The sequence below is a fragment of the Pseudophryne corroboree genome, chromosome 8, assembly GCF_028390025.1.
Source record: "Pseudophryne corroboree isolate aPseCor3 chromosome 8, aPseCor3.hap2, whole genome shotgun sequence".
Taxonomy (NCBI): Eukaryota; Metazoa; Chordata; class Amphibia; order Anura; family Myobatrachidae; genus Pseudophryne; species Pseudophryne corroboree.
Window position 1 is genome coordinate 10,024,520 of NC_086451.1, and position 144,179 is coordinate 10,168,698.

The 144,179-nt window shown below is 48.2% G+C and overlaps 1 protein-coding gene across 3 annotated transcripts; it reads right to left on the reverse strand.

Annotated features, from left to right (window-relative positions):
• Positions 1 to 40,179: 40,179 nt before the first annotated feature.
• On the reverse strand, positions 40,180 to 109,931 carry SEC16A (SEC16 homolog A, endoplasmic reticulum export factor). Of its 3 annotated transcripts, XM_063935887.1 has the most exons (32): positions 109,793 to 109,931; positions 100,813 to 104,446; positions 99,606 to 99,733; positions 92,617 to 92,681; positions 92,390 to 92,525; positions 91,847 to 92,045; positions 91,586 to 91,760; positions 91,270 to 91,412; positions 91,028 to 91,089; positions 90,589 to 90,727; positions 82,537 to 82,773; positions 82,236 to 82,333; positions 81,586 to 81,667; positions 81,234 to 81,351; positions 80,596 to 80,707; positions 80,168 to 80,273; positions 79,953 to 80,093; positions 78,817 to 78,930; positions 78,527 to 78,719; positions 64,040 to 64,264; positions 63,352 to 63,437; positions 62,461 to 62,508; positions 62,146 to 62,292; positions 59,605 to 59,694; positions 58,797 to 58,856; positions 58,539 to 58,659; positions 58,143 to 58,280; positions 56,552 to 56,643; positions 55,909 to 55,974; positions 45,108 to 45,167; positions 43,467 to 43,529; positions 40,180 to 43,098 (listed from the first exon to the last, which is right to left on the reverse strand). In XM_063935887.1, exons 2-32 carry the CDS (start codon positions 104,389 to 104,391, stop codon positions 43,039 to 43,041), a joined length of 7,083 nt encoding a protein of 2,360 aa, XP_063791957.1. In that variant the 5' UTR covers positions 104,392 to 104,446; positions 109,793 to 109,931; the 3' UTR covers positions 40,180 to 43,038. The 3 variants fall into 3 exon arrangements, with proteins under 3 accessions (XP_063791957.1, XP_063791959.1, XP_063791958.1); XM_063935889.1 differs by lacking the exon at positions 59,605 to 59,694; XM_063935888.1 differs by lacking the exon at positions 45,108 to 45,167.
• Between the last annotated feature and the right edge of the window lie 34,248 nt (positions 109,932 to 144,179).

Here is a 144,179-nt window from a genome sequence, read left to right on the forward strand (position 1 = left end):
AAAACATTTGTGGGTATTAAAATATTAAGTGCTTCTCAACAAAAAACACATAAGTGCATTATTCAGTGCAAACCAGTAATATATCTTGCTCTATATATAAAAAACACATACTACTACCAAACCCCTGTCTGTTCTCAAGGTGCATCAATTCCAACTACAGACTACTCCTTTCTAACATATGTTTCTAACTTGTTAAAATGACAACATGAAACCCTTCCCTCAGCTTTATTGTTCCAGTCTATATTATCTCAAATAATGGGTCCCTATATACATACTGAGGACCAATCGTACTGGAATTATTTGTGATCAGAAACTAAATAAAATTGATGAGACCTAAATTGTCCTTTAGACCTGCCGGTCTGAGGGTATTCAACCTGTGAATCCACATGGATTCTAGCTGCAAAAGTTTCCTACCCCTATTGCCTCCCCACAGAGATTCTGGCACATGATCAATGATTCTATGTTTAGAAGTGGCCATCGTGTGTCTGTATTCCACAAAATGTTTAGCCACAGGTTGATCCCCCTTGCCTGAGGCAAGGGCATTTCTTATTGCCAACCTGTGCTGTGCCATCCTGATTTTGAAAGAACACTCGGTTTTGCCGATGTAATACCTGCCACATGGGCAGATGATCGCATAAATGACGAACTTGGTGGTGCAGGTCAGGGGCCATCTTATTGGAAACTTTTTACCAGAACACGGATGCACGATGTGATCTCCCACTGACATGTGCGAGCACGTCGTGCATCCTGTACACTTGAAACAACCGTTTTTACGTTTCAGAAAATGCTCAGGTGCCACTTTAAACTTAGCCATATCAGTTTTGACTACCATGTCTTTAATGCTCCGACCTCTTACAAAGCTGGGCATGATCCGTTGGTGACGAAACACCGGTAATTCTGGATCAGTTGCCACCATGGGCCATAAACGTTTGACCTTCTTACATGCCTGGTTGCTGTGAACATCAAATTCACAGACCCAGGGAATTACTCCATCCAGTTCTTTCACCTTCTTGGGTTTGAGACTCTCGTCTCTGTTTGTTCTTTCAGCTTTCCCTCTTGCTTGGGTCAATAAGTGTCGTGGGTAGCCTCTGGCTCTCAGTCTCAGCTCCATCTCATCTAATTGTATATCTCTCTGTTGTGTGCAACTGTTACTCTTACAAACTCTCAAGAATTGAGAATAGGGCACACTTCTCACTGTGGATGCTGGATGACAGCTGTCATACCTCAGTATGGAATTGCGGTCAGTTGGTTTTCTAAACAAAGACGTCATCAGCTGGCCTTCCTGGATTGTTATTTTGAGATCCAGGAAACAGATTTCCCTGGGACTGCTGTCCATTGTTAATTTTACTGGACTATCCGAGATATTATGCTTCAAGATAATATCTTCCAGATCAACCACCTCTCCGTGCCACATTAGGAGCAGGTCATCTATATATCTGTAATATAGAAATAATCTGCTTGATATCCTACTGTCAATGAAGAACAGGTTCCGCTCTACCTCCCACATAAAGGCATTCGCAAACGAGTGTGCCACGGAAGATCCCATGGCACACCCCGTTAGCTGCCTATAAAATTGGCCATCAAAGCTGAAAAAATTGTGTTTTAGTGTAAACTCCAGTAATGCCATAAAGAAATCTATGTCCGGGCCCCCGTATGCAGAGTTACCTGTGATCAATTGCCTAACCGCCTGCAATCCTTGCCCATGGGGAATGCATGTGTACAAACTTGTGACATCAATAGTGGCTAATGTAATATTTGTTGGAATCTGATCAAAAGATGAAAATTTATGTAATAAAGTAGTTGAATCCTTAAGGTGAGTAAAAGTACCCTGTATACAGGGTTGCAGATAGCTATCCAGAAAGATCGCAACTGGCTCACACAGAGACCCCCGGGCAGATATGATTGGTCTGCCAGGTGGTCTCTGCGCGTCCTTATGGACCTTAGGGATGGTATAAAACAGTGGGGACACAGGATATTCAGTCACCAATTTCTGTACCACTTCAGCTGAAATAATATCCTCATCCCTTGCTTGCTGCAAAATACATTTTAATTCAGCCAAATACTCGGGTGAAGGATCATGATGTAGTTTTCTGTACGTCTGTTCGTCATTGAGAAGCCTCTGGCACTCCGCCTTATAGTCAAGTCACCTCCTGGACCACTATGGCTCCTCCCTTGTCCGCGTTACGGATCACAATGTCTTTTCTCCTACTCAGCTTTTGGAGAGCCTCCCTCTCTTCTCGTTGTAAATTGTGATGTCTCGGAGTCTGTCCCCTGCTGCTGGTGGCCTCCAGCATCCTATGAAATGTCCTGAGAGAGGCATTGTGGGAAGTAGGATCAAACCAAGACTTGGGGCTTAGTTTTTGGATCCTAGGGGGTAAAGGTGCTTTTTGTTTGACCGGTGGCTGTTTACTGAAATGTTCTTTCAATTTTAAAGTGCGGTGCAATTTAAAGGTATTAATCTTCCATTTAAAGTCATCACCATAATTCGTGGGTACATATGAAAGCCCCTTACTAAGGACTTTAGTTTCTGCTGGAGAGAGTGTAGTTTTAGACAGGTTAAATATCAGTGTTTCTTCCCCCTGGGCAACTTTGGCCGGGTTCTGTCTTTTGTTTTGTCCGCCCCGTCTTGTACATTTCTGTTTCTTCCCCGTGCCGGAGCCCCAGCACGGGTGCTGGCCCCTAAAGGGGTCTCACGTTGTGAAGAAGACAGTGAAGAGTTGCGGGCATCATCCGATTCACTAGCCGAAGTGTTTTCGAACCGGACTGACTGTCTCTCCCTCCGATAGCGTTGAAACTTCCCCCCTGGATGGGCAGTGATTGTAGACCCCAAACATGGGTATACTCGATGGTGAGCATAATCAAGCTGCACTTTACCAAGTTTTTCTTTCTTGAACTTTAACAAGTTGTTTTTATATTGATCCACTTGTTCTTTAAGTCTGGTAAGCCAGCTCACGGACTGCTCAGCTGCCAATAGTTGCGCATGTTCCTTTTCAAACGTATCAATCAATTCTCTGGTTTTGATACGTTCCCTCGTTGATTCATCAATAACCAGCAGGATCAAATCCATGGAACATTTATTCAGTATGGAAATCCACTTTTTGCAGAATTCCATACTGTATCTGCCTATCGTGGGCACGTTGTGCACTCTGAACCCCCTAGGCAGCTGTTTAGCTCTATAGTAGTCGGATAAAGTGCGGCTGTGATATAAATAGTCTAGTTCTCTTTTCTTCAAACGTAAAAGATTTTTAAAAACATCCTCATTTGTGCTGACTTGTGTTTCGGAAAAAATGGGATCTTTATGTAAAATGTTCTCTGCCTCTAGGTCAGAGAAGCTCAACGTGTCGTAGGTATCGCAGTGTAGTAAAAAGGATGTGAAATCACCTTGATCCATGGCAGGAGCCGTCATCCTTGTGTATAGTGTAAGTGCTAGTGCAGACCAACAAAGTGCTTTGTGATAGATGTGCAAAAAAGTGACACGTGCAGAAGAAATGTTCCTGAGGAATGGAAAGTCTGTATCCAATAAAGATTGTACTGTGCCCTGAGCTGAGGACCCCTGTGCCCTGAGCTGAGGACCCCTGTGCCCTGAGCTGAGGACCCCTGTGCCTGCACGGCACCCCGGGACCTGATACATACACGCTTTGCTCCGGCACTCGGCTCCGCCCCTGCTATGGGGCTGACTTGCTGAGGTGCCTTCCTCCAGGGGTACAACCCTTTGCATAACACCAGAAAACAATGATGAGGCGGCACTCGGAGTCTTGTGATATATCAACAAAATGTAATAATGCAGAATCAACGTTTCGGGGTTTTCCCCTTCGTCAGGATAAGTGCAATACAAACAACAGTGAGTTTAAATACAACTTACCCCCTCCTACAGTTCATCCCCTTCTGGCCGGTGTCGCTCGCCGCGCCGTCCCGGGCCTCAGACTGACGTCACCATCGTCTCACCGGAAGTGACGCGTCGGCGCCGGGAGGCGCGTCCATAGCAACCCAGTCTGGAGTCTAAACATAGATCCATGGATACCAATGTAAACAAATGCCGTGAATACTGCATAATACGACACGGCTTAAAACAAATCAATACATAATTCATCATATATTATTAAAACATTTGTGGGTATTAAAATATTAAGTGCTTCTCAACAAAAAACACACGAGTGCATTATTCAGTGCAAACCAGTAATATATCTTGCTCTATATATAAAAAACACATACTTACTACCAAACCCCTGTCTGACCCATTATTTGAGATAATATAGACTGGAACAATGAAGCTGAGGGAAGGGATTCATGTTGTCATTTTAACAAGTTAGAAACATATGTTAGAAAGGAGTAGTCTGTAGTTGGAATTGATGCACCTTGAGAACAGACAGGGGTTTGGTAGTATTCTGCACTATTACATTTTGTTGATATATCACAAGACTCCGAGTGCCGCCTCATCATTGTTTTCTGGTGTTTTATATATATATATATATATATATATATATATATATATATATATAAAATAGGATTTTAATACCTACCGGTAAATCCTTTTCTCTTAGTCCGTAGAGGATGCTGGGGATGCTTCAAGAACCATGGGGTATAGACGGGGTCCGCAGGAGACATGGGCACTTTAAGACTTTGATTGGGTGTGAACTGGCTCCTCCCTCTATGCCCCTCCTCCAGACCCCAGTTTAAGTAACTGTGCCCAGGGAGACGGACATTTAGAGGAAAGAATTTATTGTTAAACCACGGTGAGCATCTTACCAGCTTACCTCAGTGTGCCGCAGAACGTGGCATTCAATAGAACACCAGCCGACGGCATGAAGAATATGCAGCAATACGCTGACATAAAGCGTAACACAACCTGTGTGTGTAAACACAACCAATAACAGCATAACACATGCCATGGCCTGAACATCATCAGCAACAGACTAGCGTAAATACAACACACCATGTGTGTAAACATACCCAATAACTGCAGATACAGTACGCACTGGGACGGGCGCCCAGCATCCTCCACGGACTAAGAGAAAAGGATTTACCGGTAGGTATTAAAATCCTATTTTCTCATACGTCCTAGAGGATGCTGGGGATGCTTCAAGAACCATGGGGTTTATACCAAAGCTCTAGAACGGGTGGGAGAGTGCGGACAACTCTGCAGCATCGAATGACCAAACAAGAGGTCCTCCTCAGCCAGGGTATCAAACTTGTAAATTTTGTAAAGGTGTTTGATCCCGGCCAAGTAGTAGCTCAGCCAAGCTGTAATGCCGAGACCCCTCGGCCAGCCGCCCAGGATAAGCCCACCTTTCTAGTAGAATGGGCCTTCACCGATTTCGGTAACGGCAATCCTGCCGTAGAATGAGCCTGCTGAATCGTAGTACAGATCCAGGTGCAATAGTCTGCTTGGAAGCAGTAGCCCCAATCTTGTTGGGAGCCCATAGGACAAACAGAGCTTCTGTTTTCCTAATATGAGCCGTTCTGGCAACATAGATTTTTAAATCTCTGACCACATCGAGAGACTTCGATTCCACCAAGGTGTCAGTAGTCATTGGCACCACAATAGGCTGGTTTACGTGAAACCACTTTTGGCAGAAATTGCTGACGAGTTCTCAACTCCGCTCTATCAGCATGGAAGATTAAATAGGGGCTTTTGTGAGACAAAGCCGCCAATTCAGATACCCACCTTGCGGATGCTAAGGTCAACATCATAACTACTTTCCAAGTAAGAAATTTTAATGTAACCTTACGTAAAGGTTCAAACCAATGAGATTGCAGGAACTGCAACACCACATTAAGATCCCATGGAGCCACAGGGGGCACAAAGGGAGGTTGGACGTGCAACACGCCTTTCAAGAACGTCTGTATTTTTGGAAGGGAGGCCAATTCCTTCTGAAAGAAAATTGATAAGGCCGAAATTTGTACTTTAATGGAGCCTAACTTTAGGCCCGCATCCACACCTGCTTGCAAAATATGGAGCAACCGCCCCCCGCGGAAAATCCTCCATAGGAGCTTTCTTGGATTCACACCAAGACACATATTTTCTCCAAATACAGTGGAAATGCTTTGCCGTTACTTCTTTTCTAGCCTGTAGTGTGTGAATGACTTCACTGGGAATACCCTTCCGGGCTAGGATTTGGCGTTCAACCGCCATGCCGTCAAACGCAGCCGCGGTAAGTCTTCATACACGCACGGCCCCTGTTGTAACAGGACCTCTCGAAGAGGAAGAGGCCAGGGATCTTCTATGAGCAACTCCTGAAGATCTGGATACCAGGCCCACTTTGGCCAGTCTGGAACAATGAGTATCGCCTGAACCCTTGTTCCTCTTATGATCTTTATCACCTTGGAATAAGTGGAAGTGGAGGGAATACATTGACCGACTGAAACACCCACGGTGTCACCAGGGCGTCCACCTCTAGTACTTGAGGGTCCCTCGACCTGGAACAAAATCTTTGAAGTTTCTTGTTGAGGCGAAACGTCAACATGTCTATTTGAGGAATTCCCCAACGACTTGACACTTCTGCAAAGACCTCTTGATGAAGACCCCACTCTCCTGAATGGAGATCGTGTCTGCTGAGGAAGTCTGTTTCCCAGTTGTCTACACCTGAAATGAAGATTGCTGCCATCTCCGCTCTGCTTTCCGAACCGCCCTGGCGGTTTACGTACGCCACTGCTGTATGTTGTCCGACTGAATTAAGACGGGCAGACCATGAACAAGATGTTCCAGAATGTTTATGTGCAGACAAGCTTCCTGGCTTGACCATTTTCCCTGGAAATTCGTTTCCCCCTGAATGACTGCTCCCCAACCCCGGAGACTTGCATCCACGGACACCAGGATCCCATACCTTCGTCCCTCTAGGAGGTGAGAACTGAGCAGCCACCACAGGAGAGAAATTCTGGTCCTGGAAGATAAGATTATTTTCCGGTGCATGTGCAGGTGAGACCCAGACCACATGTCCAATTGGTCCCGCTAAAAAACACTCTGGCATTTAACCTGCTCACGGAATGGCCTCGTAGGCCGCAACCCTCTTTTTCATCAATGGAACGTATTGATGGATTGACACTGTTGTAGATCTGACCCGACTCTGGATCTTCAGAGCTCTTTCCATTGGAAGAAACAAACTCTCAACAGTTCTATATCTAACATTTTTAACAACGCCGACAACCGCGTTGTTGGAATCAACCGCGATTCTGGCAAGTTCAGGAGCCAACCACCTTGTTGAAGATCCGTCAGGGATAAAACAACGTTTTGCACCACTTGTTTCTTGCCCTCCCCGTTCGCAGGAGAGCGTCCCAGTACAGAGTAATAATGCTTTTACTATTGAAGGAAATCATCATACCGCCATCACTCCAGTGAATTGGCACTGACAATCCTGAATAGCAAACCCAGGTAAGCCTAATGCGGAAGAACCGTATTTAGACCCTTTCTCCTTTAACAGATTGGAGATCCCTGCCCCGAGAGATTCCATCTTGTAGTTCAACTTCTTAAGAAGAAATTGTTTGGAATTGTTCTGACCAGGCCTTCTGGGACAGCAGGACAATGACCTGATCCTGACCTAGTATGGCGTTGCATACTACCTCCCCGTCCAGAGGAGATTTTGAAAAATCAGTGAGGGGAATCGTCTGGAAACTCCAGTATGTCCCCCTTTGGACTCTATTCTTAAACTCACTGGTCCATGTCCGTTCCAGGACTGACTGAAGAGTATTAGACGTGGTCCCACCAGTGTGGGCTCCCGCAAGATAGTCCCAGCGACATGCGGTAGATGTGGTAGAAACAGAGGATGATTTCTGCTTCTGCGAACTTGAAAAGGCTGCTGACCTCTTACCTTTTTCACCTTTCTCTACCTGCAAAGAAAGGGAAAACCGTATCCATTCGGTCGAAATGACTGCATCCTACAAAAATGCATCACCAGCCGTCGTGAGGGAACATAGGTCAAGAAGGTAGACTTACCAATGGTATCTGCCGAGATCAACTTAGCAAAGACATCCCCAAACCAGGTTTCACCTTCATAGGGAAGATACTCCAGTTCTTCTCGGAGTCAGCCTCAGCATTCCATTGGTGAATCCACAACGCCCTCCTAGTCGAGACCGCCATGGAAGTGGCCTGCGAAAACAAGAGTCCTATATCCCTTGTAGTCGCACGGCAGTATGCTGCAATGATATAGACATGACTATTTAAGTTGCATACAACTACCCCCCCCCATGCGCATGTAATGCCAGTATAATCAACGTACATGCGGACACATAAATCACATATCTTCCTGCATGCGATCCTTTGTGACAGGGCCCCGTGCAGAACAGGGGGTGACTCACCTTCTATCCCTTGAGAAGGAAAAACTTTACCTCAGCATTCATTATAAATATCTCCATATACATATATACCTTCCAATGCACCTATACACACATATATCTATATATACATGTGAGGATATTGGGTTCAAAATCACTCAGTCACGGTGGTAGATGAAAAACCAACAGTGGTTTATTAACAGAATAGGTTATAACACAGTTCAGCACACTTCTGTGATCCAATTCTACACGACAATTCCCTCCTGGAGCTCTTGACAGAACATTACTTCTTAGTCAGTCTCCTGCCTCTCTCAAACCTTCTGTCTCAGATCTCTCTCACCGCCCCTGTTTGCTATTATCAAAACCCTTTGTCTTTTCTACAATAAGGCGACACCCACAGAACTACTGTCACATGTCCAGACATGTTCCCTAGGCCACAATAGATGTTAACTAAAGTAACCTTACTTAATCTGATTGTGTGGCCTGGAATCCATTGTGTGGGGAAGAATGAGGGGGGTGAATGGCCTGACATCTGAGACTAGCTGTATCTTCCCAGACAGAGCAAATACACAGGTTATCTGATCGTCACATGGGGAAACATTATTTTACAAACTATAGCAGAATAACCAATACATTCATATATATACATTGAAAACATAACTGTACCCTTGTAACAATAATATCATACAATATAATACAATAATGCCTAACATATAACTAATAACATATTGGCAATTGGTGAAGTCCATGTGTAGGACCAGGGCTAGGGAAGTAGCTGCGTGTCTTTAACCACTGTGTGACACAACGCGCCGGCTGTGTTGTCACATTTCCTCCCTCTACTTCCTAGCCCGGTGTCCTGGGTGGCTTAAGCTTGCTGAGAGTAATGGTATTCTCCTGTACCCTGGGTATTTGTAGCGAGGGATTTCCTGGGCTTGCTCGGCGCTTGGTCTGGTTCCTGCTGACGGGACAGGCCATCTGCGTTCCCGTGATCTCTGCCCTTTTTATGAGAGATAGAGAAATTGTATAGTTGTAGGGCTAAGCTCCATCTCAGCAGTCGTCCATTGTCTCCGGCAGTGCGCTGTAACCAACTAAGGGGACTGTGGTCTGTTACCACTGAGAACTCGCGCCCGTACACATATGCCTGCAATTTCTTGAGTGCCCAGACTATGGCCAGGCACTCCTTTCCAATAGTGGCATAGGCTATCTCACGGTCCAGAAGTTTTCGGGAGAGAAAGGCAACTGGGTGTTCACAACCATCCTCCCCTACTTGGCTCAACACAGCTCCTATTCCACAACCCGAGGCATCTTTTTGCACAATGAACCGCCGGCGGAAGTCGGGGGCTGCTAACACTGGGGATTGGGACAAAATGTCCTTCAGCTGGGAAAAAGCCTGCTCACACTCCGGGCTCCAGTCAATTTGTCGGGTGTACTTTTTTGTCGTTAGGTCAGTCAGGGGTTTGGCAATGGTGCTGTACTGGGGCACAAATTTACGGTAGTACCCTGCTGTTCCAAGGAAGGCACGTACCTGTTTTTGGTTAGTGGGCCGAGGCCATTTCAGGATGGCCTCAATTTTAGCTGGCTCTGGACGAATATGGCCTCCGCCAACCCTATGCCCGAGGTACAACACCTCTGCCATCCCCATCTGACATTTGTCAGGTCTGATTGTTAACCCTGCCTTGCTGATCCGTGCCAACACCTGGGCCACATGCTGCAGATGCTCCTCCCATGTCTGACTAAAAATGGCTATGTCATCAAGGTATGCCTGGGCAAAGTCCTGACACCCTGTCAGTAGGTGATCTATGGTACGCTGAAAGGTGGCTGGGGCATTCTTCATCCCAAAGGGCATGGCAGTAAATTCAAAGAGCCCAAATGGGGTGCTGAATGCAGACCTCTCCTGTGCCTCCCTGGTAAGGGGTATCTGCCAGTATCCTTTGCTAAGATCCAGAGTGGATACATAGCGTGCCATTCCCAACCTGTCTAACAGCTCATCTACCCGGGGCATGGGGTATGCGTCTGTCACTGTCACCTCGTTCAGCCTCCTATAGTCCACGCAGAAGCGGGTACTGCCATCTTTCTTGGGCACTAGGACTACGCTGGCGGCCCAGGGACTATGGGACGGTACAATAACACCAAGCGCCAGCATTTCATCGACCTCCCTTTTGATCATATCAATCACCCTGGGGTTCACCCGATAAGCGGGTTGCCTAGTGGGCCGAGCCTCCCCGGTGTTGACATGATGGGACACTACATGAGTGCGCCCTGGCCTGCTTGTGAATTGTGGCCTCTCTACCTCCAATACCTCCCTCATCTGTAGGGCCTGGGTTTCTGTTAATTGCGAGCCTATGGGCACTGCCTCCACTCCTAGGTCCCTCTTGGTGGCTGCTAGAATATCAGGGATGGGGTCAGTCTCTGGGTCATCCATAGGTGGGCAACAGATTGCCACCGCCCCTATCTCCCTGGTGACATATTTCTTTAACCTATTTATGTGGTAGGTACCCACCCGCTTCCCTGTTTGGTCTAGGGCAATAATATAATCTACCCGTCCCTGCCGATCCACTACAGTATAAGGCCCTGCCCAGGTCGCCTGTAACTTATGCTTTCGGGCAGGTACTAGCACCATCACTTTCTGTCCAACCTCTAGTTCCCTGTCCTGCGCTCGTTGGTTATAGTACCGGCACTGTCTTTCCTGCGCGCCCAGGGTGTGGTCATGCGCAAACTGCATCAGCCTGTGCAGTTTCTCCTTCATTTGGACTACATATTCCAAGATGGGAACCTCAGGTTCCTGAAATGACCCTTCCCAGCTTTCCCTGACTAGGTCAAGTGGTCCCCTTACCCTTCGGGCATATAGTAACTCAAAAGGAGAGAATCCGGTTGAATCCTGCGGCACTTCGCGGTACGCGAATAATAGCTGTTGCAAGGACTTCTCCCAGTCTCCCCCCTCCGATTCAGCAAATGCACGCAGCAACTGCTTTAGGGTCGAATTGAATCTCTCACAGAGACCATTAGTCTGGGGGTGATAAGGGGTGGTGCGTAAGGGATGGACCCCAAAGTTGTCCCATACTGTCTGCAGCAATTCCCCTTGAAATTGCGTACCCTGATCAGTAACTACTTCTTGGGGGAATCCTACGCGACTAAAAATATCCATAAGAGCCTGGGCGATATGTTCAGCATCTATGGATGCCAGTGCCACTGCCTCAGGGTATCTAGTCGCGTAATCAACTACAGTCAGTATGTATCTCTTTCCTGTTCGGCTCGGTTTCTTAAAAGGCCCCACAATGTCCATGGCCACTCTCTTAAATGGCTCACTTATGACAGGCATGGGTTGTAGGGGAACCCGGCGTGGGGGTCCCCCGAGGCGTTGGCAGACCTCACATGACTCTCTATACTGTTTTACCTCCTGGTTAACCCCAGACCAGAAGAAATGTCGCAGCAGCCGGGCACGGGTTTTCCGAACCCCTAAGTGGCCTGCTAAGGGAATGTCATGGGCAAGGGCCAGCAACCGGGCACGGTACTGCTGTGGAACAATCAACTGTTTTCTTAGGACCCCGGGCTCTAATGGGTCTGCTTTTGCTGGCACCCGGTACAGTCTCCCCTCCTCCCACATAATGCGATCCTCCTGAGGCCCCCAATCTGTTCGTCCCGCTGCCCTGCGGAGGCTAGCTAGGGAGGGGTCGGTCCGTTGGGCTTCCCTAAAGGCTATCCTATCTACTTCCCCCAGATTCTCATCACAGTCAGGCAAGTCCGGGACAGGGTTACTTACCGCCAACGGTTCACGGTTTGTGGCTGTCACTTCCACAGGGACTCCTGGTGCTGGCATGAGAGGGTCCTCATGCACTGTCTCCAATGCCTGTGCTTGGCTTCGGGTGATAGCTCCCACAAAGTAACTAGCCAATCCAGCACTCAGATCGTTGCCCAGAATGACGTGAGTGGGTAATCCATCCAAAAGTCCCACATTTACCTCTCCAGAGTCCAGGCCCCAGTCCAGGTGTACCCTTGCCATAGGTATTACAGTGATCTGCCCTCCTGCCATGGAAATTTTAACTTTCCTTTTCTTCAGTATCTGGCAGGGGGGAATTAATTCTGGCCGTATAAGGGTGATAGAAGCCCCAGAGTCTCTCAACCCTTGCAGCTCCTTCCCATTAACTTTAACAGGTTGTAGGTGGGTCTTCATATTATCCGGGGTGGATTTCCCAATAGCTGCTACCACCTCTACTTGGTATGCTACTTCCTCCGCCTCATCAGGAAAGTAGTCCACCTCGCCCGTTCCAAATGATTCGTGGCACACAGCCACCCGCGACATGGCAGATTGGGTACCTGGGAATGGCCGTTTTACCCGTGTACAGTCACGAAGTAAATGCCCCACCTGGTCACAGTTGTAGCAGCGTCGGCTTGCAGGTGACGCTGGTCCCCGAGACCTTGAATTTCTGGCTAGGGAAGCTGGGGTATGTATTGGGGCCGGCCGGTGGGGAAGCAATGGTAGATCACGATCCTGCTGGGGCCGTCGGAGGGTTGTCCTCTCCTCTGTATTGGCACCTCTCCACCGAGGCCTGTTAGCTGTGAACTCATCTGCTAGGTGTGCTGCTTTTTCCGGAGTGGTAGGGTTCCGGTCTGCCACCCACTCCCTGATCTCTGGAGGCATCTTGTTTAGCAGCTGCTCCAAAATAAAAGCATTTTTAATGTTTGCTACAGTAAGGGCCTTCTTCACAGCCAGCCACTTATCACAGTTCCTCCGCAGCAAGTTATTGAACTCTATAAATGAGACATCTCCTTTCCGCGCCATAGACCGGAACTTTATGCGATACGATTCAGCGGTCACCGCATATCTGGCAAGCAGCACACTCCGTACCTCCTCATATACCAGGATCTGCTCTGGACTCAGGGCATGGAATGCCTCCAGTGCCCGCCCTCTCAGACTGGGTACCAAATATCGAGGCCACTCTGTTGCCTCAATTCCATGCATTATCATAACAGATTCAAACATCTGCAAATGAGTATCAATATCCGAACTGACCTCATCAAAAGGTGGGACCTCATTATACCTCAGCCGGGAGGTCTGCCTTACCGCCACTGCCGGGGCGGTTATACCGGTCTGCGCCCCCAATGCGGCTCCCAGTACTGATGCTCCTTGCCCCAGTGCTGCCAGCAACTCCCGCAACTGATCTGTACTTCCAACGACCAGTGCAGGGCCTGTTGTAGCGGTTCCAGTGGTTCCTTGACCATCGGCCTGCTCTGGGATGCAGTCCTCATCATCCTCCTGCCCAGGGTGTTCTTGGTCCCATTCAGCTAGCTTTGCCATTAAGACTGCTCTGGTGTCCGATGCATTAAACTCAATCCGTCTTGTTCGACAGAGGTCCTGTAGTTGATCCTTCTTGCTGTATCGGTAGCATAGCGGGGCAGAATCCATTGCCTGCTGTGGTTTATACCTTTCGCGTTGTGTCACAATACATATACAAACAGAAAGTTCAGCACTCACCATAGCAAGCTCACTTATCCTCACAACATCAATAAATAAATGATGGGGGTTTAGTTAGTGAATTGGCCAATGCACGGAAGCCTGCATACCGCTCGCCAAGGTACCCCACCTTCATGCAGGTCCTACACTATCACAAAGTCTCAAAAATTAAAACCTGGCAATTGTATCACACAACTTAGTAATTTATCAGCCAGTGTCAGGTGACTAGTGTACCTTTAAAAGCCATAAGATGCATGGCAGATACACATTAAACCTAGTGGGCATGTGTGCAGTATATTTTGTGTGAACCATACAGCAGTGTTTAGGAAGGACCAGCGTCTCTGAGAGAAGAAAATTGCGCTGGAGAGAGCTGTGAGGGCTAAGCCACGCCCCCTCACCGGCGCGCTTCAGTCCCGCTCAAATCTACATAATTATACTGGCGGGGGGTCTATATTTAGTGCCTAGGCACTTTTAATATACTTATTTGCCAGTTTAAAAACTTCAGTGTTCATGCTGCCCAGGATACCCCCCCTGCGCCCTGCACCCTGCCAGTGCCGCTGTGTGTGGGAGCATGCGGTACCTCAACACTGAAGTCTTCTGCCGTCTGATGTCTTCTGCCTTCTGCATACTCACCCGGCTTCTCTCTTCTGGCTTCTGTGAGGGGGGTGACGGCGCGGCTCCGGGAACGAGCAGCTAGGCGCACAAAGTGATCGGACCCTCTGGAGCTAATGGTGTCCAGTAGCCTAAGAAGCAGAGCCTTGAAACTCACAGAAGTAGGTCCTGCTTCTCTCCCCTCACTCCCACGATGCAGGAAGCCTGTAGCCAACAGGTCTCCCTGAAAATAATAAACCTAACAAAGTCTTTCCAGAGAAACTCAGTAGAGCTCCCCTAGTGTGTGTCCAGTCTATCTGAGCACAGAGTCTAACTGGAGTCTGGGGGAGGGGCATAGAGGGAGGAGCCAGTTCACACCCATTCAAAGTCTTATAGTGTGCCCATGTCTCCTGTCTATACCCCATGGTTCTTGAAGCATCCTCTAGGACGTATGAGAAATTATATATATATATATATATATATATATATATATATATATATATATATATATATAAAAAAAATCATACAAATTCAGCACTCACCTAATATTAACACTTCAAACTGTAATTCATCTGAATTCAGGGAATGTTAGTTCCAAAATATTGCAATAGTTTGTTAAGCTGACCAGCCCCTTCACGGCCTTCCCATTTGGTCAGTCCCTACACTGACTTACACAAATCTGAGCAATGCTCACAGGCATCTTTTTAGATTTTAAATGCACAGCATGCTTATATCATGTGTTTAGGCCCTATCCCACTCTTTTAAAGAGACAGGAACCACACCCAAGCATATCAGTAAAAACACCTGGGGAATTTCTTAACATTTAATTTACATATGGACAATAGGGGTGCAAGAAAGAGTGTGACCACAAAAATTTTATATAAACAATAGGCAAGAACCCACAGCACTCATACATCCGCGGTGCCAGTGGTATTGTGACCACACTATTTAAATAAAAAATCATACAAATTCAGCACTCACCTAATATTAACACTTCAAACTGTAATTCATCTGAATTCAGGGAATGTATGTTCCAAAATATTGCAATAGTTTGTTAAGCTGACCAGCCCCTTCACGGCCTTCCCATTTGGTCAGTCCCTACACTGACTTACACAAATCTATATATATATATATATATATACATACATACATACATACAGCAAAAGGTACCCGGCGCTCCCGTGGCATGTATTCACAGCTGCTTCGGTGCCCTCCCTCGGTACTGGTGTCCGTGTATAGAGAAACAATTGCAGGCGGCACTCAGGAGACGTGGCAGCTTTTCACAAGATTTATTGCATGTAGCAAATCCAACACACGTTTCTGGTCACAGCCCGTCGTCAGGGATATGCTTGACACAAAGACATTCACATATATATATATATATATAAATATATATATATATATATATATATATATATATATATATATATATACACACCTTCCAACCTTCCCCCAAAGTGCAATCAATAGACTCACCTGTGAATTGCCTCTGGTGTGTAATCACCACCATTCATTGATCTGAATTGTCTATGGATGACGTCACCTGCTCTTCTCTGGCAGCTGCCGTGAATGGTGGTGATTACACACCAGAGGCAATTCACAGGTGAGTCTATTGATTGCACTTTGGGGGAAGGTTGGAAGGTGTATGTGTATATATATATATATATATATATATATATATATATATATATGTGAATGTCTTTGTGTCAAGCATATCCCTGACGACGGGCTGTGACCTGAAACGTGTGTTGGATTTGCTATATATGAAAAGATTGTTGGAGAAAGAGCGCTATATAAATAAAAATAAGAATTTACTCACCCGTAATTCTATTTCTCGTAGTCCGTAGTGGATGCTGGGAACTCCGTAAGGACCATGGGGAATAGCGGCTCCGCAGGAGACTGGGCACAACTAAGAAAGATTTAGGACTACCTGGTGTGCACTGGCTCCTCCCTCTATGCCCCTCCTCCAGACCTCAGTTAGGATACTGTGCCCGGAAGAGCTGACACAATAAGGAAAATAAGAATTTACTTACCGATAATTCTATTTCTCATAGTCCGTAGTGGATGCTGGGGACTCCGTAAGGACCATGGGGAATAGCGGCTCCACAGGAGACTGGGCAAATCTAAAGAAAGCTTTAGGACTAACTGGTGTGCACTGGCTCCTCCCCCTATGACCCTCCTCCAAGCCTCAGTTAGGATACTGTGCCCGGACGAGCGTACACAATAAGGAAGGATTTTGAATCCCGGGTAAGACTCATACCAGCCACACCAATCACACCGTATAACCTGTGATCTGAATCCAGTTAACAGCATGATAACAGAGGAGCCTCTGAAAGATGGCTCACAACAATAATAACCCGATTTTTGTAACAATAACTATGTACAAGTATTGCAGACAATCCGCACTTGGGATGGGCGCCCAGCATCCACTACGGACTATGAGAAATAGAATTATCGGTAAGTAAATTCTTATTTTCTCTAACGTCCTAAGTGGATGCTGGGGACTCCGTATGGACCATGGGGATTATACCAAAGCTCCCAAACGGGCGGGAGAGTGCGGATGACTCTGCAGCACCAAATGAGAGAACTCCAGGTCCTCCTCAGCCAGGATATCAATTTTGTAGAATTTTACAAACGTATTTGCTCCTGACCAAGTAGCTGCTCGGCAAAGTTGTAACGCCGAGACCCCTCGGGCAGCCGCCCAAGATGAGCCCACCTTCCTTGTGGAGTGGGCATTTACAGATTTTTGGCTGTGGCAGGCCTGCCACAGAATGTGCAAGCTGAATTGTACTACAAATCCAACGAGCAATAGTCTGCTTAGAAGCAGGAGCACCCAGCTTGTTGGGTGCACACAGGATAAACAGCGAGTCAGATTTCCTGACTCCAGCCGTCCTGGAAACATATATTTTCAGGGCACTGACAACGTCTAGCAACTTGGAGGCCTCCAAGTCCCTAGTAGCCGCAGGCACCACCAATAGGTTGGTTCAGGTGAGACGCTGAAACCACCTTGGGGAGAAACTGAGGACGAGTCCTCAATTCCGCCCTGTCCGAATGGAAAATCAGATAAGGGCTTTTTCAGGATAAAGCCGCCAATTCTGACACGCGCCTGGCCCAGGCCAGGGCCAACAGCATGACCACTTTCCATGTGAGATATTTTAACTCCACAGATTTAAGTGGTTCAAACCAATGTGACTTTTGGAACCCAAAGCTACATTGAGATCCCAAAGTGCCACTGGAGGCACAAAAGGAGGCTGTATATGCAGTACCCCTTTTACAAACGTCTGAACTTCAGGGACTGAAGCTAGTTCTTTTTGGAAGAAAATTGACAGGGCCGCAAATTTGAACCTTAATGGACCCCAATTTCAGGCCCATAGACACTCCTGTTTGCAGGAAATGTAGGAATCGACCCAGTTGAATTTCCTCCGTCGGGCCTTACTGGCCTCGCACCACGCAACATATTTTCGCCAATTGCGGTGATAATGTTTTTGCGGTTACATCCTTCCTGGCTTTGATCAGGATAGGGATGACTTCATCCGGAAAGCCTTTTTTCCTTCAGGATCCGGCGTTCAACCGCCATGCCGTCAAACGCAGCCGCGGTAAGTCTTGGAACAGACAGGGTCCTTGCTGGAGCAGGTCCCTTCTTAGAGGTAGAGGCCACGGATCCTCCGTGAGCATATCTTGAAGTTCCGGTTACCAAGTCCTTCTTGGCCAATCCGGAGCCACGAATATAGTGCTTTCTCCTCTCCATCTTATCAATCTCAGTACCTTGGGTATGAGAGGCAGAGGAGGGAACACACACACTGACTGGTACACCCACGGTGTTACCAGAGCGTCTACAACTATTGCCTGAGGGTCTCTTGACCTGGCGCAATACCTGTCGAGTATTTTAATCATGTGGACGACTTCTGGGTGAAGTCCCCACTCTCCCGGGTGGAGGTCGTGCTGAGGAAGTCTGCTTCCCAGTTGTCCACTCCCGGAATGAATACTGTTGACAGTGCTATCACATGATTTTCCGCCCAGCGAAGAATCCCTGCAGCTTCTGCCATTGCCCTCCTGCTTCTTGTGCCACCCTGTCTGTTTACGTGGGTGACTGCCATGATGTTGTCCGACTGGATCAACACCGGCTGACCTTGAAGCAGAGGTCGTGCTAAGCTTAGAGCATTGTAAATGGCCCTTAGCTTCAGGATATTTATGTGAAGTGATGTATCCAGGCTTGACCCTAAGCCCTGGATATTCCTTCCCTGTGTGACTGCTCCCCAGCCTCGCAGGCTGGCATCCGTGGTCACCAGGACCCAGTCCTGAATGCCGAATCTGCGGCCCTCTAGAAGATGAGCACTCTGCAACCACCACATGATGGATACCCTTGTCCTTGGTGACAGGGTTATCCGCTGATGCATCTGAAAATGCGACCCGGACCATTTGTCCAGTAGGTTCCACTGGAAAGTTCTTGCGTGGAATCTAACGAATGGGATTGCTTCGTAGGAAGCCACCATTTTTACCCAGAACCCTTGTGCATTGATGCACTGAGACTTGGTTCGGTTTTAGGAGGTTCCTGACTAGCTCGGATAACTCCCTGGCTTTCTCTTCCGGGAGAAACACCTTTTTTTCTGGACTGTGTCCAGGAACATCCCTAGGAAACAGAAGACAAGTCGTCGGAACCAGCTGCGATTTTGGAATATTGAGAATCCAATCGTGCTGCCGCAACACTACCTGAGATAGTGCTACACCGACTTCCAACTGTTCCCTGGATCTTACCCTTATCAGGGAATCGTCCAAGTAAGGGATAACTAAAATTCCCTTCCTTCGAAGGGATATCATTTCGGCCATTACCTTGGTAAAGACCCGGGGTGCCGTGGACCATCCCTACGGCAGCGTCTGAACTGATAGTGACAGTTCTGTACCATAACCTGAGGTACCCTTGGTGAGAAGGGTAAACTTTGACATGAAGGTAAGCATCCTTGATGTCCCAAGACATCATGTAGTCCCCTTCTTCCAGGTTCGCAATCACTGCTCTGAGTGACTCAATCTTGAATTTGAACCTCTGTATGTAAGTGTTCAAAGATTTTAGATTTTAGATTTAGAATCGGTCTCACCGGGCCGTCTGGCTTCGGTACCACAATAGTGTGGAATAATACCCCGTTCCCTGTTGCAGGAGGGGTACCTTGATTGTCACCTGCTGGGTGAATGGCTTCCAAAACTGCCTCCCTGTCAGAGGGAGACGTCGGTAAAGCCGACTTTTGGAAACGGCGAGGGGGAGACGTCTCGAATTTCAATATGTACCCTTGAGATATTACCTGAAGGATCCAGGGGTCTACTTGCGAGTGAGCCCACTGCGCACTGAAATTCATTGAGAACGGGCCCCCACCGTGCCTGAGCTTGTAAGGCCCTAGCGTCATACTGAGGGCTTTTGCAGATGCGGGAAAGGATTTCTGTTCCTGGGAACTGGGTAATCTCTTCAGCCTTTTTCCTCTCCCTCTGTCACGAGCAGAAAAGAGGAACCTTTTGTCCGCTTGCCAACAAAGGACTGCGCCTGATAATACGGCGTCTTATTTTGAGAGGCGACCTGGGGTACAAACGTGGATTTCCCAGTTGTTGCCGTGGCCACCAGGTCTAAAAGACCGACCCCAAATGTCCCCTTTCAAAGGCAATACTTCCAAATGCCGTTTGGAATCCGCATCACCTGACCATTTTACTGGTAGAATTGGACAACGCACTTATACTTGATGCCAGTCGGCAAATATTCCGCTGTGCATCATGCATATATAGAAATGCATCTTTTAAATGCTCTATAGGCAATAATATACTATCCTTATCTAGGATATCAATATTTCCAGTCAGGGAATTCGACTATGCCAACCCAGCACTGCACCTCCAGGCTGAGGCGATTGCTGGTCGCAGTATAACACCAGTATGTGTGTGAATACATTTTTGGATACCCTCCTGCTTTCTATCAGCAGGATCCTTAAGGGCGGCCATCTCATGAGAGGGTAGAGCCCTTGTTCTTACAAGCGTGTGAGCGCCTTATCCCCCCTAGGGGGTGTTTCCCAACGCACCCTAACCTCTGGCGGGAAAGGGTATACAGCCAATACTTTTTAAGAAATTATCAATTGTTATCGGGGGGAAACCCACGCATCATCACACACCTCATTTTATTTCTCAGATTCAGGAAAACTACAGGTAGTTTTTCCCTCACCGAACATAATACCCCTTTTTGGTGGTACTCGTATTATCAGAAATGTATAAAACATTTTCCATTGTCTCAATCATGTAACGTGTGGCCCTACTGGAAATCACGGTGGTCTCTTCACCGTCGACACAGGAGTCAGTATCCGTGTCGGCGTCTGTATCTGCCATCTGAGGTAACGGGCGCTTTAGAGCCCCTGACGGCCTATGAGACGTCTGGACAGGCACAAGCTGAGTAGCCGGCTGTCTCATGTCAACCACTGTTTTTTTATACAGAGCTGACACTGTCACGTAATTTTCAACAGTACATCCACTCAGGTGTCGACCCCCTAGGTGGTGACATCACTGTTACAGACACTCTGCTCCGTCTCCACATCATTTTTCTCCTCATACATGTCGACACAAACGTACCGACACACAGCACACACACAGGGAATGCTCTGATAGAGGACAGGACCCCACTAGCCCTTTGGGGAGACAGAGGGAGAGTTTGCCAGCACACACCAGAGCGCTATATATATATATATATATATACAGGGATAACCTTATGTAAGTGTTTTTCCCCTTATAGCTGCTGTATGTTTTAATACTGCGCCTAATTAGTGCCCCCCTCTCTTTTTTTTAACCCTTTCTGTAGTGTAGTGACTGCAGGGAAGAGCCAGGGAGCTTCCCTCCAACTGAGCTGTGAGGGAAAATGGCGCCAGTGTGCTGAGGAGATAGGCTCCGCCCCCTTTTTGGCGGCCTTATCACCCGTTTTTCTGTATATTCTGGCAGGGGTTAAATGCATCCATATAGCCCAGGAGCTATATGTGATGTATTTTTTTGCCATGTAAGGTATTTTTATCGTGTTTTATTGCGTCTCAGGGCGCCCCCCCCAGCGCCCTGCACCCTCAGTGACCGGAGTATGAAGTGTGCTGAGAGCAATGGCGCACAGCTGCAGTGCTGTGCGCTACCTTATTGAAGACAGGAACGTCTTCTGCCGCCGATTTTTCCGGACCTCTTCGCTCTTCTGGCTCTGTAAGGGGGCCGGCGGCGCGGCTCCGGGACCCATCCAGGCTGAACCTGTGATCGTCCCTCTGGAGCTAATGTCCTGTCAAAGTCAGAAAAATGTCTCAATGCACGTTGCCATATTTGCACCGCACACTGGTCCGTGCTGCGCATGCGTACGCTCTCCCGTGGAAGCGCATACCCGCAATAGCGTGCACTCGCACGCGCAGTATGCGCATTTACGGTAGAGTTTACGTGATCGTAGCGTGCGACTCATTAGTTACAAATGTTCACAATTAATGTAGTTTATAGATCATGGTCCCTTTGATAGATTCTGAAAGTTTGGTTAAAATAGAACGTCCCTGAGCCGAGGAATCCCTCTTTACATCGTACGAAGGGTCTAACAGGAATCATACAGCAGTGTTTGGTACCCATCGGAAGAGTATTTAATCAGCAATATTCCGGTGTTGGTTTGGAGCGGATTAATCGCTCGTGCGAATAGTTATGGACATAACAAGTTATGTCTATTTTCTATTATCATTTGTTCTTACTTAGTCATGCATCAGTGGGTCTCAAATGGCTCTTTGACCTCAGAGATCCCCCAAACAATAGTTTGCATGTTAAGAGGGCCTCATATCTACACATGCATAAGGTAATCACAAGAATAGTAATTGAAGATCAATTGTACTCCAAATCAGTATCTTTCCCGCAGACGGAGTGCAATAGCCTTTAATTACATTGAGCTTTGAGACTCAATGGAGAAGACCAACACCTGTGTTTACAAATGGGGCTGGATTTGTATACAGGAAAATAAGGGCTGAGACGTCATTGTCTCAATTGAAAGTGGACATCATGAATATAGAGCAGAACCCAGACAGGATTCTGTTTTGTATTCGCCAAACAAAAGGTCTCCAGAAGACAGGAATGTGCTGGTCATCACCCATTGTGTTACATAACTTAGGCCACTGATACAAGACAGTTTACCTGTATGAATCAACCTATGACCTTTGTTATAATGCGAAGCCGAATTCCTGCGTCCAATGGACAGTGAGACTGTAGGGACCATTAGATTGCATTGTGTGTGGGGCATAAATAGGCAGGCCGACCATATCCAAGAGCACTCTCTCATCAACGGTTATCTGCTGATAATCGGGAGCTGGATATCGAGGCGCTGGCGATCATACCCTTTGTGCGTAAGTTCTCTCCATAATCATTGTCTTTCTGCGAGCCAATTTCTCTCTCTCTCTCTCTATCTCTCTCTCTCCTCTTTTCTCTTATATACCTTATAGTATTATAGTATTGTATTGTATTGTATCTAGGTCAGCGTAGTATTGTCTATTTGTATTTATTGTTTAGTTCTGTGGTTAGGAAGTCTCTGTTATATTGTAGTGTATCATATGTACTGTTATCCTTTTTTTACAAGTATATTAGATATAATACAGTTAATAGGCGTTGGAACCCTAAACCAGTATCTGTGTATTTTCTATAGTGTTAAGTGTTCACTTGAGCGTCGGTGACGCACAAGCAGCTTTGTAGTTAGTCAGGTTACACAAGGTTGCACTTACACCATGTACTCACATTAAGGTATGCAGTGTATTTCATTGATATAAGGTTTTACATAAAGGTATAGTGTTGTGAGCGTCGGCATCGCTGGTGACCTCCTCGTGGTCTCGAGCGTAAGCTACGCCATAGCGAATCATTTCCCTAGACATAACCAATAACGTGTCCTGTGATCACTGGGCCGCGAGCGAACGTGACGCTTGAGCGTCTCGCCTACGGCTGAGCGATCGTTACGCAAATAGCGTACCATTACGGTACTTCTTAAGTAAACAGCGTACAGTGTTCTTAGACTTCTTAAGGTGTTTTATACGACAAAGGAATTCAGCATTGTCAATTGGGGGCGTGTCCTATCCTTCTCATATCTGCACTGGGTAGATCAGCAGACATTATCCCTCCAGCAAAGGGTGGGAGGTTGTCTCGCAGTTGCTGACGGGATAAGCGTCTGCTTTCGCTTAGATTAAGAGTGCTGAAGGAATCCGGGACCGGAAGTAAGAACAAAACGCTTGTGTCTTTTTAAAACTGTTTATTTTTCTTTTGTCTTGCGTACGCACGCATATATCTGCATTTCTGTTTCATTTTTCGTATATCACTATTCCTGTTTGCCAAATTTTATAGTTGATAGAAAGGGCTAAAAGGAGATTTGCTGTTATTTAATAAGTAGAGGTAATAGTTAAAGTATAGAACAACACACGGCTTGTCCGAGAGACGAGGCAGCCAGTGTGCAGTGTGGATTGCGGTAGATGATCAGGGATCGTCTACATTGATAAAATATATATTGTGTTACGGTGGATCCTTTGCATTGCGTACACGTGTCGCTAACAAAGACTAGCGTACGCAATCCGAAAGGCAGACGCACGCAGCGTACACTACGCAACGTAGCGTCTGGTTACGCCCACGTAGCTCAAGTCACGAAAAGTTGAATTAGCGCAAAGCGATAATTAGCGCAAAGGCGATAAGTAACGCACAGCGGTAAATAACGCAAGGCGATAAATAACACAAATTGATTTCAGCTTTCCAAAACTTAGTTTAAATACCTTGTTTTACTGTAGTACCTCTGGGGAGAGCTATCAGACTACGGGAAATGATTTTTCTGATCAGAAAACTATAAGAATGATATTGGGTTGAAAACGGTATGAGTGTATTGAATCCCGCTTTGTGGACTTTGTGATCTAGGTGATAATCCCGCTTTGTGGACTTTGTGATCTATGTGATAATTTGTGATCTATGTGGAATGTGATGAGCACGATCTGAGTGAAAACGTGCAACAGAGTGTGATAAAGTTTTCGTTGTATTACGCTCTGGCTGTTTTGGAGCACAGTAGGGAGACTCCAATGATCCTACCATTTATGGGCAACAAGTGTCTATAAGTGGTACGATTGGACCGCACGGTTGTATGTGTGACCAATAACAACGGGTTATGAGGTCGTATATCCATGCGTAAATCTTGCCCTCATACGTGTTGTAGGGAGCACATGCAAGCGTGATTTGTGTAAAGAAAAAGGAAGGGAATTTTCTCAGGAAAATCTCTAGAGATAGGGCCTGCAACGGCTACACGTGTCTGCTAGAAGGCGGAACGGAGATACCCGGAGCAGAAGAAGTTTTAAGGAAGTTCTGTGTTTGGTGCATTTTAGGAAGTTTTTTTTGTGTTAAAAAGGTCCACAATGGCAGCCAAGTGCACAATACAGAGACGGTCGGAGGTCGGGATTCAGACTCCAGAGGCTTGCAGACCCCGAGGGTCTGCTCGGTTAGTAATGTGGGGGAAATATGGTCCCCACTCTGAGACCTTTTGTGATGAATGGACACGAATGACTGCGGGGGATAAGGCACCATTTCCCGGGATAGGTAGTTTTGACTCAGAGGTGTTGCATAATTTAAGGCAAAGGATATGTCTCATCAAATCAGCAAAGAGACGAATCAAGCATTATGATTGTTTACAAATATGGCAACAGGAGAGTGAAATGCAAAGAAATATAACTTACTTACCTAACTTTCATCTTGAGAGAGGAGAAGTGGCAATGGAGGGGATTGTGGTTGCGGAGAGAAGCACAAGGGTGAACAATAAAAATGCTCTTAGCAACAGTAGTACAGATAATAAGAATAAGTGTAATAAATGTAACAAAGATAATTGTAATACTGTTGAATGTACAACTATTAACCCATGCAAGTCGCACCCCATGTTAAACTTTCCTCAGGAACACCAACCAGAAAGTGAACCAAGAACGATGTCGGCACCTCTTTCAGAAGCCATCACACAAGACGTCCAGGTGGACACGACCCAGTCGGTAAAAACTGTAATCAAACCCCCTAATGGAGGGTCAGGTGAGGTCGTGTTCACAGGTATGTATGGTAATATACATCACGCACAAACAAATGTACCTTATATCCTAGAACCAATTCAGAATGACATTACTGGACTTAATCCTGTTAGGGTAATTGCAGTACCAAATGGGGAAACTGACTCTTCAGGAATCACTCCTGTCAGGAACATCGCCATGTACTGCCCTTTTTCCCGAACAGAATTAAGAGCAATTCTGTCTGAATTTCCTGATCCCAGGAAAGATTTAGTTGCTTGTCAAAGATACATTAGAGTGCTAGGACATACTGCAGAGCCAAGTAACAAAGATTGGAGGACAGTGCTGAGGGCATGTTTACCCCCCGATGTTGATTCATTGAAATTTATCACTGATTGTAAGCTAGATGAGGAAGTGCCACTAACAAACAAGTATAACCAAGATAATATAAAAAGAATCAATCTACAGTTGAAAGAATATTTTCCTACAGTAGCAAAGTGGAATAAAATCTATACAATAAGACAAAAAGAAGGTGAATCCGCAGAAGAGTATTTTCACCGGGCTCTGCAGGATATGGCTAGGTACACTGGTATAGATGACATTGAAACTAATGTACACCACAGAGAGGTAGCTGTGTCCGTATTAGCGAGCAACTTGAAAGACACACTAAAAATTAGGGTACAAACTTCAATACCTCATTGGAGAGGTATCTCGGTGGCGGCATTAAGAGAGTCCGCTATCGAGCATGACCGAAATATCCAAAGAACCAGGGAAGCGCAGGGAGAGCGGTTGATGACACTGAACATCCAAGCACTAGAGGATGCATCAAGTCGACCGGAACCCCAGGCCCCTAGCACATGGAGAAGGCCAAGGATTTGTTACCATTGTAGAAGAGAAGGGCATTATGCCAACAACTGTAATAACCCACATAAAGTTAGACCCCCTAGACCAAGAAATGAGCAAAGTTACAACATACACCATTATAATCAGGGATCATATAGGAAGAATTTTGGGCCACACCCATAAAATATAGTCAAGAAAGGTGATCATTAGGACTGATGGTAAGCCTGAGGTAACGATTAATAAAGTGGGAGGTCATTCACTAAAGACACAGGGATGACCAGGTGAAACGTTGTAAATGTATTTGTGAAAAATGTTTTTCTCTCCCTCTCTCTATCCCCATCTCTGACTAGTAGTGGTAAGAATTCACACATTGCATATCCACTTGGTCCTTGCAGAAGTCTACCAAACCCCAGCATGACCTCCGCCACAATGTATTCTGGCCAGATACAGACAGTGGAATAATGCAAGTGCTGGTGGGGAGGGACTGCTCAAGGAGACCATTAGACACGTAGATACGACAGCCTGATAGTCTGACAATGTTTTTCTAATGCTAACAATGTTTTCTTACAATGTTTAAAAATGCTTTGTTTCTCTTCTCTTATTGGTGGTTATTGTCGGGTTATGTAATGTATATATGCACATGAATTGTTCTCTATCTCTTTTGTTTTTTTTATTTTCTCTCTCTTCTCACTCATGTTTCCATGGTTTAAAGATGTTATGTCACCCCTCAGTTGGACCAATGGTAATGCCAGATTTTTGCTCCTTACAGAAAGATCGTCGGTTAGGAAGGAATATTGCATCACCAGAATGATCGTTTTTGAAGACTGAGAGACAACACCTTTGAGAGGACAGCAGAACAAGAAGAACAACAAGACGAGAGAACTTATTATCGTAACAAGTTCTCTCCCCCTCAAACTGATTTTCTTATACCCCATTTACAAATTTCTTCTTTTCTCCTCCTGTAAGATGGACTTGCCCCAAGAGACTGTGATATGGATTTTTTCCCGTTAACCATGATGTTGACCAGAGCAGTCTGTTTCGGTGAGAGTACCAGTGAGGTCGAGAAAGGATCCAGAAAGGTCCTGAGGACTGAGACGGAGGTGTAAATTTCCAATAGCAACCCAATCACCAAGCAAAGGCGAGTACCGGGCACGATCTAACCACCCTGTTATCTGTAAACATTTTCTTTGAAGGATTGTTAGTTTAAGAAGAAAGACCGTATCTGTAGGCTCTGTAACAAGAATGCCAATCCAGTCTTAATAACCATATGGACCGGCATCCATTGAGTGACTATCACTCTCTAGTGGGTAGCGTATTAAACCAAACAGATTGTTGGGTATGCTCTCAAGTACCTCAGGGTCACAGCAAATCAGGGCTAGTACCATTTCCTTTAACGTTAGGGGAGGTACTTGAGCTAAGTGGTGGGAGACCGGTGGACCGGAGGTTTAACATCTCCAGCCCTCCCAGTTTGAAGCTCCACCAATACCATGTGGATAGGTCCCTCTTATGTTTTAACATCTCCAATCCTAGAAAACCGGGAAATTGGGAAGTGTCATGGAGCAACCTTACCATGACCTTTTCACACAGAGCAGATAGAATGCCTACAGATACAGAGCTTGTACGCCACATAGCCAGTAGAGGAAAATCTTTCCGGTATAGGTATACCTTAGGAAATAGAATTACTAAAGTTGGAGAGGTATCACCAGGATACTGTGCACATATCGTACAAACTGATACATGTATTAGACAGATGGAAGAATTAGGGTCAGGAGATTTCACCTGGAAGGTTTGTAACATGGTCATGTCCTTCTCCGTCCCTTATGTTCTCCCCGATGATGCATATTTCATATGCGGGAGAAAGGCGTACAAGTGGCTTGCCCCAAACTCTGAAGGATTGTGTTATATTGGAAAAGTATTGCCTGAAGTGATGACTGTAACACATGACAAAATGAAAGACATACACCGTGGTGCCCAAGCTCCTTATACTCACACTCACTACGAGCACCTTGTTAAAAGACAACTGTCAGAAAGGTTAGAGCATCCGGCCTCTGATCTTATCCATGAATCCACCGGGATTCAGGTTCTGGTAGCGTTAGATTCCACTCGTACCGCTCGAGGAGTGATGAATTATAAATACATTTCCGCACTCGCCAATTTGTTAGATAATATCACTGAAATGTATGATGACACGTTTAGATACACTGGAAGGGAACTCCAAGCTTACAAAACAGAACTAGTTCAGCATAGGATGGTTCTTAATTACCTTACAGCAGTAACAGGCGGATATTGTGTTACATTGGCAACACAGTACGGCATAAAGTGTTGCACGTACATCACAAATAGTACCGAGGATCCGGTAGAGGTCATAGACCAAAAGATGGATGATATTCTGCAATTAAAGTGGGAATTTCGTCGGAAACACAATCTCACCCTTGCTGCTGTAGGTAATGAGCTGACTGGTTGGGTGTCATGGTTGAACCCGCGAAATTGGTTCTCCGGTTTAGGAGAGTGGGCTCAAGGAGTCATAATGGATGTTGGAAAGTTTCTCCTGTGTATCTTAGGTGTTGTTATATCTATTGGATTGATATTTAGATGCGGGCAGGCTTTGATGAGGTGTAAACAAAGTACGAAAGTGATGAGCTTGAGGAGTGAGGAAACTGTAATTAACCTGGATTTGATTTATGACCCAATGCTAGAAACCATGACGTAATGATGTAATGAGTATACGGTCCGTCTTTCACCCATTTCTATGTTTTCCTCCGAGGTACAAAGACCCACGTAGACGAAGGATTTGATGAGCCAAGGGGCCGACAACGGAAAGATGGAAAGAAGAAGAGCAGACGACCTGATAAACAAGATTTTGATGGACAATGCCATGGGTACCCCAGTTTCCCTAGGAACCTTAAAATCACGATAGCCCAACATTTTTTGTAAATCCATGGACGTTGTATGCTTTACTCACGATTTATGAGCAAAAGCACAAAGAAGAAGACTCCAATCAACTGACACCAATCAAGACCTCAATCGACGAATGTACATTTCCCTGACATAGAATATTATTGCATTTTTCGTAAGTGTTCTTTATCTTCATCTCTACAACCCTCAGGTAACGACACACATAGACGATAGGGAATACAGGCACAGATATCAGCAACCACATACCTCCCCCATTCATGTATCATCAACTAAAATGTGCATCCCCATTTTGTTACAACTGAAAGCCGAAATGAGCTCGGTAGAGTTTGACAGCCCATCCACAGACCTGTACCACAGGATAAGAAGGAATTCAAATGTATACTTCGCAATACCTCGAAGCTTGATTTACCACACGTACGGCACGATGATACATGACCCTCCAAACATGGACTCATACACACATGCTTCTACTTTCTCACTAGGTCATACCCTCTTCACACCTACTCCATTCTTCTTCCTTTCCCCACCATGGAAATCAATTAACCCCTGACTTACATTTTTCTCCTTAAATATTTTGTGGCAGTTATTATTGACTGCCAAAGGGTGGACTGTCAAAGTCAGAAAAATGTCTCAATGCACGTTGCCATATTTGCACCGCACACTGGTCCGTGCTGCGCATGCGTACGCTCTCCCGTGGAAGCGCATACCCGCAATAGCGTGCACTCGCACGCGCAGTATGCGCATTTACGGTAGAGTTTACGTGATCGTAGCGTGCGACTCATTAGTTACAAATGTTCACAATTAATGTAGTTTATAGATCATGGTCCCTTTGATAGATTCTGAAAGTTTGGTTAAAATAGAACGTCCCTGAGCCGAGGAATCCCTCTTTACATCGTACGAAGGGTCTAACAGGAATCATACAGCAGTGTTTGGTACCCATCGGAAGAGTATTTAATCAGCAATATTCCGGTGTTGGTTTGGAGCGGATTAATCGCTCGTGCGAATAGTTATGGACATAACAAGTTATGTCTATTTTCTATTATCATTTGTTCTTACTTAGTCATGCATCAGTGGGTCTCAAATGGCTCTTTGACCTCAGAGATCCCCCAAACAATAGTTTGCATGTTAAGAGGGCCTCATATCTACACATGCATAAGGTAATCACAAGAATAGTAATTGAAGATCAATTGTACTCCAAATCAGTATCTTTCCCGCAGACGGAGTGCAATAGCCTTTAATTACATTGAGCTTTGAGACTCAATGGAGAAGACCAACACCTGTGTTTACAAATGGGGCTGGATTTGTATACAGGAAAATAAGGGCTGAGACGTCATTGTCTCAATTGAAAGTGGACATCATGAATATAGAGCAGAACCCAGACAGGATTCTGTTTTGTATTCGCCAAACAAAAGGTCTCCAGAAGACAGGAATGTGCTGGTCATCACCCATTGTGTTACATAACTTAGGCCACTGATACAAGACAGTTTACCTGTATGAATCAACCTATGACCTTTGTTATAATGCGAAGCCGAATTCCTGCGTCCAATGGACAGTGAGACTGTAGGGACCATTAGATTGCATTGTGTGTGGGGCATAAATAGGCAGGCCGACCATATCCAAGAGCACTCTCTCATCAACGGTTATCTGCTGATAATCGGGAGCTGGATATCGAGGCGCTGGCGATCATACCCTTTGTGCGTAAGTTCTCTCCATAATCATTGTCTTTCTGCGAGCCAATTTCTCTCTCTCTCTCTCTATCTCTCTCTCTCCTCTTTTCTCTTATATACCTTATAGTATTATAGTATTGTATTGTATTGTATCTAGGTCAGCGTAGTATTGTCTATTTGTATTTATTGTTTAGTTCTGTGGTTAGGAAGTCTCTGTTATATTGTAGTGTATCATATGTACTGTTATCCTTTTTTTACAAGTATATTAGATATAATACAGTTAATAGGCGTTGGAACCCTAAACCAGTATCTGTGTATTTTCTATAGTGTTAAGTGTTCACTTGAGCGTCGGTGACGCACAAGCAGCTTTGTAGTTAGTCAGGTTACACAAGGTTGCACTTACACCATGTACTCACATTAAGGTATGCAGTGTATTTCATTGATATAAGGTTTTACATAAAGGTATAGTGTTGTGAGCGTCGGCATCGCTGGTGACCTCCTCGTGGTCTCGAGCGTAAGCTACGCCATAGCGAATCATTTCCCTAGACATAACCAATAACGTGTCCTGTGATCACTGGGCCGCGAGCGAACGTGACGCTTGAGCGTCTCGCCTACGGCTGAGCGATCGTTACGCAAATAGCGTACCATTACGGTACTTCTTAAGTAAACAGCGTACAGTGTTCTTAGACTTCTTAAGGTGTTTTATACGACAAAGGAATTCAGCATTGTCAGTCCAGTAGCCAAGAAGCCCAATCCACTCTGCACGCAGGTGAGTTCGCTTCTTCTCCCCTTAGTCCCTCGATGCAGTGAGCCTGTTGCCAGCAGGTCTCACTGAAAATAACAAACCTAAACTAAAACTTTCACTAAGAAGCTCAGGAGAGCCCCTAGTGTGCACCCTTCTCGTCGGGCACAGAAATCTAACTGAGGCTTGGAGGAGGGTCATAGGGGGAGGAGCCAGTGCACACCAGTTAGTCCTAAAGCTTTCTTTAGATGTGCCCAGTCTCCTGCGGAGCCGCTATTCCCCATGGTCCTTACGGAGTCCCCAGCATCCACTTAGGACGTTAGAGAAAGGATTTTGGAATCCCGGGTAAGACTCATACCAGCCACACCAATCACACCGTACAACTCGTGATAACTATACCCAGTTAACAGTATGAATAACAACTGAGCCTCACTGAACAGATGGCTCAGAACAATAACCCTTTAGTTAGGCAATAACTATATACAAGTATTGCAGACAATCCGCACTTGGGATGGGCGCCCAGCATCCACTACGGACTACGAGAAATAGAATTACCGGTGAGTAAATTCTTTTTTTCTCTGACGTCCTAGTGGATGCTGGGAACTCCGTAAGGACCATGGGGATTATACCAAAGCTCCCAAACGAGCGGGAGAGTGCGGATGACTCTGCAGCACCGAATGAGCAAAAGCAAGGTCCTCCTCAGTCAGGGTATCAAACTTGTAGAACTTAGCAAACGTGTTTGAACCCGACCAAGTAGCAGCTCGGCAAAGTTGTAAAGCCGAGACCCCTCGGGCAGCCGCCCAAGGACTGCCCACCTTCCTCGTGGAATGGGCTTTTACAGATTTAGGATACGGCAGTCCAGCCGCAGAATGTGCAAGTTGAATCGTACTACAGATCCAGCGAGCAATAGACTGCTTTGAAGCAGGAGCACCCAGCTTGTTGGGCGCATACAGGGAGTCAGTTTTCCTGACTCCAGCCGTCCTGGAAACATAGATTTTCAGGGCCCTGACTACGTCCAGCAACTTGGAATCCTCCAAGTCCTTAGTAGCCGCAGGCACCACAATAGGTTGGTTCAAATGAAAAGCTGATACCACCTTAGGAAGAAATTGGGGACGAGTCCTCCATTCCGCCCTATCCATATGGAAAATCAGATAAGGGCTTTTACATGACAAAGCCGCCAATTCTGACACACGCCTGGCCGACCCAGCTGAAATTCCTCCGTTGGGGCCCTTCTGGCCTCACACCACGCAACATATTTTCGCCATATGCGGTGATAATGGTTTGCGGTCACCTCCTTCCTAGCTTTAATCAGCGTAGGGATGACTTCCTCCGGAATGCCCTTTTCCTTCAGGATCCGGTGTTCAACCGCCATGCCGTCAAACGCAGTCGCGGTAAGTCTTGGAACAGACAGGGTCCCTGCTGCAGCAGGTCCTGTCTGAGCGGCAGAGGCCATGGGTCCTCTGAGATCATTTCTTGAAGTTCTGGGTACCAAGCTCTTCTTGGCCAATCCGGAACCACAAGTATAGTTCTTACTCCTCTCCTCCTTATTATTCTCAGTACCTTGGGTATGAGAGGCAGAGGAGGGAACACATAAACCGACTGGTACACCCATGGTGTCACTAGAGCGTCCACAGCTATCGCCTGAGGGTCCCTTGACCTGGCGCAATATCTTTTTAGCTTTTTGTTGAGGCGGGACGCCATCATGTCCACCTGTGGCCTTTCCCAACGGTGTACCATCATTTGGAAGACTTCTGGATGAAGTCCCCACTCTCCCGGGTGGAGGTCTGCTTCCCAGTTGTCCACTCCCGGAATGAACACTGCTGACAGTGCTAACACATGATTTTCCGCCCATCGGAGAATCCTTGTGGCTTCTGCCATCGCCATCCTGCTTCTTGTGCCGCCCTGACGGTTTACATGGGCGACCGCCGTGATGTTGTCTGACTGGATCAGCACCGGCTGGTGTTGAAGCAGGGGTCTTGTCTGACTTAGGGCATTGTAAATGGCCCTTAGTTCCAGAATATTTATGTGTAGGGAAGTCTCCTGACTTGTCCATAGTCCTTGGAAGTTTCTTCCCTGTGTGACTGCCCCCCAACCTCGAAGGCTGGCATCCGTGGTCACCAGGATCCAGTCCTGTATGCCGAATCTGCGGCCCTCTAGAAGATGAGAACTCTGCAGCCACCACAGTAGCGACACCCTGGCCCTTGGAGACAGGGTTATCAGCCGATGCAACTGAAGATGCGACCCGGACCACTTGTCCAACAGATCCCACTGAAAGATCCTTGCATGGAACCTTCCGAATGGAATTGCTTCATAAGAAGCCACCATCTTTCCCAGGACTCGCGTGCAGTGGTGCACCGACACCTGTTTTGGTTTTAGGAGGTCTCTGACTAGAGACGATAACTCCTTGGCCTTCTCCTCCGGGAGAAACACTTTTTTCTGTTCCGTGTCCAGAACCATCCCCAGGAACAGTAGACGCGTTGTAGGAACCAGCTGCGACTTTGGAATATTCAGGATCCAGCCGTGCTGTTGTAGCACTTCCCGAGCTAGTGCTACACCGATCAACAACTGTTCCCTGGACCTCGCCTTTATAAGGAGATCGTCCAAGTACGGGATAATTAAAACTCCCTTTTTCCGAAGGAGTATCATAATTTCGGCCATTACCTTGGTAAATACCCTCGGTGCCGTGGACAGACCAAACGGCAACGTCTGGAATTGGTAATGACAGTCCTGTACCACAAATCTGAGGTACTCCTGGTGAGGAGGGTAAATGGGGACATGCAGGTAAGCATCCTTGATGTCCAGTGACACCATGTAATCCCCCTCGTCCAGGCTTGCAATCACCGCTCTGAGCGATTCCATCTTGAACTTGAACCTTCTTATATAAGTGTTCAAAGATTTAAAATTTAAAATGGGTCTCACCGAACCGTCTGGTTTCGGTACCACAAACATTGTGGAATAGTAACCCCGTCCTTGTTGAAGGAGGGGTACCTTGATTATCACCTGCTGAGAATACAGCTTGTGAATCGCCTCCAGCACTGCCTCCCTGTCCGGGGGAGCTGTCGGCAAGGCAGATTTGAGGAAACGGCGAGGGGGAGACGTCTCGAATTCCAGCTTGTACCCCTGAGATACTACCTGAAGAATCCAGGGATCCAACTGTGAACGAGCCCACTGGTTGCTGAAGTTCTTGAGACGGGCCCCCACCGTACCTGGCTCCGCCTGTGGAGCCCCAGCGTCATGCGGTGGACTTAGAGGAAGCGGGGGAGGACTTTTGTTCCTGGGAACTGGCTGTATGTTGCAGCTTTTTCCCTCTACCTCTGGGCAGAAAGGACGCGCCTCTAACCCGCTTGCCTTTCTGGGGCCGAAAGGACTGTACCTGATAATACGGTGCTTTCTATGGCTGTGAGGGAACATGGGGTAAAAATGCTGACTTCCCAGCTGTTGCTGTGGAAAAGAGGTCCAAGAGAACATCCCCAAACAACTCCTCACCCTTGTAAGGCAAAACTTCCATGTGCCTTTTAGAATCTGCATCTCCTGTCCATTGCCGAGTCCACAATCCTCTCCTGGCAGAAATGGACATTGCGTTTATTTTAGATGCCAGCCGGCAAATATCCCTCTGTGCATCTCTCATGTATAAGACAGCGTCTTTAATATGCTCTACGGTTAGCAATATAGTGTCCCTGTCTAGGGTATCAATGTTTTCCGACAGGGAATCTGACCACGCAGCTGCAGCACTGCACATCCATGCTGAAGCAATAGCCGGTCTCAGTATAATTCCTGAGTGTGTATATACAGACTTCAGGATAGCCTCCTGCTTCCTATCAGCAGGTTCCTTTAGGGCGGCCGTGTCCGGAGACGGTAGTGCCACCTTCTTTGACAGGCGTGTGAGCGCTTTATCCACCCTAGGGGATGTCTCCCAACGTGACCTATCCTCTGGCGGGAAAGGGTACGCCATTAGTAACTTTTTAGAAATTACCAGTTTCTTATCGGGGGAAGCCCACGCTTCTTCACATACTTCATTTAATTCATCCGAAGGGGGAAAAACCACTGGTAGTTTTTTCTCCCCAAACATAATACCCTTTTTTGTGGTACCTGGGGTAATATCAGAAATGTGCAACACATTTTTCATTGCCGGAATCATGTAACGGGTGGCTCTATTGGAATGTACACTAGTCTCATCATCGTCGACACTGGAGTCAGTATCCGTGTCGACATCTGTGTCTGCCATCTGAGGTAGCGGGCGTTTTAGAGCCCCTGATGGCTTTTGAGACGCCTGGGCAGGCACGAGCTGAGAAGTCGGCTGTCCCACATCTGTTATGTCGTCAAACCTTTTATGTAAGGAGTTGACACTGTCACGTAATTCCTTCCACATGTCCATCCATTCAGGTGTCGACCCCGCAGGGGGTGACATCACATTTATCGGCACCTGCTCTGCCTCCACATAAGCCTCCTCATCAAACATGTCGACACAGCCGTACCGACACACCGCACACACACAGGGAATGCTCTGACTGAGGACAGGACCCCACAAAGTCCTTTGGGGAGACAGAGAGAGAGCATGCCAGCACACACCAGAGCGCTATATAATGCAGGGATTCACACTACACACAGTGATTTTTCCCCTATAGCTGCCAATATTACACAGATTGCGCCTAAATTTAGTGCCCCCCCTCTCTTTTTTACCCTATGGAGTCTGGAAACTGCAGGGGAGAGCCTGGGGAGCGTCCTTCCAGCGGAGCTGTGAGGGAAAATGGCGCCAGTGTGCAGAGGGAGATAGCTCCGCCCCTTTTTTGGCAGACTTCTCCCGCTTTTTTATGGAAGTTATGGCAGGGGATTTTACACATATATAGTCTTAATGACTATATTATGTGGTAATTTGCCAAGTAAGGTACTCTTATTGCAGCCCAGGGCGCCCCCCCCCCCCAGCGCCCTGCACCCATCAGTGACCGGAGTGTGTGGTGTGCATGGGGAGCAATGGCGCACAGCTGCAGTGCTGTGCACTACCTTAATGAAGACCGAAGTCTTCTGCCGCCGATTTCCAGGAACGTCTTCTTGCTTCTGGCTCTGCAAGGGGGACGGCGGCGCGGCTCCGGGACCGGACGACCGAGGCTGGGCCTGTGTTCGATCCCTCTGGAGCTAATGGTGTCCAGTAGCCTAAGAAGCCCAAGGTAGCTGCAAGCAGGTAGGTTCGCTTCTTCTCCCCTCAGTCCCTCGTAGCAGTGAGTCTGTTGCCAGCAGATCTCACTGAAAATAAAAAACCTAATTTATACTTTCTTTTCTAGAAGCTCAGGAGAGCCCCTAGTGTGCATCCAGCTCGGCCGGGCACAAAATTCTAACTGAGGTCTGGAGGAGGGGCATAGAGGGAGGAGCCAGTGCACACCAGGTAGTCCTAAATCTTTCTTAGTTGTGCCCAGTCTCCTGCGGAGCCGCTATTCCCCATGGTCCTTACGGAGTTCCCAGCATCCACTAGGACGTCAGAGAAATTATTATTATTATTATTTATATATATATATATATATATATATTTACAACGTATAGGCAGCACTCCCAATTACAGGAGCTTCATCAGAAGGTATTATATCCCACTAACTGGATTACAAAGAGACATTTTTTGCTGTGGTAGCTATACGATATAATTTTTACAGCATATATCATCATTTAAAAATTTCTTGAACGTTTTTCTAAAGGTCCATACACACTGGGCGTTTTTGCCCAGCGATGATGGCTGACATTGCTGGGCTATAAAGCGCTCAGAGCATACACACTGAGCGCTTTTTCCCCCTGCCCAGCGATGTCAGCGGGGGTGAACGGCTTTCCACAGCAGGACGCTATGGAAAGCCGTTCACCCCGCCATTCATCTACTGGTAATACCAGCAGATGAATGGCGGCCACCGGCGATGAAGAGGGGGCGCGCATCAGCGCTCACCACCGGGGCATACACACTGGGCCGTTTTAAGCGGAGAGCAGCTCAACACACCAAACGTGATCTGCTTTCAGCTCAAAATCGCCCAGTGTGCATGGGCCTTAACATTGATAAATAGCATTATCTACACCGGCTGTGTGTTTTATATTAATGTTACTTTTCTGTGTGAATAGATGGTTTGTTTTTTAGTTTGTTTTTTATTTTCTTTAACGAACAGCGTTTCATTTCTCTTTGATTTTTAGTCCTTAAATTTGAGCATTTCAGTTGCCCCGTTTTTGAATCTGCGGTTTGACAAAGACCGAATTAGATTTTGGCAATAAATCCACCATTATATTTTTCTCTGCTAGCGCCTGATGGGTTTTTTTTTTTTTTTTAGTATTCATTTTTTTATTGCAATAACTCGATTGCTATTATAGCAGAACTTCGCCAGCGGTGGAGACTCCGGCCAAACGGAAATGGGACGGTTCTCTGTACATTAGTATAACAGTAAGAAAGTAACAACCCATGGGGGTCTGTATGTACTAAGCCTTGGAGGGAGATAAAGTACCAACCAATTAGATCATAACGGCCATGTCACAGGCTGCGTTTACAAAATTAGTTAGTAACTGATTGGTTGTTGCTACTTTTATCTCCATTCACTTTCTCTCTCTCCAAGGCTTAGTGTATAATCAAAGGTTTATCATGTTGTGGTTTCTATGTTTGTATAGTTTAAAACATTTTTTTTTTTTTGTTTAAACTTTCTCAACATAATAATAATAAAAAAAAGCGGAGGAACGCGCGTCTAGACAGTGGTGGCGTCCATTCTAGAGGGATGCAGACACAATGTTGACAGTTCTATCGATATAGTTGAAATGTCAACATAGAACAGGTCGACATCTGCTGAATACCGACACGTGCACAATGTTGACATCCTGTATGGAGCCGCGAGTTAGGGGTTACCATTACGTACCCCAGGAACCACTCTGTGACAGCCTGAAGCCACAGTCAGCTGACCGCCTGACCCAGAAGACATCGCCGGTATGCAGCTACCAGGTAAGTGAGCGTGGCCCCAGGGGACACACTACTCTTGACATTCTAATCACGTCGACATTTCACCAGTATGGACATCCTGCATGTCAACAAATATTCCAGACCCAATTTTGCTGGCCCAAACTTCAGGCTGGCAGGGTATGCTGGAGCACTCCTTACCTCAACCTGCTTTATAACAGGCCGGCAGGAGATCTAGGGGTCTATGGACGAAGCTTTGGAGAGAGATAAAGTGCCAGCCAATCAGCTCCTGAAGGCCCCTACACACGGCACGATGTGTCCCCAAACGACAGGTGTCGGCAGCGACGAGCAATGGCGTGGGGGTTGTTTGTATGTGTTGGGGCCATGCTGTCGCATCGTTCTCCGCCTCCTCAGGTCTTTCTGCATGTACAAAAGATTTGAGACGACCTACAGGTGCACGCGTCGGCATCATCTGTACACATAACACTTCTTAAACCCGGGATGAGGAACCTTCGGCCCTCCAGCTGTTGTTGAACTACACACCACAGAATGCCCTGCAACAGTTTTAGCATGGCCAAATAGCAAAACCGTAGCAAGGCATGCTGGTATGTGTAGTTCAACACCAGCTGGAGGGCCGAAGGCTCCACACCCGTCTTAAACGATGTGTCGTTGCGATCGGAAACACAAACCAGATTGCTCGCTGCAGTTTATCACAGCGCATCGATCGGGTCGGAACTGCGCATGCCAGCCGTCGTTGCCTAGCGATCGCCTCTGAGGCAGAGGCGGTCGCTGGGCGGGAGGGGGATGGAGGGTGGCGCGGTCCGGCCAATGCAGGCGTGGCCAGCCCGCGGCAGCTGCGTGACATCACACGCAACCGCTGCGACCCGGGGTAGCGAAGAGGTTCTCCCGGCCAGCTGCAGAAGCTGCGCTGGCCGGGAGTAACTCCTGAGATGCAAAAGCATCGCCGCTGTGCGTTGCTTTTGCTTTGCATTTCTCTAGGGGGTGCGGCACTAACATGCGGGGCGGGCTAGCGCTGTGCTGGGCGCCCCCCCCCCCCCCCCCCGCATGTCTGAGTGCCTGATCGTAGCTGTGCTAAATTTAGCACAGCTACAATCAACTCGGAATGACGCCCATTGTGCCGTGTGTAGGAGCCTTAACTGCCATGCCACAGGCTGTGTTATACAGATGACCGTTAGGAGCTGATTGGCTGGTACTTTATCTCTCTGCAAGACTTAGTAAATAGACCCCGTTATCTGCAAACCATTGTCTGTTTATCCATGTGTGAACAACCTGTGCACTTGCAGCATGATTATAAATTCTGAAACACTGCATTATGTGTAGCTATGCCATTGGTAGATGCAGTGTACAATACAACATGAGCCACTCACAGTACTTCTGCATTAAGTCAAGCACTGGTCTTCTGCAAGCGATACATCTCCTGCCCTGCCGCTGTGATGGCGAGTCCTCGGCTCCCTCTGGTGGCTGTTCCCAGATCTGCAGCAGGGTAATGATGGGGAGGGAGAGACATTGCCAACATGGAGTGCCGACATGCTGCCTTAATACCTTCTTAGCTGGCAAAACTAATGCAGACGCTACTTCCCCATAAGAAGAGTAACAGCGGCCTCCTGTGGTCAGCCAGTACAATTACTTCCGTACGTCTCTGTGTATTTCTTTAGCCTTCTGGTGCTCTGCGGAAGCCAACCACATTCACTGAACAAGAAGGTTTACAATTCAGAAAAACAATCCATAACTGAAAAAGGAGGAAAATCGCGTTTATGGACGCAAAATATTTTATTCAAAATGTACAGCTACAGAATAAAACATTCTTTAGCAAAATAGCAGCTTCGTAAGTCGGTGTTTGTCTATAAACGGTATCAGAAAAACTACACGAAGAGACAGACAAGAGGCCAGAAACGCTACAGGTGCCAGATCCCGGCTGGTCAGGGAACATAGGGCTGTTACCGGATATTGAGGCATCGGACTGAAGGATGATTCTATGGTTGCAGATTTTATAACACAAAATCCTGATGCTGCATTTAATGGCCATCACTGTGTAACATGTCAGTGGTAGTTGTACTGTGCGGCCTGCGTCTCCCTCTAGCTGCTGTATATTAGTGCGCCATTCTTTCATCATACAAACGTGGAAACTGCATGCTGGGACATGTGGTTCGGCCTGCAATTCACCAACTGCCTACTAATGATATGTAGGGAATGACCGATGCAATTAAAAAAAAAAAACCTTGATACCTGGCACTGCCGGATTGTTCCGTCTGCACTGACGTTTATCCATTTATTTGTAATTGGTGGCACTCAGACTGCAATAAAGAAACCCTATCTTACAGCAAGAGGACGATCACACATAAATAAGACTGACAAGAGGGCTCTCAGAAAATAAGGGCGTTATGAGTCTATAGAAAAATGATATATTATACCTAAGCTTATATAATACATCAATCTCATACTATACACCGGCAGAGGGCACAGGGTTAGAGAGTCTTTAAGTCACGGTCTGTCTCCTATCCATGTATCACTGCCCTATAGAACACAAGGCTCAGTAAATATTTGGGAAAGGGTTAAGAACAGAGTTGTCCTGCGGACATGAGAATGCTGTCTGCAGACAGAGACCCCGGACGGTAAATTTGGATTTATCAGAGTATAAAGTATTTTTTAAGTGCAAATACTCTGCTTCTACTTCTAGACATAGATAGAGGTTACAGGACATCTGTATCGCACAAAGCCACATGCTAAATACGTGGTGCTATAGACACCATACCATGCTCCACTTTCTAACTGCCGCTAAGTCTGCGTGAAACAGTCGTCAGTGGATTTCAGATTTGCATAAGCAGGCCGAGCGCGGAGGGTCTTTATAGAGCAAAAGGAGGACAGGGGAACAATTCTGTAGGTTTATTTTCTCTTCTTTACATAAACTCCGTGCAGTACACTAAGTTTTGCGCAGTGATCCTTACAGTGAAATGTGGATATTATGGAGAAATGGGGCAACTCTGTTGTAAGGTATTTCTTTTTTGTACATTTAATATTTGACAATATATCACATGGAGGCAAGGGCACCAAACCATAAGCACATGACTTTAATAGGTCCCAAGAGGAAAAAAGTTACATTTCAAAAAAGGACCCTGTACCATTGTACGTGCCCCAAAGTTTTGTGGCATCGCCTGTAAGTGGGTGACTGTAGCTCCTATCCACCCCCTGTCCAGATACATAAAATCTCACTGCTCTGTGGCCCGAGCGATCTCTTAGCTTTGCGTTCCGGAAGCACGCAGAAGTGGCCCGTGTAGTTTTAGGTACACTATGCGAACGTGTAAATCTAGGCAACAGAAGACCGCAAACCTGAATCCACTTTCAACGGAACAAAGAACGTTAGCGTGGGAAGCCGGCAATTCCGTACCGTTTAACCTTGAACAAAGACGGCTTCGTGACCAAACTATATAAAAAAGAAAATGTTGACTGTGTGTCATGTGAGCATTATATCACAGCAACTCACTGCAGCCTGTAAAATAATACGTCCCCAAGAACCTATCTTATACGCTCAATATACCGCTGACCCCAGCCGCCACAGTTCCCACAACAATCACACAGTATGCGGGCAGAATCCGCTTTTCACGCTCTTCCAATCTAAGCTTCTTATTTGCATGATTTTATTTAAATAATGTTTAAAACAGGTTTAAAATCCTCTTCAAGTTTGTACAGTCACAGGGTGGTCCTGCAAGGTAAGTCTCGTAGAAGCAGCGATCGCCATCTCAATAGTCAGACGCCGGTGGGGCAGAACAAATGATGATACAGATTCCAAGAGTGGATTCTTTCTTTTATCTATTTTACCAGCCATCTGTATTTTAATTAGAATCAGCAAACAGCATGAGAGAGAGCAGTTAATTATATTGCACTTAAAAATAATCACAATCATTAGGAAAAAAAAAAAAAAGAAGAAATTTATAGTCTATTTTTGCGGTCAGGGCCCGCAGCAAAGAATGGACTATGCGGCCGACCTTTAAGACCCAACAGATTAAACTATTTTACAAAAGATTAAAGAGACTATACATGTTTCAAGTTTACAAGACGACTCAAACTACATACATACTAGGAGGATAAAAATCTTCTGGGATAATTAGTCACAGTTTTAACTTAATATATTATTTCTTGAGGGGATGTCCGAGAAAATAGAGAAAATTGCAGTCCGTCTCATTTGTGTAGCAATATATATCCATATAGAATTTGTTTGTTTTTCCTTTAATCCACCAATCTGAGATTTAGTGCCTACGGATACCGCCGGACGCCATACGTAGAAAGCTTCTCCACCCAGTTTGGGTTTGTGTAACTTAATACAAAAAGGAGGGGAAAGGCCACAAAATGGAAAAAGTTCGCTCTCTCCATCGTCCATTGTTCTAGAACTTACCAAAAGGAACAAAAAACCCCAAACAGCCTGCAATGCCGCACCACAGCGCTCCAGTCAGGAGGGCCTCAAAATGCCCCAACCACATCGCCGCAGAAACAACGCAGGAAAGGTGGTAACTAAATTCAGCATCGGACATAAAGAAAAGTCACAAGTAGCAGATTCTCGGTTCCAATTCTCAGTCACCGTCCGGACGTTCTGAAATGTTTTGGAGGCCAAATTTTTACTTCAAAGATGGGTATTTCCGCTGGCCGAGGCGCCCAGTCCGCGCTGCTGAAGATGGCTGTTGTAGGAGAGAGAGACTTTAGCCACGGAGGCATCGGAACAGCCTAAACGTAACTCTTTGTAACAAGGGATTTACATCGTTCTACTTTTATATGTTCAGTTGTTTTTAAAGTTACCCAAATACGAGGAACAGAAAAGTATACTTAATTTATAAACAGGGTTACCTGTTCTGTCGCGTACACACTGTACATATTACGGGCACAACCCGCCCGCCTAATAAATTCCAGGAACATAACAGAGGTACAAAGTGAACTTATTGGACCCATTCTTAAATATCCGGTGGAGGCACCAGTGATCGGTTCCGCTGTGAAACCGTTTCTTGCTATCCCAATTTTAATGGAAAATCCCCACCAAAGTTTTACTTACTTGTGCAAAATTAGAAGGGTTGTAAAACGTAACAGCTCCCGTGGGAGGTCCGGGAACAGGTGCCTGCAAAACACAAAGATGGCGTCAGCTCTCCGGCTCCTACGTCGTGCTGCTGCGGAAGGGATTTGTGTACAGAGCTATAACTAGCAGTGGTTCCTCGGGGTGGCACCAGATAGGGGTTAGACAAGACCATGTATCGGACAATGGGAGCGGCACCTCAGAAGGTAGGTTGCGTCCGTAGCTAGAATCGGACAGGGGTGATGCTAAACACATGGTTCTGCAATCTGACGGCTCTGTAGGCAAATCGCTTCCGCAGAGCAATAATAGCAGATGAATCAGACGGTGTTGTATAAGTCTGAGGGAAAGACCTACAGAGCACCAGCCAGGATTACACGCTCTTCATGCACAGAGTGAGGAGAAACACGCAGGCTACAGGCATGCAGACCGTGCGGTGTTAATAGATTAGTCTGGCTTCTGGGAAGGCTGAAGACGTGTGCGGGAACACAATATACACATCACACCCACCGCACCAGTGACATAGCTAGCTTAGCCTATTTAAAGCAGGTGACTGGCTGCATTTGTGCTGGAACAAGTGCTGTATACGTCACCACCACAAAACCAAGGAGAGAACCCACAAAACCGCACCCGTGATCCTGACCTGTGCACCACAGCTCGTCCAATAGGCAGCTGACTGACATCGCCTCCTCCTGCCTATAGCGTCACATCAAGACCCGCCCTGGCTTGTGCCAATTGTGAGACAGATTCCGAGTCACATGTACATTCCAATGCAGCAGCGTTAGAGAGTTTACGTAAACTGCGCATGTAACAGACACATGCATCTTTGCGCATCTCCAGACGCGTCTGACTGATCTCAGACGTTACACTCGGTCCATTAAACGGGCGTTTCTGGCGTGGACGCTATTTGAGGTTGTACCTCTGATAATCGCTTCCCAATGCGGCAAACGTACAGAATTTAATGCTGCTCAGAAATCAGGCACAAAGTGTTTACAGGGAACATACCGAACAGCTGCTGTGGAACTACACATCCCAGCATGCCCAGCCACAGTTTTAGCGTACCTTAATAGCAAAATGGTGGCAGGGCATAATGGGATGTGTAGTTCCACAGCAGCTGGAGGGCCACAGGTTGCCCACCCCTGAGTTATCACATTGACCCAAGTAATAGAGGGTTCTTGGGCAGCTTCCACGGCACGAGGAATGTAAGAGCGCAGCTGCAATGGCACTGCACAATATGGAGCTATAGATCAGGGGAAGAATTAAGACGTACGCTACCAAAACCTGCATATCCCTGTGTATACTCTAAGTACAGAGTCTTCTAGGTTGTCTTGGAGGCGTATCTTGCTGCGTCCTGCCCTCATTACCACAGACAACGTTACGTTCTATACAACGCTCCGTGTTTTGAGGCGAGAAACCATTATAAGCAGATGTAACGCTATATACCCTCCCAGCCAGGGTAATAACGTACAGCCGGGTGCACACCACGTGTCTCCGTACACCGTCACAGGGTAAGGCAAGGGGGGAGATTTAGGCAAGCACAATTAGTAGCACAAAAATAAGAAGTGCAAAATTGTTATGAAGTACTTTAAAAATAAAAATAAAACCACGGCGGCCAGCTGCCTGTACCTGATTAAAATGCTGGCTTACTTCACACGATAAGGAACTCAGAGAGCTAGATCGAGAAAGCTACAAAAACAACACACAAAAACCACACGAAAAAAAAACAAAAAACACAAACGATAAATGATCATGCATGTCGTTGCAATACGCTTCACATTCCCCAAGACTCCAAAAATGAAAATAAGATTTTACTTACCGATAAATCTATTTCTCGTAGTCCGTAGTGGATGCTGGGACTCCGTAAGGACCATGGGGATATAGCGGCTCCGCAGGAGACAGGGCACAATAATAAAAGCTTTAGGATCAGGTGGTGTGCACTGGCTCCTCCCCCTATGACCCTCCTCCAAGCCTCAGTTAGGATACTGTGCCCGGACGAGCGTGCATAATAAGGAAGGATATTGAATCCCGGGTAAGACTCATACCAGCCACACCAATCACACCGTACAACCTGTGATCTGAACCCAGTTAACAGTATGATAACAACGAAGGAGCCTCTGAAAAGACGGCTCACAACAAGAATAACCCGATTTTTGTAACAATAACTATGTACAAGTATTGCAGACAATCCGCACTTGGGATGGGCGCCCAGCATCCACTACGGACTACGAGAAATAGATTTATCGGTAAGTAAAATCTTATTTTCTCTGACGTCCTAGTGGATGCTGGGACTCCGTAAGGACCATGGGGATTATACCAAAGCTCCCAAACGGGCGGGAGAGTGCGGATGACCCTGCAGCACCGAATGAGAGAACTCCATGTCCTCCTCAGCAAGGGTATCAAATTTGTAGAATTTAGCAAACGTGTTTGCCCCTGACCAAGTAACTGCTCGGCAAAGTTGTAAAGCCGAGACCCCTCGGGCAGTCGCCCAAGATGAGCCCCCTTCCTTTTGGAATGGGCTTTTACAGATTTTGGCTGTGGCAGGCCTGCCACAGAATGTGTAAACTGAATTGTATTACAAATCCAGCGAGCAATCGTCTGCTTAGAAGCAGGAGCACCCATCTTGTTGGGTGCATACAGGCTAAACAGCGAGTCAGATTTTCTGACTCCAGCCGTCCTGGAAACATATTTTTCAGGGCCCTGACAACGTCAAGTAACTTGGAGTCCTCCAAGTCCCTAGTACCCGCAGGTACCACAATAGGTTGGTTCATGTGAAAAACAGAAAACACCTTAAGGAGAAATTGAGGACGAGTCCTCAATTCTGCCCTGTCAGAATGAAAAATTAAGTAAGGGCTTTATATATGATAAAGCCGCCAATTCTGACACACGCCTGGCTGAAGCCAGGGCTAATAAAATATCTCACATGGAAGGTGACGATGCTAAGTCCACAGTGGTGAGTGGTTCAAACCAATGTGACTTTAGGAAACTCAAAACAACATTGAGATCCCAAGGTGCCACTGGGGCACAAAAGGAGGCTGTATATGCAGTACCCCTTTTACAAACATCTGAACGTCAGGCACTAAAGCCAGTTCTTTCTGGAAGAAATTCGACAGGGCCGAAATTTGAACCTTAATGGACCCTAATTTTAGGCCCATAGACAGTCCTGTTTTCAGGAAATGTAGGAAACGACCCAGTTGGAATTCCTCTGTAGGGGCCTTCTTGGCCTCACACCACGCAACATATCTTCACCAAATGCGGTGAAAATGTTTTGCGGTTACATCCTTCCTGTCTTCGACCAGGGTAGGGATGACTTCATCTGGAATGCCCTTTCAGGATCCGGCGTTCAACCGCCATGCCGTCAAACGCGGCCGCGGTAAGTCTTGGAACAGACAAGGCCCCTGCTGGAGCAGGTCCTTTCTTAAAGGTAGAGGCCACGGGTCTTCCGTGAACATCTCTTGAAGTTTCGGGTACCAAGTCCTTCTTGGCCAATCCGGAACCACGAGTATCGTTCTTACTCATCTCCCTCTTATGATTCTCAGTACTTTTGGTATGAGAGGCATAGGAGGGAACACATACTCTGACTGGTACACCCACAGTGTTACCAGAGCGTCCACCGCTATTGCCTGAGGGTCCCTTGACCTGGCGCAATATCTGTCTAGTTTTTTGTTCAGGCGGGACGCCATCATGTCTACCTTTGGTTTTTCCCAACGGTTTACAATCATGTGGAAGACTTCCCGATGAAGTCCCCACTCTCCCGGGTGGAGGTCATGCCTGCTGAGGAAGTCTGCTTCCCAGTTTTCCACTCCCGGAATGAACACTGCTGAGAGTGTTATCACATGATTTTTCGCCCAGCGAAGAATCCTTGTAGTTTCTGCCATTTCCCTCCTGCTTCTTGTGCCGCCCTGTCTGTTTACGTAGGCGACTGCCGTGATGTTGTCCCACTGGATCAATACCGGCTGACCTTGAAGCAGAGGTCTTGCTAAGCTTAGAGCATTGTAAATTGCCCTTAGCTCCAGTATATTTATGTGGAGAGAAGTCTCCAGACTTGATCACACTCTCTGGAAATTTTTTACCTTGTGTGACTGCTCCCCAGCCACTCAGGCTGGCATCCGTGGTCACCAGGACCCAGTCCTGAATGCCGAATCTGCGGCCCTTTCATAGATGAGCACTCTGCAGCCACCGCAGAAGAAACACCCTTGTCCTTGAAGACAGGGTTATCCGCTGATGCATCTGAAGATGCGATCCGGACCATTTTTCCAGCAGATCCCACGGAAAGGTTCTTGCGTGAAATCTACCGAATGGGATCGCTTTGTAAGAAACCACCATTTTTCACAGGATCCTTGTGCAATGATGCACTGATACTTTTCCTGGTTTTAGGAGGTTCCTGACTAGCTCGGATAACTCCCTGGCTTTCTTCTCCGGGAGAAAACATCCTTTTCTGGACTGTGTCCAGAATCATCCCTAGGAACAGTAGACGTGTCGTCGGAAAAAACTGCGATTTTGGAATATTTAGAATCCACTCGTGCTGTCGTAGAACTACTTAAGATAGTGCTACTCCGACCTCCAACTGTTCTCTGGACCTTGCCCTTATCAGGAAAGCGTCCATATTTCTTTTAAGAAGAATCATCATTTCGGCCATTACCTTGGTAAAGACCCGGGGTGCCGTGGACAATCCAAACGGCAGCGTCTGAACTGATAGTGACAGTTCTGTACCACGAACCTGAGGTACCCTTGGTGAGAAGGCAAATTTGGACATGTAGGTAAGCGTCCCTGATATCCAGTGACACCATATCGTCCCCTTCTTCCTGGTTCGCTATCACTACTCTGAGTGACTCCATCTTGATTTGAACGCTTGTATGTAAGTGTTCAAATATTTCAGATCTCACCGAGCCGTCTGGCTTCAGTACCACAATATAGTGTGGAATAATACCCCTTCCCTTGTTGTAGAAGGGGTACTTTGATTATCACCTGCTGGGAATACAGCCTGTGAATTGTTCCCAATACTGCCTCCCTGTCGGAGGGAGACGTTGGTAAAGCAGACTTCAGGAACTTGTGAGGGGGAGACGTCTCGAATTTCCAATGTACACCTGAGATACTACGTGTAGGATCCAGGAGTCCACTTGTGAGTGAGCCCCCTGCGTGCTGAAACTCTTGAGATGACCCCCTACCGCACCTGAGTCCGCTTGTACGGCCCCAGCGTCATGCTGCGGACTTGGCAGAAGCTGTGGAGGGCTTCTGTTCCTGGGAATGGGCTGCCTGCTGCAGTCTTCTTCCCTTTCCTCTACCCCTGGGCAGATATGACTGGCCCTTTTGCCCGCCTGCCCTTATGGGGACGAAAGGACTGAGACTGAAAAGACTGTGTCCTTTTCTGCTGAGATGTGACTTGGGGTAACAAAAGGTGGATTTTTCAGCTGTTGCCATGGCCACCAGGTCCGATGGACCGCCCCTTTATACGGCAATACTTCCATGTGCCGTCTGGAATCTGCATCACCTGACCACTGTCGTGTCTTCGTCTGGCAGATATGGACATCACATTTACTCTTGATGCCAGAATGCAAATATCCCTCTGCGCATCTCGCATATATAGAAATGCATCTATAGTCAATAAAATCTTGTCCCTGTCAAGGGTATCAATATTTTCAGTCAGGAAATCCGACCAAGCCCCCTCAGCGCTGCACACCCAGGCTGAGGCGATTGCTGGTCGTAGTATAACACCAGTATGTGTGTATATACTTTTAGGATATTTTTCAGCTTCCTATCAGCTGGCTCCTTGAGGGCTGCCGTATCTGGAGACGGTAACGCCACTTGTTTTTATAAGCGTGTGAGCGCCTTATCCACCCTAAGCTGCGTTTCCCAACTCGCCCTAACTTCTGGCGGGAAAGGGTATACCGCCAATAATTTTCTATCGGAGGAAACCCACGTATCATCACACACTTCATTTAATTTATCTGATTCAGGAAAAACTACAAGTAGTTTATTCACACCCTACATAATACCCTTATTTGTGGTACTTGTAGTATCAGAAATATGTAACACCTCCTTCATTGCCCTTAACATGAAACGTGTGGCCCTAAAGGAAAATACGTTTGTTTCTTCACCGTCGACACTGGAGTCAGTGTCCGTGTCTGTGTCGACCGACTGAGGTAAATGAGCGTTTTTACAAGCCCCTGACGGTGTCTGAGACGCCTGGACAGGTACTAATTTGTTTGCCGGCCGTCTCATGTCGTCAACCGACCTTGCAGCGTGTTGACATTATCACGTAATTCCTAAATAAGCCATCCATTCCAGTGTCGACTCCCTAGAGAGTGACATCACCAATACAGGCAATTTGCTCCGCCTCCTCACCAACATCGTCCTCCTACATGTCGACACACGTACCGACACACAGCACACACACAGGGAATGCTCTGATAGAGGACAGGACCCCACTAGCCCTTTGGGGAGACAGAGGGAGGGTTTGCCAGCACACACCAAAAACGCTATAATTATACAGGGACAACCCCTTATACAAGTGTTTTCCCTTATAGCATTTTTATATATGTAATCATATCGCCAAATAAGTGCCCCCCCTCTCTGTTTTAACCCTGTTTCTGTAGTGCAGTGCAGGGGAGAGCCTGGGAGCCTTCCTCACAGCAGAGCTGAGCAGGAAAATGGCGCCGTGTGCTGAGGAGAATAGGCCCCGCCCCCTTTTCGGCGGGCTCTTCTCCCGGAGTTTGTGAGATCTGGCAGGGGTTAAATACATCCATATAGCCTCAAGGGCTATATGTGATGTATTTTAGCCATAAAAAGGTATTATACATTGCTGCCCAGGGCGCCCCCCCCCCAGCGCCCTGCACCCTCAGTGACAGTTGGTGACTGTTGGTGAAGTGTGCTGACAACAATGGCGCACAGCTGCAGTGCTGTGCGCTACCTTATGAAGACTGAAAGTCTTCTGCCGCCTGTTTCTGGACCTCTGGACCTCTTCAACTTCGGCATCTGCAAGGGGGGTCGGCGGCACGGCTCCGGGACCGGACTCCATGGCTGGGCCTGTGTTCGATCCCTCTGGAGCTAATGGTGTCCAGTAGCCTAAGAAGCAAATCCATCCTGCACGCAGGTGAGTTTACTTCTCTCCCCTAAGTCCCTCGTAGCAGTGAGCCTGTTGCCAGCAGGACTCACTGAAAATAAAAAACCTAACTTAAACTTTTATTCTAAGCAGCTCAGGAGAGCCACCTAGATTGCACCCTTCTCGTCGGGCACAAAAATCTAACTGAGGCTTGGAGGAGGGTCATAGGGGGAGGAGCCAGTGCACACCACCTGATCCTAAAGCTTTTATTATTGTGCCCTGTCTCCTGCGGAGCCGCTATATCCCCATGGTCCTTACGGAGTCCCAGCATCCACTAGGACGTCAGAGAAATTAGATTATGGCAAAAAAAAGCTGAGAAGGAAATGCATGGTTCCAAGTAACGGGCAAGCCGCGTCCTGTCAGCTGGGGCTAAGGGACCAACGGGGAGATCACCTCTGCCAGTTCCGACCTTTATAAAAACTTAGAGGAACAATTTTAAACAGAGATGAGGGAAACCAGATGCAGATCTCTGGGCGTGCCAGCAGGCTATAACTGCCCGCGTGCCACAGCTATGTAGTGACCTGCCCTGCAGACAGCACTATCTCCTATTCCGAGGAGACAATAACCGATAAGAACACAACGACCCTATACCAGGTGTTTATATACTACATGGTGCTGGTTTTATAGATTACCCATCTCGATATGCACCACCTTTCCTACATGTGTCTGTGATCGGATCACACAGATACGTTTTGTCTAATGTAGGTATCAGTGATCCCTCTAACCACTCTCCTTTCCAAACAATTAGTAGAGGCGGCGGTGGAGGAACATGTGGTCAGTGTACGTATACGGGGGCAAATTAATGATCAATAATTCAAAATGGATGTTGCTTCATATTAAACTGCTTGAAGAGACTAAAGACATTGGGGGGGGTGGGGGGGGCAGATAGAGGCTAAAGACAATGGGGGGGGGGGATAGAGGCTAAAGACATTGGGGGATAGAGGCTAAAGACATTGGGGGATAGAGGCTAAAGACATTGGGGGATAGAGGCTAAAGACATTGGGGGATAGAGGCTAAAGACATTGGGGGGGGGGGGTAGAGGCTAAAGACATTGGGGGGGAAGAGAGGCTAAAGACAATGGGGGGGGGGATAGAGGCTAAAGACATTGGGGGGGGTAGAGGCTAAAGACATTGGGGGGGCATAGAGGCTAAAGACATTGGGGGGTAATAGAGGCTAAAGACATTGGGGGATAGAGGCTAAACTCAATGGGGGGGGTAGAGGCTAAAGACAATGGGGGGGGGAAGAGAGGCTAAAGACAATGGGGGGGGAAGAGAGGCTAAAGACAATGGGGGGGGGGGAAGAGAGGCTAAAGACAATGGGGGGGGGAAAGAGAGGCTAAAGACAATGGGGGGGGGGAAAGAGAGGCTAAAGACAATGGGGGGGGGGAAGAGAGGCTAAAGACAATGGGGGGGGAAAGAAGCTAAAGACAATGGGGGATAGAGGCTAAAGACTGTGGGGGGAGATAGAGGCTAAAGACATTGTGGGGGGGGATAGAGGCTAAAGACAATGGGGGATAGAGGCTAAAGACAATGGGGGATAGAGGCTAAAGACATTGGGGGATAGAGGCTAAAGACATTGGGGGATAGAGGCTAAAGACATTGGGGGATAGAGGCTAAAGACATTGGGGGATAGAGGCTAAAGACATTGGGGGATAGAGGCTAAAGACATTGGGGGATAGAGGCTAAAGACAATGGGGGGGGGGGGGGGGGCTAGAAACTAAAGAATGGGGGGGGGATAGAAGCTAAAGACAACAAGGGGGGATAGAGGCTAAAGACAATGGGGGGGGGGGGATAGAGGCTAAAGACAATGGGGGGGGGGGGGATAGAGGCTAAAGACATTGTGGGGGGGGGATAGAGGCTAAAGACATTGGGAGGGGATAGAGGCTAAAGACAATGGGGGGGGGAATAGAGGCTAAAGACATTGGGGGGGGGGATAGAGGCTAAAGACATTGGGGGGGGGGAATAGAGGCTAAAGACATTGGGGGGGGGGGGGAATAGAGGCTAAAGACATTGGGGGGGGGAATAGAAGCTAAAGACAATAAGGGGGGATAGAGGCTAAAGACAATGGGGGGGGGGGAAGAGAGGCTAAAGACAATGGGGGGGAAAGAAGCTAAAGACAATGGGGGGATAGAGGCTAAAGACATTGTGGGGGGGGGATAGAGGCTAAAGACATTGTGGGGGGGGATAGAGGCTAAAGACAATGGGGGATAGAGGCTAAAGACATTGGGGGATAGAGGCTAAAGACAATGGGGGGGAAAGAAGCTAAAGACAATGGGGGGATAGAGGCTAAAGACATTGTGGGGAGGGAAAGAGGCTAAAGACATTGAGGGATAGAGGCTAAAGACATTGGGGGATAGAGGCTAAAGACATTGGGGGATAGAGGCTAAAGACATTGGGGGATAGAGGCTAAAGACAATGGGGGGGGCTAGAAACTAAAGAATGGGGGGGATAGAAGGTTAAGACAATAAGGGGGGATAGAGGCTAAAGACAATGGGGGGGATAGAGGCTAAAGACATTGTGGGGGGGGGATAGAGGCTAAAGACATTGGGAGGGGATAGAGGCTAAAGACAATGGGGGGGGGGGAATAGAGGCTAAAGACATTGGGGGGGGGGATAGAGGCTAAAAACATTGGGGGGGGAATAGAGGCTAAAGACATTGGGTGGGGGAATAGAGGCTAAAGACAATGGAGGGGATAGAAACTAAAGACATGGGGGGGGGGGAATAGAGGCTAAAGACATTGGGGGGGAATAGAAGCTAAAGACAATAAGGGGGGATAGAGGCTAAAGACAATGGGGGGGGGGGAATAGAGGCTAAAGACAATAGGGGGGGGGACAGAGGCTAAAGACAATGGGGGGGGATAGAGGCTAAAGACAATGGGGGGGGGGGAATAGAGGCTAAAGACATTGGGGGGGGATAGAGGCTAAAGACATTGGGGGGGGATAGAGGCTAAAGACATTGGGTGGGGGAATAGAGGCTAAAGACATTGGGTGGGGGAATAGAGGCTAAAGACAATGGAGGGGATAGAAACTAAAGACATGGGGGGGGGGGAATAGAGGCTAAAGACATTGGGGGGGATAGAGGCTAAAGACAATGGGGGGGGATAGAGGCTAAAGACAATGGGGGGATAGAGGCTAAAGACAATGGGGGGGGATAGAGGCTAAAGACAATGGGGAGGATAGAGGCTAAAGACAATGGGGGGGATAGAGGCTAAAGACAATGGGGGGGATAGAGGCTAAAGACATTGGGGGGGATAGAGGCTAAAGACATTGGGGGGGATAGAGGCTAAAGACAATGGGGGGGATAGAGGCTAAAGACAATGGGGGGATAGAGGCTAAAGACATTGTGGGGGGGATAGAGGCTAAAGACATTGGGGGGATCGAAGCTAAAGACAATGGGGGGGGGATCGAAGCTAAAGACAATGGGGGGGGATCGAAGCTAAAGACAATGGGGGGGGATCGAAGCTAAAGACAATGGGGGGGGATCGAAGCTAAAGACAATGGGGGGGGGATCGAAGCTAAAGACAATGGGGGGGGATAGAGGCTAAAGACATTGTGGGGGGGATAGAGGCTAAAGACATTGTGGGGGGGATAGAGGCTAAAGACATTGTGGGGGGGGGTAGAGGCTAAAGACATTGTGGGGGGGGTAGAGGCTAAAGACATTGTGGGGGGGGTAGAGGCTAAAGACATTGTGGGGGGGGGGTAGAGGCTAAAGACATTGTGGGGGGGGGTAGAGGCTAAAGACATTGTGGGGGGGTAGAGGCTAAAGACATTGCAGGGGGGGATAGAGGCTAAAGACATTGCGGGGGGGTAGAGGTTAAAGAATGGGGGGATAGAGGCTAACGACATTGGGGGGGGGATAGAGGCTAAAGACATTGGGAGGGATAGAAGCTAAAGACATTGGGGGGGATAGAGGCTAAAGACATTGGGGGGGATAGAGGCTAAAGACATTGGGAGGGATAGAGGCTAAAGACATTGGGAGGGATAGAGGCTAAAGACATTGGGAGGGATAGAGGCTAAAGACATTGGGGGGGATAGAGGCTAAAGACATTGGGGGGGATAGAGGCTAAAGACATTGGGAGGGATAGAGACTAAAGACATTGGGAGGGATAGAGACTAAAGACGTTGGGGGAGGGATAGAGGCTAAAGACGTTGGGAGGGATAAGGCTAAAGACGTTGGGAGGGATAGAGGCTAAAGACGTTGGGGGGGATAGAGGCTAAAGACATTGGGGGGGATAGAGGCTAAAGACATTGGGGGGGATAGAGGCTAAATACAATGGGGTAGACATTGGGGTAGTCATTGGGTGGATAGAGACTAAAGACGTTGGGGGAGGGATAGAGACTAAAGACGTTGGGGGAGGGATAGAGACTAAAGACGTTGGGGGAGGGATAGAGACTAAAGACGTTGGGAGGGATAGAGGCTAAAGACGTTGGGAGGGATAGAGGCTAAAGACGTTGGGAGGGATAAGGCTAAAGACGTTGGGAGGGATAGAGGCTAAAGACGTTGGGGGGGATAGAGACTAAAGACATTGGGGGGGATAGAGGCTAAAGACATTGGGGGGGATAGAGGCTAAATACATTGGGGTAGACATTGGGGTAGTCATTGGGTGGATAGAGACTAAAGACGTTGGGAGGGATAGAGACTAAAGACGTTGGGAGGGATAGAGGCTAAAGACGTTGGGGGGGGGATAGAGGCTAAAGACGTTGGGAGGGATAGAGGCTAAAGACGTTGGGGGGGATAGAGGCTAAAGACGTTGGGAGGGATAGAGGCTAAAGACGTTGGGAGGGATAGAGGCTAAAGACGTTGGGAGGGATAGAGGCTAAAGACGTTGGGAGGGATAGAGGCTAAAGACGTTGGGAGGGATAGAGGCTAAAGACGTTGGGGGGGGATAGAGGCTAAAGACGTTGGGGGGGGATAGAGGCTAAAGACGTTGGGAGGGATAGAGGCTAAAGACGTTGGGAGGGATAGAGGCTAAAGACGTTGGGGGGGATAGAGGCTAAAGACGTTGGGGGGGATAGAGGCTAAAGACGTTGGGGGGGATAGAGGCTAAAGACGTTGGGGGGGATAGAGGCTAAAGACGTTGGGTGATTATACTCTGCTAGTAAGTTTGAGGTAAAACTCCCCAGGAGCCTGAACGCGGCTATAGGAAAAGGATAACTATAACTGCTTGGACAGGAAGCCTAGACGCAACACTGACACTCCGTGCATTTAGTGATTTCACAGTGAAACACTAGTTAATGACTGGGAAATGATTGGCTGAGTTACATGATGCAGTTAGAGGTAACTGACAGAAAGACTTTGTGTAACGGGCAGACAGCGTTGGGGGTCTCACCTCTCCAGACGGATAATCCTCCTGGTTGGAAGCTGGGAACTCAGACCCAGGTGCTGCATTTAGGTTCTAGAAAACAAAAACCACACGTGTACGAGACCGTTCGATTCTAGCTCTGCCGCAAGTTATTACAGTGCTGACCCAATGTGTACCCTACCCATCCCCTGGGAACCCTGACCAATATCACTGGTCCCTGGAGAAGTAACAGGAGGAAAATGAAATCAGCAGATAGTCTGCCTCCAGCAGTGTGTATGGGCGGCTGCTGAACTTCAGTAACGGGTCTATGTACTAAGCCTTGGAAAGAGAGAGAAAAAGTACCAGCCAATCAGCTAAGTGCCTTATTTAAAAGACAACCTGTAACACGGCAGTTAGGAGCCGATTTGCTGGTACTTTACCTCTCTCCAAGGCTGAGTACATAATAAACATGGCATTAGCATAAAGACGCTCTGTGGCTTGGAATAAGGAATGGTTAAACATAAACACAGCGCACACATTCAGCAGTTACTGTCCCAAACCTAGTCACATCAGATATGAATGCGCGACCTTAAAGTGGTTTGTGAACTATAAGACCCAAGATCCTTAAAAAGAACAGGCCTGAAGCTTTTACTGATGGGATTATACCGCCCAGGCAATGCCATAATCTAACCTGGGTCTGTGCGCCGTTATCAAAGCCGGGCTGGTCCGCAGGCTGTGCCATCTCTGCCTCAGAACCTACAGACGGCTGCTCCTGCTCTGGAACTGTAAGAAACAATAGGACTGTAAGGATAAACGTTCCATAATAAATAAACATAATAGAACCAGTAGGAGACAGAACTGCACTTTCTAAGCAGACATTTTCCCACCTCACGGTAAGGCTCCTGTCTCTTCTTCATGGCAGCTGCTCTCTGGTCCAGTGCACTGATTGAGCACTCTGATGTCCACACACAGCAAACTTGGAAGAAGCAGCTGCTACACTGAGCATGTGCAGCAGCTCTGCTCTGTCCCTTACATTGCATGTTGTGGCAGCAGCTGTAGTAATCTTATCCTATACTATTACCATCGTGGTTATAACTTGAGCTGCTGGCTAAGAGGAGGTGGGGTTCCGGGCAACCAGAACCCCCCCCCCCTGCGTTTGCCTATAATACTATTCAACTGAAGTCTGATATTAAGTCATCATTTATGTCACCACTCCCACTGCGTAATAGGTGTGAGGTGCCCAGAGAGGAGAGTACCAGGAACGGGGTGTTAAGTATAACAGGTCCCCGGTTCCTTTATTTACTAGTGCAACAAACGGTAATAAAAACAATCCCATAATTCACATTACACCTTATGTATGAAGAAAGACGGCGTCACACCAAACGGATATTTAAATTTACATCAAACAATATTTAAATTATTTTACTCAGAGGCTCTTATTTGAGTACAGGAAAATGGAGAGATTGAAGCTACATAAAAAAACTTAGAAATTGCTTTCTAAATGGGGAAACGGGGAACCCTCAGGATTTTATATCTTAAAGATGAATCACTCATCTAGTCCACGTATATGCTGAATATTCAGCTTTTTTTCGCCCCGTGAGTGCAATTCCGTCTGACTTGTGTGCAACAATCCATCATCCCTTCTATGTAAGCGTTTATATATCACTGTATTTTTAGATTATGAATTGTGTGTGTGTGAACCCTTGTTAAGACTCAGACTGGGATAACTGTTTGCACATTCCCTGACCATGATCCTAGACATCAGAATGAAAAGGATATAAAACCACTTAGAAACAGAATTACATCGGTCATTGCTTCTTGTTCCGCTATAACTATAGCAACTATATACATAAATAGCACCAAAAGCTCACATTTAGATAGAGCACTACTGCCATCTACTGTCCAAAGTTATTATGGAATTATGAGACTTCAGGTGCAATCAGTTATTTCAGTTGAGGCTGAAGCAGCTACAGTATGTGATGAATGCAAAGTGGGAAACTGATACGAATCTTACTGATGGGGGCAGAAAATCAGTGACAATGTCCTCTGTGAAGATTTTAGGATGCATGACTCAATCTGCAGGGATTTGCCTTTTTGTGCAGCCCTCATTTGTGTAACATTCTGCAAGACCAGAACACAACTGAGAAGGCTGCCATGTAATTAGTATGCTCATAATACCATACTCCAGAGACTTGCAAAATTCCCCCTACAGCGAGTGTAAATGAATTAAGCAGCCATTACTTACAAGGATGAGCTCAGTACAGCATGGCAGCGTTACGCACCTGAGTTAGGAACAAAGAGATTTGTAGGGATGGCCATTGGGGCCAATGGAGCAAACAGATCGGCCGGCGGTGGCACAGAGCTTGTAGGCTTGCTGCCACCAGGGTTTAACACATCCACATAACGACCTCTTGGGCCTCCTGCAAGAGGGTGATAAACGTGGTCTGTTTAGGAACAGGTATAGTCAGGGACACACATTTTCCCGCTTCTCACAGGAGCGCAGCTGGACACAATAGAAGGTTGTACACAAACTACCACAAGCTCCGGAATGTTCTCAGAGAACTGGTATGATAAGGTAAAAGATAATCAGCCGCCAATTATTTAATATAAAGAAAATGGATAATGACCTCAGTTATGCAGTCAGGAAGCTTTAGTCCGCAGCCGGCAGACGCTTTTACCTGCTTTTATGGAGAAGACGTTGACTGAAGGATTAGGAGGAACGTTCATTCCGCCTGGGCCAGGAGGTAAGGTCTGCGGCCTTTTGGGCATTCCCGATGGAGGAGGCGGTAGGACCTTGTTCTGGGAAAATAAGAGGAAGCAGTCAGGGGATAGAGGACCTTAAGAACATAGGTGCGTGCTCTCCTCTTTTCCCATCAGGAATGACGGGGAGGCACCACAACTACCAGCATAGCTGCAGAGATCTGCAGTCTACTCACTTCCTCTCCTTCCGGCTCGTCCTGATTAATCCAGCGCTGTTTGTGCTCGTCCCATACAATCTGCAAAACAGACCACACACACCTGACGTCACCATGCGTACTGCAAACCGCCACGTGCAAAGCTATGCGAACTTGTGCTGGTAGAAAGCATTGCAAGCCAAGCAGTTTTATTTAGCATCAGCCTGACACCCAGCGGAGGGAGCCATTCTGAGGGCGACACCAAAATCCATAGCAATGTGATATCCTGTGAATCTGTGTCTGGGTGCCAGGTAAAATAAAAATAACGAGTATGTTTTGCAAAGATTGCGAGCAGAGAGAAACGCCAGCTGGCAATATGAAGCCGCCAAACACTTTAACAGCAGCCCTGTCCAACTCCGTGACCCTCGCTATGCTTTAGGATCACATGATCACAGAGATCTGACGTGCCAGCTGCTTCATACATAAAGGCGGCGGCAGGATTAAAAGACAGGAACTTGCAGGAATAGAGAAAGCAAAGCCACCACGTAAACACAGAGCAATGCGGTTTATTACAGAGCCCAGGCATACACATGACACACCCTATATATCGCTTGCATACACCGTAGCGGTTTACCATTGGTTGGAATGAGCTAGGAGCAGAAAGCACACGCAGGGAAGGGGAATGTATGTATAACATACAATAAGGCAGCCCTTGCTGTGGGAATTTGTATAGAAAGGAGAATCAGTGTGTAGTCCCTGTGATAAGATAGCCAGGGACAGGGGGGGTACAGGGGATCTGTAGCCAGACAGCGGGAGAGACAGACACAAGTTGCTCACAGCCAGTCCTTACAGATTTATTCCTGTCATCGGGTAAGTGAGCTTCGTTCTTTCCTTTTCCCATCAGCCACCCAATTTTCAGGGGAAACCAACTTCTACCGCTCTACAAAACAGCGTGAAGAGAGACAAGTGTCAGGAGCGCACAGCTACAACCAGACGGTAACACAGTGACTGCTTTCATTCCCGGAGACGCTTAGAGACTAACGCGGCACTCTGATCCTCCACAAGGCATGGCGGCTAGTGCCTAATAACAAAGCACCCGCCACCTGCAGACACAGAGGGGGCAGTCGTGTTGTACGCTGGGCCAAATAACCTCATAGCATTAGACGGGTCACTAGTGTCTGCATTCTAACGGAGGCTGCCTCTTATGTGGGGGGGGACAAGTGCAGTTTAAGTATCAAAGAGTTGGCAATTCTAGTGGGCCTACTCAGTGTAGGGTCTGGTCCATTGTTCCCTCACCCAATGCAGTTGGTGGCCCTATTCCTAGTGTAGGGTCTGGTCCATTGTTTCCTCACCCAATGCAGTTGGTGGCCCTATTCCTAGTGTAGGGTCTGGTCCATTGTTCCCTCACCCAATGCAGCTGGTGGCCATATTCCTAGTGTAGGGTCTGGTCCATTGTTTCCTCACCCAATGCAGTTGGTGGCCCTATTCCTAGTGTATGGTCTGGTCCATTGTTCCCTCACCCAATGCAGTTGGTAGCCCTATTTGTAGCATAAAGCCTGGTTCACTGTCCCCTTGCCCGATGCAGTTGGTGGCCCTATTCGTAGCGTAGAGCCTGGTTCACTGTTCCCTCGCCCGATGCAGTTGGTGGCCCTATTCGTAGCGTAGAGCCTGGTTCACTGCTCCCTCGCCCGATGCAGTTGGTGGCTTTATTTGTAGCGTGGAGCCTGGTTCACTGTCCCCTCTGCCCGATGCAGTTGGTGGCTTTATTTGTAGCATAGGGCCTGGTCCACCGTTCCCTCGCCCAATGCAGTTGGTGGCCCTATTCGTAGCGTAGGGCGTGGTTCACTGTTCCCTCGCCTAATGTAGCTTTTGGGAATCTATTTATTACTTATCAGTAACTGTAGTTACTTTGTACAAGGTGGATGGAGTTGTGGTGGTGGTGAAGGGGGGGGGGGGGGGTGTTGTCATTTTTGGTTACTGCTGGTTGGGAAAAATCACCCCCATAGCCCTCAAAACACTATATTAGGCAGCGTTAACAGGTGAACCCAGTGTCAACAATTGTAGAAGGAAGGATAAAACAAGATGCTTTTTGGGCAGTTCCAATGACTTAGGTATTTATACTAAAGGCTTTGGAACCACAATATCAGAGTCCAATATGAGGCTTAACATTAAAATAGAAAGTGCTATGGCCTAAGCCAGAGGTTCTCAAACGCGTTTCTCAGAGGTTCTCAAACGCCTTTCTCAGAGGTTCTCAAACGCCTTTCTCAGAGGTTCTCAAACGCCTTTCTCAGAGGTTCTCAAACGCCTTTCTCAGAGGTTCTCAAACGCCTTTCTCAGAGGTTCTCAAACGCCTTTCTCAGAGGTTCTCAAACGCCTTTCTCAGAGGTTCTCAAACGCCTTTCTCAGAGGTTCTCAAACGGTCCAGGTTTTAAATTTATCCATGCTTGGCCACAGGTGACTTAATTAGCACCTTAGTCAATTTGATTTAACCATATGTGCTGAGCCATGGATATACCTAATACCTGGACTGTGGGGTGCCTTGAGGACCGCATTTGAGAACCTCTGGCCTAAGCCTTAGGCAGCTTCCAGAGGATGAATAAGAGACCATGTTAAACTGCTAGTAATAAAGTAACTGGCTTAGACTTCCCTTTGGCTCTTACAAAATGACATTTCCATTGAATTAGTAAAGGACAGAGGTGCAAATCAGCCGAATATACGGAGAATGCCTTTGTAATTGCTGCCTGGCCAGTAACTTTTCCCATGGCACCCCTGAAGTGGTGACCGGGCAGCTGACCCCATGTCAGCTCAGTGGGAGCCATACAATAAGGATGAGAACACCCCACGGAAAAGTGTCGGAAAGGAAGGACTCAATGTAATACCGGCCCTTCTATCTCTGTGTGGAGGATGCGACCACTGGAGAATATAAATATAGTTAAAAGGGAGGCTGTTATCCAAGACTTATCCCATGAGTGAGGAGCGTCATCCGAACACTTGTGGATGAGCTGACAAACTGCAGATACCCTGAGCAGGACGTCTCGCCAAGCAGCATCCGCTAGGGCAGACAGAAGTAATACACACGTGTCACAATCTGGCTGTGAGAGGAAACGGGGTCATACACTGAACAGACAAGGGACATGACCCAAATCTATCCCAGAAGCGTCAGCTCTGAGGTCTACAGCTATAAAGGGACACACGGGGCTGGGAAAAGGGTTATGCAGCTCGGACATACATTCCCTCTGTGCATGTGTAGTAGCAACACCCTCGATAGGCCACCAATACCCTGTGTCAGGCACTAAACCAAAGTCCAGCAGTCCCAGTAAGAGCTCAGCGTTGGGCCACATGAGTAAATGGTGCAGTAAGAGCAAAGCATGGCAAGCCGGACATCACTTACCCCTTGGGATGAGCGGTTGACCTTTGCCTCTTTCTTGTCCATCTCTGGGATGGCCGGGGGAGGTGGCGAGGGCTGCATCCCCACAGAGCTTCTCCTGGTAGACTCTATGGAGTGGGTGGAAGACTCGGAGGTGGTCCGGGTCCTTCTCTGCTCACAGAAAGAGATTGTTACAATAATTAGAAGGCTAGCGAATACACAAAGTCACATGGTGCACGCAGCGCGCTTTTCACCGGACTGTCTGTTGCGAAGCAGTCCCTGGATGTTTAGTCCAATACTGGTGCAGAAGCCGACATTCCCACCCGTCAGATAACTCACCATGTGGGAAGACGACTGGGAGACCGTCCGGGATCTGTGCCCAGGAGCCTATGGGAACAGGAGGTAGAGTAAGAGGACGCCGGGCCGCTGGCAGCTCAGCACTATCCACAATAAAGTACCAGACGTGATTAAGATCATAATTACCTGGCACAATCTCTGACCAGTAATGGGCAATATAAATGTGACCCTCAGCCCTGGACACCTCCAGCAGGGATGAGTCTGATGGCCGGGGACAGAATTTTAACCTCTTCCATCCCAGAGCTTCTCAATCTCAGCCCTCAAGGCACACAAACAGTCCAGGTCTTAAGGATATGCCTGAGCACAGATGGATAAATCAAAATGGCTGGAGGTACTAATTAGGTCACCTGTGCTCAAGCATGCATATCCTTAAGACCTGGACTGTTGGTGTGTCTCTAGGACAAGGTTTGGGAAGCAATGCTCTAGAGCAGGAGTATTAAAGAGGCTGCACGCCAGCTGCTGTGGAACTACACATCCCAGCATGCCCTGCCAAAACTTTGCTAATAGAGCATACTAAACTGTGGCAGGGCATGGTGGGAAGTGTAGTTCCACAGCAGCTGGAAGGCAGAGTGTTGAATACTCCTGGTGTAGAGGATTATACAGGAATCCAGATCCTGAGGCAATAACCGCGAAATCCTCAGAGACAAAAGGGCTGAACCGGTTCCGTATGAGACACTGTGCAAATAGCCTTCCGCACCTGCCCGGTGCAATACATGTGTCTTACTTTTCCGGTGGAGCCTTATCTGACTTATGTTTCTCTTCACCTGAAAGCCTGCACTCTGGTTCCAGTTTTGCAGACCACTGCGAGCCGCAGCAGCACATAAATCCAGACTCCCTATCACAGAAATGAAAATCACAGTTATAAATACCTACCATTTTCGCCATTTCTCCATAGAAGTCAAATCCGGTGTCGTGAAGCATGGTTCTGGTGGGTGAATTCTGCGGGGGTCTTTGTAAGGCTGAACAAGGAGACAAATACACAATGACACAAATACAAACATTTCCTGCAACGTGTAACAGAAAGGACTGCGACATCAGATATTCTGTAGGGTTGTCGCAGCGCGGAGACTGCTCCGGGGAAAACCACATTCAGATAAGCATCACCCACGCTGGCGGACATATTGTGCCAACTAGAATAGGCCACATTAGCATGGAGCAATATTAAACAGTGGGAATGAGCCCCCTTCCTTTTTGTGCCTCGTGCTCCTAATTAAAGTCCAACAAAGTTAAATGTACCCCAGGGGCGCTTTGTCTCTGGCTCTCTCCTATGGGGCTGGGTTAGCAAATAACCTTTCCTGCAGTTGGGGGGGGAAGGGGGCATAGCGTGCCAGGACCCAGAATACATTCTCACTACTCTGTGGTGCAGCGTACCCCTTTTAAAACAAAAATATTTAACACGAGAATACAAAATTCTGTGCTCTTCATCAAATAACCAAACCACAAACTATCAATACTACAAATATAAAAGAAACTCAAAACCCAGGGTTCCTCTACTCAGGAGATGAATGGTGGCAGACACCCGTACGAATGCACATTGTCAAATAGTAAAGTAATAGCTCACCTGACTCCTGGTTCCACTGCTCCTGGGGTGCAAAGTCCATAGGCCGTGGTGGGGTGGGCGTAGGCTCCATGAGAGCTGGGGTGTAAATGGGCACCTGTTCACTGCTATAGGGGACGAATGCAGGCCCAGATATCGGGGGTGAGGGTACAACATTCTGAGTAGTGCCGGAGTATGATGGCTCGCTAACGGGAGGATGCTGATAGAGAGAGGACGAGTTTTCAGGACCTACAAAAAAGATGGCGACAATTTAAGCATGTTTAATGTGGAGGCCTGTTCAGTAATATTGAAAGGGGAACAGGGGGTCAGATGTATGAAAGTGCGCTGTGGTTTCAGCTGACCACAGCGCACCTTAAGTCTGCATTTTGCGCTTGCCCCTAATGTATGAACGGCGTGTTAATGCCGTGTGCATTGTCCGCCGCGCGTCCCCACCGCTTACCGCTTCCCCGCAGTGGTGACTGTCAAACGTTGAGCAGAGGTAATGTATCACTGCCTCTGCTGTGACTTTTCGACTCTCAAGTCCGCTGGGCCGGAACGCCTCCCCCAGGCAGGCGATGTCTGCAAAATGTGCACTGGCTTAGTTTTTTTTTTTTAAATAAACTTTATTTAACGTGGACATTCTTCTGCTGGTCCACACAGCTCTACTGCATATGCGCCGGGGGCCTCCGGTGGTGCAGACAGGAAGCAGGGGAGAAGGGCGCATGCGCACACATTGCGGCGCCGAGCCGATGTGGAAGGTGCGCTATCGCGGGACAAGTGGGATAATGCCCTCCCACATCGGCGGGGGCCTCAATAATACATTGTGGCGGCGGCTGCGGGCGTATCACCACGATAATGTGGTGATACGCCCCTGGAGACACAACGTCCGTTAGAACGTTTTTCATACATCACCCCCAGGGTTTGTAATGTGCATTCGCTAATAGTTATTTTCAGAGCCCCTTTATGGATAGGACACAGGTGCTCAAGGAGTGAAAATCTGCCTGTAAAAGTAATGGATCCTAAATTCAAAAATACAATACAACATTTTTTTAAAGTGCGCCCACTGGGGGGAGCCGAGATATCAGAGTGTAGGGTTCACCAACATGACAGCGTCTACTAACAAGAGTAATAATGCAGAGAAAGCGCTCAGACCAAAGACGCCAATATCCAAGTTTTACTATAAACAGTAATTTATATGCAGGCTAAATCTTATTTTTAAGAGAGAGTTTAATCTAGAGCAGAATCTCTGTATAACGTGCAGGATCGGCTACTGGGAAACGCTCAGTTGCCAGCACAGCAACACAGACACCGGCCAAAACTTTAACTTAGGAAAACTCTGTAGCCAAAACAAACAGATGGAAAACACATTAGTAATTAAGCTCATGAAACACAAGGGACTAGGCGCGGGGGGAGGAGTCAACATTAAAGTCCTGTTAATGGTAAACATGATGGACTTCTGCGAGCCAATCAGGCTATTTAACACCATTACTACGGGCCAAAATAAAGTGGCGGCCGACCTGTATCTATCAGATGGGGATTGGGATGGGCAGTAAATAAGTTCAGATGAGTGCACCTGACCTTGTATTCAGTCCCTGCTGGATGTCCCTAAGGGAATGCGGTCAGATGTGGCCACATACATTCATGGACTAGACTCTAGAGTGACGATTGGGTTGCTGCACAAACTATGGCAAACCTATAGAAAAGAGGATTTTGGTACTTACCGATAAATCCATTTCTCTGAATCCTCTAGGGGACACTGGAGTCTTATACAGTAGGGGTGTAAAGCTTGCAACCGGAGGTGTGGCACAATCTAAAAATTAGCATTGTCTGCACAGCCGGTCCCTCCTCCCTCAGTTTGGAAAATTGTGACTGAGAGAATAGGACATGATACTATAGCACCTGGCGAGGAACCGAACCGTACAACAGATCAAACAGCATCCAAGAAACTCTTAACAGTAAAACTAACGCTGTTTGCATGAACTGTTTGAACAAGAACTTTGAACACAGCAGGTTGACAGCACCGAGGCGGGCGTCCAGTGTCCCCTAGAGGATTCAGAGAAATGGATTTATCGGTAAGTACCAAAATCCTCTTTTCTCTTTCATCCACTAGGGGACACTGGAGTCTTATACAGTAGGGGACGTCCCAAAGTTATCCCCCAGGGAGGGAGTGCTGTCGGTGGCCTGCAAAACCAAACGTCTGAACTTAAAGCCTCCGGACGCAAAGTTATCAAATTTGTAAAATTTCGCGAACGTGTGGGATGAGGACCACGTCGCCGCTCTGCAAAGTTGAGTAGTGGAAGCACCTCTGGCAGCCGCCCCTGAGGCACCCACTGATCTGGTGGTATGAGCACCCGTCTGAACCGGAACCTGTTTGCCACAGGAAATATAAGCTTGCCGAATGGCAAGTCCAATCCATCTAGACAAAGACTGCTTAGATGTTGGCCAACCCTTCTTCGGCCCATCATAAAGAACAAACAAATGTCTCTGACTTTCTAAAATACGACGTAACTTGTACTTATACCCGTAAAGCTCGGACAAGATCCCATGACACGTCCCCATCTGCGAGTCCCTGGAAAGATGGGACCACAAATGGCTGGTTTTCGTGAAACCCCGAAACAACCTTAGGAAGGAAAACTGCTCTTGTACGGAGTTCTGCCGTATCCTCATGAAAAATTAAAAAGGGACTCCTACGCGATAAGGCTCCCAACTCAGAAACCCTCCTGGCCGAAACCAAGGCAAGTAATAACGCGACCCTCCAAGAGAGAAATTTCAGGTCTGTTCTTGCTAACGGCTCAAAAGTTGGTGATCTCAAAAAATCCAACCCAAATTTAAGTCCCACGGCGCAGTGGGAGGACGAAAAAGGGAGTAGTATCCTCAGAACCCCCTGTATAAAGGTTTGAACCTCTTGCAAGGATGCTAATTGCCGTTGAAAGAGGATGGAAGAGCCGAAATTTGACTTCAGGGAGCCCAGCCTCAGTCCTCCATCTAGACCGGCCTGAAGGAAAAGTAGAAGTCTGGATAAGTGGAAGTTTGACGAATTCCACCCACGTTCCTTACACCAGTCTATGTACTTCTTATAAATCCTGTAGTAGTGCATGACTGTGACCGGCTTCCTAGCGGCAATCATCGTAGGAAAGGCCGTTCTTGGTATCCCTCTTTTTCTGAAGATCCGGGTTTCAATAGCCACGCCGTTAAACGCAGCCTGTTGAGGACTGGGGGTAGGAACGGTCCCTGAGACAGCAGGTACTCTTTCTGAGGTAACCGCCAAGGAACCTCCGCTAGTAACCCCCGCAGGTCTGAGTACCACCTCCTGCTGGGCCAATCTGGTGCGATTAGAATTGCCCACGCTCATTCTCGTTTCACCCTTTTTAGAACCCTGGGTATGAGCGGGAAAGGTGGAAAAATGTAAACCCTTCCGTAACACCAAGGAAGTGTCAATGCGTCCACTCCTTCTGCTGCTGGATCGCTGGTCCTGGACACATATCCAGGCAGCGGATGGTTTTGCCGAGACGCCATTAGGTCCACTTGAGGTAGACCCTATCTCATCACCCTGTCGAAAATTCGTGGATGTAGGCACCACTCTCTCGGATGCATGTCCTGGCGACTGAGATAATCTGCTTCCCAGTACTCCACCTTGGAATGAACACTGCCGAGAGGATGATGTTTCGCCTTTCTGCCCACAACAGGATCTTTGTGGCTTCCTTTAACACCATTCTGCTCTTTGTTCCACCATGACTGTTTATGTAAGATGACGTCGTGACATTGTCCGACTGTATCTTTATGTGTTGACCCATGACTAGTTCTCCGGCTAAGGGAAGCGCATTGCAAACTGCTCTCAGTTTGAAAATATTTATGGGTAGAACGCTCTCTTGTGGCGTCCAACTGCCCTGAGAACTGACGGTCCACTAGAACGGCACCCCAAACTCTGAGACTGGCATCCGTTGTACGGGTCCTCCAATTCTAATTACCAAATCTCCTGTCTGCTGCGAGATTTCAGTGCAATGACCATCAAATCAACGAGGTACGGACCTGTATCGACCGCCCGAGTCCGTGATTTAGAGGACTGTGTGAATCTGTTCCCTGAGCAATGAGGCTTTGGAAAGGTCTGGAGTCAAGACTGCCGTACTGTAGTGTCTCAAAAGACGCCACCATCTTCCCGAGAAGCCGTACTCATAGATGCAAGAACACCGTTTGGTTTCTTAATACCTGATCCACCAGCTTCCTTATGTCCTGGTTCTCGTTCTCTGGTACAGACCTCCTCAATTGTAATGAGTTCAATATGAGACCTAGAGACTGATTCCTCTGCGTCGGTCTCAGGTTGGATTTCCTAAAGGTGACAATCCAGCCGTGTTGAATAAGAAATTGATGAGCCATGTGAGCATCTCAGATCAGCTGTTCCTGCAAAGGGGCCATGATCAGCAGATCTCCAGGAAGGTACAAACGTAGTACCAAACGCTCTCAAACCTGCGACCATTATTTACCTTGAACTGGTAGTGATTTTTCTCCAGTGCAAAACGCAAGTAGGCTTGGTGAGGGGTCCAAATTGGAACATGAAGGTATGCATCCTTTATGTCCATAGACACCCTGAACTCGTCCTTGCTATAACCGACTGGATTGATTCCATTTTGAATCTGGAAACAGTTTGAAACTGGATTAAAACTGTTAAATTGAGGATTGGTCTGACCGACCCGTCCTGCTTGGGTACGGCCAAAAGATTTGAATAAAACCTTGTTTGTCCTCGAGAAACCAGGACTGGCTGAATTACCCTGTGTAATGCCTTCTCCTTCTGAGGGCACCGAGGCAACTGTGCAGTAAAGAACTGACTGTGATGACGCTTGAAAATGTATCTAAACACCTGTGCACTCACCAGGGGAACCCCAGGTGGTCTGGGAGACCATATTGCCCCTGTTCTGTCAGCCAGCTTGAGGTCTTGCATTTTGGTTTCTGGGAACGATCTCTACCTCTTGACTCGAAAGGACTGTGATCCAAATGAATTACCACTCGACCCGAGTAACCTATTCTAACCTGTGGAGAGGTACTCGTCTGTTTGGTATGTGAAATCCACTTGTCAAAGTCAGGGCCAACTAACCTTTCTCCCCCAAAGAGAAAAGCCTCTACAACTTTCTTGGAGTCAGAGTTCATCTGTCATTCTCCGAGTCCCATAATCCTTCTATACGATATGGCCGACATCGTTGTGTGACGCTATTTTGCTAGCATCCTTTGAAGCCTGGCGCCTATATGTAGCCGACTCTCGGATATGCTCCGCTAGGTGAGCAATGTCCTTCTGGCTATTCTTCTTTCAAAAGCCTGTACAATATATCCAGTCCATGCTACTATGGCCTTGTTTACCCAAGCACTGATATTGTAGGCCCGTGATGCACCTGCCGTCCAAAATAGTTTCAAGTAATTTACCTTCCATTGGTATAGGTAAAATAGCTTAGGATAGGCTTACCGAGATAGTGTAAGACCTGCACTCTACCAACTGAACTAGGCAGTCTGCCCTGGAGCGTGAAAGCATTTATCGGGCTGTTTCCATGCTACCCCCCATCTGAGCTGGAGAGCTTAAGGAATTGGAAAAACTGCTGACAGCAGTATCTTTTTTTTGTTTTTTTCGAATTCGAATAATTCAAACTTCTCTGGTTCCTTAATTTCTTACTCTTTGAAATTGAGGACTTCAATTACCAAAACCTTTCCCCTCCTCCTGTAGGATGTGGAGCGGTCTCATAACCGCCTTACGGACATCTTTTTATAAACTGCTTGTGTAGGTGGGGTTAATTTGATCTGAAAATTCCTACATCTTCTTGGCAAAAGATCCCACAGCTCCTTTTGAATGCTGTTTGCGGGATTCCACCATCTGAAAATATCTGCCAGGGCATGTTCCCATAAACCAGATGGAGTACCGCTCTCGGATTGAGCATCTGTCATTTACAACATGGATCGCACACCCCAGAACCTTTAACGTTCATATTACATTTTGTGCAAACGTAATCTGTTCTAGAGGTCTAGGCTGGTGCTTTAAACTGTAACAGCACACATCTTTATTTTCTCAGGATCTTTTAAATAGAAGTCCTTGAAAATATAAAGCATAAAATGCATGATTAAAATATTGGAGGATCCTTTGCAGCAGAGACAACTATTCACCAGAAGAGGGAGCAATTACCCGTTTAACTGGCCAGAGTTCTATCAGTAGAGGGAGCAAATCATCTATGTTAAATGAGATCCCTCCCTCTGTTGTGACTGGCCAAAATATCATGTCCCCACTAAGAGGGGAGTGTTCTGTTCACATCTAGATTCGGCGCCTTTTATTTTTTGAAAAATGGCCGCCATTGAAAAAAGAGGATTTTGGTACTTACCGAGAAATCCATTTCTCTGAATCCTCTATGGGACACTGGAGTCCTATACAGTAGGGGTGTGAAGCTAATCTTAAATTAGCATTGTCTGCACAGCCGGCTCCTCCCCCTTCACATCCCTCCTCCCTCAGTTTGAAAAATGTGACTGAGAGAATAGGACATGACACTATAGCCCATGGCGAGGAACCGAACCGTACAACATATCAAACAGCGGCCAAGAACTCTTAACCGAATAACTAACGCTGTTTGCACGAACTGATTAAAACAAGAACTTTGAACACAGCAGGATGACAGCACCGAGGCGGGCGTCCAGTGTCCCCTAGAGGATTCAGAGAAATGGATTTATCGGTAAGTACCAAAATCCTCTTTTCTCTTTCATCCACTAGGGGACACTGGCGTCCTATACAGTAGGGGACGTCCCAAAGTTTTCCCCCAGGGAGGGAGTGCTGTCGGTGGCCTGCAAAACTAAATGTCCGGACGCAAAAGTATCAAACTTGTAAAATTTCGCGAACGTGTGGGCTGAAGACCACGTCGCCGCTCTGTAAAGTTGAGTAGTGGAAGCACCCCTGGCAGCCTAGATGCCGGCCAACCCTTCTTTGGCCCATCATAAAGAACAAACAAATGGTCCGACTTTCTGAAAGACGACGTAACCTGTACGTATACCCGTAAAGCTCGGACAACATCCAATGACACGTCCTCATCTGTGAGGCCCTGGAAAGATGGGACCACTATTGGCTGGTTTACATGAAACCCCGAAACCACCTTCGGAAGGAAGTCTGCTCTTGTACGGAGTTCCGCCCTATCCTCATGAAAAACTAAGAAAGGACTCTTACAGGATAAGCCTCCCAACTCAGAAACCCGCCTAGCCGAAGCCAAGGCAAGTAATAACGTGACCTTCCAAGAGAGATATTTCAGGTCTGTTCTTGTCAACGGCTCAAAAGTCGGTGACTTCAAATATTCTAACACCAAACCTAAGTCCCATGGTGCCGTGGGAGGACGAAAAGGGGGTTGAATCCTCAGCACCCCCTGTAAAAAAGTTTGAATCTCTGGCAAGGATGCTAGCCGCTGTTGAAAAAGGATGGAGAGAGCCGAAGTCTGAACCTTCAGAGAGCCCAGCCTGAGCCCTCCCTCTAGACCGGCCTGAAGGAAAAGTAGAAGTCGCGATAAATGGAAGTTAAATGAATTCCATCCCCGTTCCTGACACCAAGCCATGTACCGTCTCCAAATCCTGTAGTAGTGCCTGGCTGTGACCGGCTTCCTAGCTGGCAATCATTGTAGGAATGGCCGTTCGTGGGATCCCTCTGTTTCTTAAGATCCGGGTTTCAATAGCCACGCCGTCAAACGCAGCCTGTTCAGGTCGGGGTGTAGGAACGGTCCCTGAGATAGCAGGTCCTCTCTCTGAGGTAACCTCCAAGGATCTTCCGCAAGTAACCCTCGCAGGTCGGTGTACCAACTCCTGCGGGGCCAATCTGGTGCAATTAGAATGACCCACACTCGTTCCCGCTTTACCCTTTTCAGAACCCTTAACTTTAAGGAAAAATTACTTCACAGAAAGGGTAGTGGATAAGTGGAATAGCCTCCCATCAGAGGTGGTAGAGGCTAAGACTGTAGGGCAATTTAAACATGCTTGGGATAGGCATATGAATATCCTTACAAAGAATTAAGGTTAAAAAAGGGTTGAGATTGCCTAAAGGATAAAATAAAAAAGGGGCAGACTAGATGGGCCAAGTGGTTCTTATCTGCCGTCAAATTCTATGTTTCTATAGAAGGGCAACTAAAATGGTGCATGGCCTACATCACAAAACCCTGGGTATGAGTGGGAATGGTGGAAATATGTAAACCCTCCTGTAACACCACGGAAGTGTTAATGCGTCCACTCCTTCTGCTGCTGGATCTCGAGTTCTTGACACATATCTGGGCAGCTGATGGTTTTGTCGAGACGCCATTAGGTCCACCTGAGGCAGACCCCATCTTCTCACAATCATGTTGAAAATCCGTGGATGAAGGCACCACTCCCCCGGATGCATGTCCTGGCGACTGAGATAATCTGCCTCCCAGTTCTCCACACCTGGAATGAACACTGCCGAGAGAATGATGTCTCTTCTTTCTGCCCACAACAAGATCTTTGTGGCCTCCTTTAACGCCATCCTGCTCTTTGTTCCTCCTTGACGGTTTATGTAAGCCGTCGTCGTGACATTGTCTGACTGAATCCTGATGTGTTGATTCATGACTAGGTCTTCTGCTAAGAGAAGTGCATTGTAGACTACTCTTAGTTCGAGGATATTTATGGGTAGTTTGCTTTCCTGTAGTGTCCACCGTCCTTGAAACTGATGGTCCTCTAGGACTGCTCCCCAACCTCTGAGACTGGCGTCCGTCGTCAGGATCCTCCAATCCCAAATGCCGCATTTCTTGCCGGCTGTAAGGTTCTTGTGTAACGACCACCATATCAAGGAGACCCGTACTTGTGGTTGAAGTCGGATTCTCCGATGGAGAAGCCAGTGCGAGCCTGCTCCCTGAGCAATGAGGTTTATTTGGAATGGTCGGGAATGAAGTCTGCCGTACTGGAGAGCTTTGAACGACGCCACCATTTTCCCGAGAAGTTGCACACAGAGGTGCAGAGAAACGGTTTGCGTCCTCAGTACCTGAGCCACTAATCTCTGTAGGTCCTGGACCTTGTTCTCTGGTAGGAACACACGTAATAGGACCGTGTCCAAGATGAGACCGAGGAATTGAATCAGTTGAGTCGGTATGTGGTTGGACTTTTTGAAATTGACAATCCATCCATGTTGAATTAGAAATTGATGTGATGTCTGAACATCCTTGAGCAGTCGATTCTGAGATGGAGCTTTGATCAGTAAATCGTCCAGATAAGGTATAATCGTGACCCCCAACAGTCTCAGTCCTGCCAACATGATCGCCATGATCTTTGTGAAAATTCTTGGGGCTGACGCTAGACCGAACGGCAAGGCCCGGAATTGGTAGTGCTCCGTCACCAGTGCGAACCTTAAGTAAGCCTGGTGAGGAGTCCAGATTGGAATATGCAGATATGCATCCTTTATGTCCATGGATACCATGAACTCGCTTTGTTCTAAGCCTGCAATGACTGATTGGATTGATTCCATCTTGAATCTGTAGACTCTTAAAAACTGGTTGAAAACTTTTAAATTGAGTATTGGTCTGACCGTCCCGTCTGGCTTTGGCATGACAAAAAGATTGGAATAGAACCCCGTTCCTCTCTGAGAAGCGGGAACCGGAATAATGACCTCTGCTTGTAGCAATTTGAGAATTGCTGCCCGTAGTGCCCTTGCTTTTTGAGGGCACTGAGGCAATCCTGTTGTAAAAAACAGACTGTGAGGCCTCTGTTGAAATTCCAGTCTGTATCCCTGAGAGATTAAGTTGTTCACCCAAAGTTCTGGTGAGGTTTTGGCCCAGATGTCCTGAAAACCTTCCAGTCGGCCGCCCACCAAGGGGGACCCCAGGTGAGCTGGGAGGCCGTCATGCCATGGTCTTGTCAGCAGGTTTATCCTGCTTTCTGGTTGCTGCCTGCGAGCGGCCTCTACCTCTGCCCCCGCGTGCTTGTGTACCGAAACCCCTACCTCGGGCTCGAAAGGACTGTGATCTAAATGAAGTAAACGCTGGTCCCGAATAACCTCTCCTAGTTTGTGGAGCGGTTCTCATATAAGGAGTAGGCAGAAAAGTGGACTTCCCCGCTGTAGCCTGCGAAATCCACTTGTCCAACTTTGGTCCGAACAGCATGTCACCCCCAAAGGGAATGGATTCTACCGCCTTCTTGGTGTCAGAGTCACCTTGCCATTCTCTGAGCCATAAAATCCTCCAAGCCGATATGGCCGATGCAGATATGCGTGATGCTATTCTGCTAATATCCTTAGAAGCTTGACACAAGTATGTAGCAGATTCCCGAATGTGTTCCGCCAGTTGTGTAATCTCTTCTAAGCTATTTTCCTCCTCAATAGCTTGTACAATACGGCCGGACCATGCACCCATGGCCTTGTTGACCCAAGCACAGACGATCGCAGGTCTCTGCGCTGCACCTGCTGCTGCAAACATTGATTTTAACGCAGTGGCAACTTTACGGTCGGACGCATCCTTTAAAGTAGTTACGTTAGGAATTGGCAAGATTGTCTTCTTTGACAATCTTCCTAGTGAAGCATCCACTACCGGCGGAGACTCCCACTTGTCCATTACACCCTTATGTAGGGGGTAAGTTACCTGAAAACGTTTCGGAAATTGAAAACGTTTGTCAGGTTGTTTCCAAGCCTCCTCCATCTGAGATTGGAGGGATTTAGGAATGGGGAACGCTGCTGAACGCGGCTTTTGGGATTCGAACAAATCAAAATCTTCCGGCTCCCGGACTTCCTCTTCCTTAAAGCTTAGGATGTCCTTTACCGCGTCAATTAAGGAATCCAGACCCGAGATCGCCAAGTCGTCTTCAGGAAAATCGGCGTCTAGGTTAGGTTCAATTAACTCACCTTCTTCCGATACAGAAGAAAACCCTCTTCTTCCTCAGATTCTGGTATAATAGGAAGAGTTCTTTTAACAGCCCTGCGCACACTCGTCTCTGCGTGTGCGGGCGGCGTTAACTTGATGAGAAATTCCTCCATCGTCTTTGAGAATCCCGCAGCCCATTCCAATTGCTGCTTGCGGGATTCTGCCATCTCCTTGGAGATTCTATTAGCAAGGTTGTCTTCCCATGCCTTAGCCAGAGCACTGCTCCCAGGTGGAGCGTCCTTGTCTAAGCAGGAGTCGCACACCCCGGAGCTGCCAACCCGCGTGCTCTTCTTGTTACATTTTGTACAAACATAACAGGTCTTTGAGGTCTTGGTAGCCTTAGACATGTTGTTTTTCTTTTTAAAACCCCTTACCAGGGTATTACGCAGCGCTTTCACCCTTTAAACTAGGAAGAGAAAGACTGGGAGATGACGGAAGCGAAGCTATTGGATCCGGCTGGAATTACCTGTCCCCTTTTTCTCTATAAAAGGAACAGGCCAAAAAAATAAAAAATAAAACACCAGCCGACTCGCAACCCTCACACCCCAACTCTAAATCAGCTACGATGTTAGAGTTGGCTTGCTTCTGTGTATTTTCTCCGGAATGTTTGAAACAGACGTCCCTTGAAAATATAATTTGTAAAGTTTGATTACTTTTCAGGAGATCCTCGTATATTGTATATATACATTACACCAGTAGAGGGAGCTGTTGCCTAACTCTCTCTCTACTATCTTAATGCATGCACTATCCAGGCCGTGCAGCAGGGGGAGTTAATTCCTTTATTAATAAACCTTCCCCTATGTACCTACTGGGGGGGGAGGGGGAGGACCCATCCCTCACCTCAGCCTGGCGCCAAAACGAAGAAACATGGCCCCCACTAAATGTAAGTTCATAGCAAAAAGTGGCCTGCCGCACTGTTATTAACATTTAAGTTCTTTAACCGATTTCCCCCTCTGGCCGCTATGCAGCGCACTCCGGACCCGCCGGCTGGCGCGCGCGACGGGTCCGTCTCCCGTAGCGGCGCCTGTGCTCCGCTCCGCCCGTGGGTCTCTGTACTGTGCAGCGCGCCGCTCTGCCGTCCCCCCCTGCTCACAGGGAAGACAGGCTGAGTCCCGCGCCGCACTAAGGCTCCCACGCGCCGGCCACCGTCGCTCTGCCCTTCCCTGATTAGTTTGTATAAAGGGGAGTTTTAAAAACAGTATCAGCAAAGCTATAAAGAGAGAGAGAGAGAAAAAAAAAAAACTTTTATTAACTGGAAGACCCTAGCCTACGCTTGTACGACCAGTACTCACTATTTGTTGTTTATTGAGGATCTCCTGTGGAGAGAGGCAGGTCCCTTCAATAGGGATCTTTGTCTCTCTGAAATTAGGTAGCCTTGTCCCCCCTTTATTAGTGTTACGCAGCCCCTTTTAGATTTCTTAGTCAGGAGCTCAAGTGCTCCACGTGTTGTGCCTCCAGCACAATTTTTCAAACTGAGGGAGGAGGGATGTGAAGGGGGAGGAGCCGGCTGTGCAGACCATGCTAATTTAAGATTGTGCCACACCTCCGGTTCAAGGCTTCACACCCCTACTGTATAGGACTCCAGTGTCCCCTAGTGGATGAAAGAGAAATTTTAGAAATACCTTTTAAACTCCACCGGCGTTCCGGCCGCTGGAGCCCCCTTACTGTCCCAGCGCTCGTTTGTTAAGCTGCTCCCCGGCTGTAAACGCTGGAGCCCCCGGTCGGTGCTGCTCTGCCGTGACCTCGCAGCGCGTCCCAGTGAGACGCCTCTGCCGTGAGTCACCCCCCGCCGCAAATGTAATCCTCTCCCCCGGCCTTTCTAATTCGCTCTTCTACTGAGCATGGATCTGATTACCGGGGGGCTGGAGGTCTCCTGCGCCGCTGCACTGAGCGCTCTATCGCCGCGTGCACCATCGGAGGGAGTAGTGGATGGCTGCGGCTTGGGAGACTAGAATCTCTATGTGCTGGCGGAGGGAGGGGGGCAAGCAGGGGACACCACCTGCTGTCTGAACGCTGCTGTCTGTAAGCTGGGAGTAATAATCTTAGCACCGCAGATTTTTGTCTTTCTGAAAGGAAGGACATCAGTGTTAGGGAGGCGAGGGGCAGGACTGCAGTTATTAGAGAAATGTGCAGACTGCAGGATTCTTAAACTAGGGCCAGTACTCACTCTGCCCCATTACACCATGGAACCCTGCCTTGCTCTGCTGCTCCGGATCTCCTGTAGAGAGATGCAGGTCCCCTTTATTAGGGACCATTGTCTCTCCAGTCTTAAGACTTTTGTCCCCCTTTTAATTAGGTTGACTCAGTCTCATTATTTTAATTTGGAGCAGGAGCTCCTATCTGTACTTGCACCTCCTAGGCACAATTTTTCAAACTGAGGGAGGAGGGATGTGAAGGGGGAGGAGCCGGCTGTGCAGACAATGCTAATTTTTAGATTGTGCCACACCTCCGGTTGCAAGCTTCACACCCCTACTGTATAAGACTCCAGTGTCCCCTAGTGGATGAAAGAGAAATTATTCAAGGTTTTTATTTACCACTATACAGCTGTGTTATATCCCTATACTGGAGGTTACTGGGGAGGAAAGGGATCTAGGAGTCACTATTTCAGGTGACATAAAGGCAGGTAAGCAATGTAACGCAGCAATGAGGAAGGCTAGTCAGATGCTTGGTGCATTGGGAGAGGAATCAGTAGCAGAAAGAAAGAAGTAATGCCGCTGTATAGGTCATTGGTACGGCCTCATCTAGAATACTGTGTCCAGTTCTGGAGGTCATATCTTCAGAAAGATATAAATACATTAGAGTGTGTACAAAGAAGGGCAACTAAAATGGTGCATGGCCTACATCACAAAACTTACCCGGAAAGGCTGAAAGATCTTAACATGTATAGTTTGGGGCAGAGAAGGGAAAGTGGGGATATGATAGAGATTGTCACATATATTAAGGGTTTTAGCAAGGTCCAGGAAGGAGACCTTCACCAAATGAAGAGAAGTATTAGAGCACGAGGACATGCATGGACCCTGGGGAGGGGGGGTGAGAGAGAGAGAGGTTAAGGGGAAATTTGAGGGAAAAGTACATCACAGAAAGGGTAGTAGACAATTGAATAGCCTCCCATCAGAGGTGGTAAAGGCCAAGACAGTACAGCAATTTAAACAAGCCTGAGATAGACAGAAGAATATCCTGCGCACGTTTCATTTGCCGGCTGTTGGGATCCCGGCGTTCAGGATAGAGACGCAGGAATGCCGACAGCTGGAAATGCCGGCCACCAGAATACTGGCCAAACAGGATGATTCCCACCCGTAGGTGTCCACCCATAGAGTGAGAACAGAACCTGTGGCGAGCGCAATGAGCCACAGAGCACACAACACAGTGAGCGCAGCGAACCTGCAAGGGCACTCTCTTTGCGCTCACCCCGCTGCCGGCATCCTGGCAGGCCATTGTCGGTATATTGACGGCCGGCATACCGAACCCAGTTATCCTTACAAAGAATTAAGGATCAATAGGGTTTGAGGTTATCACAAGGTTAAAGGGTCAGACTAGATGGGCCAAGTGGTTCTTATCTGCTGTCACATTCTATGGTTCTATGGAGAGAATCCCACCCGCCAGCACTGTAATAATATGGATGGATTCCGCGGTTACACATGGCGTCCCTTACCTGGCAGAGCTAACTGCACCCCCTGGTCAGCTGGCATCATATTTGCCAGCAGTGGATTGTCTGTATTAGCTTGCGTTTCGTGAGGTGCCATCATACCATCGGACTGGATGACGTGGTCATGTTCAGAGCTGGGCGTGCTGCAGGCATACTGCTGCGGAGTGGTCCTACCGGTGCTGTACACGACAGCTCCTTGCTGAAAGACAATTGTGCAAATATATATAAGCAGTAGGAATCAAGTTCATCCGCGGCCAAGAGGTTCTGTAACGAGTGCGTTTGGGCTTCATTCATACCTTGACCTGCATGTCCAAGTGGCGGAGTCTCAGGAGCCATGGCGGCTCTACGAATAATTCCTGCTCTGGTTTCTCCTTGAGCTGAGGGTCGAAGAATCTCAAGTGTGAGGCCACCTGCAGGAGAGCAAGAGCACAATTACAGGACAAACCGCGTCATTAGTAGAGAAGACTCATCTCCGCGTAGCGACCATACAGAACGTCTCATTCATTGGTCATCCTGTAATTAATGAACATTTCCGCTTCATTAGATTAAAGGTTAGCTGTAACATATCTTCTAATAATTTAGGAATTGTAAGGTCCTGGTCAGGCTAGCTGCAAATAGGACCACCTCTACTAAGAGAGGCAAGAACTTTGTTTCAGCAACAATGGGGATGGTGTATACTAGGTTCTGCATTTGCCTTCGGCCAGTAGGTACGATTTCCTCTGGCATACCTGTACAGCCAGCAGCAGCCACCACTCTCACAGAGGGAAAGAATCAGCACAAGGGGGTCATTCCGAGTTGATCACTCGTTAGCAGTTTGTAGCAGCCGTGGGAGTGTATTTTAGCTTAGCAGAAGTGCGAACGGTTGTATCGCAGAGCGGCTACAAAGTTTTTTTTGTGCAGTTTTATAGTAGCTTCAGACCTACTCAGCGCTTGCGATCACTTCAGACAATTCAGTTCACCCAGCCACGCCTGCGTTTTTCCTGGCTCGCCTGCAGCCACCTCATGTCAATCACTCTGCGGCCACCAGTGCGACTGAAATGATTCGCCAGACCCTGTGCAAAACTACATAGTTCGTTGTGCCCGTACGATGCACGTGCGCATTGCGCAGAACTGCCGATTTTTAGCCTGATCGCTGCGCTGCGAACAAATGCAGCTAGCGATCAACTCGGAATGACCACCAAAGACAGGATCTTGCCGCTTCCTCCTGTACCAGGACGCGGCGGAGCAGAAGGTGGCATAGTGACAAACACCCCTGGATCTATTCTCACCAAGCGGCTACGTTGTCAGATGAACCAATGTTCGATGTATATATCCACAAGAGAATAACGACATGACTAGTCCATAGAGCTGTATATTACACATGAACATTGGTTCACGGCACTGAATGGATGCCATATGGGTTGGATATAATTCTGGGTCTTTGAGTAATCACCTCCAACAGCTGGCTGATCAGCACCGGGGAGTAGTAAGACGGATGCCGCAGGATGGTCTTGGAGATGACCTCACAGTAGTGGAAAGCCTGAGCGGACAGGCCGTGCTCGGCCAGACGACAGGCATAAATAAACTTGAACACCTGCAGAAGAGACAGGGAGACGGGTTATTCTATGTAAGGCCATCCAACCAGGAGCCGTGCGGAGGGTTTTCTACCTGGATATTGGGAAGGGAGATGGTCTGTGCACCCAATGACTGGGCATATTCGTAGGCCTCGGTCCTCCAGATGGCCTCGTTCGTGGCAAACTTTGCAAAGGGCAAACTGCGGAAAACAAAACTATTTCAGTATCTTCCATAAGTTAAGTAACGGTATGGATTCCGCTGCAGTAGTTGCGTCACAGGGGACGCACAAAGCACGGTGTGTGAGAAAGTAAAGACAGCAATAAGTCACTGAGCCGTGGACAGTAAGGTGCTAATAAAGGATATATATTAATAGCATAGATTGTAGACGCTGTACTAGACTGCTTACTGTACGCTGAGTAAGATGAATCTGTACACGCCACTAAGGCAAATATCCACAGTTACTATTCAGAAGACAAAAGGGTTTCTGTCCCTAGAACATGAGAAAATAATAAGCCCCTCACCTGTGGTTGGAGCCAATCAGGACGAGCTTGGTGGTTTTCTTGGCGTACACTCCAAAACCAGCCTGAGCCATTAAATAGCAGAAGTGCGCAGCGTCCAAGAGCCCCCTGGAAGCTGAGGGAGGTAACGTACAAAGAACATTATTACCATGCAGCACCAATACACGCAGGCTGGCAGAGGGTATATGGAATCACTTCTATAAAGGGATCATTATTAAATGATCAAGGCAATGCTATTCACTGTTGTATAAAACAGTCATTCCCGTGTCTGAAGACCCAGCATACTAAAGAGAAACCTAGATTCTCCAGACCACCACACGGGTCACCCCTCGATGCATGTTCCATCAGCCCTGCAAGTCACAAAGACACTGCCGGGGTCTACAGGAGACTATTCCACTGTAGCACACCCCATACAGTCTGCGCTGTGTTAGAACTAGCGTTTGACGCATTTCGCAATAGATGCTCGATAATACAGAACTGTGGACATATCAAACAAGCAGGGTAATCCGACAATCCCAGTTTATCCGTTAAAGTCGAGCTGCGTGACCTGGCGCCATCTAGGAGCGCTGTACGCATTCCACATCCTGCTACAGCTGCCTAACATCACACACGCGATTGCAGGAGACCGTGCCCCAACTTACCCAACGTGTCTCCCATTGTGGTGATGGTCCTGGCTGGTACGTCAACGTTGTTTGTTATATTAGACAGCACCATAGCAAGGTGGGGCCTCCAGTCGCCCCACTTCTCATCTCCGCAACACTGCAAGACGCAAAAAACAAAAAAAGTACTCTCAACTTAATCCAGTTCCCGGAAGCAGCTGCAACGTCACTGAGCCAAAACCCGTAACACAGGCAACTGAACATACAGCAGTCACCCCGCACAGCGGAAGCCGCAGCATACAAGCTATATACACTCTACTCTGCAGGCAGAACACTACGCCTCTAGGGCAGGAGACGCAGCTGAGTCTAAGCACACACAGATGCAGACACTTACCGTGGCTGCCGCCGGCATCCTTCCAGACAGCAGCTGATAAACAGTCTGCAGGGGATCGTTAATCGGGAGACTGTTGGCAAACCTACATTACCAGGCACAAAACAGAAAGGACATTTAGTGGCTGATTTTGGAGTCATTTCATTAGTGACTACAGGCTCCACGACACAGAAATTCATTACGTAAACCTAGAAGCGGCTGAAAGTCAAAGAGGGGTATAATAAAGTCACCAAAACCACCCGGAGCTCTAAAGACATTGATAGAATAAAGCATGGCTATCAGTACCTCCGGTAAGCCGCCGCCACCACAAGTGTAAGGCGTCATCTAAACCGGGCTTGGAAAGAGAGGGGGGAGGAGCCAGCTGCATCTCTTAAACATTTAAAGTGCCAGGCTCACTCATCCACCCGTCTATACCCCAGTGTAATAGGCTCCAGTGTCCCCTAGCGGATGAAGGAGCAATATTAATTATTTCATGGAAGATACATGTAGAGCACCGCTACCATTTCCGTAACAATGTTTAAGAACGGCCTCTCTCTACCACACACACTATTCTAGGAACTCAGGTCTACACTGGGACAGCCATCAAGACGGGCAGCGTATAACGTGATTCTAGATCAGGAAGAACAGAGTTACCCCAGGGAGGCAGGCAGTACCTGGTCATCACCCGGGCGTGCGTCCGGCTGTCCATTTTGCTGGCGAGCAGCAGCGCGTGGCCCCACAGCCCGTGCTTCATGGCAGACTCCAGGGCATCCTGTAAGAGGTGTAAGATGACAATTACAGACACATCAGCAGCGCTGCTCACAAATACCTGCATTAAATATTCACCGCTGGGAGAGGGATCGCATGCAGCGGCATCACACAACGCAAGGAAACAACGCGCAGGACACGGTAATACAAGAGACACGTGGCATACGCCGACCCTCAACGTCGTAGGGCAGTAGCGTTAATATTTACCTTCTTACGTCCAAAAAGCAGCAGCTCCCTAAAGCGCTCAGTCTCCTTCTCCAGAGTAACCCCAGAGTTGGGCAACATGTCTGCCAGGAACGAGAGCTGAGAGGCCCCCGACTCCTCCTGTTCCTGCGCTTCGTTCGTGAAATCGATCAGATTGGCTTCGTTAGGAGATTTCCCGGGGAGCCAGACCGTTCTGTGATCCTGGAGAAGCAGCTCGGCGATGTCCGTCCCTACAACGGTCTACAAAACACAGACACAACGTAAGAGGCGCACGTATCGGATCAGGGGCCAAATGACCAACTATTATCTCAGCACACAAGGAGCTAGAAAATATATTATATACATATATATATATATATATATATATATATATATATATATATATATATATATATATATATATATATATATATATATATATATATATATATATATATATATATATATATAGATTGCCTTTCCCACCTGTGGCTCAGGTATATCTGGAAAGGACAGAGGCGGCACTCCGAGGACTTTGAAAAATGATTTATGTGCAAAGCATGGCAAATCAAAAGTGTACAAACAATGAAAAAAACATGGAGGTCTTACCTCTTTGTACACTTTTGATTTGCCATGCTTTGCACATAAATCATTTTTCAAAGTCCTCGGAGTGCCGCCTCTGTCCTTTCCAGATATACCTGAGCCACAGGTGGGAAAGGCATGCTACCTGAATTAATCTAAGGAAGGCACCCAGGCATATGCATTTCTCATACAGAGTGCCGGATGTATACATTGATATATATATATATATATATATATATATATATATATATGGCTTCATGTTAGAATATTACTGAAATCTGCTCAGAGAATATATACATACATATATACACACACACACACACACATATACACACACATACACACACACGTGTCCTCACGCTATATGGTGCGAGAGGAGTAGTGTACAATATTTTTATTTCAAATTTGTGTCTTATGCTGGGTACACACCTAGTCGACATGATGGCGGCTGATTCAGGTAAGCATATACACTTCCGATCGGCCACTCAATAGGTCGTCCTGACGACACAGCTGGGTGAGCATGTGCCCGAATCTCTGTGATGTCAGTCCCTGCAACAAGTGTACGTGCACACAGCCAGGTGCCCCAATATGTCTGTAGACACAACGGGCATCGGCTGTGCTGCAGTGCCAGCGCGATATGTCTGAACATCGTCGTTCACAGACGTATCGGGTGTACACACCTGCCGACGGGATCGCAAAGGGATCAGTATGAAATACCTACAATCAAAATCCCGACAAGGTCAAAAGAAAGACATTTAAAAACACCGACAAGGTCAAAATACCAAAACTTAAAATGTCGACAGGGCAAAAAGTCTACACGAGTTTTCAAATGTTTTTTGGTGTGTATGTTGACATACGTCGACATGGACACCGTATAGATGTACCGTTGCGCTCGCCATGCTTCGGGCACAGTGTCTCACTACGCTCGCCTATTATATTCCCCCTGCAAGTGCACTGGGATGGTAAAGTATGAACAAGTCTGTTTAAAAAAAAAAAAAAAAAAAAATCTTGAAAAACCCGTGTCGACTTTTTGACCTGTCGGCATTTTTAATGTCAGTATTTTGACCGCCGTCAATGGTTGTCGGGATTTTGACTGCATCCCGATCGCAAAATATCAGCATGTCCTTGCCAGTGAATACCCAGCTTTAGCTGCATCGCAGACAGCGCATAAAGCTGCTCCGTGTACTGGGGGCGCAGGGCTGCAACTCTAAGAGCACAAGATTTGGTTTTACACACGTCTGAGTCACAGATTATGGACAACGCAGACATCGGAGCATTTCTTACGCTAATCAGACTCGGTCGCAGATAGATGTACAGGTCGCACATCGCATTGATCAGTGTAAGATAGCAATGTCGTTTTGACTTTCCCAGTTGTTCTATTTATGCACATTCTTAAACAAAAAGACTCTCGGCCGAGTCGCACAGGATCTGGTGCACCGAGAGGCGCTATGTGGCACGACAGCAGCAACAAGAAAGGACACATCTGTTTGTGCTTCTTTGCAAACATTTTAGTATAAACAATGTTTTTTTTTTTTTTTTTTTACCCAAATACAGTTTTAACTGGAGACAGAGGAAAAATACGAATTTACTTACCGATAATTCTATTTCTCATAGTCCGTAGTGGATGCTGGGGACTCCGTAAGGACCATGGGGAATAGCGGCTCCGCAGGAGACTGGGCACATCTAAAGAAAGCTTTAGGACTATCTGGTGTGCACTGGCTCCTCCCCCTATGACCCTCCTCCAAGCCTCAGTTAGGATACTGTGCCCGGACAAGCGTACACAATAAGGAAGGATTTTGAATCCCGGGTAAGACTCATACCAGCCACACCGTATAACCTGTGATCTGAACCCAGTTAACAGCATGATAACAGAGGAGCCTCTGAAAGATGGCTCACAACAATAATAACCCAATTTTTGTAACAATAACTATGTACAAGTATTGCAGACAATCCGCACTTGGGATGGGCGCCCAGCATCCACTACGGACTACGAGAAATAGAATTATCGGTAAGTAAATTCTTATTTTCTCTAACGTCCTAAGTGGATGCTGGGGACTCCGTAAGGACCATGGGGATTATACCAAAGCTCCCAAACGGGCGGGAGAGTGCGGATGACTCTGCAGCACCAAATGAGAGAACTCCCGGTCCTCCTCAGCCAGGGTATCAAATTTGTAGAATTTTACAAACGTATTTGCTCCTGACCAAGTAGCTGCTCGGCAAAGTTGTAAAGCCGAGACCCCTCGGGCAGCCGCCCAAGATGAGCCCACCTTCCTTGTGGAGTGGGCATTTACAGATTTTTGGCTGTGGCAGGTCTGCCACAGAATGTGCAAGCTGAATTGTACTACAAATCCAACGAGCAATAGTCTGCTTAGAAGCAGGAGCACCCAGCTTGTTGGGTGCATACAGGATAAACAGCGAGTCAGATTTCCTGACTCCAGCCCTCCTGGAAACATATATTTTCAGGGCCCTGACAACGTCTAGCAACTTGGAGTCCTCCAAGTCCCTAGTAGCCGCAGGCACCACAAATAGGTTGGTTCAGGTGAAACGCTGAAACCACCTTAGGGAGAAACTGAGGACGAGTCCTCAATTCCGCCCTGTCCGAATGGAACATCAGATAAGGGCTATTTCAGGATAAAGCCGCCAATTCTGACACGCGCCTGGCCCAGGCCAGGGCCAACAGCATGACCACTTTCCATGTGAGATATTTTAACTCCACAGATTTAAGTGGTTCAAACCAATGTGACTTTTGGAACCCAAAACTACATTGAGATCCCAAAGTGCCACTGGAGGCACAAAAGGAGGCTGTATATGCAGTACCCCTTTTACAAACGTCTGAACTTCAGGGACTGAAGCTAGTTCTTTTTGGAAGAAAATTGACAGGGCCGAAATTTGAACCTTAATGGACCCCAATTTCAGGCCCATAGACAGTCCTGTTTGCAGGAAATGTAGGAATCGACCCAGTTGAATTTCCACCGTCGGGCCTTACTGGCCTCGCACCACGCAACATATTTTTGCCAATTGCGGTGATAATGTTTTTGCGGTTGCATCCTTCCTGGCTTTGATCAGGATAGGGATGACTTCATCCGGAATGCCTTTTTTCCTTCAGGATCCGGCGTTCAACCGCCATGCCGTCAAACGCAGCCGCGGTAAGTCTTGGAACAGACAGGGTCCTTGCTGGAGCAGGTCCCTTCTTATAGGTAGAGGCCACGGATCCTCCGTGAGCATCTCTTGAAGTTCCGGTTTACCAAGTCCTTCTTGGCCAATCCGGAGCCACGAATATAGTGCTTACTCCTCTCCATCTTATCAATCTCAGTACCTTGGGTATGAGAGGCAGAGGAGGGAACACATACCCTGACTGGTACACCCACGGTGTTACCAGAGCGTCTACAGCTATTGCCTGAGGGTCCCTGGACCTGGCGCAATACCTGTCGAGTTTTTCCCAACGGTTTATAATCATGTGGAAGACTTCTCGGTGAAGTCCCCACTCTCCCGGGTGGAGGTCGTGCTGAGGAAGTCTGCTTCCCAGTTATCCACTCCCGGAATGAATACTGCTGACAGTGCTATCACATGATTTTCCGCCCAGCGAAGAATCCTTGCAGCTTCTGCCATTGCCCTCCTGCTTCTTGTGCCACCCTGTCTGTTTACGTGGGTGACTGCCATGATGTTGTCCGACTGGATCAACACCGGCTGACCTTGAAGCAGAGGTCTTGCTAAGCTTAGAGCATTGTAAATGTCCCTTAGCTTCAGGATATTTATGTGAAGTGATGTCTCCAGGCTTGACCATAAGTCCTGGATATTCCTTCCCTGTGTGACTGCTCCCCAGCCTCGCAGGCTGGCATCCGTGGTTACCAGGACCCAGTCCTGAATGCCGAATCTGCGGCCCTCTAGAAGATGAGCACTCTGCAACCACCACAGGAGGGACCCCTTGTCCTTGGTGACAGGATTATCCGCTGATGCATCTGAAGATGCGACCCGGACCATTTGTCCAGCAGGTCCCACTGGAAAGTTCTTGCGTGGAATCTGCCGAATGGGATTGCTTCGTAGGAAGCCACCATTTTACCCAGAACCCTTGTGCATTGATGCACTGAGACTTGGCTCGGTTTTAGGAGGTTCCTGACTAGCTCGGATAACTCCCTGGCTTTCTCCTCCGGGAGAAACACCTTTTTCTGGACTGTGTCCAGGATCATCCCTAGGAACAGAAGACAAGTCGTCGGAACCAGCTGCGATTTTGGAATATTGAGAATCCAACCGTGCTGCAGCAACACTACCTGAGATAGTGCTACACCGACCTCCAACTGTTCCCTGGATCTTACCCTTATCAGGGAATTGTCCAAGTAAGGGATAACTAAAATTCCCTTCCTTTGAAGGAATATCATCATTTCGGCCAAAACCTTGGTAAAGACCCGGGGTGCCGTGGACCATCCATACGGCAGCGTCTGAACTGATAGTGACAGTTCTGTACCATAAACCTGAGGTACCCTTGGTGAGAAGGGTAAATTTTGACATGAAGGTAAGCATCCTTGATGTCCCGAGACATCATGTAGTCCCCTTCTTCCAGGTTCGCAATCACTGCTCTGAGTGACTCAATCTTGAATTTGAACCTCTGTATGTAAGTGTTCAAAGATTTTAGATTTAGAATCGGTCTCACCGAGCCGTCCGGCTTCGGTACCACAACAGTGTGGAATAATACCCCGTTCCCTGTTGCAGGAGGGGTATCTTGATTATCACCTGCTGGGAATACAGCTTGTGAATGGCTTCCAAAACTGTCTCCCTGTCAGAAGGAAACATCGGTAAAGCCGACTTTAGGAAACGGCGAGGGGGAGACGTCTCGAATTCCAATTTGTACCCCTGAGATATCACCTGAAGGATCCAGGGGTCTACTTGCGTGTGAGCCCACTGCGCGCTGAAATTCATTGAGACGGGCCCCCCACCGTGCCTGATTCTGCTTGTAAAGCCCCAGCGTATACTGAGGGCTTGGCAGAGGCGGGAGAGGGTTTCTGTTCCTGGGAACTGGCTGATTTCTGCAGCCTTTTTCCTCTCCCTCTGTCACGGGGCAGAAATGAGGAACCTTTTGCCCGCTTATCCACGAAAAGACTGCGCCTGATAATACGGCGTCTTCTCATGTTGAGAGGCGACCTGGGGTACAAACGTGGATTTCCCAGCTGTTGCCGTGGCCACCAGGTCTGAAAGACCGACCCCAAATAACTCCTTAATAAGGCAATACTTCCAAATGCCGTTTGGAATACGCATCACCTGACCACTGACGTGTCCATAACCCTCTACTGGTAGAAATGGACAACGCACTTAGACTTGATGCCAGTCGGCAAATATTCCGCTGTGCATCACGCATATATAGAAATGCATCTTTCAAATGCTCTATAGGCAAAAATATACTGTCCCTATCTAGGGTATCAATATTTTCAGTCAGGGAATCCGACCACGCCAACCCAGCACTGCACATCCAGGCTGAGGCGATTGCTGGTCGCAGTATAACACCAATATGTGTGTAAATACATTTTAGGATACCCTCCTGCTTTCTATCAGCAGGATCCTTAAGGGTGGCCATCTCAGGAGAGGATAGAGCCCTTACAAGCGTGTGAGCGCTTTATCCACCCTAGGGGGTGTTTCCCAACGCACCCTAACCTCTGGCGGGAAAGGATATAATGCCAATAACATTTTAGAAATTATCAGTTATCGGGGGAAACCCACGCATCATCACACACCTCATTTAATTTCTCAGATTCAGGAAAACTACAGGTAGTTTTTCCTCACCGAACATAATACCCCTTTTTGGTGGTACTCGTATTATCAGAAATGTGTAAAACATTTTTCATTGCCTCAACCATGTAACGTGTGGCCCTACTGGAAGTCACATATGTCTCTTCACCGTCGACACTGGAGTCAGTATCCGTGTCGGCGTCTATATCTGCCATCTGAGGTAACGGGCGCTTTAGAGCCCCTGACGGCCTATGAGACGTCTGGACAGGCACAAGCTGAGTAGCCGGCTGTCTCATGTCAACCACTGTCTTTTATACAGAGCTGACACTGTCACGTAATTTCTTCCAACAGTTCATCCACTCAGGTATCGACCCCCTAGGGGGTGACATCACTATTACAGGCAATCTGCTCCGTCTCCACATCATTTTTCTCCTCATACATGTCGACACAAAAGTACCGACATACAGCACACACACACAGGGAATGCTCTGATAGAGGACAGGACCCCACTAGCCCTTTGGGGAGACAGAGGGAGAGTTTGCCAGCACACACCAGAGCGCTATATATATACAGGGATAACCTTATATAAGTGTTTTTCCCCTTATAGCTGCTGTATAGTTAATACTGCGCCTAATTTGTGCCCCCCTCTCTTTTTTAACCCTTTCTGTAGTGTAGTGACTGCAGGGGAGCCAGGGAGCTTCCCTCCAACGGAGCTGTGAGGGAAAATGGCGCCAGTGTGCTGAGGAGATAGGCTCCGCCCCCTTATCGGCGGCCTTATCTCCCGTTTTTTTATGTATTTTGGCAGGGGTTAAATGCATCCATATAGCCCAGGAGCTATATGTGATGCATTTTTTTGCCATCCAAGGTGTTTATTATTGCGTCTCAGGGCGCCCCCCCCAGCGCCCTGCACCCTCAGTGACCGGAGTGTGAAGTGTGCTGAGAGCAATGGCGCACAGCTGCAGTGCTGTGCGCTACCTTGTTGAAGACAGGACGTCTTCTGCCGCCGATTTTCCGGACCTCTTCTGCCTTCTGGCTCTGTAAGGGGGCCGGCGGCGCGGCTCTGGGACCCATCCAAGCTGGGCCTGTGATCGTCCCTCTGGAGCTAATGTCCAGTAGCCTAAGAAGCCCAATCCACTCTGCACGCAGGTGAGTTTGCTTCTTCTCCCCTTAGTCCCTCGATGCAGTGAGCCTGTTGCCAGCAGGTCTCACTGAAAATAAAAAACCTAAACTAAAACTTTCACTAAGAAGCTCAGGAGAGCCCCTAGTGTGCACCCTTCTCGTTCGGGCACAGATCTAACTGGGGCTTGGAGGAGGATCATGGGGGGAGGAGCCAGTGCACACCAGATAGTCCTAAAGCTTTCTTTAGATGTGCCCAGTCTCCTGCGGAGCCGCTATTCCCCATGGTCCTTACGGAGTCCCCAGCATCCACTTAGGACGTTAGAGAAATCAGATAAAAAAACGGGTGTGGCCAGAATTCCTTCTTTATGCCACAAGAAGGTTACTCAGAACTTCCAACACCACAATATTTCAGTAGCAACCACGCAAATTGTGTATTAAGCTGCAAAACCACCTCATCTTGTTATGAACTTGCCCATTTTCCTGTCCCAGGCCGGGACTCCAAGGTTTTTCCCAAAACACCAGCCGAAAATGGGGCTGAGAGAGTCAGACGCTTCAGTTATGGGAAATGCAGCTTTGTATTGGGCCTCCCGCGTGCATAGGTGGTGGAGGAGGGGGGGGGGGGTTGCTAAGGCGCAGGGCAATTACAGATCTACTTACCCCATTCTGCCTGCACAGTAGAACAATGAAATCCCACAGAAGACGAGCAGATTCCTGGTCGATTAAGCTCTCGTTCTGGGAACACTCTTTGGCTTTATTTTGTGCAAAATTTATGACATCAACTTTGTGCGTCTCATCCCTGTGGACACAATGAAACACTGCGCGTCAGTGCGGTTCCAACCGTAGCAAATTACATCATTTGGGAGGGGGGGTGGAGAACAGCATAATGATATAATACGAGGATGGGGGGGAGGGCGGTACAAAGGGAGCAGATAGTTATAGGGGAGGAGTCTGTCCAGTGCCCCGCCTCCTTTAGAGTGGAAGATTATGCATTGCCTGTTCCCTTCCTGCAGATGGAGAAATCTGTCTGCGGAACCCACTGTGCTGATAGGCGCTGTGGCATAAATACACCAGGACTCACCGGGTCCTCGATACTTACTTGACCAGGGGACCAGGGAAAGATCTCAGCTGCTCCTGTTCCGGGCTGTTCTGCATAATGATCTAGAAAATAATCAGAGGGAGCATGAATGAGACTTATCCCATTACACACTGCTGAACGTTCCATTTACCAACAGGATAAATACCTTCAGCTTGCCCATGACTAAATTATAGAATATGCGCTTCATTATTTTTCTAGTATAGGTTTAACCTGACCAGTAAGTGTTACTTTCGGTCATTTACCTCCATATTGTGGATCTCAACCAGCGTCGGCTGCCCATCTGAAGGCAGGTAAGGCAGCACTTTAATCAGGTACCCGCCAGGGCCAAAGTGGGCACAGACATGCGGGCTCCCGTACTTCTCTGGGGTCATCGACCTGGAGGGAACTAAAACAGAAACACTAAGGTCAATTCACGGACACAGAGATCGGCCTGCTGGAAGTAGTAGTCCAACCACATCATTTATAAGTACATAAAACCATCAAATGTTTCTGGAAAATAAAAAGTAAACACTTAAAAACACTAGAAAAAGAGAACGTTCCCCTATACTGAGGCCGCACCTTGATCCACCGGCTGCCACTCACTGCTTCCCTGGTAGTCGTACTGGTAAGTGTCCTGCTGGCCGCTGTAGTCATTCGGGTACAAGCCGTAAGGAAACTCCCCAAGCGGAGGGTTCGGCAATTGGCTGCCGTACGCATTTGCAGTTAGGTCCTGCTCACTCTTGTAGACCTGGCTCTGGGGGGAGGAATACACAATATCATCACAGGCTCACCATGCCCACTGCTATATAGGGGGGGGGGGAAATAGCCCCAGGAACTCACCTGCTGAGAGCGGGAACTGAAGCTGCTCCGTCGGCTGTGAGAGCTCCGCTCGCTGTGTAAGCTGCGGGCAGAATTCTCGCTGTGCACACTGCGACGGTCATAGTCATCCTTCGCGAGGTCTCTCTGGGCTTCATTCTCATCATCGAAACCCCTAACGTAACGGGGATCATACTGCCAGCGGTCGTCGTACGCATCCAACCTATGCAACAGCACGCGTTAATGCACATAACACAATTGTACACGTAGAGGATGCATGCACGGATGACAGATGCACGGATGACAGAGGCGGCGCATGCTGGGAGTTGCAGTTCCAAAACAGATGCAAAGCCCCGAGCTGTCCAAGGGTCCGATTCCAATTTGTACGCAATGGTGATGTTCATGCAACTGAGCGATTATTGGCAGACGGCGCATGTGCCACCAATGCGCTGCGCACGCACCAAATTAACAATCAGATAATTAGCAATCAGACAGCCGCTGTGTAGGCTTTTGCGCACTGATCAGAGCTAAGGCCCAAAGTCTGCCGCACAGCTCTGCAATACTCACCTGCTGTTGTACGCATACGGAACCTTCTGCTGGTAGGGGTCCTCTTGCCTGCCATACATGTAATTCCAATAACTACTTCGAGGGTCCCGATACCCAGGATCAAAAGCTCCCGGATAACGATCCCACCTTGAGGGATCTATGGGAAGGAAAGGAGCCAAATATGGGCTGTTATAGAACATTCCCCCTGCGTCACGCGGGTTACCTACCATAAAGCCGGCACTACTTACCTCCATAATCGTACTGACTTTGATAATAATCTGCGTAGTAATTGGCTGGAGCGCTGTACCCTTGCCTAGACAATGGGGGAGGGGAGAAAGTTATATCGTCTCACTTACAGGTCACAGAAAATCATCTCAACATTCATTAGAAATCAGTCCTCATTGCAGTAATGACATCACTCCCGCAGCCCCCTCCCCAGACAGCGATCGTATCTGATCTGTACACTACGCCAGTTACCAGGGGTGCGGCCGCTCCTGCATGACACCAGTATGTAACTGAGTGGAAGAGACACTCAGCAGTGATTCTAATAGGGTAAAAAATAAGATTTTACTTACTGATAAATCTATTTCTCGTAGTCCGTAGTGGATGCTGGGACTCCGTCAGGACCATGGGGATTAGCGGCTCCGCAGGAGACAGGGCACAAAAATAAAGCTTTAGGATCAGGTGGTGTGCACTGGCTCCTCCCCCTATGACCCTCCTCCAAGCCTCAGTTAGGATACTGTGCCCGGACGAGCGTACACAATAAGGAAGGATTTTGAATCCCGGGTAAGACTCATACCAGCCACACCAATCACACCGTACAACTTGTGATCTGAACCCAGTTAACAGTATGACAAACGTAGGAGCCTCTGAACAGACGGCTCACAACAATAACAACCCGATTTTTTTGTAACAATAACTATGTACAAGTATTGCAGACAATCCGCACTTGGGATGGGCGCCCAGCATCCACTACAGACTACGAGAAATAGATTTATCGGTAAGTAAAATCTTATTTTCTCTAACGTCCTAGTGGATGCTGGGGACTCCGTCAGGACCATGGGGATTATACCAAAGCTCCCAAACGGGCGGGAGAGTGCGGATGACTCTGCAGCACCGAATGAGAGAACTCCAGGTCCTCTTTAGCCAGGGTATCAAATTTGTAGAATTTTACAAACGTGTTCTCCCCCGACCACGTAGCTGCTCGGCAGAGTTGTAATGCCGAGACCCCTCGGGCAGCCGCCCAGGATGAGCCCACCTTCCTTGTGGAATGGGCCTTGACAGATTTAGGCTGTGGCAGGCCTGCCACAGAATGTGCAAGTTGAATTGTGCTACAAATCCAACGAGCAATCGTCTGCTTAGAAGCAGGAGCACCCAGCTTGTTGGGTGCATACAGTATAAACAGCGAGTCAGATTTTCTGACTCCAGCCGTCCTTGAAATATATATTTTCAATGCCCGGACAACGTCCAGCAACTTGGAATCCTCCAACTCGTTAGTAGCCGCAGGCACTACAATAGGCTGGTTCAGGTGAAACGCTGACACCACCTTAGGCAGAAACTGAGGATGCGTCCGCAGTTCTGCCCTGTCCGAATGGAAAATCAGATATGGGCTTTTATACGATAAAGCCGTCAATTCTGACACTCTCCTGGCTGAAGCCAGGGCCAGTAGCATGGTTACTTTCCACGTAAGATATTTCAAATCCACCGATTTGAGTGGCTCAAACCAATGGGATTTGAGAAAATCCAAAACTACATTAAGGTCCCACGGAGCCACTGGGGGCACAACCGGGGGCTGTATATGTAGTACTCCTTTTACAAAAGTCTGGACTTCAGGAACTGAAGCCAATTCTTTCTGGAAGAAAATCGACAGGGCCGAAATTTGAACCTTAATGGACCCCAATTTGAGGCCCATAGACAATCCTGTTTGCAGGAAATGTAGGAATCGACCCAGTTGAAATTCCTCCGTGGGGGCCTTCCTGGCCTCACACCACGCAACATATTTTCTCCAAATGCGGTGATAATGTTGTGCAGTCACCTCCTTCCTGGCTTTTACCAGTGTAGGAATGACCTCTTCCGGAATGCCTTTTTCCCTTAGAATTCGGCGTTCAACCGCCATGCCGTCAAACGCAGCCGCGGTAAGTCTTGGAATAGACACGGTCCCTGCTGAAGCAGGTCCCGTCTTAGAGGTAGAGGCCACGGATCTTCCGTGAGCATCTCCTGAAGTTCCGGGTACCAAGTTCTTCTTGGCCAATCCGGAGCCACGAGTATCGTTCTTACTCCCCTTTGCCGTATAATTCTCAGTACTTTTGGTATGAGAGGCAGAGGAGGAAACACATACACTGACTGGAACACCCACGGTGTTACCAGAGCGTCCACAGCTATTGCCTGAGGGTCTCTTGACCTGGCGCAATACCTGTCCAGTTTTTTGTTCTGCTGAGGAAGTCTGCTTCCCAGTTGTCCACTCCCGGAATGAACACTGCTGACAGTGCTATCACATGATCTTCCGCCCAGCGAAGAATCCTTGCAGCTTCTGCCATTGCTCTCCTGCTTCTTGTGCCGCCCTGTCTGTTTACGTGGGCGACTGCCGTGATGTTGTCCGACTGGATCAACACCGGCTGACCCTGAAGCAGGGGTTTTGCCAGGCTTAGAGCATTGTAAATCGCTCTTAGCTCCAGTATATTTATGTGAAGAGACATCTCCAGGCTTGACCATACTCCCTGGAAGTTTCTTCCCTGTGTGACCGCTCCCCAGCCTCTCAGACTGGCATCCGTGGTCACCAGGACCCAGTCCTGTATGCCGAATCTGCGGCCCTCTAACAGATGAGCACTCTGCAACCACCACAGAAGAGACACCCTTGTCCGTGGCGATAAGGTTATCCGCTGATGCATCTGCAGATGCGATCCGGACCATTTGTCCAGCAGATCCCACTGAAAAGTTCGTGCGTGGAATCTGCCGAATGGAATCGCTTCGTAAGAAGCCACCATCTTTCCCAGGACTCTTGTGCATTGATGCACAGACACTTTTCCTGGTTTTAGGAGGTTCCTGACAAGTTCGGATAACTCCCTGGCTTTCTTCCTCCGGAAGAAACACCTTTTTCTGAACTGTGTCCAGAATCATTCCCAGGAACAGCAGACGTGTCGTCGGGTTCAATTGAGATTTTGGAAAATTCAGAATCCACCCGTGCTGTTGCAGCACTACTTGGGTTAGTGCTACTACGTCTTCCAGCTGTTCTCTGGACCTTGCCCTTATCAGGAGATCGTCCAAGTAAGGGATAATTAATACGCCTTTTCTTCGCAGAAGAAACATCATCTCGGCCATTACCTTGGTAAAGACCCGAGGTGCCGTGGACAATCCAAACGGCAGCGTCTGAAACTGATGACAGTTTTGCACCACGAACCTGAGGTACCCTTGGTGTGAAGGGCAAATTGGGACATGCAGGTAAGCATCCTTGATGTCCAGGGACACCATAAAGTCCCCTTCTTCCAGATTCGCTATCACTGCTCTGAGTGACTCCATCTTGAACTTGAATTTTTGTATGTACAGGTTCAAAGATTTCAGATTTAGAATAGGTCTTACCGAGCCGTCCGGCTTCAGTACCACAAATAGCGTGGAGTAATACCCCTTTCCCTGTTGTAGGAGGGGTACCTTGACTATCACCTGCTGAGAAAACAGCTTGTGAATGGCTTCCAATACCGTCGCCCTGTCTGAGGGAGACGTTGGCAAAGCAGACTTTAGGAACCGGCGAGGGGGAGACTTCTCGAATTCCAACCTGTAACCCTGAGATACTACCTGCAGGATCCAGGGGTCCACCTGTGAGCAAGCCCACTGCGCGCTGAAATTCTTGAGTCGACCCCCCACCGCTCCTGAGTCCGCTTGTAAAGCCCCAGCGTCATGCTGAGGGCTTTGCAGAACCCGGGGAGGGCTTCTGTTCCTGGGAAGGAGCTGCTTGCTGCCCTCTCTTACCCTTTCCTCTGCCTCGGGGCAGATATGACTGTCCTTTTGCCCGCTTGTTCTTATAGGACCGAAAGGACTGCGGCTGAAAAGACGGTGTCTTTTTCTGTTGGGAGGGGGTCTGAGGTAAAAAGGTGGATTTCCCGGCAGTTGCCGTGGCAACCAGATCCGATAGACCCACGCCAAATAATTCCTCCCCTTTATACGGCAATACTTCCATATGCCGTTTGGAATCCGCATCACCTGACCACTGTCGCGTCCATAAACTTCTTCTGGCAGATATGGACATCGCACTTACTCTCGATGCCAGAGTGCAAATATCCCTCCGAGCATCTCGCATATAAAGAAAAGCATCCTTTAATTGCTCTAAAGTCAATAAAATACTGTCCCTATCCAGGGTATCAATATTTTCAGTCAGGGAATCCGACCAGACCACCCCAGCACTGCACATCCAGGCTGAGGCGATGGCTGGTCGCAGTATAACACCAGTATGTGTGTATATACTTTTTAGGGTAGTTTCCAGCCTCCTATCAGCTGGATCTTTGAGGGCGGCCGTATCAGGAGACGGTAACGCCACTTGTTTTGATAAGCGTGTGAGCGCCTTATCCACCCTAGGGGGTGTTTCCCAGCGCGCCCTAACCTCTGGCGGGAAAGGGTATAATGCCAATAACTTTTTTTTTGAAATTAGCACTTTTCTATCTGGGTTAACCCACGCTTCATCACATACATCATTCAATTCCTCTGATTCAGGAAAAACTACAGGTAGTTTTTACACACCCCACATAATACCCCTTTTTGTGGTACTTGCAGTATCAGAGATATGTAAAGCCTCCTTCATTGCCGTGATCATATAACGTGTGGCCCTACTGGAAAATACGTTTGTTTCTTCACCGTCGACACTAGATTCAGTGTCCGTGTCTGGGTCTGTGTCGACCGACTGAGGTAAAGGGCGTTTTACAGCCCCTGACGGTGTCTGAGACGCCTGGGCAGGTACTAACTGGTTTGCCGGCCGTCTCATGTCGTCAACTGATTTTTGTAATGTGCTGACATTATCACGTAATTCCATAAACAAAGCCATCCATTCCGGTGTCGACTCCCTGGGGGGTGACATCACCATTACCGGCAATTGCTCTGCCTCCACACCAACATCGTCATACATGTCGACACACACATACCGACACACAGCAGACACACAGGGAATGCTCTATTGAAGACAGGACCCCACTAGCCCTTTGGGGAGACAGAGGGAGAGTTTGCCAGCACACACCCAAGCGCTATAATATATATGGGAACAACCCTATATAAGTGTTGTATCCTTATAGCAGCTTAAATATAGTAATATCGCCAAAAAAAGTGCCCCCCCTCTCTGTTTTACCCTGTTTCTGTAGTGCAGTGCAGGGGAGAGTCCTGGGAGCCTTCCTCACAGCGGAGCTGAGCAGGAAAATGGCGCTGTGTGCCGAGGAGAATAAGCCCCGCCCCCTATTTCGGCGGGCTCTTCTCCCGGAGTTTGTGAGATCTGGCAGGGGTTAAATACATCCATATAGCCTCAAGGGCTATATGTGATGTATTTTTAGCCATAAGAAAGGTATTATACATTGCTGCCCAGGGCGCCCCCCCCAGCGCCCTGCACCCTCAGTGACCGCTGTGTGAAGTGTGCTGACAACAATGGCGCACAGCTGCAGTGCTGTGCGCTACCTCATGAAGACTGAAAAGTCTTCTGCCGCCTGTTTCTGGACCTCTTCAATCTTCGGCATCTGCAAGGGGGGTCGGCGGCGCGGCTCCGGTACCGGACTCCATGGCTGGGCCTGTGTTCGATCCCTCTGGAGCTAATGGTGTCCAGTAGCCTAAGAAGCCAATCCATCCTGCACGCAGGTGAGTTCACTTCTCTCCCCTAAGTCCCTCGATGCAGTGAGCCTGTTGCCAGCAGGACTCACTGAAAATAAAAAACCTAAAAACTTTTTCTAAGCAGCTCTTTAGGAGAGCCACCTAGATTGCACCCTGCTCGGACGGGCACAAAAACCTAACTGAGGCTTGGAGGAGGGTCATAGGGGGAGGAGCCAGTGCACACCACCTGATCCTAAAGCTTTATTTTTGTGCCCTGTCTCCTGCGGAGCCGCTAATCCCCATGGTCCTGACGGAGTCCCAGCATCCACTAGGACGTTAGAGAAAGAAACAGGAGTGACATCACCGAGGTATGAGGCACAAAGAAGTGCCTCGTTGCCTTTAATGTAAATAGTAAAAAGAATCATTGTCCCTGTCATTGTTATTGGCATAAAGCTAAGCATATGAGTGACATCACTGAGGTATGAGGCACAAAGTGATGCCTCATTCCCTTTTTTGTAAGTGAATGGAAGAGACACTTGGCAGTGATTCAAGCAAGGTAAAAAGAATCATGGTCCCCGTCACTGGAATTGTGCTTCCAGGAAGCTAAGCATATTAGCAACATCACCGAGGCATGAGGCACAAAGTAATGCCCTTTATGTATACGGTAAAAGAATCACAAGGCATAATTCAGACCTGATCGGTGCTTTGCGATTTCGCACAGCAGCCAATCAGGTCTTGCATGCGCCGGCACCGCAGTGCGCCGGCGCATGGCAGACAGCCGACAGCTGTTGTAGCCCAGTGATGGTTTCTGCCTGACTGACAGGCAGAGGCGGTCGCTGGAGGGGACGGGTCAGCGGCATTTGGCCGTCGTTTAGGGGGCACGGTCCTGCCAACGCAGGTGTGGCCGGACCGTGCCGGGGGCGTGATGTCACACACAGCCGCTGCAACCCGGGCAACAACGAGTAGCTCCCGGCCAGCGCAGGAGCTGTGCTGGTAGGGAGCTACTCCTGAAGTGCAAAAGCATAGCCGCTGTGTGATGCTTTTTTACTTCTGCGACGGGGCAGGGACTGACATGCGGGGCGGACTAGCCCTGTGCTGGGCGTCCCCCCCACATGCCAGAGTGGCTGATCGTAGCTGTGCTCCAACTCTAAATTACCCCCATGGTCCCAGTCATTGTAATGGTGTTTCTGGCAGGCATAAAGCAAGTCGTATAAATGATATCACCGAGTGTACTTGGTCTTCCTAGCAAGCAAGGAGCTTATTTGCGCTCGCCCAGCTGTCGGTATGCCAGCGGTCGGGATTCCGGCGCCGGTATGCTGGCCCCCGGGAGCCCGACCGCCGGCATAAAATACTACACCCCTTTACCAGACATGAGAAAAACATACAATCACTCAGGATAAACAGCGTACACATCTTTCCCTCCATATAACCATGGACAGACGTCCCCCCTGGCAACACCTACCTTGATGATGGTCGGTCGGAGCAGTGACTGGATCGGGAGCTAGGTCTCTCTGGTTCTTGGTACGGGTACTTCACAAAGCCAGAATTGCTGTATTGCCTGTAAGCGGGGTCATACGCTCCATAGGCTTCCTGCAAGAGGCCGTTACATCTCCGGTTACATATAGTAGAAGGGGATCGGTCCCTTCCTGCATACTATCTGCAGCACAAAGTGCATTCAACTGGGACACCATGTACGTCTCCTTATAGTGTGTGTGTGTGTGTGTGTATATATATATATATATATATATATATATATATATATATATATATATATATATATATATATATATATATATATCTAAAAATAAAATAAATAGATAATATAAGATACCGGGAAGAACGCTTCCTGTAAGAACTGGGCAGAACATGAAATGTAATTGTATCATATATGGACGCTGCAGATAAGGATGTAGGGGAAAAAAAAAAAAGAACATTAACCAACCAGCTAACAGCGTTAGCATTGCTGCCTCACAGCACTGAGATCATGGGGTCAATTGCTGCCATGGCCCCAACTGTGTGGAGTTTGTATATTCTCTCCGTACTTGCGTGGGTTTCCTCCGGGTACTCCGGTTTCCTACCACAATCTAATAATATACTGGTAGGTTAACTGGCTCCAAACGGTATCCGGTCTTTAGGTCGACTTCACTTAGGTCGAAGGTCATTAGGTCAACCACTATTGGTTGACACGGTCTTTAGGCCGACACATGAAAAGGTCAACATGAGTTTTAAATTTTTCTTTTACATTTTTAAACTTTTTCTTACTTTACGATACATGTGGACTATGATTGGGATTAAAAAAAAAAAAAAAAAAACCCTCGTGCACCTTTTTTTCATGTCGATCTCTTGACCGTGTCAACCTAATGACTGTCGACCCAGTGAAACACACCTGCTCCACACGTGTTTGCTATATAAATAACTAGTAATAAATAACAGCTCTTATTAATTCAGCTCGCACTAGACTAATATATGAACGGTTTAAATGGACACGCCAGAGTTTTTTTACCATTGTGCGGACACAAATTCCGACCAGATTTTACACATTACGGTACAGAGCCAAACAGTTTGCTTACTGACGCATTTGGCCAAACAATAGATCACAAGGCACGAAGCGCAACTACCCATTACTGAATTAACCACCTGACCAACGGTAGAACAATTAGAAATGTTACCTGGTAGTAAAGATGAGAAGCCCGAGGATCCGCCGGCGGATACGGCTGCTGGTAGGCAGTGGGGTACGTTGCGTAACCTCTATAGTAATAGTACGGATCTGCCTGCTGAGGCGTTTGGGAAGCGGGAGGTCTGGATGGATCTGGGTACCCTGCATAGTGGTTCGGGTTCACTGGGGCAGACGAAGTTGTCGCAGGTTGAGTAGGGTAAGGAGGCTGCTCAGGTGGTACAGGTTTAGGACCAGACTCTGAAGTTCCGCTGTAAGGAGACCCGGTAGAGTGCTGGGTGCTCGGCATCTGAGCTTCTGCTTGCTGAAGGTAAGAAATGGGTTTGGCTTCGGCAGTGGCCTGTGTCGGTAGGGTCTGAGAGACGGGGGTCATGTACTCATGGAAAGTCGCAGCTCCCGGCTGTGAAGTTTCTACTGCAGGCTGTGCTCGTACGTCATTAGCGACCTGCTGGTAAAAACCCTGTTTGTAAATATCAGGCATTGGCTGGAAATTTGGGACATTTGCTGAGTGATTGGGATAGACAGGCCCTCCTGCCTGAGGTCTGTTCTGGATGGGTGCACAACTATTTGCACTGTGATTGGCAGGTGCGCGGGGTACCGTAAAATCCAGGGCACCCGAATTCTCCAAGAGGCTGCTTGCATGGCTAACTGCCGCGCTACTATTAGTGACTGCCGGAACAAACATTGCAGCTCCGTTACTCACCGGCATGTTTGGCCCAGACACCGCTGCCCTATTTGCGGACTCATTCGCTAGACCGTCAAACTTAGCTTTTTGACTTTCGGTAGCTAAATTAAGCGGAATTTGATTTAATGAAGCAGAAAGGACAATATTTTGGGGATGATTGGAGACAGAGTCAGAGAAATGATCATTGCCTGGCAGCAATTTATTAATTTGATTAGAGGAAATAGGAGCTTTAAGAGGCGCTCCAGGCTGATTGGCGGAGAATGAAGCATTGTGGTCAGGAGCAAAACTACCGGCGGGGGCAGATTTGTCACCGGCAGAGAGATCTTTAGCAGAATTACTGTTCTTCATTTGATTGGGTAAAGACAAAGAGAAATTAATTGGTTGAACCAAATTATAACTTTTATTGGGCTGAGCAATTAAAACCGGTTGATTTTGCAAAGAGTCTGTAGGCGGTGAAGACAACAAGCTGGCATAACCAGAACTTGCCTGGGAATGCGGGTGCTCCTCGTCTCCTATCTTGGGTGGGTTTTCTAGGTTCTCAGAAGAGATGTACTCCTCAGGAGTGACGGAAAACTGTGCCTGATCCGACCGGCTCCCATCTTCTGGGGGCTGTATAACTTCGGTTTGAGCTTTTGGGGGGACATAGAGAACAGGGGCTGGTGGGGCTAACAGAACATTGCCCCCAAAATTAGGCAACTCTCCTTGGGCCCATAAGGTAGTTGCAGGACTCTCGCACTTCTTATTAGATCCGTGAGCTCTCGACGACGGACGTTTGTCTAGTAGTAATGAAAGATTGTCAAAGGGAGGACCCCCGACTGCGGAAATGTTCTGCCCGCTGTTTACAGCACAAACCTCCGCATCAGATTTACCCGAAAATATAGTTTCTAGATTGTCAGGAGGTTGTTCCAAATTTCCCGGAGAAGCTGCTGGAATCGTGTTGTGAGAAGGGTTTGGTGGCAACTTACAGTTCTCTGGGATTTCCCCAACTACTTTTGAATAGTCTAATTCAGCCGATTTAACACCTATATGTGAGCGAACAGGCTCAAAGGAACTATTTGCACTTGCCTGGAAAATCCCGGTAGGTTTTGGTGGACTTGGTGTTGGTGGATGAGACAAATTCGATTGGTAGGCGTTTTGTGCCAAACTTGGTGCAGCATTATCACCACCCAAGGGAGAGCAATCGATCTGCTTAAAGAAACTGTTGGCCGTTTCATTTTCGAGTCTTCCGCTCTCCTTCTGAATGAAGGTGCCCCCCTGATCCAGAGGCCTAGCCGCAGCGGGCAGACTTTTGTGACTTAAATTACTGTAGTTTGAAGACACGCTATCAGATCTGACTGGATGAGGCGAAACATCTGGTGCCTCCAAATTGTTACCTCCTTCGGCGTGGCTGGCAACGTTCTTGGGGAGAGTTGGACAGGGAACGGGTCCATATCTGAACGCCTCTGGATTTACGCTGGTAGAAAATAAATTGTTTTTATGAGGTTCACTTGGAAGGACTTCAAGATTCTGAACACATTCTACATTTTCAACGTTGTCGTACGGCGGTCCTGGTAAGACTTTGAGTTCTGCAGGCTGGTTGTCTGCGTCGTCCACTTGCCATGCCGCATGAGGTTCATGAGATAAAAACGACTGAGTATTAGGTGCAGTGGGATTTAACGGCATGGGTGGGTGTGACTGCGCATGTGCTACAGCTGGCTGGGTCTGTAAGGGAAGCGCGCTCCCCTGGTGACCAACGTTGGGATGATGCGATGCATCAGCGGCTGGTCTGCGGGGCCCGTGCTGCTGGTCTGTGGAGAGGATTTCCACATTTTCTGCTTCATCTCCTTTAAAAAACATTGATATCGTCCCGGAATCTGCATCGCTGGAGACATGGCTGGGAGCTGTAGCAGACTCGCTTTGCGGCCGGTTTCCCGGTAGAGTAAGTGGCGCTCCAGCCTGCACTGGGTTAGGGTTGGGTAATGGCGGCAGTGACTGCGGTTCTCTGTAAGGTTGGCTATACCAGCTGTTCTGTTCAACGCTTTGGTGCTGCATATAATCGGTTTGGATGGGGTTGCTGAACTGTGAATGGCCGTGCTGCTGCACGTGACCTGCCCCAGCTCCATGTGGAAAAGCCGCCGGCGCAGGCCTCTGTGGGGCCGAAAAATAGGCTGGGGCAGGATTTTGGGGGGGAAGGTGAGAAACTTCTAAATATGGAAGGGAGTAATGGGATGCATTGTACGCTGGGTGCTGGGCGGGGGGAGGGATACTCTGAGCGGAGGTAGGCGGTGCGGCCTGTGAGGTTGCCCAAGGTGCAGTGGTTTGCTGAGAAGATGGAGGCGTATAGGACTGCGGCTGAGTCGCCATGTAGCTGTGACCCATCTCCGTATTAATGCTCTGCCTGCTCTGAGACCTGTCCGGAAGCGGCATAAAGGCGTTTTCTAGTCCACTCGTCGTGTTGTGAAGAGATGACGCAGCAGGACGACCAACCCCCGGCTGCATGGCGGGAGTGGGAGCCATGCTGTTTGTGTAATGAAAACTTGGTGCCGGCAGAGAGGGAACACCGCTGTAAGTGGCCATAGACGGGGATGGAAATCCTGGCATCGGCCCCTGGGCCCCGCTGGCGCTCTCTCCAGCAGCTGATGTCGGGGGAGTAGGCTGGGGGTACAAAGAAGGGGACGGACTTTGCATTGGCAAAACATTAGCCCTTGGTGCGCTGCCCGATGCCAGATTTTGTGGAGTCATTCTGCCAAACGCAAACGGGTCGGTGACTGGTTGCACTTGAGGGGGCGCCATAGCCGTCTGCGCAGGAGTCCTCTTCCGCCAGTATGCATTAGTGGTCATTGGCATGCGAGGAGGGCCTCCCGTGGCTGGAGGCCCGGCCTGAGGAGGCGGCTGCATGTTTCTGTCCATCTGCTGCAAACCGGACACAGATTCTCCTTATGATCTATGGAAGCTTCAGGGGATCCTATCGGAGGAAAGAACAAAACAAAAAGAGTAAACTAAGAATCGTGTACACAGACCGTGCCATCAGTTATAAAGTTATACCTAGGGGTAAATTTACTAAGATGGGAGTTCTATTTAAGATGGGATGTTGCCAATAGCAACCAATCAGATTCTACTTCTCATTTATCTAGCACCTTCTAGAAGATAATACCTGGAATCTGATTGGTTGCTATGGGCAACATCCCATCTTAAATAGAACTCCCATCTTAGTAAATGAACCCCCTAGTCTGATCAGACAGGCCGGGGTGCTAGAGTCGCATACTTTTAGCTACAGGATCATATTAACCTTTCAGAGGGGTCAATTAAAATAAAAAAACACTGTCTGGAAACAATAGGAGGTATAAGATTAATCGTATCTCTTATACATGAATAACGAATACATAGGGGTCAATTCTATTCAGCGACAGTTGAATAGCGACGGGAATTAGCTCCCACCGCTATTCAATTCAGCTCCAGTCGGCGATGGCCCGTTCTCGCCGACTAAACAGGTTAAATTGTCGGGAGAACGGGCATTCTCCGACTTAACTCCCCGGCGCGAGGCTGATTCCCGACAGAATCAGCCTCGCGCCGGCCACAAGACAGCACATTTTCTTCGGGTTTCTTCTCTTATCCCCCGGGGATGAGAGAATTCCCGACAATTGAGGGTCACTCGTCGCTGTATTGAATCGACCCCATAGTTTTATAACCTGTGATGTGTTATGGTTCTCTTTAAAGTTATTCTACAGTCTGGGGTTAGGCAACGTGTAGCGCTCCAGCAAAACTGCGGCAGGGCATGCTGGGATGTGTAGTTTTAGTCAGTGACAAGAAGCAAATGATGCGTAGCAGCATATAAAGGATGGAGCGAAGTCATAATAGACACAGGAAGCATAATAAGAGTAATACACGGCCAAAACGAGTTTTTCAACAGTAATCTTATCTTGTTGCCCTTCTAGTAAGCTGGCCACAAGCTTTACATCGTCACACCATAAAATAATGACAGAATTCACAGGCAGAAAGCATGACAGCCATGTGTCCGTACAGAGTTGCTCCGATTTGTTCTACAATTATATAACCGTTGCATGACGGCATCTCAACCGATGTATGTACACGCGCGATGGAGAAGAGCTCAGAAGCCATTTGGACTGGTCTAAGAGCAATTGTGCTGTCTTTGCTTAAGAGCAAACCACAATGTACGTACTGAACGGCCCTTTTCGAGTCCGCTCCACTGAACCCACTTGAGTTCGCTTAAGTGGGCGCAAGTAAACAGAGGCTAACTGGTGCCACCAATCCCTTTGCAAACGCAGAAGATTATGGCCTTACTGGAACCATATAAGATACATCCCCGGAAACACCTGCATGCACTTTCACCGGACTACACTAACCGCACGTTGTCATGAAGCCGTGAGGCCGGACATCTCCAATTTGGGGAGCCCCTGTGTACGCGCGGCTCCAAACTAGAAAGCAGACAGTGATTGCAACAAACACCTTCAGCGTTTCCAAACCATCACCTTTTACACCCAAGCCAATTCCTTCTCATAGCAGGAGAGGAATAACCACAGACGTGTGCGGATACGGACACAAAGAATATACACTTGTTCTACAGGGTGCAGTCAACATTAGATAATGGCCGTGCTTCACTAAACAAACACTTATTTCAGGTAATTCCTTATTAACCAGGATGTAGCGTGGAAGCAGTGACTGTCCAGCGGGAACTGGCGACATCGCTGCAATGCACATATACGAGGCAGAGCGGAATCTAGACACAGACAAGAGGCATCCTGCAACGGCGACGCAGTATCTCTCCTACTTCTCTGGATACTAGCAAATAAGCCCCTCGGTAAAGAAAAAAACAAGCATGCGAGTGTATACAGACGCTGTGTAACAGCCACATATATACGCGATTGCAGATGAAGTTTATTGCTCAAAGTAAAGTAAATAATCTGCATTATTACTCCTGGCTCCTGTGTAGATGGCGTGGAACAAGACACGTCACAGGCAAACACAGGGCAATCACTGTACAAACGGCACCTCTGTCAGCACTGCCACTGTCCGGTGTGAGCGCGTGGGTGAAAGTTTCAGAGTAACCTGCTAGAAAGTCCCGGGACTCTCAGAAGTTGTCCCGGTCCCCCTGTTTCATTGCCATGCCTCAGACACGCAATAATGGAGAGAAAACCATCATGTATTAAAAGTCATCATTACTTATATGGAGGGGGGGGGGATTCCTGAAATAACTAAGATTACCACAACAGACGTCACAGTGGGGGTAATTCCAAGTTGGTCGCAGCAGCAAATTTTTTAGCAGTTGGGCAAAACCATGTGCACTGCAAGGGGGGCAGATATAACATTTGCAGAGAGAGTTAGATTTGGGTGGGTTATTTTGTTTCTGTGCAGGGTAAATACTGGCTGCTTTATTTTTACACTGCAATTTAGATTGCAGATTGAACACACCCCACCCAAATCTAACTCTCTCTGCACATGTTACATCTGCCCCACCTGCAGTGCACATGGGGGGTAATTCTGAGTTGATCGCAGCAGGAACTTTGGCCCTCATTCCGAGTTGTTCGCTCGCCAGCTGCTTTTAGCAGCATTGCACACGCTAAGCCGCCGCCCTCTGGGAGTGAATCTTAGCTGTGCAGAACTGCGAACGAAAGATTAGCAGAATTGCGAATAGAAAATTCTTAGCAGTTTCTGAGTAGTTCCAGACCTACTCACAAATAGCGATCAGTTCAGTCAGTTTCGTTCCTGGTTTGACGTCACAAACACACCCAGCGTTCGCCCAGACACTCCCCCGTTTCTCCAGACACTCCCGCGTTTTTCCCAGAAACGCCAGCGTTTTTCCGCACACTCCCATAAAACGGCCAGTTTCCGCCCAGAAACACCCTGTCAATCACACTATATCTGCCTCCCCTGCAGTGCACATGGTTTTGCCCAACTGCTAACAAAGTTTCTGCTGCGATCAACTCAGAATTACCCCCAATGTGCAGTGTAGAGCAGGGGTTTCCAAACTTTTTTGAGTCACAGCACCCTAAAGTATCAGAATTTTTTTTTTCATGGCGCCCCTAGGCCAAAAAAATATAGAAAAAAAAATATTAAATAAAGTAAATTGTGTTTATATGTCATCCTTAGGTTCAGTTATGTGGCGAGTGACAGGATTCACTACTGCTTGTCCACATATTATATAATGGGAGGCCACAAGTACTAGTTTTGTTCAATTACATTGGCCGTAAATAACTTGAATTGGTCCTGGACCACCAACCCAGGGCACCCCTGTAAGTGTCCTGAGGCACTCCGGGGCGCCATGGCACACAGTTTGAGAACCACTGCTGTAGCGTTTAAAATGATCTAATCGCAGCAGATCATTGCCTCATTGTCTGCAAGTCGCTAGATCCAGTTACACCGGGGAAATATAATAGCAATATAACTCTGGACGGAGGCTTGAACCGTATGCTCCACTAAGCGCAGCGGCGCAAACTACACTCTCCTTTCCGGATGCTAACAGACGTAGAGTTGGAGCGACTGCCACTACACACAAGACGGAAAGATGATGTGAGATGCCCTGATATGCAGTGTAGGGTGAACGATACCTGTAAGTCTCAGTAGCATAATCAGCTTTAACCTTAGACGGTTACACTGGTTACTAACACATTCAGTTATACCACAAACCCGACTCCAAAACAAAAAGCAAAATGACCTGACAGGTTCCTGTCAGGTCATTTTGCTTTTTGTTTTGGAGTCGGGTTTGTGGTATAACTGAATGTGTTAGTAGCCAGTGTAACTATCTAAGGTTAAAGCTGATTATGCTACTGAGACTTGGACATGACCAAAAAACAAAACAAAAAAATATATAACCCACGTGTACGCCTGGCCCTAACATCAAGTGGCTGGATATGTACCCCCCGACAAAACCACGCGTGGCCAAACTTGAAGGGATCCCGATGCTCAGTGCTTCTACAATGACTGGATGGCCCCCGCAGTGAATATAGCAAGACCTACAACCAATAAGACATGACTGCTGCGCAGGGCTCTTGTGGAGCCACAGGATAGCTGTAATGCTACACACGACACTTAATTTACAAAACTAAAAACCCACTGCACTCTCTCTCTCTATAAACTTAAATACAAAAAACCTCACCCCTCTCAGCACGCTTCAGCGGTAAGACGCAGACAGAAGATGACAGCCCTGGTGCTACCAATGAGTCAACAGGACGAAGATTAGCTGCAAATTCCTAATTTCACTGCAGTGTCCAAGCACAGCTAATCCCCGGTCACAGCAGCATAATTGCAGTTTCTTTTCAATTCTCTAAATCAACATAAAACAGGATGAGGAATCTGCATGCAGGATGAAGGGAGCGCGGTGAGCAATGCAATTTACCATGCGCTCCAACGTGGGAGAGCTGCTGCGTAAACCCGTTACAAGGTACATAGAGAGAGTCACAATAACAGACAAACTCGCCTCTAATCCACCTATAGGTATCTAACGCTTCAAATCCTAAAACACACAGAAGACACTACGCAGTGGGTGCCCGGACCATCCGACAGGTGCCTCCATAGATATACATCATGTGGTAGCCCAGAGCTTAACCTAGGAAGCCCCACAATGGCAGTGTAACAGAGGTTTGGGGGTTTGTTGTAATGCTGGAGACTACGAGAAAAGGTAAAATCTGTGCGGTATATATAATTATACGGCTCCTGCAAGCTGTGGAGACAGCTTGCAGGAGCCGTATAACAGGTTTGTATCACTGTATGGGGCAGGCTGTTAGCGGGGTGCTTAACCCATAACATGGCTGTTGGGGGGGTGCTCAACCCATAACCCGGCTAAGGCGGGGAGTTCCACACATAACCCAGACCTGGGTGGACAGGGGGGTGTCAACACATAACCCAGCTAAGGGGGAGCTCAACCTATTGCACGACTGATTGGGGGGGTCTTAGCCCTGGCTGAGTGCGCACACCCCAGACTGAGTATGCCTCCACCAGGGGCTGTTCCTCTCCCCCCGGGGCTGTTCCTCTCCCCCCGGGGCTGTTCCTCTCCCCCCTCCTCAGTAGTGTGGGCAATAACCCTCTTAGAACCCAGAATATCCAGACTGACCTGAGGAAGCCCAAACCCAGTCCCCTGCACCCCCACCCCTCCCCAAAGTGACTCTCCAAAGATGCCCCGACTGGCCCATCACCTCTGTGCCCATTGCCCCGGCCCTGGAGCACAGAGCCCCCCTCATGAGCTGAGGCTGCCCTGAGCCGGCTGAGGCTGCCCCCGGTCACTACACCCGCACTCCTGTCCCCTGACAGCGCCCAGGCTTGCCGCACATCACGCCCCCAGGGCCGGCCCCCTCACCTCCAGTCCCGGCGGCCCCGCGCAGGTCACCGGCTCTCGTGTCTCCGCCGCTGCTGGGAACTAGCCCGAACTCGGCAGCGCCGCCATCTTGGATATCCGGCTCGCCGACGTGTACATTCCTACGTCCGCCAGTCCCCAGACGCGGTGACGTCACGAGGACTAGCTCACTGACAGCCGGCCAATGAAAGTGGGGGGCGGGGTCTGCGTCCGGAAAGTGTCGCCGCACAGCAGCCGTGGGCGGACATTTTGTTGGTGTGTACACATGTGGTGACAGAATGAGGTGAAGACTGAGCAATGGTGCACAGGGAAGGGGCTCGGCCTAGTGGACTGTCAGCAGCTCCCTGGATGGAGGTAGCAATGTTACCCCATTAGTGGCTCATCAGTCCTCTCTGTTATCCCATGATCCGCTGATCGCCGCCTTAGCCGCTCCCAGGCCCTGCAATCGCTCAGACCAGGGTGCCCAGAGGGAAGACTGTTGTTGTGGCTTCAGTAACCACCATTGCTGCACAGGCCGCATGGCTCCTAGCGTCCTCTGTTATGGCTTGAGGTCTCTGCTCCGCTCAAGGACGATATTACAACATTGCGTGGCTTCCTCAGGTCACCGCGGCAGAACTACCTGTTGTTTAGGTCACAGAGAGGCATATACTTATCTGTTATCATTTATATAGCACCAGCCTATTCTGTTGCGGTCTACAACTGTGTTCCTGCTAAGTCGCTGCTTAGTCCTGGCCTGAGCGTTGGGATCATCTGACCATAAACACCTCCAGTGACCGCCATCCATTCCAACACCTTCAGCGACTGCCATCTACACCAAATCTCTGCGGCCGCCATCCACCCCACCACCTCCGGCGGCCGCCATCCACTCCAGCACCTCCAGTGGCTGCCATCCACCCAATCACCTCCAGTGGCCGCCATCTACCCCATCACCTCCAGTGGCTGCTGTCCACCCCAAGCACCTCCAGTGGCTGCTGTCCACCCCAAGCACCTCCAGTGGCTGCTGTCCACGCCAAGCACCTCCAGTGGCTACCATCCACCCAAGCACCTCCAGTGGCTGCCATCCACACCATCATCTCCGGCGGCTGCCATCCACCCCACCGATGGCTTCATGGCGGGAGCTAAAGGTAAAGAACTAATCAGCAGCGTGAGGGATATCTCCAATACTGCCAGTGGGGCTTTTCGGCCTTCCCATGTCACGGTATTCTTTATAGATGTCTGGGTATCCGGTCTCTAGGTCACACTTAGGTCGACAATGTCCAGGTCGACCACTATAGGTCGACAGTAAGTAGGTCGACAGGGACCCTAGGTCGACATGTTCTAGGTCAATCTGACAAAAGGGCGACCTAGAACACGACAAAAGGTCGACATGAGTTTTTCACTTTTTTTTCTCATTTTTTTAAACTTTTTCATACTTTACGATCCACGTGGATTACAATTGGGAACGGTAACCTTGCCCTTGCTCGCCATGCGAGGGGACATGGTAATACTAATTGGGGTTCCCGGTCACTGTACGGAGAAAACGGCACCAAAAAAAGTGAAAAAACTCATGTTGACCTTCTGTCATGTCGACCTAGAATCCCTGTCGACCTAGAAACCATGTCGACCTACTTACTGTCGACCTAGACACTGTCAAACTATAAGGGCGGGATGTACTAAAGGAAAAATGCATTTTCAAATTTACTAAGACCCTACCACTGCGTTTTCGCCATCTTTGGATGGCGATACCCTATAGAAGCCTATGGGCTTCTTATCGCGACCGCCGCAACCCGCCGCAGACGCCGACCCCCCTCCCCCCCGGCATACCTTCCTCCAGGCTGCCCTGGACCCGGAAGGTAATCTCCTCCTCACCCTAGCAACGCAGCCGGAGGTCCTTCCGGCTGCAGGGGGGAGGAGGAGGCGCCGGGGGCAGCCTGCTGCTGCTTCCCGGCGTCTAGGCAGTGTGAAGATCCCGGGGAGGTGACGGAGTCCCTCCGCAGACCACCTCACAGGTGGCCCTATGTGTGGTCGGCCTTGCATACCACACCCGTTGTCTGATAGATAATAAGTGCATGCAGGCTCAATCTAGCACATCGCTCATTTCACCCGCTGGGTGAAATGAGCGTCCCCCCGTCCGTCCGTCCCCTCGCTCTGCACACATCGCGCTGTGCTGAGCGGGGGGAGAGATGTGTGCTGAGCGGTCTGTGCTAGATCACTCAGCACACATCTCTGTGGACATCTCCCCGTGGGTACGGGCAGGGCCGTTTCTTGGGGCAGGCGAGCAGTGCAACCGCACTGGGCGCCCGCCGCGGCACTAACTGTGGCTCCCTGCTTCCCTCTCCTATTTCTCCCCAAGTAACCCGCTCGAGGGGTGGAGTTTCATGGAATGACGCGGTTGCGTCGTTATGTCACAACGCAACCCCGTCACTCCGCGAAACTCCCCCCCGAGCGGAGTACAGAAGGGGATCCAGGTTAGGAAGAGGGAAAGGCCGGCGCGAGGAGCGACTGGTGAGGCGGGTCGAAGAGCGGAAATCGCCTCTTTAAGTATTCTCTCTCTCTCTCTCTCTCTCTCTCTCTCAATGTGTAAAATGGGGACACCTGCCGTAATGTGTGAAATGGGGACTCTTGCCTGCCGTAGTGTGGGGATTTAATGTATCAAGGGCATTGCGGTGTGTGGCATAATATGGTGCAGGGGGCATTACTGTGTGGGGCTTAATATGGTAGAATTTTTTTTTTCCTGTGGTGGTCGTGATCTGTTGGAGCAGGTTCAAAAACTGGATTGTGAGGTAGTCTTTTCAGACGAGGCCATGCCCATTTAAATTAGGCCACACCCATTTATATGAGACCACGCCCCCTTTCCGGGTGCGCGCGCAAGTTTTTTTTATCTAGGTGTGTGGGGGGGGGGGGGGGGGACATTTTTTTTCTGACATGGGGGGGCGCATTTTTAAATCTCGCACTGGGTACGGGTCTTAAGTGCATTTGTAATTATCTCTCAGCTGGTGTAGTTGGACAAGCCTCTGTTGCTCCTGAAGGAGGAGTCGGGGCAACTGCAGAGGTAAAGTGTAATTCAATAGCCCTATGGATATAAACTACCATCATCCACACTGGCGGTTATATCTACTCCACTATACTATCCAGGCAGTGGTCACATTATAGCATAACAGGAGCCCTCCAAGTAATGTGTATATATATATATATATATATATATACAAGCGAAAAATGGGAGCACTCACCAGTCTTCATTAAAGCAGAAATTTATTTATAAATCCATACCAGACAGAGCAGCTTGGTATATATATATATATATATATATATATATATATATATATATTTCTCTATCGTCCTAGTGGATGCTGGGGTTCCTGAAAGGACCATGGGGAATAGCGGCTCCGCAGGAGACAGGGCACAAAAAGTAAAGCTTTTCCAGATCAGGTGGTGTGCACTGGCTCCTCCCCCTATGACCCTCCTCCAGACTCCAGTTAGATTTTTGTGCCCGGCCGAGAAGGGTGCAATCTAGGTGGCTCTCCTAAAGAGCTGCTTAGAAAAAGTTTAGCTAGGTTTTTTTATTTTACAGTGATTCCTGCTGGCAACAGGATCACTGCAGCGAGGGACTGAGGGGAGAAGGAGTCAACTCACCTGCGTGCAGGATGGATTGGTTTCTTGGCTACTGGACATCAAGCTCCAGAGGGACGATCACAGGTACAGCCTGGATGGTCACCGGAGCCGCGCCGCCGGCCCCCTTGCAGATGCTGAAGTCAGAAGAGGTCCAGAATCGGCGGCTGAAGACTCCTGCAGTCTTCTAAAGGTAGCGCACAGCACTGCAGCTGTGCGCCATTTTCCTCTCAGCACACTTCACACGCGGTCACTGAGGGTGCAGGGCGCTGGGGGGGGGCGCCCTGGGAGGCAAATGTAACCTATATAAAGGCTAAAAATACCTCACATATAGCCCCCAGAGGCTATATGGAGATATTTAACCCCTGCCTGATTTCTCTAAATAGCGGGAGACGAGCCCGCCAGAAAAGGGGCGGGGCCTATCTCCTCAGCACACGGCGCCATTTCCTCTCACAGCTCCGCTGGTCAGGACGGCTCCCAAGTCTCTCCCCTGCACTGCACTACAGAAACAGGGTAAAACAGAGAGGGGGGGCAAATTTATGGCGATATTTTGATATAACAAAGCAGCTATAAGGGAGCACTTATTATAAGGCTATCCCTGATATATATATAGCGCTTTTGGTGTGTGCTGGCAAACTCTCCCTCTGTCTCCCCAAAGGGCTAGTGGGTCCTGTCTTCGTTAGGAGCATTCCCTGTGTGTCTGCTGTGTGTCGGTACGTGTGTGTCGACATGTATGAGGACGATATTGGCGTGGAGGCGGAGCAATTGCCAAATATGAGGATGTCACCCCCTAGGGAGTCGACACCAGAATGGATGCCTTTATTTATGGAACTACGGGATAGTGTCAACACGCTAAAGCAGTCGTTTGACGACATGAGACGGCCGGACAATCAATTAGTGCCTGTCCAGGCGACTCAAACACCGTCAGGGGCTGTGAAACGCCCTTTGCCTCAGTCGGTCGACACAGACCCAGACACAGGCGATGACTCCAGTGGTGACGGTGACGAATCAACCGTATTTTCCAGTAGGGCCACACGTTATATGATTTTGGCAATGAAGGAGGCGTTACATTTAGCTGATACTACAGGTACCACTAAACAGGGTATTATGTGGGGTGTGAAAAAACTACCTATAGTTTTTCCTGAATCAGAAGAATTAAATGACGTGTGTAATGAAGCGTGGGTTGCCCCTGATAAAAAGCTGATAATTTCAAAGAAATTATTGGCATTATACCCTTTCCCGCCAGAGGTTAGGGAGCGCTGGGAAACACCTCTTAGGGTGGACAAGGCGCTAACACGCTTATCTAAACAAGTGGCGTTACCCTCTCCTGAGACGGCCGCACTTAAAGATCCATCAGATAGGAGGATGGAAAATATCCAAAAAAGTATATACACACATGCAGGTGTTATACTACGACCAGCTATAGCGACTGCCTGGATGTGCAGTGCTGGGGTAGTTTGGTCAGAGTCCCTGATTGAAAATATTGATACCCTGGACAGGGACAATATTTTACTGTCGTTAGAACAAATAAAGGATGCATTTCTTTATATGCGTGATGCACAGAGGGATATCTGCACACTGGCATCACGGGTAAGTGCTATGTCCATTTCGGCCAGAAGAGCTTTATGGACGCGACAGTGGACAGGCGATGCGGATTCAAAACGGCATATGGAAGTTTTGCAGTATAAAGGGGAGGAGTTATTTGGAGTCGGTCTATCAGATTTGGTGGCCACGGCTACAGCCGGGAAATCCACCTTTCTACCTCAAGTCACTCCCCAACAGAAAAAGGCACCGACCTTTCAACCGCAGCCCTTTCGTTCCTTTAAAAATAAGAGAGCAAAGGGCTATTCATATCTGCCACGAGGCAGAGGTCGAGGGAAGAGACAGCAACAGGCAGCTCCTTCCCAGGAACAGAAGCCCTCCCCGGCTTCTACAAAAGCCTCAGCATGACGCTGGGGCTTCTCAAGCGGACTCGGGGACGGTGGGGGGTCGTCTCAAAAATTACAGCGCGCAGTGGGCTCACTCGCAAGTAGATCCCTGGATCCTGCAGATAATATCTCAGGGGTACAGGTTGGAATTAGAGACAGATCCACCTCGCCGTTTCCTGAAGTCTGCTTTACCAACGTCCCCCTCCGAAAGGGAGACGGTTTTGGAAGCCATTCACAAGCTGTACTCTCAGCAGGTGATAGTCAAGGTACCTCTTCTACAACAAGGGAAGGGGTATTATTCCACTCTTTTTGTGGTACCGAAGCCGGATGGCTCGGTAAGGCCTATTCTAAATCTGAAGTCCTTGAACCTGTACATAAAGAAGTTCAAGTTCAAGATGGAGTCACTCAGAGCAGTGATAGCGAACCTGGAAGAGGGGGACTTTATGGTATCCTTGGACATCAAGGATGCGTATCTCCACGTTCCAATTTACCCCTCACACCAGGGGTACCTCAGGTTCGTTGTACAAAACTGTCACTATCAGTTTCAGACGCTGCCGTTCGGATTGTCCACGGCACCTCGGGTCTTTACAAAGGTAATGGCCGAGATGATGATTCTTCTTCGAAGAAAAGGCATATTAATTATCCCATACTTGGACGATCTCCTAATAAGGGCAAGGTCCAGAGAACAGCTAGAGATGGGATTAGCACTGTCTCAAGAAGTGCTAAAACAGCACGGGTGGATTCTGAATATTCCAAAATCCCAGTTAATGCCGACAACTCGTCTGCTGTTCCTAGGGATGATTCTGGACACGGTTCAGAAAAAGGTTTTTCTCCCGGAGGAAAAAGCCAAGGAGTTATCCGAGCTTGTCAGGAACCTCCTAAAACCAGGAAAGGTGTCTGTACATCAATGCACAAGAGTCCTGGGAAAAATGGTGGCTTCTTACGAAGCAATTCCATTCGGCAGATTCCACGCAAGAATTTTCCAAAGGGATCTGTTGGACAAATGGTCAGGGTCGCATCTTCAGATGCACCTACGGATAACCCTGTCTCCAAGGACAAGGGTGTCTCTTCTGTGGTGGTTGCAGAGTCCTCATCTATTGGAGGGCCGCAGATTCGGTATACAGGATTGGATCCTGGTGACCACGGACGCCAGCCTGAGAGGCTGGGGAGCAGTCACACAAGGAAGAAACTTCCAGGGAGTATGGACGAGCCTGGAAACGTCTCTTCACATAAACATTCTGGAACTAAGAGCAATATACAATGCTCTAAGCCAGGCAGAACCTCTGCTTCAAGGAAAACCGGTGTTGATCCAGTCGGACAACATCACGGCAGTCGCCCATGTGACCAGACAGGGCGGCACAAGAAGCAGGAGTGCAATGGCAGAAGCTGCAAGGATTCTTCGCTGGGCAGAGAATCATGTGATAGCACTGTCAGCAGTGTTCATCCCGGGAGTGGACAACTGGGAAGCAGACTTCCTCAGCAGACACGATCTTCACCCGGGAGAGTGGGGACTTCATCCAGAAGTCTTCCACATGCTGGTAACCCGTTGGGAAAGACCAATGGTGGACATGATGGCGTCTCGCCTCAACAAAAAACTGGACAGGTATTGCGCCAGGTCAAGAGATCCGCAGGCAATAGCTGTGGACGCGCTGGTAACGCCTTGGGTGTACCAGTCGGTGTATGTGTTTCCTCCTCTGCCTCTCATACCAAAAGTATTGAGAATTATACGGCAAAGAGGCGTAAGAACGATACTAGTGGTTCCGGATTGGCCAAGAAGGACTTGGTACCCGGAACTTCAAGAGATGATCACGGAAGATCCGTGGCCTCTACCTCTAAGGAGGGACTTGCTGCAGCAGGGTCCCTGTCTGTTTCAAGACTTACCGCGGCTGCGTTTGACGGCTTGGCGGTTGAACGCCGGATCCTAAAGGAAAAAGGCATGCCGGAAGAAGTCATTCCTACTTTGATTAAAGCAAGGAAGGAAGTAACCATGCAACATTATCACCGAATTTGGCGAAAATATGTTGCGTGGTGCGAAGATCGGAGTGCTCCGACGGAGGAATTTCAACTGGGTCGATTCCTACATTTCCTGCAATCAGGATTGTCTATGGGTCTCAAATTGGGATCTATTAAGGTTCAAATTTCGGCCCTGTCGATTTTCTTTCAAAAAGAATTGGCTTCAGTCCCTGCTGGGCGCCCATCCCAAGTGCGGATTATCTGCAATAATTGTACATAGTTATTGTTAACTAATTCGGGTTATTGTTGAAGGAAGCCATCTTTCAGAGGCTCCGCTGTTATCATACTGTTAACTGGGTTTAGATCACAAGTTGTACGGTGTGATTGGTGTGGCTGGTATGAGTCTTACCCGGGATTCAAAATCCTCCCTTATTGTGTACGCTCGTCCGGGCACAGTACCTAACTGGAGTCTGGAGGAGGGTCATAGGGGGAGGAGCCAGTGCACACCACCTGATCTGGAAAAGCTTTACTTTTTGTGCCCTGTCTCCTGCGGAGCCGCTATTCCCCATGGTCCTTTCAGGAACCCCAGCATCCACTACGGACTCCGAGAAATAGATTTATCGGTAAGTAAAATCTTATTATATCCATAGAAATGTCCGCACTCACGTCCAGTAAATCATCACCATGGGGTGCTGCTCATGATAACCCCAACAGGGTATCACATATACCAGGTGTGTTGGAAAATCCAACAGAGGGCACTCTCCAGTCCATAAGAGTATATACATGTGTGTAACTGGCATGCTGTTTGGATGTCTTCACTGACTGTCTTGAGAAAGGCCCTAGGGGCCGAAACGTCGACACACTATTGGTGATTATGATGTATCAATAAACCTTTATACTCTTATGGACTGGTGAGTGCCCTCTGTTGGATTTTCCAACACACCTGGTATATATATATATATATATATATATATACATAGGCGGGCGTAGAACATTTTATTAGGGGGTGCACCGTCGGAGGGGTGTGTTTGGCAACACCCACTGGACGTGTCTAGCACCGCCTATTGGGCGTGTCTAGCACCACCTATTGGCACTCAAAGCAATATAAACATATGCCCCCAGCGGTGCCAGATACACACTTCCCCCTAGCGGTGCTAGATACACACTTCCCCCTAGCGGTGCTAGATACACACTTGCCCCCTGCGGTGCCAGATACATATGCCCCCATTTGTTCTCACCCTCCTCTGTTGCCAGTGCCTCCGATTTCCGTCTCTGCCGCTGAGTGGAGGAGAGCGCAGCGCGCGTCTCTCCTGTGCATCACTTCACTGAGTCCCTGGCTGTCTCCGGCGGCCATTTGAAATATTGCGCCGGCTTGTGAGCCAATCAAGAGCCGGTCTGTGAGCTCTGATTGGCTGACAGCCGAGAGACATTGTAAATGACTGCCGTAGACGGGGGGACACAGTGAGGGGCAGGAGAGACGCGCGCAGCTCTCTCCTCCCTTCGAGTTCAGCGTCAGACAGGAATTGGCGGCAGCAGCAACAGGCGTGCGGTTGGTGCCGGACATTAGAGGGTACCTGTGCGCACCAGGCACCCCCTGTGCGCACGCCTATGTATGTATATATATATATTACATGCAGAGCTCAGCACTCACCATAGTAAGCTCACCCACCACAATACATACATAATGTGGATTTGGTTCATAAATTGATCAATGACCCGCGGGACCGTGCATCGGATCGTTATCGTTAGTGAAAGGTACACGATTTGCACTAACGATATATCGATCCGATGTGTCAAAATCGCGCGCATCGTGTACAATATCGTTCTAGTGTGAGGGCACCTCTACCGTTAACTGCTCTCACTTGCAGAGAAATGGGGTCCCTTGACGTTGGGCTGCAAGCTGCATTGATCAATTCATGAACCAAATCCCCATTATTTTATGTATTAAACTATCTATCTATCTATCTATCTATCTATCTATCTATCTATCTATCTATCTATCTATCTATCTATCTATCTATCTATCATCTGTCTATCTATCTCAATCTCTCTCTCCATAACTTTCTTAATCGCTCCACCCCTAGACATGTAGTTCCTGAACCTATTTTTCCAGTAAAATAGTACTGTATATATTTATAAAATGGTGCGGAATATTGAGACAGAAGGGGGACACCAAAGTGCCGGCTCTTCTGTAGTGACAGGAGGTGGGTGCTGCGGTGTGATATTCACCTGCAGCCCTCGTCTCCTGACACACATGAAGAGCCGGCACTGCACTCAGCCCAGTCTCCAGGGGAAGCTGGACACGCCCTCTGAGTAAAGAAACGGAGACCCCTGCGAGGCCATGCCCCCTTTTGGCGGCCACACCTCCAGTGCGGGGGAGGGGATAATGCAGAGCAGTGGCGTCACAGGGAGGGTGCGTCCCACACTCATGTGCTCAGTGACCAGAGCCGGATGCTGCACTGTAACATTACGTGCAGCCGGCTCCTGTCACCCTATAGAAGCTGGCACTGCAGGAACACCAGTCTCCGGGCGCAGGCTGCATCGCCAAGACCCCGGAGTGATGAAAATGGGGGTTGGTATGCTTACCACACCCGCAAACCCACGCCCCATCCCGAGAAGCCACGCCCCCTTTGCACCCACGACTGCACCGGGTGTGCTCCAGCTGAGTGACGTCTCTGGTGCAGAGTGTGCACCGGGTGTCACCACACCTGGTGACGCCTCTGCTTCCAACTGTCATTTAAAACCTCATCACACAGCCGCAGCTGTATCCCTCCGCAGGTGTAACCAGCACCGGCTGTCACACAGACACAGGGCAGCAGCACCGCCTACTATGACTGACATGTCTGACAGAAACATTTCCCAAAATGCCACATTTACCACATAACTCCCATGATACCGCATCAGCCCTCATCACACAGGACTTGTACAGTGATGATTTATTCCCTGAGCAGCAACTTCACAATCAGCAACATCTGTGTCACCTGACATTATCTCCATAGAGAACTACTTTGTCACAACAGGGGCCATTTTATAAGATAGACATACTACTCTTGGGTGTGCGGTCGTTCTCTGATATATACGCACGCCTCAGGTGGTTGAACGCACTCGGCCTTTGGCTTCTGCGTATATCAGAGCACATACACACATGCACGTAACCTACACCTAAGCTTTCTCTGGTTACAAGTGATGAGACCACACAGCCTCTCACAGGCCGCAAATAACCAGCAACTTTCCCCCGTCCAGTCATTTGACTCCTGTCTGCTCTCCCTCAGGCTGAAAGACAATACGCCTGCTCTCAAGGGAAACCGGTGGAAAGATCTTCTCCATTGTTAAAAGACTCAGCTATTAGTTGTTTTTCTCTTACGTCCTAGAGGATGCTGGGGTCCACATTAGTACCATGGGGTATAGACGGGTCCACCAGGAGCCATTGGCACTTTAAGAGTTTGAGAGTGTGGGCTGGCTCCTCCCTCTATGCCCCTCCTACCAGACTCAGTTTAGAAAATGTGCCCGGAGGAGGCGGACACAGCTAGGGGAGCTCTACTGAGCTTTCTGCTGCAGGGTACACTGGGCTCCACAAGGAATGGACAATGGGGTGTAGAGTAGGATCTTGATCCGAGGCACCAACAGGCTCAAAGCTTTGACTGCTCCCAGAATGCATAGCGCCGCCTCCTATATCACCCCACCTCCCTGCACAGGATCTCAGTTTTGTAGTTGGTGCTGCAGTAGCAGGCACTTAACAGAGGGGCTGCTCCAGGCAGCCCTAAGAAAGGCTTTTTTTCTGAGGAAAAAAGTGAAGACTTCAAGGGCAGCAGCAGTGTTACATGTCAGTGGACATTCAAGGCCGCAGCTCCGGCTCTCCCCAGCGGCGCTGTACACTCCCGAGCCCTAGTTGCCGGGTAACTACAGCAGGAGGCTCCGGTTTTCTTCTTGTCAGGCACACACGACCGGGGCTCTCCGGGATCGCGTGGCCGCGCTTCGGGTGGGGGTAAGTGGATCCCGCTTGCGGGACCCGGTCTTTATTGCGATCCGGCGCGGTCAGTGGGAGGCGGGCCGCGCGCGCTGGCGGTGGACACTGTGGCAGTACAGGTGATCCCACTACATCACCAGGGCATGGGACAGGTCAGGTTTTCTCTATAAACCGTTTTATTAGAGCCCGCAGTACCCGGTGGTTTTGCCAGCAGGGGGATAGAGCTTGGACCTGAAGCCCCTCCCCCAGCCCTAGGGCGCCATTTTCTGCAAATGTTCCCACCCTGGAGCTGCATATCTGCCTCTCCCTCACTCCCTGGCAGTGTCTGCGGCGCCATTATACCTCAGCTCACTGTTCCTGGGACTGCTTGGGCAAATCCTCCTATGTAAAGCCGCCTGGTTGTCAGTGCTGTGACTTTACATGACACTTAAGTATTCTACCTGCCTTTTTAGTCAGTGTTAGTAAGAAAGAGTGCATTTAGTCAGGGTTTCCTAGTACAATTACCCTGTGATATACATCCAGTTCTTACTGTGTACTGTTATATCTATTGTTATATAGCTGTCTAAGCTAGTCCAGTGCAGTATTATTGTTAGTAATAACCTCTGCATTGTACAAACTGTGACTATTTGTGTGTGCATTTGATAGCTGAGTGGTGTCCATTTCGTGTCTTTCACTCAACCTGCTATCCCTATATTCTATAACCTGAGGGGGCTTGGTGCGTCAGGTTTTTATCTGATATAGAATTTTCACAAAGATATACTGTATTACGTATTTCTCTGACGTCCTAGTGGATGCTGGGGACTCCGTAAGGACCATGGGGATTAGCGGCTCCGCAGGAGACTGGGCACAAAAGTAAAAGCTTTAAGACTACCTGGTGTGCACTGGCTCCTCCCCCTATGACCCTCCTCCAAGCCTCAGTTAGATTTTTGTGCCCGAACGAGAAGGGTGCACACTAGGTGGCTCTCCTGAGCTGCTTAGTGAAAAGTTTAAGTTTAGGTTTTTTATTTTCAGTGAGTCCTGCCGGCAACAGGCTCACTGCATCGAGGGACTAAGGGGAGAAGAAGCGAACTCACCTGCGTGCAGAGTGGATTGGGCTTCTTAGGCTACTGGACATTAGCTCCAGAGGGACCGATCACAGGCCCAGCCATGGATAGGTCCCAGAGCCGCGCCACCGGCCCCCTTACAGAGCCAGAAGACAGAAGAGGTCCGGAAAATCGGCGGCAGAAGACGTCCTGTCTTCAACAAGGTAGCGCACAGCACTGCAGCTGTGCGCCATTGCTCTCAGCACACTTCACACTCCGGTCACTGAGGGTGCAGGGCGCTGGGGGGGGGCGCCCTGAGACGCAATAAAAACACCTTGGATGGCAAAAAAAAAATGCATCACATATAGCTCCTGGGCTATATGGATGAATTTAACCCCTGCCAGAATACACAGAAAAACGGGAGATAAGGCCGCCGAGAAGGGGGCGGAGCCTATCTCCTCAGCACACTGGCGCCATTTTCCCTCACAGCTCCGTTGGAGGGAAGCTCCCTGGCTCTCCCCTGCAGTCACTACACTACAGAAAGGGTTAAAAAAGAGAGGGGGGGCACTAATTACGCGCAGTATTAAATAATACAGCAGCTATAAAGGGAAAAACACTTATATAAGGTTATCCCTGTATATATATAGCGCTCTGGTGTGTGCTGGCAAACTCTCCCTCTGTCTCCCCAAAGGGCTAGTGAGGTCCTGTCCTCTATCAGAGCATTCCCTGTGTGTGTGCTGTGTGTCGGTACGTTTGTGTCGACATGTATGAGGAGAAAAATGATGTGGAGACGGAGCAGATTGCCTGTAATAGTGATGTCACCCCCTAGGGGGTCGACACCTGAGTGGATGAACTGTTGGAAGGAATTACGTGACAGTGTCAGCTCTGTATAAAAGACAGTGGTTGACATGAGACAGCCGGCTACTCAGCTTGTGCCTGTCCAGACGTCTCATAGGCCGTCAGGGGCTCTAAAGCGCCCGTTACCTCAGATGGCAGATATAGACGCCGACACGGATACTGACTCCAGTGTCGACGGTGAAGAGACAAATGTGACTTCCAGTAGGGCCACACGTTACATGATTGAGGCAATGAAAAATGTTTTACACATTTCTGATAATACGAGTACCACCAAAAAAGAATACAGCCTGTGAATTGTGTGAGGGGGAGACGTCTCGAATTTCCAATGTACACCTGGGATATTACATGTAGGATCCCGGAGTTCCCTTGCGAGTGTTGCTGAAACTCTTGAGATGACCCCCTACCGCACCTGAGTCCGCTTGTACGGCCCCAGCGTTATGCTGCGGACTTGGCAGAAGCCGTGAGGAGCTTCTGTTCCTGGGAATGAACTGCTTGCTGCAGTCTTCTTCCCTTTCCTCTCTCCCTGGGCAGATATGACTGGCCTTCGCCCGCCTGCCCGTATGGGGACGAAAGGACTGAGACTGAAAAGACTGTGTCCTTTTCTGCCAATATGTGACTCGGGGTAACAAAAGGTGGATTTTTCAGCTGTTGCCATGGCCACCAGGTCCAATGGACCGCCCCTTTATACGGCAATACTTCCATATGCCGTCTGGAATCTGCCTCACCTGACCACTGTCGTGTCTTCGTCTGGCAGATATGTACATCACATTTACTCTTGATGCCAGAATGCAAATATGCCTCTGCGCATCACACATATATAGAAATGCATCCTTAAAATGCTCTATAGACAATAAAATCCTGTCCCTGTTAAGGGTATCAAAATTTTCAGTCAGGAAATCCGACCAAGCCCCCTCAGCGCTGCACATCCAGGCTGAGGCGATTGCTGGTCGTAGTATAACACCAGTATGTGTGTATATACTGTTATGATATTTTCCAGCTTCCTATCAGCTGGCTCCTTGAGAGCGGCCGTATCTGGAAACGGTAACGCCATGTTTTTTATAAGCGTGTGAGCGCCTTGTCCACCCTAAGGTGTGTTTTCCAACTCGCCCTTACTACTGGCGGGAAAAAGGGTATACCGCCCATAACTTTCTGTCGGAGGAACCCCACGTATCATCACACACTTCATTTAATTTATCTGATTCAGGCAAAACTACAAGTAGTTTATTCCCACCCTACAAAATACCCTTATTTGTGGTACTTGTGGTATCAGAAATACGTAACACCTCCTTCATTGCCCTTAACATGTAACTTGTGGCCCTAAAGGAAAAATACGTTTGTTTCTTCACCGTCGACACTGGGGTCAGTGTCCGTGTCAGTGTCTGTCGACCGACTGAGGTAAATGGGCGTTTTTACAAGCCCCTGACGGTGTCTGAGACGCCTGGACCGATACTAATTTGTCCGCCGGCTGTCTCATGTCGTCAACCGGCTTGCAGCGTGTTGACATTATCACGTAATTCCATAAGTAAGCCATCCATTCTGGTGTCGACTCCCTAGAGAGTGACATCACCATTACAGGCAATTTTCTCCGTCTCCTCACCAACATTTTCCTCATACATGTCGACACACACGTACCGACCTACAGCACACACATACAGGGAATGCTCTGATAGAGGACAGGACCCACTAGCCCTTTGGGGAGACAGAGGGAGAGTTTGCCAGCACACACCAAAAGCGCCATAATGTATATAACAACCCTAGAAGGTGTTGTTTCTATATATGGGCTCTTAATATATAATTATATCGCCAATTTATGCCCCCCTTCTCTTTAACCCTGTTTCTGTAGTGCAGGGGAGAGTGGGAGCCTTCCTCACCAGCGGAGCTGGTCAGGAAAATGGCGCTGAGTGCTGAGGAGAATAAGCTCCGCCCCTTTCACGGCGGGCTTTTCTCCCGGTTATTAGGAAAACTGGCCTGGGTTAAATACATACATATAGCCTTAATGGCTATATGTGATGTATTTATTTGCCAAATAGGTATTTATATTGCTGCCCAGGGCGCCCCCAGCAGCGCCCTGCACCCTCCGTGACCGTGTCAGTGAGCCGTGTAGCAACAATGGCGCACAGCTGCAGTGCTGTGCGCTACCTCTCTGAAGACTGTGAAGTCTTCTGCCGCCTGTTTCCGGACCTCCGTTCCGCCGTCTTTCTTCAGCGTCTGTAAGGGGGATCGGCGGCGCGGCTCCGGGACGAACCCCAGGCTGACCTGTGTTCCGACTCCCTCTGGAGCTCAGTGTCCAGTAGCCTAAAACTTCAATCCTCCTGCACGCAGGTGAGTTGCAAGTCTCTCCCCTAAGTCCCTCGTTGCAGTGATCCTGTCGCCAGCAGGAATCACTGATTAGAAACCTAAAAAAAACTTTACTAAACAGCTCCTTAAGAGAGCCATCCAGTTTGCACCCTTCTCGGACGGGCACAAAAACCTAACTGAGGCTTGGAGGAGGGTCATAGGGGGAGGAGCCAGTACACACCATGTGACCTAAAAAGCTTTTTAGATGTGCCCTGTCTCCTGCGGAGCCCGCTATTCCCCATGGTCCTGACGGAGTCCCCAGCATCCACTAGGACGTTAGAGAAAGGGGTATTATGTTCGGTGAGGAAAAACTACCTGTAGTTTTCCTGAATCTGAGAAATTAAATGAGGTGTGTGATGATGCGTGGGTTTCCCCCGATAACAACTGATAATTTCTAAAATGTTATTGGCATTATATCCTTTCCCGCCAGAGGTTAGGGTGCGTTGGGAAACACCCCCTAGGGTGGATAAAGCGCTCACACGCTTGTAAGAACAAGGGCTCTACCCTCTCCTGAGATGGCCGCCCTTAAGGATCCTGCTGATAGAAAGCAGGAGGGTATCCTAAAATGTATTTACACACATACTGGTGTTATACGGCGACCAGCAATCGCCTCAGCCTGGATGTGCAGTGCTGGGTTGGCGTGGTCGGATTCCCTGACTGAAAATATTGATACCCTAGATAGGGACAGTATATTATTGCCTATAGAGCATTTAAAAGATGCATTTCTATATATGCGTGATGCACAGCGGAATATTTGCCGACTGGCATCAAGTCTAAGTGCGTTGTCCTTTTCTGCCAGTAGAGGGTTATGGACACGACAGTGGTCAGGTGATGCGGATTCCAAACGGCATTTGGAAGTATTACCTTATTAAGGGGAGGAGTTATTTGGGGTCGGTCTTTCAGACCTGGTGGCCACGGCAACAGCTGGGAAATCCACGTTTGTACCCCAGGTCGCCTCTCAACATAAGAAGACGCCGTATTATCAGGCGCAGTCCTTTCGTGGGCAAGCGGACAAAAGGTTCCTCATTTCTGCCCTGTGACAGAGGGAGAGGAAAAAGGCTGCAGAAATCAGCCAGTTCCCAGGAACAGAAGCCCTCTCTCGCCTCTGCCAAGCCCTCAGTATGACGCTGGGGCTTTACAAGCAGAATCAGGCACGGTGGGGGCCCGTCTCAATGAATTTCAGCGCGCAGTGGGCTCACTCACAAGTAGACCCCTGGATCCTTCAGGTGATATCTCAGGGGTACAAATTGGAATTCGAGACGTCTCCCCCTCGCCGTTTCCTAAAGTCGGCTTTACCGATGTCTCCCTCTGACAGGGAGGCAGTTTTGGAAGCCATTCACAAGCTGTATTCCCAGCAGGTGATAATCAAGGTACCCCTCCTGCAACAGGGAACGGGGTATTATTCCACACTGTTGTGGTACCGAAGCCGGACGGCTCGGTGAGACCGATTCTAAATCTAAAATCTTGAACACTTACATACGGAGGTTCAAATTCAAGATTGAGTCACTCAGAGCAGTGATTGCGAACCTGGAAGAAGGGGACTACATGATGTCTCGGGACATCAAGGATGCTTACCTTCATGTCCCAATTTACCCTTCTCACCAAGGGTACCTCAGGTTTGTGGTACAGAACTGTCACTATCAGTTTCAGACGCTGCCGTATGGATGGTCCACGGCACCCCGGGTCTTTACCAAGGTAATGGCCGAAATGATGATACTCCTTCGAAGGAAGGGAATTTTAGTTATCCCTTACTTGGACGATTCCCTGATAAGGGTAAGATCCAGGGAACAGTTGGAGGTTGGTGTAGCACTATCTCAGGTAGTGTTGCGGCAGCACGATTGGATTCTCAATATTCCAAAATCGCAGCTGATTCCGACGACTCGTCTTCTGTTCCTAGGGATGATCCTGGACACAGTCCAGAAAAAGGTGTTTCTCCCGGAGGAGAAAGTCAGGGAGTTATCCGAGCTAGTCGGGAACCTCCTATAACCGAGCCAAGTCTCAGTACATCAATGAAAGGGTTCTGGGAAAAATGGTGGCTTCCTACGAAGCAATCCCATTCGGCAGATTCCACGCAAGAACTTTCCAGTGGGACCTGCTGGACAAATGGTCCGGGTCGCATCTTCAGATGCATCAGCGGATAACCCTGTCACCAAGCACAAGGGTGTCTCTCCTGTGGTGGTTGCAGAGTGCTCATCTTCTAGAGGGCCGCAGATTCGACATTCAGGACTGGGTCCTGGTGACCACGGATGCCAGCCTGCGAGGCTGGGGAGCAGTCACACAGGGAAGGGATTTCCAGAGCTTATGGTCAAGCCTGGAGACATCACTTCACATAAATATCCTGAAGCTAAGGGCCATTTACAATGCTCTAAGCTCAGCAAGACCTCTGCTTCAAGGTCACCCGGAGTTGATCCATTCGGACAACATCACGGCAGTCACCCACGTAAACAGACAGGGTGACACAAGAAGCAGGAGGGCAATGGCAGAAGCTGCAAGGATTCTTCGCTGGGCGGAAAATCATGTGATAGCACTGTCAGCAGTATTCATTCCGGGAGTGGACAACTGGGAAGCAGACTTCCTCAGCAGACACGACCTCCACCCGGGAGAGTGGGGACTTCACCCAGAAGTCTTCCACATGTTTATAAAACTCGACAAGCATTGCGCCAGGTCAAGGGACCCTCAGGCAATAGCTGTAGACGCTCTGGTAACACAGTGGGTGTACCAGTCAGTGTATGTGTTCCCTCCTCTGCCTCTCATACCCAAGGTACTGAGAATCATAAGATGGAGAGGAGTAAGCACTATATTCGTGGCTCCGGATTGGCCAAGAAGGACTTGGTAACCGGAACTTCAAGAGATGCTCACGGAGGATCCGTGGCCTCTACCTCTAAGAAGGGACCTGCTCCAGCAAGGACCCTGTCTGTTCCAAGACTTACCGCGGCTGCGTTTGACGGCATGGCGGTTGAACGCCGGATCCTGAAGGAGAAAGGCATTCCGGATGAAGTCATTCCTATCCTGATCAAAGCCAGGAAGGATATAACCGCAAAACATTATCACCGCATTTGGTGAAAATATGTTGCGTGGTGCGAGGCCAGTAAGGCCCCGACGGAGGAATTTTCAACTAGGTCGATTCCTACATTTCCTGCAAACAGGAGTGTCTATGGGCCTGAAACTGGGGTCCATTAAGGTTCAAATTTCGGCCCTGTCAATTTTCTTCCAAAAAGAAAAGGGGTACTGTATATACAGCCTCCTTTTGTGCCTCCAGTGGCACCTTGGGATCTCAATGTAGTTTTTGGGTTCCAAAAGTCACATTGGTTTGAACCACTTAAATATGTGGAGTTAAAATATCTCACATGGAAAGTGGTCATGCTGTTGGCCCTGGCCTGGGCCAGGTGCGTGTCAGAATTGGCGGCTTTATCCTGTAAAAGCCCTCATCTGATTTTCCATTCGGACAGGGCGGAATTGAGGACTCGTCCTCAGTTTCTCCCTAAGGTGGTTTTCAGCGTTTCACCTGAATCAACCTATTGTGGTGCCTGCGGCTACTAGGGACTTGGAGGACTCCAAGTTGCTAGACGTTGTCAGGGCCCTGGAAATATAGGTTTCCAGGATGGCTGGAGTCAGAAAATCTGACTCGTTGTTTATTCTGTATGCACCCAACAAGCTGGGTGCTCCTGCTTCTAAGCAGACTATTGCTCGTTGGATTTGTAGTACAATTCAGCTTGCACATTCTGTGGCAGGCCTGCCACAGCCAAAATCTGTAAAAGCCCATTCCACAAGGAAGGTGGGCTCATCTTGGGCGGCTGCCCGAGGGGTCTCGGCTTTACAACTTTGCCGAGCAGCTACTTGGTCAGGAGCAAATACGTTTGTAAAATTCTACAAATTTGATACCCTGGCTGAGGAGGACCTGGAGTTCTCTCATTTGGTGCTGCAGAGTCATCCGCACTCTCCCGCCCGTTTGGGAGCTTTGGTATAATCCCCATGGTCCTTACGGAGTCCCCAGCATCCACTAGGACGTCAGAGAAAATAAGAATTTACTTACCGATAATTCTATTTCTCGTAGTCCGTAGTGGATGCTGGGCGCCCATCCCAAGGGCGGATTGTCTGCAATACTGGTACATAGTTATTGTTACCAAAAAATCGGGTTATTGCTGTAGTGAGCCATCTTTTCTAGAGGCTCCTCTGTTATCATGCTGTTAACTGGGTTTAGATCACAAGTTATATGGTGTGATTGGTGTGGCTGGTATGAGTCTTACCCGGGATTCAAAATCCTTCCTTATTGTGTACGCTCGTCCGGGCACAGTATCCTAACTGAGGCTTGGAGGAGGGTCATAGGGGGAGGAGCCAGTGCACACCAGGTAGTCTTAAAGCTTTTACTTTTGTGCCCAGTCTCCTGCGGAGCCGCTAATCCCCATGGTCCTTACGGAGTCCCCAGCATCCACTACGGACTACGAGAAATAGAATTATCGGTAAGTAAATTCTTATTTTTTCTCTGTGGTTTTAGTCACCATATCTCTCCTTTATCTCTGCTGGTGCTGACTACACTGCGCAGGGGTTTGGGCTAGAGGTATTGTGCTGCTGACAAATTGTACTGTGTTACCTGATACTGCAAGTTATATCATGTCTGCTTCTGAGGGTAACGGTTCTGGGGCTGAACACACTGCCGGTGTTGCTGAAGCCGCAGATACCTATGAGGTGAATATAGCAGCTTTGGGCTCTGGTTCTGGGGGCTCCTTGCCCCCCAGTGGGACGGTGGCAACGGGGGCAAATAATGACCCGCCGTGGGGCGCTTTTTCCTCGCTTCTGCATATGCTAGTTCATAAACTAACATCCCCCTATGGGACCCCCAATGCCGGTACAACCGTATGTGGTCCCTGCAGCTAACCCGCTGTGGGCGGACGATTTATCTGCTCAATTAAAGAAGTTGAACCAGTCCCTGACTACTAAAAAGTCTGACCGTCGCTCGCCTACGTCCAAGGGGTCCTCTAAGCGAGCGCTTGTCTCCTCACAATACACTGCTGTCACTGACACCTCGTCGGATGAAGACGGCACTTACACTGACCCCACAGGTTCTGACTCAGATACGGCTGATGGGGAGGGTGGTTCACGTGTGGATGTTCCTGATCTTTTGGAGGCTATTAAGTTAATTTTACAGATTACGGATGATCCCGAGCCATCCGTTCCTCCTAAGAAACCAGATAGGTTCAAGCGTCAGAAGGTGATTAAACAAGTTTTACCTCACTCTGACCACCTAATTGATATAAGTCAGGAACCCTGGGAAAACCCGGGTACGAAGTTTGTGCCTCAAAAGAAGATGCTGGCTCGCTATCCCCTTGCTCCGGAGCTGTCTAAGAATTGGGAAACGCCTCCTCCAGTAGACTCACATGTGGCTAGGATGGTGGTTTCCTCAGCTCTACCGGTCACTACTGTCACGTCTCTAAAAGAGCCTACGGATAAACGTGTGGAGGGTTGTCTTAAAGCGATTTACACCCTCGCGGGTGCTGTACAAAGGCCCACTATTGCAGCTACTTGGGCTGCAGAGGCCATTGAAGCATGGGCCTTGGAGTTAGATGCTGAAATCTCCTCTGACCATGCTAGACAATGCTTGTCATATATTGTCACAGCTTCTCGCTATATTAAAGAGGCGGCTTCTGATGCCGGTATCCTGGCAGCCAAGACCTCTACTACGTCAGTCCTGGTTCGCCGGATATTGTGGCTGAGATCTGTGTCTGTGTCTGTGTGATATTGTGTCTGTGGATCTGGACTCTAGAAAAACCCTGGAGGTACTCCCTTTTAAGGGAGATATTCTGTTTGGGGAGGATTTAAATAAGATTGTGGCTGACGTGGCTACTGCCAAAACTGCCTGTCTGCCAAGTACTGCTCCTTCTGTGTCGAAGGCTAAAGATACTTCCTTTCGCCCCTTTCGTCTTTCAGGTAAAGCAAAAGGTCAGGCGTACAACAAGCAGGCCCGCACTTCCAAACCTGGTAAGCCTAAGCCCAAAAGAGCCTGGGCGGCTCGTCAGCCAGCTTCCAAGACAGAAAAGCCGGCCGCATGACGGGGCGGGCCTCCCTCTGGGGGATCGTCACTCGAGGTTACGCCATAGCCTTCAAAAACCGACCCCCTCATCGATTTTGCCAGACAGATGTCCCGTTGGACAAGACAAAGGCAAACACTCTACATTCGGTGGTACAGACCCTCCTGGATACAGGAGTCGTAGTACAGGTGCCCCTTGCTCAGAGGGGCCGGGGGTACTATTCTCCGCTGTTTCTAGTCCCGAAACCGAATGGGTCCTCCCGGCCCATTCTCAACCTCAAGGCATTGAACAGGTTTGTGAAGGTTTCCAAGTTCCGGATGGAAACCCTTCGCTCTAGAGTTCTGGCCTTGGAACCCAACTTCATGGTCTCCCTGGATATACAGGATGCTTACCTGCATATTCCTATAGCAGTGTCTCATCAGCAATACCTGAGATTTGCGATTGGCAACTGCCATTACCAGTTTCGGGCGTTACCTTTTGGTTTAACAACGGCTCCGCGAGTCTTTACAAAAGTCATGGCGGTGATGACGGTGGTACTCCGCCGTCAAGGGGTCAGGATACTGCCGTATTTGGATGACTTGTTAATCCTGGCAAATTCCCCAGAACTTCTTCTGCGTCATCTAGATGTGACGGTCCGGTTTCTGCAAGCCCACGGGTGGCTCATCAACTGTAAGAAGTCATCCCTGATCCCTGCTCAGAGCATGGTGCATCTGGGAGCGCTATTGGACACTCACAGCCAGCGGTTGTTCCTGTCTCAGGAGAAAGTCCTGAAACTTCAGGACAGTATTTGTTGCTTCCTATCTCGTCCGCAAGTGTCGATACATTCGGCGATGCAGGTGCTGGGCCTCATGGTGTCAGCATTCGACATGGTGGAGTACGCTCAATTTCACTCTCGCCCTCTCCAGAGGCTGATTCTAGCCAAATGGGACGGCCTGCCTCACCGGATCAGGTCTCAAATGATCTCAGTGACTCCGGAGGTCCGTCTGTCTCTGGTGGCTCCGGAACCAACAACCGTGCAGGGGCCGTCCGTTCTGGATATCCAACTGGGTCCTGTTGACGACAGATGCCAGTCTAAGAGGTTGGGGCGCGGTGCTGGAGCAACACTCCCTTCAGGGGCGGTGGACCAAGGAGGAGTCCCTCCTCTCGATCAATATTCTGGAGTTGCGGGCGGTCTTCAATGCATTGTACCTATCCCAGCATTTAATTCAGAACCGTCCTGTTCAAGTACGGTCGGACAACGCCACCACAGTGGCTTACATAAATCATCAAGGCGGCACTCGAAGCCACCTAGCAATGAAGGAAGTCTCACGGATTCTACAGTGGGCAGAACGCCATCTACCGGCCATATCGGCAATATTCATTCCGGGAGTCTTGAATGGGGAAGCGGACTTTCTCAGTCGTCAGGACGTACATGCCTGCGAGTGGGGCCTCCATCCAGAAGTGTTTCAACTCCTAGTGGAAAGGTGGGGCCTTCCAGACGTAGATCTGATGGCGTCTCGACACAATCACAAGGTTTCCGGTCTTCGGAGCAAGGACAAGGGATCCTCAAGCAGCATTCGGGGATGCGCTGGCGGTACCGTGGAGGTTTCGGCTACCGTACGTGTTCCCTCCGGTGTCACTCCTACCCAGGGTAATTCGGAAGTTCAAGCAAGAAAAAGGAATTCTGCTTCTCATAGCTCCAGCGTGGCCCAGACGGCACTGGTTCTCAGACCTGCAAGGCCTATTGTCAGAGCGTCCAATTCTACTTCCACAACGCCCAGACCTCCTCGTTCAGGGCCCCTGTGTCTACCAGGACCTAGCCCGGCTGTCTTTGACGGCGTGGCTCTTGAAGCTTCCATCTTAAGGGCTAAAGGGTTTTCTGAGGCGGTCATTCAAACAATGTTGCGGGCCCGGAAACCGGCTTCGGCTCTGATTTACTATAGGGTCTGGCATTCTTACTTTGTTTGGTGCGCATCTAACGATTATGACGCTTCCAAATTTAGTATAGCCAAGTTGTTGGCCTTTCTTCAGCATTGTCCATTCCTTGTGGAGCCCAGTGTATCCCGCAGCAGAAAACGAGTTTTATGGTAAGAACTTACCTTTGTTAAAACTCTTTCTGCGAGGTACACTGGGCTCCACAAGGCGCCCACCCTGACGCACTTAGCTTCTTTGGGTTGGTATGGCATTAGCCGCTGACACGTCTCCTGTCGTGAGAATTGTTGTGGCTACTAACCGTTGTCGTCTCTTTTCCTGTGTCAAAGTCAGAAAAATATCATGATGCACACTGCCATATTTGCACCTCATACAGGTCCGCGCTGCGCATGCGTGCGCTCTCCCGTGCGTACGCATACCCGCTGTTACGTGCACCCGCAGGCGCACGGTATGCGCATTTACGGTAGAGTTTATGTGTGCCTAGCGTGCGACTCAATCGTTACATATTTTAATCATATAATGTATTTTGTAGATTATGGTCCCTTTGATAGAATCTGAAAGTTTAGTTAATGTAGCATGTTCATAAACAAAGAGATCCCTCTTTGTTTGATACGAAGGGTCAGACAAGGGTTATACAGTGGTGTTTAGTATCCATCGGAAGAGTATTTAATTAGCAATATTCCGGTGTTGGTTTGAAGCGGATTAATCGCTCGTGCGAATAGTTATGGACATAAGAAGTTTATGTACTTTTACTATTATTTGCACTCACTTATCCATGCGGCGGGAAACCTAGTTTCCCACCCACCTGAGCAGTTGGAAATAGTCACAGCCCACCTGTATGAATCAACCTATGACCTTTTGTTATAATGCGAAGACGAATTCCTGTGTCCAATGAACAATGAGATTGTAGGGACCATTGTATTGTATTGTGTGTGGGGCATAAATAGACAAGCCGATCTGATCCAGCTCACTCTCTTCAACGGTACTCATCACTGATAATCGGGAGCTGGATATTCAGAAAGGCGCATGCGATCGTTCCCTTTGTGCGTAAGTTTTCTCCGCAATCATATTGTCTTTATTGTTATTGTGAGCCATATCTCTCTCTCTCTCTCTCTCTCTTTTCTCCCCTTTCCCTCTCTTTTCCCTTAAACGTAATTGTATTGTATTGTATTTCATGTGTAGTTATCTGGTTAGTTAGTCTATGTTATATTGGTAGTGTATGACTTGTATTGTATTATTCTTTTGCAAATATAACGTTCATATAGGGTGTTAGAACCTAAGGTCGGTATCAGTGTATTTCTTATATTTCTAAGTATTCTCAGAGCGTCGGAGACGCTCGAACAGCTTTTAAGTTAATAAGGTTACACTGTGTTACATTTACACTTTATCACTACACCAGGGTTTACTGCATAATACACTGTTTTATGGTATAGTTATAAAGGTTTAACATTGTGAGCGTCTGCGCCGCTGGTGATCTCCTCGTGGTCCCGAGCGTCCGCTACGCTAATAACAAACCATTACGTTAGTCGGCAGCCAATAGCGTGCCTGCCTGTGATCTCTTGGCCGTGAGCGAACGTGACGCTTGAGCGTCTCGACTACGGCTAAGCGATTGTTACGCAACGTGCGTACCCTTACGGTATTCCATACGTCAATAGCGTACAGTGTTCTTAGACCTCTTAAAGGGTTTTAAGTAAGATAAATATTTAGCTTTATCAATTGGCGGCTCGTCCGTCCTTCACATATCTGCACTAGGTAATTTCAGCAGACATTATCCATCAGCAAAGGGCGGGAGGTCATATTCCTCGTAGTGCTGTCTGGATAAGCGTCTGCTTCGCTTAGTAAAGAGTGCTGAAGGAATCCGGAACCGGAGGTAAGAACAAAACGCTAGTGTCTTTTAAAACTGTTTATTTCTGTCTTGCGTACGCACGCACGCATATATCTGCATTTCTTTTCATTCGTGTATTTTCATATCACTCTCCTGTTTACCATTTTATAAATTGATAAACGTGCTAAGAGAGATTTGTCGCTATTTAATAGTTAAAGAGTAAAAGTAATACATTAAGGTGTAAATTGCAAAGCACGCACACAGCTCTGCCTAAAGATACAAGGAGAGATCTGTGTGGTGCTCGGTAGATGATCGAGGATCGTCTACATTGATAAACGTGTAAATTGTGTTACGGTGGATATCTGCATTGTGTACACGTGTCTATAACAAAGGGCTGAGACTCGCGTACGCAACCCAAAGGCCGACGCACGCAGCGTATATTACGCAACGGAGCGTCCGGGTACGCCCACGTAACTCAAATCACACGATAGTGTTATTTTAACAGGCGAAAAAGTGGCAACGCGATAAATAGCGCAAGTCGATTTTAGTGTCCGAAATTTAAGCTAATAGATCCTTCTCCAATTTGCAACTCATCTGGTCTAAAGGAAAGAAATTTCTGCGCAGAAATAGAAATAGAAACAAAAGTGTACATGTGGTGAGTGAGTGTTTGCAATTATATAAGTTCTACAATTTTTGAGGTTGAACCACAAAAAGTCGAGTTCTCGTGAGGTACATACATGTAAGTGACGTACATGGTGGCTAGGGAGGCATCCCTTGTTAAACATAAAATTTGAGCATTAGAGTATAGCAGACCAGGAGGTCTACTGTAGCACAGACCAGGAGGTCCGGAACAGACCAGGAGGTCTAGGTACAGCAGACTAAGAAGTCCGCTATAGAGAAAAGTAACACAACACCAAGAAGGGTTGGTGCGGAACCCATATAGGCCATAAAGCTCTGGCTGAAGGAATTCGCAGCCGTAATTTTCGATTCCGTTGGTCGCTCCGTACATAAGATTAGTTGCTTATGTGCAGAACGATTGTACCGCACGTAATTGTGTGCAGTAGTTAGTAATCTGACCTAGTGCCATTTGTGTACGAAAGGGGTCATAAACGCTATTTGTACATTCTAACGTGATTTGTGTAATTTTTTTTATTTTAAGGGAAGTTCGCTGGTCACTAAGGAACTATCCAGCAACCAATAGTTACTGGAAAGAGTAAGTGCTCTGCGGATCACCCTCACATGTTCCAGTAAATAGAGGTTCAGGTCGCAGGGGCCCTGGGTCGAGTACGCCAGCACTAGGGCAGTGTGTAGGTCGTATTGGTCGGCGTGGGCGAGTGAGTGGGGTACTCGGTAAACCGCCACCGTCAGCCTATCTTGAACATTTTGGTTTTTGTAAGGGTTCGCTGAAAGACCCTGATTAAGGTCAGAGGTAGTGAAAGCAACACCTGCAGGTATGGGGGCCAATTGTTCAGGTAGGGGGCGATCAACCTCGGTTCGGGTTGATTCAGTAAACCGACCAATCGGGTCGGCAAGGTATGTAATGTGTGAAAAATACGGTTCACACACAGAGGTTTTATGTGATGAATGGGAGAGAATGACGGTACATGACGGGGAGAAGTTCCCAAGAGTAGGCAGCTTTAGCCCAGATGTGTTACTGAATCTAAGGAGGAGGATATGTCTCATTAAATCAGCAAAGAGACGGATCAAACATTATGATTATTTGCAGTTATGGCAACAGGAGGGTGAAATACAGAGAGGATTGGCTCAGGCGGCGGGATCTAACCCTATCAGGAAACTGATAGCCACGGCACCGCCGCCACCATATATATCAGGAGAGAAATTGGTTGCGGAGAATGATGCACTAGGGTGTAACAAACAAACACTTAGCAACTGTATAAATGTTAAAGATAATGTTAATAAGTTAACCAATGCAAATATTAACCCGTGCAAGTTGTACCCTGTTTTAAACTTTCCCCAGGAGTGTGATCAAGAGGACGAATCGGCAACAATATCGGCGCTCTCTCTCTAGCAGCCACCTTATCAGAAACAACAGTAGGCACGGCCCAACCCTTAAGATTAGTAGCAAAGGCCCCTAGCGGAGGGACAGGTGAGGTCGTATCAACGGGTAAGTACGGCACCTTACACTATGCTGAAACCATTTCACCACAGGCTGTAGAATCTACTCAGAATGATGTTGTTAGGCTTAATCCCGTTAGGGTAATAGCTGTGCCAAATGGGAAAACTGACACTACAGGAGTCACTCCTATCAGAAACATTGCCATGTACAGCCCATTTTCCCGAATGGAATTAAGAACCATAGTGTCTGAATTCCCTGATCCTAGAAAAGATCTAGTTGCTAGCCAGAAATACATCAGAGACCTAGGGAACACTGTAGAGCCCAATAACAAAGACTGGCAGATATTGCTGAGGGCATGTTTACCCTCCAATGTCGACTCAGCTCAATTTTTAGCTGACTGTGGATTGGATCAGGATGTACCCCTTACAGATGTGTACAACCAAGACAATGTAAAAAGAATACATTTACAGTTAAAAGAGTATTTTCCAGCTGTAGTTAAATGGAACAAAATTTTCTCCATTAAACAAAAGGAGTCAGAAACAGCTGCAGAATATTTTCACAGGGCATTACTAGATATGGCTAAATACACAGGCATAGAGGACATTAAAACCAACATAAATCATAGAGAAGTAGCAGTATCTGTGCTAATGGATGGTTTAAAAGAAGCATTAAAGACAAGGGTACAGACCACGCAACTATGTTGGCGAGGTCTGTCGGTGGCTACTTTGAGAGAGGCAGCTATTGATCACGATCGGAATATCACCAGACACAGGGAATTACAAGGTGATAAGTTAATGGCCGTAAGTATACAGGCCCTGACCACAAGGCAGCCTTTGTATAAATCACCAAACCCTGTGGGTAAGTCAAATGTGGTAACTTGTTATTCTTGTCATAGACAGGGACACATGGCACGAGACTGTAGAGTGAAAAATTCACAAAAATCATACCAACCCCCTAGACCACGACATGACACACGACATTGGGATCAGGGCCCGCAGAGACGGAGTTATGAGCCACATGCAGGGGAAACAAAAAGATATCCCCCAAAAGGAGACTGGCAAGCTTCTGGCAGTTCCCAGTTAACCCCTTCACAAGTAGTTGCTGCCAGCGGGATTCAGGGAGGTCACCATACCCAATAGGGGTGTGGCCATACCTGTAATCTGCAGCCAGTAAAATTGATTGCAAGTCTTGGAAGTGAACCCGAAATTGCAATTGATGTAGCTGGTAAAACATTAAACTTTCTTGTAGATACGGGGGCGGCCAAATCAGTGATAAATTCGACAGTGGGCATGAGAACCACTGGTAAGACAATTCCAGCCATGGGAGTAACGGGAGTAGTCCAGCATTACCCTGTTAGCAAACCAGCAGAGATTACAATAGGGCCTTTACATACCAAGCATTCCTTTTTGCTGGCTGCATCGGCACCGACTAATCTCCTGGGAAGAGATTTATTGTGTAAAATGGGGTGCGTCATTTATTGTACTCCTGAAGGTGTATTCTTGGACATACCTGAGAATCACGCTCAGGAAGTGCGAGAAATGTTAGACTCCCCATCAAAATTAATGACACATACCGTTATGACAAATAGGACTCCATCCCAAGTAGAAGAAATTACATCCCAGATACCAGAGTCACTGTGGACTAAAGATGGACAAGACACTGGATTAATGGCAAATGTAGCTCCGGTAGTTGTGCAAGTAAAAGATGGTAGGATAGCTCCAAAAATCCCACAATACCCTCTGAAGCCAGAGGTGGAGTTAGGAGTGTATCCCGTAATAGAGCGCTTGCTACAACAGAGCATTCTGGTAAGAACATCCAGCACTGCCAATAGTCCCATCTTCCCTGTAAAAAAGAGTGGGGGGAGGGGTTACAGGCTAGTGCAGGATCTAAGGGGGATTAACAAAATAGTTGAGAGTCAGTTCCCCGTAGTGCCAAATCCAGCTGTCATCCTTATGCAGATCCCTCCCACTGCAAAATTTTTCACTGTTATTGACCTCTGCTCCACTTTCTTCTCGGTACCTCTACACCCTGACAGCCAATATTTGTTTGCATTTACATACAGAGGAGTCCAATACACATGGACTCGATTACCACAAGTTTTCATAGACAGTCCAAGTATATTTTCCCAGGCTTTGCATGATTGTTTACAGTCTTTCCAACCAGAGAGTGGATCAATATTGATACAGTACGTGGATGATTTACTACTGTGTTCAGATTCATTGGAAGCGTCCCTGAAGGATACGAAACAGCTCCTGTTTCATCTTTCAGACACAGGACACAAGGTTTCCAAAGACAAATTGCAATTATGCCAAACTAAAGTAAAATATCTAGGACACTGTCTAACACAAGGACTGAGACACCTGACCGCTGATAGAATCCAAGCAATTAGAGACATGACTCTGCCACAAACCCAGCAACAGATCAGAACGTTTTTAGGAATGTGTGGGTATTGCCGTAACTGGATCCCAGGATTTTCCATTCTAGCGTTACCTTTGCAGGAGATTGTCTCCTCAAACAAACCTGATCGGATTTCGCATACAGACGAGTCCGAGATGGCATTTGAGAGACTTAAACAGTGCCTAACGCAGGCGCCAGCATTAGGTATGCCAGACTATGGGAAACCCTTTGAGCTGTACGGAACAGAAAGTGCTGGTTGCGCGGCAGGCGTCCTAACCCAAAAGCACGGTGATGCCAGCAGGCCGGTAGCATACTACAGCGCTCAGCTAGATACGGTAGCGCGATCCCTCCCCACATGCTTGCGAAGCGTTGCTGCGATAGCATTGCTAGTAACAAAAAGCGAAGATGTAGTGCTAGGTCACAACCTCACAATTCATACACCACATGCAGTGTCAGCCTTGCTAAATTCTGCCCAAACCAGACACGTCTCATCAGCGCGGTTTACAAGATGGGAATTGGCACTAATGGCCCCCGTAAACATCACCATAAGGAGATGCAGTGCATTAAATCCTGCAACATATCTCCCAGGTGTGCCTGGACAGGCACAAAGGGTGGAGGATGAGAGTGGTGGGGAAGGAGGATTTAATACAAAAGATGACATGCATGATTGTATGGAATATTTGACCCAAAATTTCACGGCAAGGCCTGACATCAGTGACAACCCACTGGAAGATGTAGATCTTACTTTCTACACTGACGGTAGTTGTCACAGACAGTCAGACTCGGGAGACTTGTGTACTGGATACGCAGTCGTAGATGACCAAGGCACCATAGAAGCAGAACCGCTAGGCCCACCTCACTCAGCCCAGGTTGCTGAACTGGTCGCCCTAACCAGAGCATGTGAATTGGCTAAGGGCAAGTCAGCCAATATCTACACCGACTCTAGATACGCATGCGGGGTAGTCCATGATTTCGGAGCCCTATGGCGCCTCAGAAATTTCATGACGGCAGCTGGTACACCGGTAGCGCATGCAGCTCACATCAAAAGGCTTCTAACAGCGATACAGGAACCCGACAGAGTGGCTGTTATCAAGTGTAAAGCACACACATATAGCCAGGACCCAGTATCACTTGGTAACAGCCGAGCAGACGAAGCTGCTAAGTTAGCAGCTGGTACCCCCAGACAGACAGACACCACACAATTGATGGTATTTAATACCATCAACACACAAAAGTTGTGTGAAATGCAAAATTTGTGTTCCACACAGGAAAAGGCAGTCTGGAAGGCAAAAGGATATGGCCAGGAGTCCTCAGGACTCTGGACGGATGAACAAGGTAAACCAGTGGCCCCCAGAGCATACCTTCCATGTTTGGCTGAGGCAGCACACGGGCTGACTCATCTGGGCAAGGAGGGAATGTGTAAGTTGGTAAGAGCATATTGGTGCGCCCCAGGATTTTCATCTCATGCAGGTAAAAGAGCAATGTCATGCCTTACCTGTTTGAGGAAGAATATCGGAAAGGCAATACCAACAGAACCATCTCATATCCCACCTACAGGCGGCCCTTTTCAGGTAATACAGATTGACTTTATACAATTACCCCCTTGTCGAAATTTGAAATATGTACTTGTTTGTATAGATGTATTCTCAAATTGGGTCGAAGCATTTCCTGCGGCCACAAATACCGCTATGTTTACTGCTAAGAAAATTGTGCAGGAATTTGTATGTAGATACGGTATCCCTAGAATAATTGAAAGTGATAGGGGTACCCATTTTACAGGTCATGTCTTTCAAGGAATGTGTAAGTTAATGGGAATTGATAGTAAGCTGCACACTCCATACCGCCCCCAGGCGAGTGCGAAGGTGGAAAGAGTGAACAGCACTATTAAAAATAAACTGAGCAAAGTTATGGCAGAGACAGGATTGACATGGCCAGAAGCTTTACCCATTGTACTATACAGCATCAGAACCACTCCCAGGTCCCCTCTTAATCTGTCTCCCTTTGAGATCTTATTTGGTCGACAACCGCATGTTATGATTAACCCTCAGGATGATTTGAAGTGTAACAATGAAGTGACTGTAAAGTACCTGGTTAACATGAGTAAACAGCTAAGGAATCAAAATGATAATTTGAAGTTAGTGATTCCTGATTTACCAGATAGTAATTGTCATGACATTGAACCTGGGGATTATGTAATGATACGGAATTTTCTACGCTCAGGTTGCCTTATTGACAGATGGGAAGGACCATACCAAGTCTTATTGACTAGCACTACAGCATTGAAGGTTGCCGAGAGAGAGACTTGGGTTCATTCGTCCCATTGTAAGAAGGTTGCTGATCCAGAGAGGTCCCGTGATAAGGAACAGACGGTAGAGGAAGTTGTATCACTGGAGTGTCTGTTTCAGGAGGACTGAGGCGGCACCTGAGCATTGAAAATCATAAGACCAAAAGCAGTTGTCGATTCCCTGTTCCCTTTTATTGTTTTTCTCCAAACTTCCCATCCCATCTCCCTCAAATTATTTCTTTCCCCCTTCTCATTCTTCTCCGTTTCCTCCTATAAGATGGACTTGCCCCAAGAGACTGTGATCCTGATTTTCCTGTTGACCATGATGTTGACCAGAGCAGTCTGTTCCGGCGAGAGTACCATGGAGGTCGAGAGAGGTTCTGGAATGGGTTCTGATGACAAAGATGGAGGCGTAGTTTTCCAAGAACAACTTAATCAACAAGTAAAGGCGAGTATCAGAAAACGATCCGATAGCATTGACAATAGAAGGAATTGTGAAGGATTGTTAGCTGAAGAAAATAAGAATTTACTCACCGGTAATTCTGTTTCTCGTAGTCCGTAGTGGATGCTGGGAACTCCGTAAGGACCATGGGGAACAGCGGGCTCCGAAGGAGGCTGGGCACTCTAGAAAGATCTTAGACTACCTGGTGTGCACTGGCTCCTCCCACTATGACCCTCCTCCAAGCCTCAGTTAGGTACTGTGCCCGGACGAGCGTACACAATAAGGAAGGATTTTGAATCCCGGGTAAGACTCATACCAGCCACACCAATCACACCGTACAACTCGTGATATGAAACACAGTTAACAGTATGAAACAATAGAGCCTCTCAACAGATGGCTCAACAATAACCCGATTTAGTTATCAATAACTATGTACAAGTAATGCAGATAAACCGCACTTGGGATGGGCGCCCAGCATCCACTACGGACTACGAGAAACAGAATTACCGGTGAGTAAATTCTTATTTTCTCTAACGTCCTAGTGGATGCTGGGAACTCCGTAAGGACCATGGGGATTATACCAAAGCTCCCAAACGGGCGGGAGAGTGCGGATGACTCTGTAGCACCGAATGAGAGAACTCCAGGTCCTCCTCAGCCAGGGTATCAAATTTGTAGAATTTTGCAAACGTGTTTGCCCCTGACCAAGTAGCTGCTCGGCAAAGTTGTAAAGCCGAGACCCCTCGGGCAGCCGCCCAAGATGAGCCCACCTTCCTTGTGGAATGGGCATTGACAGATTTTGGCTGTGGCAGGCCTGCCACAGTATGTGCAAGCTGAATTGTACTACAAATCCAACGAGCAATAGTCTGCTTAGAAGCAGGAGCACCCAGCTTGTTGGGTGCATACAGGATAAACAGCGAGTCAGATTTTCTGACTCCAGCCGTCCTGGAAACATATATTTTCAGGGCCCTGACAACGTCTAGCAACTTGGAGTCCTCCAAATCCTTAGTAGCCGCAGGCACCACAATAGGCTGGTTCAGGTGAAACGCTGACACCACCTTAGGGAGAAACTGGGGACGAGTCCTCAATTCTGCCCTATCCATATGGAAAATCAGATAAGGGCTTTTACATGATAAAGCCGCCAACTCTGACACTCTCCTGGCTGAAGCCAAGGCCAATAACATGACCACTTTCCACGTGAGATATTTCAGATCCACGGTTTTTAGTGGCTCAAACCAATGTGATTTAAGAAACTCAACATCACGTTGAGATCCCAAGGTGCCACAGGAGGCACAAATGGGGGCTGAATGTGCAGCACTCCTTTCACAAATGTCTGAACTTCAGATACTGAAGCTAGTTCTTTTTGAAAGAAAATCGACAGAGCCGAGATCTGTACCTTAATGGAGCCCAGTTTTAGACCCATATTCACTCCTGCATGCAGGAAATGCAGAAATCGACCTAGTTGAAATTCCTCTGTTGGGGCCTTTTTGGCCTCGCACCAAGCAACATATTTCCGCCATATGCGGTGATAATGCTTTGCCGTAACATCTTTCCTGGCTTTAATAAGCGTAGGAATGACTTCCTCCGGAATGCCCTTTTCCTTCAGGATCCGGCGTTCAACCGCCATGCCGTCAAACGCAGCCGCGGTAAGTCTTGGAACAGACAGGGGCCCTGCTGCAGCAGGTCCTGTCTGAGCGGCAGAGACCACGGGTCCTCTGAGATCATCTCTTGAAGTTCCGGGTACCACGCTCTTCTCGGCCAATCCGGAACCACGAGAA

What these genes read in the sequence shown, in the direction of transcription:
- SEC16A (XM_063935887.1), bottom strand. Translation starts at nt 104,391, where the DNA reads ATGGACAGAAACATGCAGCCGCCTCCTCAGGCCGGGCCTCCAGCCACG. An exon ending in TCCGACCGACCATCATCAAG is followed by an intron (nt 92,682 to 99,605) that starts GTAGGTGTTGCC and finishes CCCATTGTCTAG; the next exon opens with GCAAGGGTACAGCGCTCCAG. An exon ending in ACTTGGACATGCAGGTCAAG is followed by an intron (nt 78,720 to 78,816) that starts GTATGAATGAAG and finishes ATTGTCTTTCAG; the next exon opens with CAAGGAGCTGTCGTGTACAG.